General features: G+C 42.3%; 9 protein-coding genes across 15 annotated transcripts in view; 5 read left to right on the top strand and 4 right to left on the bottom strand.

Annotated features, from left to right (window-relative positions):
- The window catches only part of DCTPP1 (dCTP pyrophosphatase 1), a 7824-nt gene extending 6249 nt beyond the window's left edge, over nt 1-1575 (bottom strand). Inside the window, exon 1 of the mRNA XM_042471732.1 lies at nt 1452-1575. The gene's annotated coding sequence lies outside the window, so the exon portion shown is untranslated. The remainder of the gene's footprint in view (nt 1-1451) is intronic.
- A 2762-nt stretch (nt 1576-4337) lies between these two features.
- On the top strand, nt 4338-13453 carry QPRT (quinolinate phosphoribosyltransferase). Of its 3 annotated transcripts, none has more exons than XR_006104410.1 (5): nt 4341-5132; nt 6867-7423; nt 8162-8293; nt 11293-12315; nt 13235-13453. XR_006104410.1 is itself a non-coding variant. In XM_042471704.1 (5 exons), the coding sequence occupies exons 2-4, from the start codon at nt 6872-6874 to the stop codon at nt 11512-11514; spliced, it is 906 nt and encodes a 301-aa protein (XP_042327638.1). In that variant the 5' UTR covers nt 4341-5132; nt 6867-6871; the 3' UTR covers nt 11515-11553; nt 13235-13453. The 3 variants fall into 3 exon arrangements, 2 of the variants coding, with proteins under 2 accessions (XP_042327639.1, XP_042327638.1); XM_042471704.1 differs by having other exon boundaries at nt 11293-11553; XM_042471705.1 differs by lacking the exon at nt 11293-12315 and having other exon boundaries at nt 4338-5132.
- Nucleotides 13454-13597: 144 nt separating this feature from the next.
- MYLPF (myosin light chain, phosphorylatable, fast skeletal muscle) lies at nt 13598-24118 on the bottom strand. The gene is made up of 7 exons (XM_042471748.1): nt 23963-24118; nt 20792-20887; nt 16309-16384; nt 16080-16184; nt 15819-15897; nt 15048-15096; nt 13598-13979 (listed from the first exon to the last, which is right to left on the bottom strand). The coding sequence occupies exons 1-7, from the start codon at nt 23963-23965 to the stop codon at nt 13875-13877; spliced, it is 513 nt and encodes a 170-aa protein (XP_042327682.1). The 5' UTR covers nt 23966-24118; the 3' UTR covers nt 13598-13874.
- Nucleotides 24119-28003: 3885 nt separating this feature from the next.
- Nucleotides 28004-49517, top strand: TBC1D10B (TBC1 domain family member 10B). The gene is made up of 9 exons (XM_042471640.1): nt 28004-28994; nt 37278-37377; nt 37505-37612; nt 38169-38275; nt 38773-38887; nt 39761-39826; nt 43346-43535; nt 44592-44746; nt 46414-49517. The coding sequence occupies exons 1-9, from the start codon at nt 28183-28185 to the stop codon at nt 47116-47118; spliced, it is 2358 nt and encodes a 785-aa protein (XP_042327574.1). The 5' UTR covers nt 28004-28182; the 3' UTR covers nt 47119-49517.
- A 2550-nt stretch (nt 49518-52067) lies between these two features.
- On the bottom strand, nt 52068-56574 carry LOC121932757 (sesquipedalian-1-like). Of its 4 annotated transcripts, none has more exons than XM_042471716.1 (3): nt 56431-56574; nt 54460-54606; nt 52068-52869 (listed from the first exon to the last, which is right to left on the bottom strand). In XM_042471716.1, exons 1-3 carry the CDS (start codon nt 56443-56445, stop codon nt 52219-52221), a joined length of 813 nt encoding a protein of 270 aa, XP_042327650.1. In that variant the 5' UTR covers nt 56446-56574; the 3' UTR covers nt 52068-52218. The 4 variants fall into 4 exon arrangements, with proteins under 4 accessions (XP_042327650.1, XP_042327649.1, XP_042327652.1 ...); XM_042471715.1 differs by having other exon boundaries at nt 56368-56555; XM_042471718.1 differs by lacking the exon at nt 56431-56574 and adding an exon at nt 56180-56249.
- Nucleotides 56575-56582: 8 nt separating this feature from the next.
- Nucleotides 56583-65288, top strand: CD2BP2 (CD2 cytoplasmic tail binding protein 2). 2 transcript variants are annotated; one of them, XM_042471674.1, is made up of 7 exons: nt 56583-56716; nt 58850-58930; nt 59580-59715; nt 60866-61023; nt 62817-63330; nt 63656-63774; nt 64950-65288. In XM_042471674.1, exons 2-7 carry the CDS (start codon nt 58856-58858, stop codon nt 65058-65060), a joined length of 1113 nt encoding a protein of 370 aa, XP_042327608.1. In that variant the 5' UTR covers nt 56583-56716; nt 58850-58855; the 3' UTR covers nt 65061-65288. The 2 variants fall into 2 exon arrangements, with proteins under 2 accessions (XP_042327608.1, XP_042327609.1); XM_042471675.1 differs by lacking the exon at nt 56583-56716 and having other exon boundaries at nt 57955-58930.
- A 1316-nt stretch (nt 65289-66604) lies between these two features.
- On the top strand, nt 66605-107642 carry LOC121932712 (integrin alpha-X-like). The gene is made up of 30 exons (XM_042471627.1): nt 66605-67231; nt 77311-77440; nt 77529-77623; nt 78129-78193; nt 78491-78605; nt 79170-79297; nt 80812-80960; nt 81056-81209; nt 82230-82368; nt 83667-83743; nt 84633-84762; nt 84863-84999; nt 86169-86309; nt 87323-87526; nt 88337-88467; nt 89827-89990; nt 90513-90679; nt 92052-92183; nt 95479-95552; nt 95934-96075; nt 96789-96899; nt 97928-98010; nt 98097-98186; nt 99227-99299; nt 99795-99902; nt 101051-101128; nt 101290-101412; nt 103695-103790; nt 104313-104423; nt 105628-107642. Exons 1-30 carry the CDS (start codon nt 67168-67170, stop codon nt 105727-105729), a joined length of 3513 nt encoding a protein of 1170 aa, XP_042327561.1. The 5' UTR covers nt 66605-67167; the 3' UTR covers nt 105730-107642.
- A 57-nt stretch (nt 107643-107699) lies between these two features.
- On the bottom strand, nt 107700-128359 carry MMP25 (matrix metallopeptidase 25). Its single transcript, XM_042471645.1, has 10 exons — nt 128255-128359; nt 117662-117794; nt 116627-116771; nt 115847-116142; nt 115118-115291; nt 114221-114323; nt 112523-112605; nt 111016-111168; nt 109950-110210; nt 107700-108822 (listed from the first exon to the last, which is right to left on the bottom strand). Exons 1-10 carry the CDS (start codon nt 128351-128353, stop codon nt 108584-108586), a joined length of 1686 nt encoding a protein of 561 aa, XP_042327579.1. The 5' UTR covers nt 128354-128359; the 3' UTR covers nt 107700-108583.
- Nucleotides 128360-140652: 12293 nt separating this feature from the next.
- BICDL2 (BICD family like cargo adaptor 2) overlaps nt 140653-141055 on the top strand; it is a 23347-nt gene continuing 22944 nt past the window's right edge. The window contains exon 1 of the mRNA XM_042471648.1: nt 140653-141044. Coding sequence (XP_042327582.1) covers nt 140736-141044 — 309 coding nt within the window. The 5' untranslated portion in view covers nt 140653-140735. The remainder of the gene's footprint in view (nt 141045-141055) is intronic.

The following is a 141055-nucleotide window of genomic DNA, read 5'->3' as shown; positions in this document are numbered from 1 at the left end:
CAGCTCCTTTTTGCGCTGTGGAAAGGCTAGATCAAGACTGTGGTGTATAGTTGTCACAGCCCCAATCTGGCAAAGAAACAGGCGGCTGCAGACCTCTTAGGGGCAGTCCGTGCAGCCCCCAAGTCTACAAAGGCTTGGTGGTCTAGAGCCAGTGTGGCGTAGTGGTTTGAGCACTGGACTATGACTCTGGAGGTCCAGGTTCAAATCCCTGCTCAGCAATGGAAACCCACTGGGTGACCTTAGGCAAGTCACTCTCTCAGCCTCAGAGAAAGGCAAAGGCCATCTGAACAAATCTTGCCAAGGAAACCCTGTGATAGGCTTACCTTAGGGATGCCATAAGTTGACTTGAAGGCACGCCACAGTAAACAAAAGCTTATGCTACGACGTAGTTTGCCAAAAGACATGGCAGAAATAATCCAGTTTGAGACTGCTTTAACTGGCCTGTCTCAGTGCTAAGGACTCCTGGGGATTGCAGTTTATTGTGCCACCAGAGCTCTCTGAGAGAGAAGCCTAAATGTCTCACAAAATTACAGATCCCAGAATTCCCTAGCACTGAGCCAGGGCAATTAAAGCGGTCTCAAACTGGATTATTTCAGCAGTGTGTTTTGGTCCTTAGTCAACAAGGTGCTCCAAGATCCCTTTGCATACTGAAATGGGCCAGTCTCCCTTCTCAGTCCGAATCATAACCATGTTAGCCATATAGCACAGTACAGTGCCACCCAAAATCCACAAAACAGTGATACACAGGATCATCGATTTGGAAGAGATCTCAAGGGTCATGCAATCCAATCTCCTTCTGACCTGCAGGAACTCACAATCAAAGCACTCCTGAACTGTTAAACACAATTTGAAGGCACATAACAACAATAACAACAACAAGCCTACTTGGTCAGAGGCATGGAAAATTCCATCAATTGGCAGACTATTGTCCACACAACAACAACCCTTAACTGAGGTCATTAACAAACAATGACTAAGTGATAACACAGGCATCCTAGCACATATGAACAGATGGCCATCCAGCCTCTGTTTGAAAACCCTATTATCTTTATGGGCCAACCAAAATGCACATTATAGGTGTTGCAGCTTACCTGGTGCCTGATAAAACTAAAAATCCCAGGAGTCTTGTAGAATGGAGCCATGGCAGTTAAAGTGGTGTCAAGCTGCATTATGTCTACAACCTTAGAACCAAACCACACAGACTTCTTGCATGCATACAGGTTGCAGCTTGCATAATGTGCATTTTGGTTGGCCCCATAAAGGTATCACTGCTTTGTGGCTTTTTAGGTGACACTAAAAGTAGTGAGAGGAGAGCCACGTGCATCCCTTTGAGCTCCTTAAGGGGGAAAAAGAAAGGCAGGATAAATATGTTACAAGCCATACATTAAAGAATAAATTAAAAAATAAATAACTGGTCCATTGCAGCAGATGCAATTACAAACATCACTTACCTTGATTGATCACAAAGTGGAAAAACCCACAAAGAACAAGGCTATTTCTTTAACCCACGTTGCTGGTGTTGCTTTTTTCCCGGGTTCAGCACAGAAAGAGCCCAGTAGTGTATGCCAATCAAAAGCATGCACCCAGGTGGGCTCTGATTGGACAGGAGGGGTATGACGAGCACCTCTGTGGCCCAATGAGAGGCAGCTGGAGGCAGGCTTTTTGTGTACCCAATCACAGAGCAGGGCTAGAAAGGGGAGGGACTGCTTTTATCTTTTAGACTGGCACCAAGAGCAACCAATAGGGAAGGAGATGGCCCAAAGCACATGAAATGCACTGGCAGGAAAGGAATGTTCCTAAACACTCACCTGGATTTGGAGAATGGGAAGCTCAAAGTAGTATACAGTATTAGGAGCCACAGTATTCCAGATTGAGGGTGCATCTACACTATGGAAGTAATGTAGTTTGACACCACTTAAATATTGTAGCTCCATCCTATGGGCTTCTGAGATTTGCAGTTGTACAAGGTCTTTAACCTTTTCTGCCAAATAGCACTGTTGTTGTTAATAATAATATTATTATTATTATTATTATTATTATTATGGGTCGATGTCAACTGGAGGGCAGTTAGCAACAACAGCAATAAGCCAAAGATAATAATAATTATATAATATATATTATAAAATAGATAATATATGTTTATATGTTCATCACAATAGGTGTTTTAATCTGTTCATATGTGCTAGGATGTCTGTGTTATCACTTAGTCATTGTTTGTTAATGACTGCAGTTAAGGGTTGTTGTTGTGTGGACAATAGTCTGCCAGTTGATGGAATTTTCCATGCCTCTGACCAAGTAGGCTTGTTGCTGTTATTGTTGTTGTGTGCCTTCAAATTGTGTTTGACTTATGGCGGTGACCCTATCACAGAGTTTTCTGAGGCTGAGAGTGTGTGACTTGCTTGCCCAAGGGCACCCACTGGGTTTCCATGGCCAGGCAGGGATGTGAACCCAGGTCTCCAGAGTCAACACAATGCCACACTGGCTGCTCACTTGCCATCCTTAAAAGCTTGTGTCAAATAAAGCGTATTCATCTTTCAGGTAACACAAAGCTCTAAATTCTTTTCACTTTAAGAAACTAAATATAGCTATCCTCCCCCTTTGGAAATCTTTCGGGAAAGTTATTATCTTTTCTGAAAAATACAGGAATTATAACTTTTTGAACCACAACTCCCATCATCCCCCAGCCAGCAAGGCTATAAAATATTTACTTATGGACCACTGCATTCGCACTAGGGCTCTGGGAATGTGCATATGTGCATTCAAATCATCTGTTGATTTATGGCGATCGGAAGGGTTTTTCCTAAGGCAAGAAACACTCAGAGATAGTTTTGCCAGTTCTTTACTCTGAAATATAGGCTACAGCACCTGATAGTTGTTGGCAGTCTCCCATTCAAATACTAACCACGACTGTCCCTACTTAGCTTTCAGGATCAGACAGAGAATCTGGTGCCTTTAGGATGTTAGAGTTCAAATCCCCGCTCAATCATGAAAGCCCACTGGCTGACTTTGGGAAAGTCACACTCTCTCAGCCTCAGAGGAAGGCAACGGTAACATCCCCCTGAACAAATCTTGCCAAGGAAATCCCTTTATAGATTTAGAGTCACCATAAAGTCAGAAACAACTGGAAGACATAAAGCAACAAAAAGAACAAGAACACTGAAGTTGGTATTCCTGATAGGTTGTATTATGACTCTCTCGTCCCAGGGAACTTTTCAGTTGTGCTGGCCAGCAGGGTTAAGTGACACAAATCTAATCTGCACTGCAAAAATAATACAGGTTGACGCTGCTTTCACTGCCATGGCTCAGTGCTATGGAATTCTGGGATTGTTAGTTTTGTGACATTAGCCTTCTCTGTCACAACAAACTACAGGATTCCATAGCATTTAGCCATGGCGGTTAAAGCAGTGTTAACCAACATTATTTCTGCAGTTCAGATTACACCACAGTTTGTAGATATCTCCTGCAGAGTGTGCAATGTGCTAACTTTTTAAAAATGTGTCTTGCTTCCCTGCATTGAACAGCAGCAGGACATGTAGATTTATCAGGGCCTCTTTCTCATGCTGTAGTGGCAGCACTTTGCAGCTTCAAAAACAGTAAATTTAAAGTGTTTACAATAAAAATTTAAAATACAATTTAAAAGCCCCACATTAAACACTACAAAATAATTTTAAATCATTTAAAACTGCCATGGCTCCACCCTATAGAATCTTGTTGTTGTTGTGTGCATTTCTGACTTACAGCAATCCCAGTGCAACTCTATTATGGGGTTTTCTAGGGCTGAGAGTATGTGACTTGCCCAAGGTCCCTCAGTGGGTTCCCATAGCCAAGCAGGGAACTGAACCCTGATCTCCAGAGTCGTAGTCCAGTGCTCAAACCACTATATCATGCTGGCTTAGGGGGTCTTAGGTTTTACAAATCTTAGGGTTTGTAATTGTGGAGTCCGCCAGCTCTTTCTGGCAAAGAATTTGAAATACCTTGCAAAAAAAATTACAGATCACTAGATTCTATGAAGCCACAGTAGTCAAAGTGGCATCAAAATGCTAGAATGGTGTAGTGTGAAAGAAAATTGTTTCCCCTTTATGCTTAATTTTTGTGTGGCAAGTTGCTCATAAAAGCACAGCAGCAGAGTCATGGAGAAAATATTAACATCCCTAGCAAAGATATCAGTGCTCAGCCTCAAACAGAAGATGAGATTCATTGGGATTGACTTCCCAGAAGAGAGCGGGAGAACTGGACTCAAGGTACCTCCCATGTACTTTGGCCTCAGATTCTGTTATCAGCTGTTTTGTTGAATGATAAACCAGTTATTTTGGGCAAATTGCAACCTAAAGGCCTTTTCTTTAGGGTCCAAACCACACTGCAGAAATAATCAAGTCTGAGACTGCTTTACCTGTCCTGGCTCAATGCTAGGGAATTCTGGAAACGACTGAAATGCCGGCTCCATTTTAAACGGATACAAATGGCAATGTGACTCCAACAACAGGGTTAAATTGCCATGGAGAGACTCAATTGGGGTAAACTTTTATAGTGGGGACTTCGATTTGGTACTGCATCATTGAACCTCCTTGGATCTACTCAGCACAAAAAATGCTAGTGTGAATTGAGCCAAAGGGGAAAAGGCAATCTTGGAAAACTCAGGTTATGGGAGATTTGACACGGTCCCCTTTGAATTCAGGTTGAGAAAAAACGTTTTGCAAATTGGTTTATATCATAGTGTGAATGACCCAGCCTTCTCTGTCAGAGAGCTCTGGAGCCACAATAATCTACAATTCCCCGGATTTCCTAGCACTGAGCTGGGGCAGTTAAAGCGGTCTCAAAGTGTATTATTTCTGCAGTGTGTTTAGGACCCTAGAAGTCTGATCCTCCAGTGATGTAAGCGGGAGGACTTGTTCTGCTAGTACAGTAATTTTATAGTCAGTCTGAGCCCCAGCTGTGACTTGTAGTGGAGAAAGGCCATTTCTCCAAGTAAACAGGTGATGGGTCCAAAGTGCCAGGAATAGTGATTGTAGCCCTAATCCCACCCCTCACAGTGCTGCCTCCCACCCCTCAGGAATGCAGGAAATGTGTCTTGTGCAACCAGTTGGACAAGAGGAAGAAGTTGCAGAGAGACATTGCGGAGCTCGGCTCTTTGGGTAAGCAGCATCCAGCACAGCAGCCTTTTTAAAATTAGCTATATCCCTTAGACATATAGGCCATAAAGGGAAGTGTGGGGTGGGGCTCTTAGAAAGAGAAAAATACCAAGTATCACCAAAGGAAAAGCTGCCTTGTTTCTATCTTGCCTCCAAATGCATTTCTAAATGCATCTGAGGAAGTTGACTGAAGTCTACGAAAGCTCATGCTGCCAATTTATTTCTTACAGTTAGTCTCAAAGGTGCTACAAGATCTCTCTACGTATTGTTTCTGCCTTGTTTTCTGGGGATGGATGGGAACTGCAGCTAGTTTTTCTTTGTGATTTTCAAGATTGTTGGGTCTGAGGAGGATTTTCTTTCTTATGTTGCATTTTAAAAAAAAATCTTTCTCTGTGTCATGGCTTTAAAGCCAGCGTGTGGCACTTATGGCCTCCAGATGTTGGGCTGTATCTCCTGTCATCACTCACTGCTAGCTGTTCTGGTGAAGGCTGATGGGAACTGCAGCCCACACATAGGAGACGGGGGGGGGGCAGGAGTAAAAGGCATATTCCCAGCATAAAAGCACGATTGCGCTGAAAATTTTCAGACAATGTCGCACTCATCCAGGGCATATCCCATGAAGATCCAGGAATGCTGTAGCAACAAACCATTCACAGGGAAGTCTTGGGAATGGTTTAGTTGCAGGAGCATTCCTGGATCTACATCGGATAAGTCCTGCTTGAGCACAATGTCATCTGAAAATCTTCAGCGTGATCATGTGATTATGCAGAAGTATGCCTTTTACTCCCCCCCCCCCCGTCTGATAATCTCCATACATTTGAGAAGCACTGACTTGCATATAGGTAAACAGAGCAAGTGAGTGAGATATAGAACCCAGCTAAACCTTGCGAGTAAGACGTCGTGCAGTTAGCAGCAACAAGTTACCAACATTTCAAAAGTTGGATAAAATGTGGGAACAAAGCTGCTTCGTTGGTGTAATGCCGAACATTATCTATTTAAAAAATCACTTTAAATGATAATTTTAAGGCAGATTTGAGACTTTTTGACAGCAACATTCCATGTTTTATCCCATTCTCTTACTAGTCTTATTGAAATTCTTTAAAAAAAATAAAGGAAAAGTAACAATCAGTGCAACAAAGACCATTTTTAAACATTATAATCAGTTGTTTTTTTAAAAGGTGATACAAATAACCATGGGCACAGTACAGACAGTGCAAAACCGCCATGCTCGCACCATGCTAGGGTTACGGGACCGCACAGCAACCGCACAGTCCCTAACCCTAGCATGTACTGACTGCGGCATAATGATGGTGCCCTGTGTATATGGGCACTGCCATTATGACGTAACTGATACATAGCATCCGCACATCGTGTCACACCAGTTACATCACAAGTGCGCCATTGGTGCATTCGGACATAATTGGCACGGCAGAAAAAGAAACCGCTTTTTGCGGGTTCTTTTTCCTTTGCAGGGAAGCTGTGTGGTTTGGCGGCTGCGGCTTCCTTGCAGAGGAAAAAATGCCACCACCACTCCGGACCTTCAAGCAGGTATGTACTGGGCCATAGTGAATTCATGTAACTTTCCAAGCCCTGAGACAAAGGCAACAGATCTTCTCCACATCAGAGCCCCAGAGACAAGTGTTGCATTATTGCCATTATGTGGCACCATTAGTGACCACTAAGAGGAGGTTAGTTTGGTATACTTTTGCCAACATCTTTATGATTTTTCTTTCTCAGTTTTCATGGCCTCTCGTCCAAATCTTTCATACCTCCTCCCTGCTCCTCGATTGCGCCAGCTGGCCCGTGACTGGTTGCAGGAAGACGTCCCCAGCTTTGACTATGGCGGCTATGCAGTGGGTGACCGACAAGAATGTGCTGTGCTCCTCTGCAAGTCCCCTGGAGTCATGGCTGGCTTCCCATTCTTTGAGGCCATCTTTGCTGAAGTGGGCTGCTCCGTGGAATGGCTCCAGTCAGAGGGGGCATGGGTAGAACCAATTACCCGTGTGGCCGAAGTCCGTGGGCAGGCGAAAGACCTCCTGCTAGGTGAAAGGGTGGCTCTGAACTGTTTGGGCCGATGCAGTGGCGTGGCCACGTTAGCAGCAAAAGTCTGCAGGGTGGCACGAGAGGTTGGCTGGCACGGAGAGGTGGCAGGGACAAGGAAGACCACACCTGGATTCCGTTTGCCAGAGAAATATGCCCTCCTGATAGGAGGAGCATCCTGCCACCGGTACGATCTGGGGAGCCTCATCATGTTGAAGGACAACCATGTGTGGGCTTCTGGAAGTATCACCCAGGTGAGCAGACCAAAAGCAAAGGTAGCCACATCAGCCTAGAGCAGTGGTTCCCAAACTTTGGTCCTCCAGCGGTTTTGGACTTTAGTTTCCAGAAGCTTCAGCCATCTTGGCCAATGTTCAAGGATTCTGGGAGTTGAAGTTCAAAACAGTTGGAAGACCAGGGTTGGGGAATCACTGGCCTAGAAGATATGGGTGGCCAAATCCACGGTAGGACATTATTATCTCTATTAAGACAAACTGACATGCCACAAAATACCAACCAAAGAACATTTCAGAGATTAGATGCTTCCGGATGAAAATCTTATTATGCAACTGTTCCGTCCACCCCCCAGACCTGGTAAGCATCACAACCATAATGATGGCTTTGTGGAAAGGCATCTTCAAAGGGGGAAGCATGTAATTTGTCCTTAAACGCAGGGGAGGCAACCTTTATACACTATGTGGGTCCTTCCTTGCAGCAATTTGGGTATGGTATGGGGAGCGAGTTGCCAAGCAGAAAAGTTCCAATTGGCCTTCTGGACACAGATCTGATTATATCCATGAGCCCTGATAGGGTTGCCAGTGTGAAAGCTGGAGAGCTGTAACTGTAATGGTTGCATAGAAGGGGGAATGTAAGCAAGTGGCACTTGTCACACAACCAGATAACGTCTGGTAGTATTCACATCTGCCACATAAAAAAATTGCTTTACAGCTTCTGAGCAAGTGTGAGTTTTCAAATAATTTGTTTACAACCCATAGGCTGTCCAGAGTGCCCGGCGTGTCGGAGGCTTTGCCCTGAAGGTAGAAGTTGAGTGTCGCTCATTGGAGGAGGCTGTTGAAGCAGCAGAATGTGGCTCTGATATTATCATGTTGGACAATTTTGCTGCTGAGGTACTTGCATGAGCACCATGTCAGATAAAAAAGAAAAGAAACATATAAGTTTCAGAGCAGCCATCATTGCATGTCTTTGCAATTGCATGACTGGGGCTGCTGCCACCATTGTGCTCTCATCCTGACTCCCCCTTGTCCCAACCTCCCTGCCTAATGCCCTACCCAGCATGCCTTTATTTTTTAAACTTTATTTTTATTTTCACATTTTCATGCAATTCCAGAGCTCCGCTAATACAATTTAAGGTGTTTTTTTTAAAAGAAAAGAAATAGAAAAATATATAAAGGCAATCATTCTGTTTGGGAATAGCAAGGTGAGGGAGGGAGAGGAGGGTACACTGATACCATATGACTACTATTAATGCAGCTGCCCCAGCAGTGTGGTTTCACATCTGAAGACTTGCATGACTGTGAACTCATTCATGGGCTTCCCCCAAGGGACACCCTAACCACACTCTGGGGATACATCAGCTATGGGTTGGAGGTGGTGTCGTGCGATAAATATCTTCAAAAGTATTTTTTCCAGGTCTAAGTGTGGTTTAAAGGCCATGTGTAGTGAAATTGTTGGAAACTGAAATTACTATCCATTTGAAAAAACAAAACAAAATTATGTGTATGTCAGAGTGAGAGAGAGAGAGAGGGAAAGAGAGAGAAAGAAAACAAATGTAATCTGCTAAATATCCCATCCCTCACAAAGTTCTGCCATGTCTCACCGGGAAGGAGAATTATGGGCCCCTTTCACAGTACAGTTATGGTACTTTGATATCACTTTAACTGCCATGACTCCATCCTGTGGAGTCCTGGGATCTGTGCTTTTTGGAACCACTAGAGCTCTTAAATTTTAAATCCCTCACAAAACTACAAATTGCTCAGTGGGTTTTTTTTTTTTTTTGGAAACAGAAGATCTGATTGCTCTTGGGCTGGATTCTGTTTATTTGGCATACTTTCATACACACACACACACACAAATAAATGTCAAAGGAATTTAAAGGAGGCATGCACAAACATGTTTTAATGAAGACGTACAAAATCTTAGCAGGGTGGGCTTTTAATGGTAGAGTTTATTGAACAAAAGAACAGACCTTACACCCCTTTCCACCTGATTATCTACACAGATTCTAGCTTTTGGGATGTCTTGGACCTCAGCTTTTTGCCCAAAGGATAAATGTCTCCATGGAGGTGTTTAAAAAACATTTTGCCCATATGTGAGCCACTTCAGAGTTTGGACAGGTTACTTTTGGGACAAGAACTTCATTACTCCCCCAGCCAGTGTGGTCAGTGATCATGCCAGCTGGGGAGATTTGGAGAACTATTATCCAAAAATGTAAATTATCACAAACCCCAGAAGCTGAGAGCAAAAAGGTAAAAGTTCTCAGGAAATACCAGGTTTTGCTCCTGTACAAATCAGTTTTATTTCTGATACCCAGGAGACATTTTGCTTCATATTTCCAGTGAACTCTTGGTTCTACTGATGACTTTTTATTCTCTCTCCCCAGGTGGCATTATTTTCAACCCAGTACATTCCAAAATGAAATGCATGGGTCACTTTGCTTGTGTGTTTCTGTAACGGAGAGCACACCCAGCTGACCAATCAGGAGGCAGCTGAGGACCAGCCAATAGAATGTGGGCTGGGGCTTTTAAAAATTCCGGGCTGACAGTTGAGAGTCAGTTGGAACTGGGACAGTTTAGAACTTCAGTTAGGGTTTAGGATCTTGAGGGAGGAGGTTGGTGTCCAGTAGGTTAGGGAACTGCTAGGTCCGGAGAGAGGACTGGGTTCCATGAGGCCCTGAGGGATTAGTCAGTTAGGGAACTGCTAGGTCCAGAGAGGGACTGGATTAGGTTGAGGAGTCTAGGAAAGAGAGACTCAGAGTAGCCAAACTCTAAAAGAGGGTTGTGGTTAATTTAGATCTTAAGAGATAGCCTGTTACAGACTGCCAAAATAAAGCTGCTTCGGGTCTCTTTGGAGGTATGCTATTTAAATGATGCATGGGTCCTAAGAGCCCGGAGGTCGCGCCAATGCCACGCTCCATTCCTAAGCACTGGAGTGCGGCTTTGGTGCAGCTTTCGGATTCTTCGGATGCATGCACCATTTAAACAGCATACCTCCAAAGAGACCCAAAGCAGCTTTATTTTGGCAGTCTGTAACAGGCCATTGTTAGCCTTGGTGGCTGAGATAGGAAAAGGAATTGTCTAAAAGGGATAGGAAAGTCCCAATATAGTTAAAGGGAAACTGGGGAAAAGAGAAATAATAGTAACTAAGCAAAGAATACAAATGTAACTAAGTAACCAGAGCCTGAACTAACAGTGATATAATATCATTCAGTTCAAGGAAAAGATGTTCAACCATTTTGTTCAATAAAGTTTATATTTTGGTTTATATAAAGGAGTGTCGGTCAAATCTATACTATATCCACGCTACTATACTAGAAAATAACCTGCCATCTTAAAAGGGGGTTCAGTATAGAAATTGGTTGGCAGTGGAGGGATAAGCAAAGCCCAAGCACCAGCCATAAAAAAGAGGGAATCCGTTACAGTTTCTACTATCTGAGAACCAGCAAAGATGGCTCTTGCCAAATAAACAAAGCTAATTGTTTTCAGGATCCAGATTCAGTAGAGGTCAAGCAAGGAAAAGAGGAGTGATAACACTGAATCAAAATTATCTTAATAATCCTGCTATTTGACTAGTATAACATTGCTAGATCACTATGGCTATAATGCCTGAATTCTAATAAAAAAAAGTGTTCAGTGGAAAATGGTTTCTGAAATTTTGCATGAGACTTACTGGATATGACATGTGATGGGGGTGCACAAGGGAGGAAGAGAAGGAAGGAAAGAAAACCCAGATATTACAGTATTTTGAAGAAGAACTAGATTCAAGAGTTAGAAAACCCACAAATATGCAGATATAATCAAAATGAAACTAATTGGAAACTCCCAATATTTTGAAATATTTTGCTTGATTTGATTGTTCCTATTAACCTCCCTTGTTTTCCTCCTTGCAGGACTTGCACCCCACAGCCAAAACATTGAAGACCTCTTTCCCTCATGTGACAGTTGAAGCTAGCGGAGGAATCACTGAGAATAACATAACTCAGTTTGTGGGGCCCAATATTGATGTGGTCTCCCTTGGATGCCTCACCCAGTCAGCCAAGGTGGTAGATTTCTCCCTCAAGATCAACCGAGAACCAGTCCCTAAGCCACCTCTGCGGAATTTTGTCTTCTGAGCCTTTGAGATTTCCAGAGACAGTAAAATGAGGAGGGAGGTTTGTAGATGAACTGGATTGGGATAGAGCAGGGGATGGATTGTACTTGTGGCATCTGGGGTTTGCCAAATACCAAACTGTGTATCATGCCTGCACTTTTAAAAGATCCAAAGCAAGAAGAGGGGCTGACATTTGATTGTTTTGGGTCAAGGCTTGGAAAGGTTAAACTGGTGGTAAAAATTTAACTCTGTGGATCTCTTACCAGCATAACCAGTGCCTGTTCTGCCTGGAGATTCTGGATGCTGGAGTCAAAATTGTAACTTTTCCAAGCTTTGATTTTGATCAGGTTGCTCCACCAGTTCTTCTGCCTATTCTCTTTCCTGGAGGACTTACCTGCAGTGAGGGATGGGTGGAAGAAAGAAGGGACCAGTGGGATAGCACCAATATAAAAGGCACAGTTACCGCATACACTTGTAGCTTAAAGACACAAAAGTGATCTTGGAAAGTACTGACACCTGGCTTCTCTCTCTAAGGTATGTGTGGTCTTTTCCAATTGTGCCTTCCAGCACCTGTTTCAAACAGATCTGACACGGAATTAAAATAAATTAAACACATATTTTAAAGTGGATTTGTTGTTGCTTATCTGCTTTATCAGGGCCTGCCCTAAAGTCATCAATACTACTTTTCCTAAATGCCACCAATGTCCAATATCAGCAACTCATTGCATGAGTGGAGAAAACATTGGCAAAAAGAGAAGAGAGTGACAGTCAAAGAAATGAATAGAGATGGCAGAAAAAGAAGAAAAGGGGACAGAAACAGAAGGTTGGCTTCACCTTCTCCACTTTTAGCTCCCATTAGCTTTGGGCCTGTCCACAGCCAGCCTATGGCTGTTTTGTCTAAATAGTCCAAACTCTCAAATGCTTCCTGTGCACATTCATCTGTAATCCTGTTCTTGTCAATAACACATCTCTCAAATCTGTCCTCCACTACACAACATCCTTCTCCCCCTTTTGTTCCCCATCTAAACTTTCTCTGTTAAATCCTAGCCAGCTTTGCTCCACAGTTTCTCCAAACATAACAGAAGAGTTCCTTTAATTTTCTGCCAAATATACTGAAATCTGGGTGGGTCAGATGGTAGCACTGGCTACAACCTAGTTTTCTAGAGGATCTTGAAGCCCTTGCAACATGAACAGTTAAATACCAGTGAGATGCTGGTAGTCTGGGAGTTGTCTAAAAATGTAATGTTTCCAAGACTTGGAAAGATTTCCCATAAGTGCCACCTGTCCTCCTCCCAGAAACCTGCTGGGTAAAGGAGGGAGAGCAGGAAGACAGAGAGAGAAAGGAGTAACAGAAAGAAAGCAAAAAGGTCTGATCCCACTAATTTTTGCCTCTGTTCTGATCTATCTCTGCCCCTGACAGATCATGCCAGATACTCATTTAAAATGAATTAATTAAACAGATTAATCTGCTTAATCAGCTTTTCCAACCATCCTCTCTATAGATGGATTGGATACACCACACAGCAATGCTATGCAGGCTACGGATAATAGGAAATAGAGTCCTAATAAATTTGAAAACCACCAGTTTAGGGGAGGATGCAACCATGAAAAGAAACTGAAAAATTATTGGATTCCTTCTCCAAGTTATTGTTTTGGGGAACTACAGGAACCAGAATATACACTGGTGTTTTGTTGTTTTTTAAATGTAGAATAATACTAGCCTTCATATCATCTCATTCTAGGTGAAGAATCAAACTCATAGAACTGGAATGGAAAACGTAGGCCATCTAATCTGATCCCTGCCACACAAGAATATACAACTGAAGCACTCCTGAAAGATGCCTATCCAATCTCTGTTTAAAGATTTCCAGTGAAGGAGAATCCACTACCCTTTGAGGCAATCTATTCCTCTGTTGAATTGTTCTTACAATAAAAAAGTGCTTCCTAATTTTTAGGTGGAATTTCTTGTAATTTGAATTCATTTCTCCATGTTCTAATCTCTAGAGCAGCAGAAAAATAAGGTCATTCCATCTTCTACATGACATTCCTTCAAATATTTCAGTTTTCTTTTCTCCAAGCTAAACAGACAGACTGTAACAACAGGGGCATTAGAAACAGAGCTGTCTTCATCTTTATTAAGACATTTTACAGAGGAAGGTCCCAGTTAGGTTAAGACTAATTGAGGTGGGCAAGGAATTGGCTTTGGGGGGTATATTTTTCCTCCCCAAACAATACTAATAGTAATAAATAACAGATTTACATGTATACTGTTGGGGTACAAAAGTGTATGGATAATCAGGGACCAGCATAAGGGAAACTCCCCTAGCCTTGGGGTGTTTGGGTGGATTCCCCCACAGAGCAAGGGTGGAAAATTGGGAGATTTTATTCCCCTTCTTTGTCCTCTCCGTGTGTGATGACATAGCAAATGTTCTTGTAGTCAACGTTGCCAGCTACATCTGGAGGGAAGGCGTGCCACATGTTCTTGATCTGCAAGACAGAGGAGAGGGTTAAGATCAGAGATGGCCAGATTTGGGAATGAGTTTCCTAGGAGTTAAAAGATGTATAATCCATTTCAATAAATTCACTGGCAATTTTTAAAAAGCAGAACACTAAAAAAGTGGAAGGATAAAGCACAGAACAAAGACACTACTTGGTGTTAACTTTTCCCATAGGTTTCAGCCACGATGGTTACAGTGGTGTCAAACTACATTAATTCTGCAGTGCGGTAGCAGCTTATGAAAGGCAATGTCACAACATTTTCTAACTACATGTTTTCTCCTCCAAATTAGCATGAGGGATATGGTCCTAAAAAGAGATAAAGATGTAGGATGCCTCCCTGGAAATCATACTTTCTAAGATTAACACTGGTCTGGCCCTACCATTAGGTAACATCAACTGGTAACCTCAGACAGCAGGTTTTGAATGTCAGCAAAGTGCAGCAAATTGTTAGTGGTTTATTATGATGTTTTTAAAACTGTTATGAACTGGGAGTAGCACTTGTGACATTTTCTACCTCAAGTACCAAGATAACTCAGCCAGCCTTTAGTCCAATGCACTTTTACTTGTGTGTGTTTGTGTGTAAGGAATCACTACTTGACACTCTGCCGGGGGTAACAAAATGTTTTGGGCTAGCCCTGGATTAACAGGAGGGCCCCACAACCCTAAACATATATAAACAGAGTTCTAAAAGCTCATACTTATATAGAAGTGATACCTTGCAAGATAAGAGTTGTGTGTGAATATTGTGTCTTATTATCTCATGGTGACAGAAAAACCTCAGAACAATTTGTGAAATCTCTTTATGCTGATAAAATATTTTAGTACTGGACCTCATTTCAGAGAAAACCCTGCATGAATTCAAAATCTGCTTGAGAAATCCATGATTGGTATGTAAATGTATTTTGCAAGTCCACATTTAATATTTTCCCCTAAAATCAGTATTCTGGTTTATGCAGAATTAACCAGCATATGACAGAAGAATTAAGAGGAGGAGGAAAAATATTGATAAGCAATAAAATACTTAGTATATCATATTATGTAGACATAGTCCCTTACCTCTTCTGGGGTGAACCGGTCACACTGGGTGGTCAAGAGTTCTTCCAAACTGTAGTGAGGTAAAGAGATGAAACTATGTGAGAGGGAGTCCTAGCTATTTTTGACCCATTGTTAGATAGCTCCTAGCCATAGACTCCCATCTTGAGTTGGCCTCTGATTCTGGAGTCCACAATCACTCCACCCCCAATTTTGCATTAGTTAAAAGCCCACACTGATAGATATAGTTTTGTTTGGAAATAATGCTCTTCAATCCCCATCCCACTGCCCAAATAGGACCTTTTCATAGGGCTCCTATGGATAGGACATTGCTGGAAGCTGCCGTATTTGTTGCTGTAGTTCTCAATGTTGTCTGTTGTCTTGGACTATTTGCTAGCAATTTCTGGTCTCATCTGCAACATTTTTTCATCCTCAAGTGGGTACATGGTTTACGTGGTTACTGTCTGGTCTGAAGCACCTTCACATACTGCATGTTTCTTTCTCCTTTCACATACATGAATCCCCTATAACTCCTAGTTTTGAGTAAAATGAACTAGCATGCTTTCAAGTCTGAATCCAGCCATAATTGGAAACCTACTGTGTTCTGGAGAGCAAACCATAGTTGCCTGATCCAAATGTGACAGCAAATCATAGAGGTCAAAATGGATAATAGACCATGGAATAGGAAAAGAAGGGTGTACAAGAGTCCAAGAAGAGACAAAACATTGCTTGGTGTTAACATGCAAACCAGTCCAGTACTGCCACTGGAACTTGAGCTGAAGGGTAGATACTCACAATTGCTTCTTCACAGAGCCCTTGCCCTCAGGGTCCAGGACTTTGAAAGCACCAATGATTACGTCCTCGGGATCAGCACCTGGTGGGGTTAGAGGAGGAGGAACAGTGAGAGGTGGGGACAGGCTATCAAGGAGCAGAGAAGGAAAGATATGACATGATCAGACCCCAGAGGGGTAAGAGCAGGAACTGGTGCAGTGAGTGGGATGGACTATTAAACAGGAAAGAAGAAAACGTAGGATGAGGCAGGAGGAAATCACTCACCTTTCAGCTTCTCCCCAAACATGGTCAGGAAGACAGTGAAGTTGATTGGGCCACTGGCCTCCTTGATCATGGCATCCAACTCCTCATTCTTCACGTTCAGACGCCCTGCAGAGAAAGAAGAAGAGGATTAGCAGCTGAGGACTGGGTTTGGGACATACATCACCCATTAAGCTTTGCATTGCCTCCTGTTGACACTGTCACCCTCTTTCCAAACTCCCCTTTGTCTTACCCATAGCAGCAAATGTATCTCGCAGATCTTCCTTGTCGATGATTCCATCTCTGTTCTGGTCAATGACGGTGAAAGCCTAACAAAAACAGAAAGGAGGTAAAAAACAACTGTGAGCTTGCAGAAAATTCACCTTCAGTTCTCCTAATGCCAGCAAAAAATAAATGTTGCTGGCATCTAGGATTTGTAGAGTGGCTTTATTTTGGCTTTAGAAACTGTCTACTCTCAAGAGATACTTAGAATGTGCACAAGTCTGCATTATGTTACTAAAGGCTTGGCAAACATTTACATGCAAGTATGGGTTTCCACTTTTAAAGTTTTTTATGAGACCATATTTCAGAAGAAGGAACTAGCAAAACCATCTCTGAGTATTCTGAGAAAACCTTAAGAAATTTATGGGGACACCGTAAGTTGACAGGCAACTTGAAGATCAGTTGGTGTTGCTTCAGCTGCTTGCACAGAATGATTGGCCTCCCTAGATAAATCAGGCAGCAAATGCTCTACGGTCGCTAGAAGCAATGTCATTTAACTGTTGTGTGAGAGACATCCAAGCCAGCTCAGAGACTGCTCTGTTCTTGAATCCAGACAACACTTCTGTGTGTGGCCCTGTCAGTTTTGGTCTCCTAGCTTTGGACTGATACCCTGACTTTCAGCCTCTGGACTGCTAATCAGCCACATGGTCACTAGGATGGGTGTCACCTGGTGTGCTAACTGACAGTGTCACCTCACTGACCTCTTCTCATACCACACCATACAGAATCTTTACTAATGTTTTTTGTACTAATGTTACTTGTAAGTTGTAGTTCCCATATATCACTGAATGTAACAGCAGTTGCAACATAAACAACTGGAAAAATTAAAATTATACTTTTAAATTACAGTACTGTATGCACAGCCTAAATGTATCTATATTTACTTAGTTTCATGTGGTTAAAGTGAAAATTTGGTAAGATCTCTCTTTTCTTCACCCACTGAGCCTTTCCCTGCGAACACCTTCTCTTCCGCCGAACAGCAGGTTTTTAAGGACACATCAAGCACCCAACAACAATGTGGACACAGAGCTGTCCCATACCACTAAGCAGTATGGGATGGCTGCCTCAGACAGAAGATTCTGGGTGTCACAAAGGGAAGGAAACTGTTAATTTTTAAAATTTGTTGTTGCAGGCAAACACCACAGCCCATTTCTGCCAAAACCAAAGGCAGACATTTGGGGAGCAGTGGTGTCACCCTACTTGGGGTGTCCCCTGGTGTGGTTCGCACCTCCTTAATGACGCCTCTGCACATGGCTTCTCATTTCCCCGAAGAGAATTATGGCACTCATGTAACAGCGCATTCTGGAACTGGAGAGGCCTCAACCATGAATCCTCAGTCTTTCCTCTCCACTCCTTTGCAGCTGTGCCCTAGAGGCACCTGTCATTTGATATCCTTCTTGGCCTCTAGCAGGAATGGGAGCAATTCTGAAGCATCTCAAATTAATCCCAGTACCCCTCCCAGAGGGGACAGGTGGTACATTCCAAAGGAGCTGTTGATGAGGTCTCCAAAGGATGGAGGGGAGGGAAGGGGTAAGCATTTCCCTCCTTGCCTTGCTGCCTCTTTCTGCTTTGTGCTGAGTATCTCTCTTTCCTGCTAAAAATGAACTGCAAGAAGATACTGTACTGCATCTTCAGAGCTGCACCTCCTGCTCAAAGGAGGAAGAAGTAGAAGAGCTGCCAACTTTCTCTTAATTTTAAAGATAGCAATTACAATTGTAGGGTCTTTTCACACTTGCAGAGTTATGGCACTATGACTGCACTTTAACTCCCACCGCTACCTGTCCTATGAGATTTGTAGTTTGGGAAGACACTAGGGTTCTCTAAGAATTCAAATGTGTGACCTTCAGCAAGTCACACTCTCTCATCCTCATAGGAAGGCAAAAGCAAACCCCCTCTGAACAAATCCTGCTAAGAAAACCCTGTGATAGGTATGCTTTAGGGTTGCCATAAGTCTGAAGCGTCTTGGAGGCACACATTAACAATAATGGAGACACAGAGTTGCCCCACATTAAACAGGATGGGATGGCAGCCTCAGACAGCAGATTCTGGCTTTCACTAAGGGCAGCAAACTGTTAATTATTTAATTTGTTCTTGTATTCTTACTGCTATGGAAAAGAAGAGTCATGTATGGGATTTTTTACCTCATATGTCTCCATAACTCACATGCCTCCAATAACTTAAATGTTTTCCTTCAATAAATCAACTTGCTTTGAGTATTATGTACTTTGACTTATGGAGCCCAGAGGGGGGAACCCACAGTTTTTCTTACTATGATGAATTATATTATAGTTCTACTGAAATTATTTCATTTCAAAATTTGCATCTATAACTATATAAATCCATATGCACTTTTTACACAAATCTATGTCTTCTTCTCCAACTAGTGATGTATGTTGTAGTATGCAGCATTGTGTAGTTGGCCATTCAAGGGGAGAGAGACTCATCTGCTTGGGAAACTTCACTGGAAACTGTTTTTAGCCCAAGTATAGAAACTGTCCATTCAATTCATTAAAATAACATGGAGGAAGAGATGGAAATTTCCCCATCGTTAGACAGATATGGAGAAGGCCAATGTGGTAGGCTGTGACACCAGAAGAGAAATGAATGTTCTTCAGAATGGCCTGTATTGAAGAGGTAGGGGAGTACTGTACTGCATTAAACTCTTTGGATTTTATCTATCTGACAGAACACTTGTGAGGATAATGTGACAGGAGAGAAAGTGAGGAGCAGCAACTCCTTAAATGTTGGTAGGAAGGGCAAACAATCAATAAAAAACCCAATGGGAAAGTTGTTGTTATCATGCAGAGATTTTTAAAAAGCAGGTTATCATAAAAAAAAGTTAAGATGTTCCAAATATCTATATAAATAATAAAAAACAAACTGAGTTGATGAGGAGTTGGGATGAACTACAATCATTATTCTGTAGCCATTGACTTATTTTCTCCAGTTGGGCAACTTCAATAAAAAGGTTTCCTCACTTTTCCACTGTGAGTATAATCGTAATTTTCAGTGAGTTTGAAGTCAAAAGGCTGTTGGTCGGTTACTCCTTCTTCTCTAGGTCATCTAGTCGGAATTTGTCTCCAAAGATCTCCTTGTAAGGAGTTGGTGCTTGCTCCATCCAAGCACAGATGTCATCTACTTTCTGTGTCCTCTCTCACCCAAAATAGATACTAGTGTGTCTCTAGTGCCTCAGAAAGGAAACACCACCATTCTTGGGGGTGGGGGTGTCCAGAGGCAGCCACAACGTTTGCAAAAGGGTGAGTAAATGTCCCCATGGAATGGAGAGCAAGAATCTCAGACGTGTGGAAGGGGGAGAGATCTTCAATGGAGGGCTCTCACCACCACTTACCACATGGACTTCCTAAATGCAGACCCTTACTTGAAGAGGAACACTATGTAAATGGCGTGTGGACATGGTAGTGGGCCTGTATTACAAAATGCAGCACAGCTAAACAAGAAAAAAAGCCCTTTCTAAGCAGAAGGAGTAGATTCTATTCAACAAAATGTGGCTTACCTTTCATGAGAAAGGTCAAAACAAATGGAGAAAACAAAAACCAACATGTAGTGATTCACTTGTGAAATCTGATGGGTGCATTTTGGAGGCTGTGGTCCCTCATTTCCAAAGAAAAAAGTTCTGTCCAATCTATCTGTTAAATTAGTTTTTGAACTACAGCTCTCAGGAAATGCAAATACTGTCTATCTGCTTTTTTAAAATTACTTATTTGAGCACAGTTCCCAAATTGGCAGCCAGTAGCCATGCTGTCTGGGGAAGGTTGGGAGCTGTAAGTCAAAAAGGTAATTATTTCCAAGCTCAGTCTCTAACAAAAACTTCACAGACCTTGTAGGTATCTCAAAGTACTGTAGATGTTCCTTCTTTTCTCTTTACTTTGATGAACATAATCAGCTTTAATTACCATAATCTGCTGATGATAGTAATGAATATATCTGAACTTTTTCCATGGCCGTCTGCTCCCTGAGCTAAAGACACATGCCTAGATAACACAGCACTTCTAAAAACATTCAATTGCATGCTCTTGCATACAATTTCATAATTTGCCATTCATGTTCTCAAAGAGCACAAAGTCTATACTGAGGAAATAGACCAAGTCTACAAAAGCTTATGCTACAACGTCTTCAGATCAGTTAGTCTCAAAGGTGCTACAACATCCCTTTCTACACTGAACAGTCTGGGTAAGTTTTAAGAACATTGTCCCATGTGTTCAGTGGTACAGTTAGAAAATGCTAGACTATCCATAATGGTCTTAGTAGATGTTAAGATGTATTACTTTACTTTTTTGGTGTGCCTGCTAAATTTGGGATTGTCTCTTGCCTGTCCTTCTAAGTAGTAGCCTGGACTTGTACCCCAAAGTTCTGACTTGATGGTACCATGGCACACACTGTTTTTCAGACAGAATTACATCCATTCTCTCTTCCATTTCTTCTTTGTTCCTTACCTCTTTGAACTCCTGGATTTGTGTTTGGTCAAACATGGAGAAGACATTTGAGCTTCCACCTTCGGCTGCTCCCCTTCTCTTTGCCTTCTTGGGGGCCTGTAAAGAGTTAATATGTAAATGTGTGATTAGACCACGCTACCCTAGGATGGCCACCTGTTATTTATTGAAGACAGCCTGACAGTCCTTTATTTGAAGGACTGCTGAGTCCCAGTCTGAACAAAGGAAGAGAAAGCAGGGAGTTTTTAAGTGGTTCCTGAAAGAACTAGCAGCAGATTGAGCAGAAACACAGAATACCAGCTTTATTGTATTTCATATTTATGTTATAGGACAGTAATTCTTTCTAGTTTGGTGCTTATACAAATGATTTTGCATATGCAAATTTGATGGAAGTTTGCAGTAATATTTTTTTTTATGCATATACAGTTTGGTGATGTTTATGTTGGCTTAAGAAATGGCTGTTCCAACAATTCCTGCTTATGATCATGGAATTGGGATACTTCCCTCAAGTTTCTATTTTATGACTGTGACAGCTCATCTTTATTAATGTGATACGTATTAGAGTATTCAGCAAATGGCTGTAAATCACAGGTGAACTGCTCTTAGTGCTATCAACTGAAACCATGTTGAGCAATCTATCTTTCCATCTTTAATGGATTTTCTGTGGCAAGACAGTAAAAATGGAAGATGCACTGGAAGAACATAGGAAAGGTCAGAATGGATGACAATGATGTCTGGACATCTTGTCCTTTGCAAAATTCCCTGAACAAGGCATGGCTCTTACACACACAAAAACACTCTTTTATGTGTGTCTCCTAGATCTGGCATAGGCTCTAGTTAATACATAAATTGATAGGATTGATATGTTGCCTAAACATGCCAGTTTGGGCAAATAAGATACAAGTGCACACAACTGCTTTCGTGATAAATAAGAAATCCTGTTGTTAGTCCTGACTAGAGAAGATCCATTGAATCAATGGGATTTACCTATGTGTTAACTCATCTACCAACAACTGATGCAACAGATCTTCTTTAGTTTGATGTAACCAACAGGATTCCAGCTTCAGTATACCAGAAAATATTACCACTTGAGCTAATGTGTATAATACAGGGGTGGGAATCTTGCAGTCCTCTGGATGTTTTTGGACTGAAACTCTCAGCAGCCCCAAACAGCATAGACATTGATGATAAACACTAGAAACTGCAGTACAAAATCTGGAGGATCAAAGATTCTCACTCCTGGACTAATAGCAAGATGTATGCAATATAAATACATCATACTTTTAAACATCTGCCCCTAAGTGGAAGAAATACTATATTCACCTTTTTACTCATTTTCTTTTCCAGTCTCGATCCATTGTATGTCTTTTATAAAAGACTGTTTTCATTACATATTAGTCAGGATGTGTGCATGTTTTTGTTTAGGTAGGTAATTAATATTAGTGTATCTTACACCAGATTTGGAAAACTACTTGTGGCTTACATTTCCCATAATTCTCAATCTAACATAGGCACTGTTCATATTGGTTTGGGATTCTGGGAGCCAAGGTCCAAAAATAATGTCTCCAAATTTTCCTTGCATCTTTGAGAACTTTCATCTGCTGTATAAAAAGGTTACTAGGTATATTTTAATTAATTATCTTAGGGATTTCTTTCCTAGATGCAGTTGGGAAGGTTTGCCATTGCTTTCCTCTTAACTGAGAGGAGTACAACTTGCCCAAGAATACCCAGTGGGTTTCTGTGGCTAAGCAGGGATCTGAACCCTGGTCTTCCAGAGTCCAACACTCAAACCACACTGGCTCTTCTATGAGCTGCCAACTGGAGTTTAGTGCTGCATCTTGTTTCTACTGCAGTGTTACCAGTAAAGCCAGTTGTATGTAGAGATAAGCTGTGAATCTGACCTACATAAGATGGAAAGTATCAAAGAAGTTGAGCCTAACTTTAGCTGTGTGGTCCAACAGTATTAGAGTGGTGAGTTTCCCACTGAAGCAAAAGTAAATGAGTTTGTGTCTGCATGCATGAAGCTGCAGTGCTGAATGATCAGAATCTCCAAAATATACTTTGCAAAAGTTTTGAAACTCCTGTATCATAAAGTGAGGGTTGGGGACAGACATGGCAGCTTTCATCACCTGGGAATGGCAGGAGTTGTGGCCCAACACGTCTAGAGGGCATATACACCGACTGCCTAAGAATGTGCCTCTTAATACTGTTGAGTGGGGAACCTCTTGGCAGAGTACAGCTCCCTAAATCCTCCAACCAGCAGGGCCCAACGACCAGGAGCAATGGCTTTGAATGCAAATTTTTCAGAAGTACATTGGCTAGTTAGTGTTCAACTCATACAAAATTACTTTCAGTGGAAAGAGGTAAACACATAGATATAAACCTTGTCTTTGTTGTTTAAAAACTAGAAGGATCCCACCATCCCACTTATGCCGGTTCCTTGTGTCCAGATTTTTCCCACCCCTCAGACTTCTGTCTTCTCAAAAAATCCCCAGCTGCCCTTTGTTTTTGAAAACATATACTAATTTAGAAAGGAGCCCAAATGATTCCAAGCTGGATAAAGCATCCCACTGTAATATTCAAGAAGAAAGAAAGCATTGACTTGATTGTTCTGAGGGCTGCGAGGATTCACCACCAGGTTTCAGATTCTGGAGCTGAGCAATGGAAATATGATATTCAATTCCCTTCCCTTGGTCAAAAGACCTCCGCTGCTATCCCACTTTTTCCTTCTCTCTTCAGTATTCTAACACATCCCCCGAATACACACTATATCTCCTGCTAAGACAAGGAAATGTATCAATAGAAAGAAACTGAAATGAATATAGTTATTTATGAGAAATGGAGCAAAAGAGCAAAAAGATAGGAAAGATCTATAAGAATCTGTGGAATAAAAAGATAATTAAAGGGAGTTTCTTTTCCATGGTTGTTGAACACCTTTTGTTTTGAGCTATCATCCAGCGATTTTGAATGACAGCCTCACCTCTTACTCCTCTTTTGAAATATAGCAGCTGAACAGAATGATTAACTGATACCCCTGCATTTTTTCTCCACTTGGTACATTTCCATGAGATAGGCTAAAGGTGGGCAAAAGATGGGTCAAGCAGTTGCCAACTTTTCTGTGCCTAATTTACTTTGTAACCCTCTGGTGTCTGTACCCCTTTCTATGCCACTTACCATTTTTTCTCAGTGGACAGGCAGGCGGGTCAAGAGCAGCTGTGGGGCTGGTGGGGATGTCCCAGGGTCCAGAAGGACAAGCAGCCTAGACACAGGCTGTGAATTCCCCCAGGGTTATATAGACTCCCTTGGTGGGAGGCGGGGCAGCTAACTATAGCCCAGTCTTCAAGTTTGGCTCCAGGGTTGGGGGGCTGGAAGAATAACCAGAGTCTAGAAATAGACTCCAGCAGAATGCAAACGGGCCAACTCCTTTCTTGGAGAAGGGAAAGGTACATTGGGCTGGGTTGTTCAGAAATCTTATTATCCTACATGTATATGGTACCCCAACTTCCTAACTTACTCCAGAGGTGGTTTCTACCTTCACCATTTTCAAACTTGTGTGAGCCTCTGCTTTGTTTGGGGTTCTTCTGATCTTTTGCCAAGACAAAGCATCTTTTTAATATTGTTAGTTATTATTGAATTATTGATTATTTATCATACATATTGCTGGACAAAACATTAAAGGTCAGGTCCCTGCTTGGATGAACTTACAGAAGAAGAGGGATGTGGAGGCAGGTAGACAGAAGAAAACACATTTGTTTCCATTCCCTATGCAAGCTTAGTTACAGCAGGGTTATACCAAAGTGTTTGCAAAAGGAAGTGTTTGTAATTCCCTTTCTGAGATCCAGGTTGTTCAACTCATTTCAATCATATTTGTTCAGACTGAATATTCTATACTTTTACAGTGTACCAATAAATAATTCTTACTTGGAAACTCAGCAGTTATCTCTCATGAGCTTTAAATTTGACAGCTTGCTCAACTAGATGTCTAGCCAGCCACTGAAACAACTGGAGATCTCAGTCAGAAAAAGCCTCCTAAGCTACAGGTAGTTGCTGGCTGGGCACCTGATAGCAGACTCATATGCTTCCTTAACTTGCTGTATTGGACTCCAACTTGCACCATCTTAGCCAGCATGATCAATGGCTGTGCTGCAAGGTGGATGATGGGAGTTAGAGTCTCACACGTCTAGAATCAATGATTAAAGTGCAAGCAGCAAGAGGCATACAGTCCTTCTTTCCTTCATCCCTTTACCTACCCTTCCTCCCTGACTCTCAGCCGAGAGTATCCAATGTCTCTGAGAAAATTTCCTTTTCGGGATGGCTGGTCTCAGCTGTCACTTGCAAGACACCCGGGCCGGGTGGAGGCTCCTAAAGATAGCCATGGGAGCTTCCCCTCACCCTGCTGCCGATAGACAGTTCTGGGAGGTCCGGTCTATTCATACCCATAATCTCAGCATTTTTCCTTCTGAAGAGCCCCTATTATACCCATCAGGTGTTCTGAGAAGGGGGAGAGAAGGAGGAGAGTGAAGAAGAAAAGAAGGGTGCGTGGGAGGGAACTGTCATCCAAGTACTCACCTATTAAAAGTTCGGGTTTTCTCACCATCCAGAAATCAGCAATTGGCAATCCTATGGTGAAATCCAGTCCTCTGAATGTTGCAGCTGCCAATCCAATAGCAAAGGAGGCTTGGAAGATAACACAATGGCCACAGAACTGTCAGGAGTTATGTGTCCTGGAAAATATACAGATGTGGGATAAAAGTAACAGGGTTATATTATTGGCTGTCCATTTGGGGGAAAGAGGAATCACTTTCATGGCTGTGCTCCTGTAAACCTTATTGCTGATTAGGGGAGCCTCTTGCTTTGAAAATGGGCAATGCTATTGACCAGAGCTGCCATCACCATTATCCACAGGGGCAAGTGCTAATCATGTTCTGTTCTGCATCCTAGCCATTCGCAGTATGGCGAAAAACAGGGAAATAGCACAATAGGGCAGCTATGTTGGACCACTATGGTTGGGAAGACACTGATACTCTATATTCCAGAGCTGGGAAAAGTTATTTTTGGGGCTACGATTCCCAGAAGTTTCCATCCAACATGGTCAGAATTTTGTCTTGAAGAATCTTGAAGTGAGAAGCTGAAAAGGTGACCTTCCTAAATACTGGCTATTCTGGGTAGATGGGTGAGAAGCTTGAATGAGAAAACTGTAAAAGGAGAAGGAGGACACACACGAAAACAGAGAGAGGGAACAAAGAAGTAAGAAAAGCTGGCTGAAAAAGTATGGGCCTAGTGCTGAAGATCTGACTCTGCAGACAGAGCAGGGGCTAGGTTTAAAAGATATACAGTCGGCCCTTCTTATTCACTGATTTTTTATACACGGATTCAAGCATAAACGGTTTGAAAATGTTCCAAAAAAGTATAAATTTACCTTGATGTTCCATTTTTTATTAGGGACACCATTTTGCTATGTCATTATATTTAATGGGACTTGAGCATACATGGATTTTGTTATACACGGGGGATCTTGGAACCAAACCCCAGCGTATGACAAGGGTCCACTGTATATTATCTTTGCTAAGATCAAGAAAAGTGCAGGAAGCCCAGAAGCCATGAGTTCAGCTGAGATGAGTCACCAGAGCCTTTAGGCCTTTTACAGCTACTCATGCTGAGCCGACACATCCTCCTCTGGATACAGGCCCAAGACGGAAGATGATATTCCCTGCTATCCATGCTCTCCGCCAGGGAGTCAAAAGCCTAGGAGCCCTGGCAGCATGGAACACAAAGGCACTGCCTTATACCAAGCCATGCCATTGGTCCTTCTGGCCCAGAAGCATTGGAGACGGGGTCCTTCTCTGTCCTTTTTGGAGCTGGCAGCGTGTGCTGAACCTGGGACCCTCTACACACATATATTGTTTGTTTGTTTATGGCATTGATCCTCTGCTCTTTCTGAGGGGGACATTGGCCTAGTAAATATCTGAGCTGTTGAAAGGGAGTGACACTTCCAAGAAAAGAGGCTGCCTAGGTCCAGCACACACTCCAGTTTGAGAGCGCTTTAACTGCCCTGATCAGTGCTAGGGAATTCTGGGGACCGTAGTTCTGTGAGACATTTAGCCCTCTCTCTCTCTCAGAGAGCTATGAAGCCACAAGGAACTACACTTCCCAGGGCTCACTAGCACTGAGCCGAGGCAGTTAAAGCGCTCTCAAACTGGATTATTTCTGCAGTGTGTTTTGGACTTGAGTGGAACTCTTATAGCTCTTCAGTGATAGGACTGTTAGCCTTTAGGCCGTACGTGACGCAATGACGTCAGTCGCGCAGCAAAGGCTGCTGGGAGTTTGGTCAAGAACAATTCAGGCTCGGTTCCCGAAAATGCTATTCCCGTTGGACGCTGCCTCTGGCTTCCTATTCGTCAAATTCTGTGCCAATCACTCTTTCAGTCAGTCAATCACCCACCCCCACCGTTTCCTCATTGGTCCCCAACCGTAACATATCTCAAATGTGAATAGCAGAGGCGTAAGTCAATCAAAAGCAAGACCCCGCCCATGGCTCTGAGGAAACCTCCCCCTCAACAGCGCTCTCTGGCCTTCCACAGGGTTCGCCGGCATTAGAAACGTTGCCGCCCATATTCATACCTTGACGCGTCCTATTGGTTGTAAAGCACGCCACTCAACAGAGCTGGGCTCAGCTACTTCTTGATTCGACGGGAATTGCTGCTGCTCGTGAACGTCACGCGCGTTCCTGACTTATATGGGTCGTTGTTTTTTTCGCGATCACGCTGGTGATTGGAGAACCTTTGCCGGCTCTTCTTCCTATTGGTTAAACAACCCTTGAAGCTCCCGCCTTCTTTTAATCCATCTGACAATAACCATAGTCAGCTCCCCTGTGATTGGTTCCTCTTCCCCGGCTGCCCGGATTCCTGGTTTTGGATCGTTACCTCCCATTGGCAGAGGCTTCCCGCTAGTCCCGCCTATCGACTGAGTAAGTTCCCTATCACCGCCCTTCCTCATTTTGATAGCCGTCTCTCAAGTCCCCTTCAGTGATTGGCTGCGTACCATCCCGTTCTCCATTCCGATTGGTTCGCTTTCTAACGTTTCCCACCCCCATGTTCACGCCCTCACTCGCTCTTTCCCTTCCTTTCCCGCGATTGGCTGAAACGCTTTTCCTCCTCGACGCTCATTGGCTGAACCTCCGTCTTGGGCGGGACGAAGCTGCGCGCGCAGCTCGGGGTGGCCGCTTCCCCCTCAGCGCTGCTGCTGCTTTCTGCCGTCCGGGCAGAGAAGGGGGGAGTGCGAGGCTTTGGGGCTCCCTCCCCCCCTTCCCTCCCCCTCCCCACTTTAGCTCAGGCTTCGGCTGGGCTGCTAGGCCGCGTCCCTACTTCGGGTGGGGAGGGGGGCCCTGGGTTGCAATGGAGGCCGGGGCTGGGGACCCCCCGACGCCGCCTCCCAGGAACAACGCCCCCCGCTCCGTCCTCCATGCCTTCAAGGGAGCAGCCCCTGTGGCACCAGCAGGGCCTGGAGGAGCCAACATGTCAGCCTTGACCCTGGCAACAGACAACGCAGCAACAATGGAGACGGTCGTGTGGACCAAGGCCTCGACAGCAGCAGCAGCAGCAGCAGAGGTGTCACTGGCCACAATGACTGCAGAGATGTCCCTTGGAAAGGTGGCCTCTCCAGCCCAAGTGGGCTCTGAGGATGGCACTTTGGTGCCCAATTCGGTGGACGCTTCCACAGTGACGGTAAACGGGACATTGGCGACACCGTCCCACCAGGAAGGGACATCAGCGGTGTTGCCCCATGAGGACGAGACGGCGGCATCTCCTGTGGCCGCGCCAAAGGAGACGCCGGTGAAATCCCTCCCGCTTCCGCCAGCATCGCCGACTGTGGTGGTGGTGGCGCCCAGCCCTTTGACGCCGCCAGAAAAGACCTCACCCATGTCGCCCAAAGGTTTGGCGCCACACGACGTCTCTGCACCGCCACCCCAGGACATGGGTTCCCAGTCCAGTCTGGGCACCGTGGCCTCCAAGCCCCCTCCGGCATCCGACACCTTGAGCTACTTGGATTCTGTCAGCCTCATGTCGGGCACTTTGGAGTCTCTGACCGGACCCGGGTTCCTTGATGATGCAAGCTCCTTGGGTTCGGATTCTGAGATCAATGGGCTGGCGTACCGTAAGACCGACAAATACGGCTTCTTAGGGGGCAGCCAGTATGCTGTTGCTCTGTAAGTATTAGCGGCCTGAGAGTTACAGTCCGTTTCTGAAGACATCAAGGGTCAGGTGTACAAATTTGGTACCTTCCAAACGTAGGATGCTGAATTAGGAAGAGAGGAAAACAAGGATTACACCTTAAAAGGGCAAGTCTCATACTACCAAGGAAGGGGGAAGGAGAAAACATGTACAGTGGTCCAGCCAGCTAAGCCAGTTGCTATTCAGATAGGGATGGTGTAAGATGTAGTCCTACACACCTGGAGAATACCTGTTTGGGAAAGGTTTGAGCAGCACCTTACGCAAAGATTCTTCCCAAATCTGTAACTCCCTTATAAGCTATTTCAAACCACTTCTCATTTTCCTCTGGATAAGAGCTAGGGCCCCTTTGAGAAGTAGACCACATACTCCATCTAGAATCCTAGCCTATATAAATACAGTAAATAAATAAATAGCCTAAATAAATAAATAGCCTAGGCTGGGGTACTTCTCATCAATGAGATGGTGGCTCACACTTGGGGTATGGTGGCCTTCTGTTCAGGTCAAAATAGTTCAAGAAGATGTCATTTCCAAAACCGGAGAGGTCAGAAGTTCTGACTAAATAGCCGAGATACTTCCTAATGCTCCAGAAACTGCCTTATTGATGATTTGGGAAAAGTTAGCATCCTGACTCCTTTGGGACAACAACAATTGTTTTATATCTCCCTGAACCTGAACTGTAACACTTCAATACATTTCTTTTCTTACTCTGAATGATTCATTTCTTCGGCACAAATATGACTAGGAACTCATCACTGTCATTTTTTCCCATAACTCTGTATTTCCTCTTCTGCTTGAATGTTGCCCTCATTGGCCTGCAATCTGAACCATTTCTTTAGGTGTCCAGTTTTATTGGAAGAGTGCTGGGTGCTCTTCTGGGTAACTCATTGTGACAGTGCCTATATTTGTTGTATGCTGAACTTCATCCCAAACTTGCTTTGTGATGGCAGGTTGTGCCGTATTATTAGCTATAGTAGTATGACTCCAGATACTCTCAAGAACAACCAGTTTGTGACAATAGTCCAGTTGGCATCATCTCTGCACAGTCTCTGTTAATGAAATGAGAAAAACAACAGAGAAACTCATTGCTTCTGGATGTGGGCTTGCTAAAGATTAAGCAAATATGTGTAGAATTTCTATATGAGTAGTTGCTAACCTGTGCAGACAAAGGAAGCAACTACATGCCGACATTTCCCTTCAGTCTTCTTACAGGAGAGGATGAGATAAGGAGTTGCTCAATTGCTGCCCTGTCACTTCATAGTCTCCTTTGGAGATGGGATGCGGGGAAGGATGCACTGCACATCTGACTGAGTCTTGCTGCTCTTTGTTGAACTTAGGCTCTTTCTGGGTAAAGTGTGGTGTAGTGGTTTGAGTGTTGGACTATAACTTTGGAGATTAGGGTTTGATTCCCTGCTTGGCTATGGAAACCGTGACACAGAAAGAAATTTGGCTACCAGTCCTGAAAAACACTAAAATCAAGACTTGCAAACGAACATCACCCAGGGTCAGGGGGCTTCCCAGCAGACAATGGATCACTAATTAAATAGACACAAAGCCTTCTCACATATTCCTCTCACCATTGCCATTCAACAACAGACAACCAGATTAACATGCAAATCATCCCCCCCCCACCACCAAGAGTCACACAGTATATATACCCCACACACCTCCATGCCACCATTCTTTGAAAATGCCACCCATAGATACAGGCTCTTCCTGTAAACTCTTCCAGAACATGGCCACATAGCCTGAAAAACCCACAAAAAACTATGGGTTTCAGCTGTGAAAGCCATCAATTTCCCACTGGGTGACCTCTGAGTCCCAGAAAGCCACCTGATAGGGTTACCATAAGTCAGAAATAACTAGGAGGTACACAACAGCAACAACAGAAAGTGAGATTGGATAACCAGTGACATTTCAGATGGTGTTGGGCTTTGACTCCTATCAATGCTAGTCACCATGGCCAGTTGTTAGGCATGATGTGAGTTGTAGTCCAGCTACCTCTGCCAGGATCCACACACCAGGTTTTGGCTGTTGAAGAAGCATTATTCAAGGTTCCTCTCAGGACTTAGAAAGTGGATATTTACACCCAAAGCATGGCTTCTGTTTGCTTATTTTGAACAGTACCACTCCCTTTCCCGTATTTCTCCTCCCTCACCCCTTGCATGCCATCATTTGCAAGCTGCCTTCAAAGCTTCTAACAGTTTTAAAGCAGCTTGCAGTCCAGATGGGGAAAGCGTATGGGTGAGGCTGCCACAAAAATCAATTTATCAAGACTCTGATATGATGTTTGTGTGAGCATGTGCATGTGCTGTTGTTAAAGAAAAGCTTTTGAATGCCCCTTGCTGCCTTTTACTCTGTCAATACTGTCATGTCCTGAACTTAGAAAAGATGCTGGCTAGGAAATTCTGGGAGTTTGTCTAAAGAAACAGCTTTTCCAGGCTCTGGTCACAGCATTTTGTTTAGCTGTCCATCCTGGTTCTTGAAAGCTTGGAGATTCAAGGTTGAATTAGAAGCTTATGCAGGATGTGCAGCTATGTAAGAATATACTTATGTATGGCCTTTAGACACATGTTAAGCCCAATATTATAACTTGTCCCACTTCACTTAGTTTCTAAGTGACAATGGTAAGATTGGATGAAGGATGAGAGTCATCTTTTAATTCATCATAGTCATCCCAAAAGCTTAATCTGTTTTTAAATGTGGGGAATATGGAATAACCCCTTATTTCCTTTACTTCTTGGGTTATGTAAACAATTTGTATTTGTGAATTTAAAATTAGCTTAACTGTCATTTCAGAGTGTAGTTGGCTCTGGTTTAAGCAGCCATATGTGAATCTGAGCTTTCATTAAAAAGAGGAAGAAGAGAACTATGGTGACTTCATGATTTGATGAAGAAAACTTCATTGGATGTCAACTCTCTTTCCCCAGCATACATCATAATAATTAAGGATATAAGCACTGTCTTTCTGGTTTAGACAAGATGCCTGTGTAGTCTTGCCCGTTGTCTTCAACTGCTAGGCAGGTGCTGCAGAGAAGCCTGAAGGCAAGGTGTCCATTGAAGAAGTGGTTGTTTCTGATTAACAGTTGCAAGTAGAGAGACCTTCCTTTTCCGCAGGGATAAGATAGAGTAGGATTGTTGGATATAATGATGAATAATCTTAGAGCCAGCGTGGTGTAGGTTTGAATGTTTGGGAGACAATGGTTTGAATCCCTGCTCAGTCATGGAAACTCACTGGGTGGCTTTGACAAGTCCCACTCTCTCAGCCCTAGAGGACAGCAAAGGCAAACCTCTTTTGAACAGTTTTTGCCAAGAAAAACCTATGATACTTTTGCTTTAGGGTCACCATAAATCAGAAGCAACTTCAAGTCACACAGCCACAACTACTTGGACTTATTTGGATTATGTCTCCCCAAGTCCCCCAACCAGTATAGCCATGTTGGCTGGCAGATTTTGGGAGTAGCAATTCAAAAAGGTACCTCAGTAATAACCATTCTTTTAAAAAAATTAATTTATATCCCTCCTTCTTCTTAGTGTGGTATTCAAGGCAACTTGCAACAAGTTAAAACAAAGTTTGGATGCAGCCTTCAGGAACTGGTCTTATTATCTTTATTACAGGCCTTTATAAAATGTAATGGTGTTGAGTAGGCCCAAAGATTCCAAATTCAATCAAAAAGAAAAGTTTAGTGCAACTGTTAAATATGAAAATGTAAATTTGCCTAGAGCAGTCCCTGTTTGTAGAGAATGGTGACGGATTTCAGTTGCTGAACATGTTTTTAGTTGCTAGTTTGATGAGTGCAAATTTTTGGTGATTGTGTAGTCTGCTGACTGGGAGGTTTGCTCCTTTGTAGTATAATGGATAGCAATGGAGTGTGTTTGCCTAAGGGATTAGGGTCTGTTTTGTTTTTGTTTCAGCTGTTGCCTGTGTGGGGGTTGGAGCTTTGTTTTCTGGAAGGGGAGGGCAGAACCAATTGTGTGTAGGTTCTCTTCTTGGATGTGGATTAGCTGCTGTTCCCACTGGACCATCTATATTACCTTCTGTCATTATTCAGCTGCCTTTTGAGGTGGAACCCTCCAAGGAAAGCCAGTGACTGAGGGAGAATGATCAGCAAAGAAGACAGTGGCCAGTGGGAATAGATCTGCAGGTATTGGGAGTCAAGTGGGGTTAGCAATGAAAGGAGAAGGCTTTTTCTTGGTGTGGTTGAAGATCAAACTCCCAGCATCCTTTGCAGTTCAGTTCACTTGGGTCCATCTGGAACAGTCTTGGATTGGAAGAGAGAGGTTAAGAGTCTTCTGAGTTACTGGGGAGAATATAAGAGCCTGGATTCATTATCATGTATTTTTCTTTTCACCTACCTTACATCCCAACTCTGTTTTAGATGAAACCACTTTAATTTGCTACCATTGGCTTGCAGCCCAAGTGTGTGTGTCTGTTTTCTGCCTTCACCTTGTTCAGAATTCTAGAGTTGGAAGAGACCACAAGGGCCATCCAGACCAACCCCTTGCCATGCAGGAACACAGATTCAAAGCACCTCCCAACAGATGGCCATCCAGCCTCTGTTTAAAAACTTCCAAAGATGGAGACTCCACCACATTCCAAGGGAGTGTGTACCACTGTCGAAAAGCTCTTACTTTCAGGAAGTTCTTCCTAATGTTTAGGTGTAACCATAGTCAAGGCTGCCTCCTGCCTTGAACAACAAACCATCCCAGTTTAGACTGTGAAACAGGATTTTACCATCCTGTTTCTGTAATCTACTTCATTAACTTTATGTGCAGTGGTCTGCCCATATTATTTATTTATTTATTTATTTACACATACACACATACATACCCCACCCTTCAGCCCTAATGGCTATCAGAGCGGCTTACAATTATTATTTTTAATTAGACGGTTCTCTGCCCTCAGGCTTACAATCTAAAAGACATGACACAAAAGGAGAAGGGAATGGTGGTGGGAAAGGGGATGAGGTCCAATGTTCTTCTCTCCCTCTGAGGCCTGGACCAAGGCAGATGGACTGGAGGGAGGGCTCTTCTTCTTCAGGCTAGCCCTGGTGGACCTGGGCCTGCCTGTTCACATTTGCTGGGGTTAGGGTAAAGGACCCCTGTGAATGTGGGAAAACTGCAAATAAACACTATTCTTTTTACCTCAGAGAAGACCTCTAGGAATCCCCAAGTCTTCCAGTGCCACTCTGCCAGAAGTTGGTCATAAAATCATGCTGGAGGACTTACAAATGTCTAGAGAAATGCTTCTCCAGCACAACTCTATGGCCAACTTCCAGCAGTGTTGCACTGGAGGTCTTAGAGCAGTGGTTCCCAACCTATGGGTCAGGACCCCTTTGGGGGTCGAATGACCCTTTCATGGGGGTCTCCTAAGACCATTGGAAAACACCTATTTAATTACAGTTATGAAGTAGCAACAGAAATAATTTCATGGGTTTGGGTCACCACAACATGAGGAACTGTATTAAAGGGTCGCGGCATTAGGAAGGTTGGGAACCACTGTCTTAGAGATTCCTAGAGAAAACATATTAATCAAAACCACAAATAATCAAATCTGCAAAAGGATGGCTATAACCTGTATTTGGTTGTCATGAATAAACTGTAACAATAACAAATCTGCAAAAGTGAAAGCTGCAAATGTGGAGGGCTACCTATATAGATCACTTGACCTGTATATCATGTATTGGGTATAGACTGAATACCCATCAGTTAGATGAGTACAGATTGTTGTAAGAATAAAATGAAGCCCATTGTGTGCTGGTTTGAGATCAAAGGAGGAAAAGTGTGTATTATTTACTCAGTGTGTTTCTACCTCTTCAGCTGGAAAGCCTCCCAGAATGGTTAACACATCAGTAAAAATAAATGCCTTAAGACTTACACACAATGAACAAGGTATGCGGAGGGGAAAGGAAATCTAAAGAATTGGTGGCTACATTTTTCTAAGCTATAAGGTCTATATAATGGCCAGTTATAATATAGATGGATGTTTAGTTGCCTTAGCATGACCACCTGGAAGGTAAATTTTTGAAATAGTAAAGAAGTGAAAAATGACTCATTTCCTTAGCTAGGGAGACAGTGGGGTGGCCTTTCTTCTTGTGTCTTCCTCTTCTGTAACTTGATGGAAGGGCTACTGGGGGAAACAGGCTGATGTCGCCACTTCTAACATGGGAATATTGGTCAAGCCCGGAGCTTCTTTCCTCATGTTGCTTCATTGTTGGGAAGTGAATAGCAGGCTGTTTCATGTGGCTTCTCTATATAGGATACAGCTAAACTGAATAGTGTTGGTGGCCTTGGGTTGCTTAGCAGTGAAAGGAAGCACCACAAAAGCCAGCAATGAGTACTTTTGAGGTGTGGTTGTGGGAGAAAAATCCTCTTCCTCTTCTCTCCCAACCAACCAGTTTCTTTCTTGCCTTTTTTCCCTTTTAATCAGCCCCCCCCACTTCCTGTTTGGCACACACCCTTCCTGTTTCTTGCTGAGTTCTCTTAAAAGGAGCCCTGCCCAATTTCTTCCATATGATTGCCTTCCCTGAGGCTCCTTGGCAAAAGCTAGTGTGTGTCTGTAGCATATGAATTTGTGTGCCTTGTCTTTTTCTCTTACGTGGATTTAGTTTGGCTTCTTGTTCCAGGATTTAGGAGTTTGCTTGTCACTCTGTGCATTCTCTCCTGAGTAGCCTAACTAATCCTGAGTCAGAACTAGGCCGAAATGTTTCCTAGTTTCAACAGTGGTAGTTCGATTGTTCTTTGATGTTTCATTTTGTGTTTGCTTTTGAAAGCTGAGTTCATTGTAAGGCTTGCGCTTGTCTGCTCATGTACATAGATGGTGAGCTTGGCGGCCAGAAGGGATTGTGAAAAACCACAAATGTTTTATTGCAGAGGTCTTTTATTGCAGAGGCCTGTCAGGAACATGATCTTAAGTGACATAGTAAGGAAACCATCTTGGCCCTTCTCATTCCATAATCTTGTAGACTACAACGCCAGGACAGAGAATTTGACCAAAGTCTAATCCAGGGGTTTTCTTTGTGAGGCACCTGACTCTATTTGTGTATGAACAAACAGAGAAGCACAACTAAAAGGAATTTTGTCAGCCTCCCTTCTTTTAGCTGAACACCAATGAAATTTCAAGGCTGATATGTATTCAGGATGGGGTTATTGTTATTTGCTGCAAAATCAACCTTTTCTTATGGCAGCCTTATGAATGAGAGATCTCCAGGATCTGTAGTCATCAACTGCCCTGCTTAGCTCTTGCACACTCAGGACTGTGGTGTCCTCTTTGACTGAATTAATCTACCTGTCATACTAGTCCCACTGCCTCCCACTTTGCCAGTCATCTCGATACGTCCAAAGTATAACAGCCTCAATTTAGTCATTTTGATGCTTGGGAGAGTTCAGACCTGATTTGCTCCAAGACTCATTCATTTGTACAGTGGTACCCCGGGATACGAATTACCCAGCTTACGAATTTTTCGGGATACGAAAAAATCCCATAGGGATTTATTGTTTCGGCTTACGAAGGTTTTTTCGGGTTACGAAAAAACCCCGGCGCTGTTTTAAATGGAAAGGCCGCCACCGGAGGGCAGCAGAGAGCTATTTTTTCCATTAGCGCCTATGGCAATTCGGCTTACGAAGGTTTTTCGGGTTACGAAATTAGCCGCGGAACGAATTAATTTCGTAACCCGAGGTACCACTGTATTTACTGCAGTCCATGGTACATGTAGAAGTCAGTTTGGGGATAAGTTGGTACAGTGCACCCGCACCATATGCGGGCGCACTAAAAGTGGCTTCCTGCTTACGCGGAAGCTATGCAATGATAAAAACAATGGTGCGCGCGCACTCACCGCCACCTGCACTAAGGAGAGGGCCCACTGTATAGGACATTTCAGTGTGGTTGTAAAATGCAGAAAGTATTAGATGGAAGGAGATTCACAATAAACCTAGAGAGTGATGCACAATGCCTTCTCTCACTTAAAGAGCAAGCCACTTTCTTTTATCTGCTTCTCAGTGTGGCTGTGTCATTTTCCTTTTTCAAACATGGGCTTATAACTATTTCTCTGAGAAATGTCAGATCTCAGGGGTGAGGGTGAGGGTGAGGCTCTGGTGTGTTGCATAGCTGTTCCCCTGAATAACAGAAGTGGCATGTAGCTTATTGCAAAATAAGCACATAAACTTGATTTCTATAGAATTATATTCAAAGTTGGGCAGAGGTCACAGGCGTTCATTTCTTAGCTCATTTTCCATGTTCTCTCCCATTTTTCTTGTTGCAGGGAAAGCGCTATCCCTGTGGATGTGGCCAGACAGAGAGAACTCAAGTGGCTGGACATGTTTTCCCATTGGGATAAATGGCTTTCACGCAGATTCCAGAAGGTGAGCAGAGATCAGCTCTGAAGTACTCTGTTCCTAGAGACTAGAAGAAAGGACCCCAGTTTGTATTAGTTGGCTGTTTGTGTGTGTGTTTATTTCCTTTATTTATAACTTCTCCATTTTATTGCAGGTGAAACTGCGCTGCCGGAAGGGAATTCCTTCATCCCTTCGGGCCAAAGCATGGCAACTTCTGTCCAACAGCAAGGATCTTCTGGATCAAAATCCAGGGAAATTTGAGGTATTTCTGAGTGTTGTTTGGTGCTACTGTATCACTGGGAGAAGGCAGAGTACTGTTTCTTTATTTTTTACAATGATTTATACTTCACTTTTCAGCAGGCAAATCTTTCCAAATACTGTGCATATAGCATCAAACAGAAGAATAAAATTACCACAAACACTTCTAACACATAAAAGCTCATCAACATCCTTCTTATGGACTGAGCTTAAAGAATTACTTTTTTGTGACCTCAACTCACAGAACCCCCCAGCCAGCAGTGTGTTCTTGGCTGAGGGATTCTGGGACTTGTAATCACAAAAAAGTAATCATTTCTATGCTCAGTTTATAGAACATCAGATAATAGTTAGCCTTATGTGGGGACGAGAGTCCATATGGAAGGGGTGGGGCAGATGCTTGTCTCTCTTGCCTGTCTCTTCGTCCTGGAATCCTTTCTACGAATGGAGCTGTTGGATAAAAGGGAAGGTTCAGCTATAGCAGCCCCTTGGTGCTTTCCACCCCTGCCCTTTGCTCTTCAGGTTCCCACTTTTTCCCTCTTTTTATCTGCCTGTTTGCTTAGGAACTGGAGCGACAGCCTGGAGATCCCAAATGGCTTGATGTGATTGAGAAGGACCTACATAGGCAGTTTCCATTCCATGAGATGTTTGCAGCTCGGGGCGGACATGGGTGAGGAAGGAGCGGAAAAGGGAGATGCATTTTGTAGAGCATCCAGAGACCATCCCATCTAGGGTTGTAAAGCCACCATGTTCCTCTTGCATATTTCAGACCTTTTGAAACTGTACCCACTCCACATTAGAAAACTTCCTAAACATACTAGGATTATTTTCCTGGTGTTGCTTTTTCCTTGCCTTCTCATTCATGTTACCTTCCTCCTTTCCTTGCACCTCCTCACTTTCTGTTCATGGTTAATAGGATTCTCTCCTTGCTTTCCCAAGTGTATTGTGGCTTGTGGCTTGGAAAACCTGATCCTAGACAGTTCTCTATGCCCTCTGACTAATGAAATGAGGTGCATAATTATTCTGTCAGCTGGCCTTAAACTTGAACTAGTGTGCCCTAGATTTACATCTCCAGTCATTTCCAAAAGCCAGCAATTGAATTGGCTGTTCCCTCGATGAAAGGAAAGACTCTGATTTCCCAGCCTTCATTCATCTCTTCCATCACAGGCAGCAGGACCTTTACCGTATCTTGAAAGCCTACACCATCTTTCGGCCAGAAGAAGGCTACTGCCAAGCCCAGGCTCCTGTGGCTGCAGTTTTGCTGATGCATATGCCTGCAGAGGTGAGGAACTGCACTGTCATGTTGAGGGATGGTGGGGAAGGCGACAGATTGTTTGAGAACTTGAGTTCTCTCAGAAAGGTTTGGTATACAGTCAACATGCTTTGGAAGGAGCCACATTTCCTGAGTTGTCTACATTAGCACAGAACTTGAGAGGGCTGAAATGTGAGACACATGATAAATCTGGAAATCTTGGGGACTTGGTGGCGATAGAGTGACTCACATCAGGCTTGCCCAGTGGGCTCTTTCTTTGGTGAATCTCTGTGTTTTAGAGGGTTTTTTTGTTTGTTTTTGTCTGCTAGAAGCCTGGCACCTTCCTCTGCTGCTCCCAGCTGCTTCCAACTTTCCATATGATGTACATGCACAACATTGACACTAATATAAAGAAACTTGAAAAGGCCCACAGCTGTTTTGTGGATGGTATCCCTGTGGCCAGTGGCTGCATCTGAACTGCAGAATGAATGCAGTTTGACACCACTTTAACTGCCATGGCTCAGTGCTATGGAATTATGGGATTTGTAGTTTTGTGGGATATATAGCCTTCTCTGTCAGATAGCTCTGATGCTACAACAAACTACAAATCCCACGAATCCATAGGATGGGACCATGACAATTAAAATGGTATCAAACTGCACTAATTCTGCAGTGTGGCATCAGCCTCATTGTAGCTCTTGGCACTTGTCTCTTGCTTATCATAAAGGAAAGATAGCAGCCAAGACAGAGGAGGTAGCAGTTTTGGGAATGAGAGCTGACCTTTCTGAACTGATTAGAACTAGCTGATTCTGTGTGTGTGGGGAGCAAGTCAAGATCCCTGGAAGGAGTGCCCAGCCATGGGGGTGTGACCTGTGCTGAGAATTTCTCCATCTTTCTCCACAGCAAGCTTTCTGGTGCCTGGTACAAATCTGTGAGAAATACCTCCCTGGCTATTATAGTGCTGGACTGGTGAGTATGACTGCATTTCCATGAGGAAAGGCAGTATGCCTGGGTTATTCACAAAGAAAGCTTTCTGTACATCTCAAAAGATTTTTATGGGTGGGAGTTGTCCCATCACAGTACTTCTACACTGACTGTGCATTGTAATGTTATGCCAGGATAGCCCAGTTATTTGCTTTGTTGAGAGAAGACTGGCCTCCTGCAGGGCAGGAGCCCTTCTTTTCTTTTTAAAGAAAAATGCTTTCTTTTATTTCTTTTTTTCTCTGGGCCTGACTCATCTGAATTACTTACTAGAGTTTGGTTTCTAACCGGTTTCACTTACCTTCTTTTTAATCAACCTAAAAATAAACCCACATGACTGATCTTGAGGCTGTATGGAGTCAATTAGCTTGGCCCATCTCTTTCCAGGATTGTGATTTCTTGCATGCAACTGATTATGAGTAGAATCCCTCTGTTGTTGATGGGCAGGTAGACTCACCAACCTCTGAAAAGTCAACCCATTTTAAAATTAGGGCTGCAGTTCATTAGTTGATTAGTCAGGTAGATTAGAGGGCCTGATTAATCAGCTAGTTAGTTTTAAATAAGTAAATATAAACAAAAAAAATCCTGTGAACAGCAAACACCCTCTTATAAGAGGGAATTATTTCCTGCAGGAGCAAGGGGATACACTTGGAAAAATTACTTTTTTGGGGTTACAACTTTTAGAATCCTCCAGCCACCATGGAGGGGGAATTCTAGGAACTGTAGTCCAAAAACATGTCATTCCCAAACATTAGTCTGACTATTTTCTGGTCTTGTGATATGTTCCCAGATCTAAAAACAAAGGAACTCTCTCCTCTCCGTATGACATATTTTCATTCTTTAGCAGATGTATGCAGACTCTGCTGATTTTATAAGATTAACAGACTAAGACTGCAAACTTAATCATGCTTACTGGAGTATTATTTAATTAACTCTAAGTAAAGGTGGGTAGGGATTGCTTTGTAAGAATTCTTTAATACTATAAAGCAGGAGTTAGAATCATGCAATTTCCAAGATGCCGTTGGACTGCAGTTCCCCTTATTTGTCACCATTGACAATGCTTGCTGGGAGTTGAAGTTCAACAACATTTGGAGATTTGCATGATTCCCACTGTTTGGTTATAACAAGAACATTCATACTGAAAAACAGGTGGGGTGAGATTGTGTTAAGAATTAATTAAATTTGAAGCAATGTTCTTAGTTTGTTTTGAATCTCCCACCCCCCCAGTTATATCATAGAATCATAGAGTTGGAAGAGACCACAAGGGCCATCCAGTCCAACCCCCTGTCATGCAGGAACTCTCAATCAAAGCATCCCTGACAGACAGCCATCCAGCCTCTGCTTAAAGACCTTCAAGGAAGGAGACTCCACTACACTCTGAGGGAGTTTGTTCCACTGTCGAACAGCCCTTACTGTCAGGAAGTTCTTCCTAATGTTGAGGTGGAATCTCTTTTCCTGTAGCTTGCATCCATTGATCTGGGTCCTAGTCTCTGGAGCAGCTGAAAACAAGTCGGCTCTCTCCTCAGTATGACATTCCTTCAAGTATTTAAACAGGGCTATCATATCACCTCTTAACCTTCTCTTCTCCAGGCTATCAATTTCAATAGGGCAGGAAAGAGGAATCTGGGGCCTTTCACATGTTGATGAACTAATGTTCCATCATCCTTGCCCATTGACAATGCTATACACTGCTCCCTCGGGTTACGGAATTAATTCGTTCCGCGGCCGCTTTCGTAACCCGAAAAGCCTTCGTAAGCCGAATTGCCATAGGCGCTAATGGGGAAAAGCCGCGTTTCGTGCGAAAAAGCGCCGAAAAGCACCAAAAAATTTTTTCGTAACCCGAAAAACATTCGTAACCCGGAACAATTATTTCCAATGGGATTTTTTCGTATCCCGGAAATTTCGTAACCTGGGTATTTCGTATCCCGAGGTACCACTGTACTTGATTGGGTTGGAGTTGAAGCCTAGCATCACCTGCAAGGCCACAGGATCCCCAGTCTTTTCATTTGAACCTAGTGCAGTTTTATTTTGACATAAATGCTGTCTTTTAATGTCTGCAGAGGAGACATTAATTGATAAACAGGGGACCATAATGAGGACATTGCCCTCTAAAGACGTATTCTTTCCCCCTGTGAAATTGTCCTTCAGTCCCCAAATTTCAAGCTTTACAGAAAATTAGACATTGAACATTGTTGTTGTTGTTACTATAGTTTCTTCTGTCATGGGACCCAAGGCAATTTATAAAATTGAAAATAAAAGTTTAGCTAAGAAATGTACTGTACATTTTTAAAAAATACATCAGGTTTATTAAAAACACATAGCCAAAATAGTTTTAAAATACATTTAAATATTATTAAAGCATACTAAATAAAAATGGAAGGTATCATTTTAAATAATCTACTGCCATATGATTGAAATCAATCAAATGTCTGCCTAAATAAAAAAGTCTTACCTGCTAGAGTAAAGAGATCAGTGAAGGGGCTAATCAAGCCTCCTGCAGAAAGACATCCACAGTCTAGGAGCAGCCACTGAGAAGTCTCTCTCTCTCATGCCCTCACCAACTGTGCCTGTGAAGATGTTGGGACTGAGAAAGCCTTCCTCCAAAGACCTTAGAACTCAAGTAGACTTGTATGGGGAGATAGGTCTTTTAGGAAGTCTGGACCAAAGCCATGTAGGACTTCAAAGGTCATAGCTGTTAACATCAGAACTCTTCTATTTGCTGGACACCTATTCCTTTTATTTGGCTGTCTAAATTCTAATGCTATATGCTCAAGTGAAGTTACAGCAGTTCTAGAAATTTGGAGATTGAAGGGAAATTTCTTGGGGAGGAGCAGAATTCTTGTTTTGGGGAAGCAACATCCTCACTTTGCTCTCTGCCTTGTAGCTACACTCTTGTTGACAGATGATGTTTCTAGCTTTTGATATTGGGGAAATATCTCTGGTTTTCAGACTTTTACACAGTTGTTAAAAATCACAGAACACAGAAGCAATTAAAAATCACACAACCATTACTTAAAAACATAAGGTAAGCTTTCCAGCTCATGGAAGCTGCTAACTGTACTTATTGGGGCCACTTCAGACCTACTATTTCTATCTCTGTCCTTCCCATTTCTTCTGCCACATGCAGAGGCTACAAACACAGCATAAGGAGCCCTGGTGGCACAGTGGTTAAATGCTGGTATTAGAGCCGAAACGTTGTTAAGTCCTAGAGGAGGAGTCCAAGGTTCACTCAGCCTTCCACCCTTTCGTAGGTTGGTAAAATGAGTAACCAGCTTGTTGGGGGCAATTGGTTTACACACTGTAAATCGCTTAGGGAGTGCTTCACTGACAAGCGGTATGGAAATGTACTTGCTATTGCTATTGCTATGTGAAAGTGGGTATAGTGAGCTTTTCTTTGGCTTTGTTCTCACTGAAAGAACAAAGGGTTAGAGGGAGGTGTGTGGACTGCCAGTGCAATGGCTCCAGGTTCATTTCTCATCCCAGTTGTGTCTTGTTCATCTTGTGCAGGAAGCAATCCAGCTGGACGGGGAGATCTTCTTTGCCCTGCTCCGACGAGCATCCCCCATTGCCTACCGGCACTTGAAGAGATACAAAATCGATCCCATTTTGTATATGACAGAATGGTTCATGTGCATCTTCTCCCGAACCTTGCCCTGGTGCTCAGTGTTACGTGTGTGGGATATGTTCTTCTGTGAAGGTGAGGTCCTTTGATTCCTCTTTGGTGTTCATCAAGCCCTCTGTGTCTGGTTATTCAGTTAGTGTATATACTCATGTATAAATCTAGAAATCTTAGTCAAAAAATTGACCCAAGAAACCTGGGCTGACTTATCCATGGGTCAGTATACATACTGTAACTCTTACTTAAAAAGGAACCATCCCCTGATGAAAGGCAAGAACGTAATCTGTCCTGGAAGCACTGACTCCCATCTATTCTCTCATTCATCCAACCTTTAGGATGAGTACAAACAGTTACTCCTGATGGAATTTTGCAAGCTCTCTGTTTTCCTTTGCTTCATCCTGATCTTTTGTTACATGCCCTTAAGTTTTACTCTTGATTTATCCACAGGCTATATCAAAATTCATAATTTTGGCCACAAAACCTGGCCTCAACTTATACATGAGGTCAACTTATAGCTAAGTATATATGGTACCTGCTTTCCTCCCTCACATTGATTCAACTGGGATCAGTAATTTTCTGCTAGAAATGTTTTCCTTACTTCCTTTTTGTCACTATAGAGGGGTGCGCTTGCCCCTAATCATCCCATAGTGGGCAGTGGGCCTAACTGGGTGTCATCCCTCTTCTGGGGTGTCACCTGGTATGGGCTGAAATCCTTGCACCCTAGTAGTGATGCCACTGCTAATGAGTACTATTAGCTGTGTACATTTGCAGGTGAGAACTTCTGCATAAATGCCTGACTTGTGAGTTTCCCAGAAGCCTCTGACCCATTGGTGGTTTAGCTAGTCAGTGCTGGATAATGGATAGACACTTGTCCAGCATCCTACTTCCCAGTGCTCAGTCAGATGCCTATTGGATGCTACCAAGTGAACAAAGGCAAATGCCTTCCCTAGAAGACATGGCTTAGTGGTATTCTGATTTTCTTTAGGTACCCATAGATTCATTTGGTTAAATTCTTCTGCCTACATAAACTTTCCTTTTTAGTTCTCATTTCTGACTCCATGTCCATGTACTTATTTGTGGTGTCCAGCTTTCCTGCTGCTTGCTCACTGATTCATCCTTATCTCTTCTATCCAGGGGTGAAAATAATCTTCCGGGTGGGCCTGGTGCTGCTCCGGAGCACACTGGGCTCAGTGGACAAGCTACGTTCATGCCAGGGCATGTATGAGACGATGGAGAAGCTCCGGAATCTTCCTGTTCAGACCATGCAGGAGGACTTCCTAGTCCATGAGGTTGGTGTCTGGCCTTTCTTTCTTTACACTGTTCTTTTTTATTATTAATATTTTTTTGAAATTTTACAAAACAAAACAAATTTAATATTCTTTCTATACATACATGTACTTTTGCATCTTATTCATTTTTTTAAAAAAAAAAAACCTACATATCACCTCAGTGCACCCCACCCTCGGAGCCATTCTCTTCTTTATACTCCATCCCAAATTTTAACTCTTTCTTTACACTGTTCTGATAGCCATAGCATAAGGCAAATTCTCTCGGTAGCTCACAGAAAAAGATAACAAGCCTAACGTAAAACAATAAAAAAGAATTAGTATTAAAAGAAAGCAGAGAACAAGGAGCTTGAATCTAGAGAAACTTGAAAATCTGCATTGAAGATAAGTGATTGTATATATGAAAATGAGGTATACCAAATTAAATTAAGAATTTTTTTCCTATAACAATTCTGATTTCAGTCTTGGTCAAAACCATCATAGCAGATAATCCAACAAATATCTTCTGTCAAACATTGCTTACATGTTTCTAACCCTTCAGTAGCAACCACAAGGACTAGAAATACGTGATTTTTAAAACTTCTTTATTTTATTATAGTTATTAGTTTATGTAGCACCATCAATGTACATAGTAAATATACACATGCATGAAATATGCAGCACTTTGACTAGATTTGTATCCTGTTTGCTCCAAAGAGAAATTTTGAGCAATTTAAGAAATAAGCACAAACTACATCCATATTTGTTCAGATAAACATGAAATCATAGTCACTGTCATTTAAAATAGAAACACACTCAGAATCCTGAAGCCAGGTAACTGAGTGAAGAGGTGTAATGACTTACTAAATAATATACATACACATACTAATGATTACTGATAAATCAGTAGAAATGTTGCATGTTGTTTTTCTTATAACTCTTGGAGCAGGAGGAGGAAGTTGTGGTCCTCCACATGCTTTTGGCCCACAGCTTCCATCACCCCTTGCCAGAATGGTGAACACTTAAGGATGGTGGGATATGTAGTCTAGTAACATCTAAGAGCCACAGCTTTCCACTCCTGCTCTAAGGCAGGTTTGGTGGACCCTTCTTGGTAATTGACTGCAAAGAACTTGGATGAGTATTCAGAAAAGACTGATATGCCTCCCATATTATTCCTCAGTTTTTTGTGCTTTAGGAATAGCAGCAAACTATACAGTAGATGAAGTCTTGTGGCTTTTTCAACCTCACTTTTAATTTAATTTTTTAAGAAAAACAACATTAACTTGGGTGGGCTGCGTATTGAGATAGAGGGTGTGCAGGTATGCGTGGAGTGCTGCATAAACTTTGCTTTTCTTGATTTTCAGTCTAAATTTTCTATCTCTCACACACCTAAGTGCAGGTGGGGCTGCTTTTTCACTTTCAATGAGTGAATTCCTGAGTTGGTGTTGTCTTGGCTGATTAAAAAGCCACAAATGAAACCATAAATCCCACACCGGGTTGAAAAGTGAGGAACTCTGTATAGTTTCAGACTCAGCTTGTCCAAAGAAGGGCACAGCAGTTACTTTGAACAGGCAGAGCTCGCAGTACATGCATCAAGAGGTGCATAAACTGAGTTAGGGGTGTAGATAGTTGGTTACAGATGTTGTATGAGTATTCTTATCACATTTCCCCTGGTTTCCCATCTTGCTCAGGTGATTAATCTCCCAGTTACTGAAGCCCTGATAGAACGGGAGAATGCCACCCAGTTGAAGAAATGGCGGGAGACACGGGGTGAGCTCCAGTACAAGCCTTCCCGCCGACTCCACGGCTCCCGAGCAATCCATGAGGAGAGGTACCGCATGAACCCGCCCCTGTCTGCCAGTGCCAGCCTCTTAAGCCTCACCGGCCTCAAGCAAAGGGTTTCTCTCAGCAGCACAAGTGGGCCTTCCTTCTCTCCAGCACACTCTGTTGGCACCTTGGCAGTGTCCGCTGTCCCATCCCCAGCGCCTCCTGTTGCCCAGAGCCAGGTGGTGGTATCGGAAGGCCTCCATCCTGCCTTGCCTTCTCCAACGGGGAACAATATGCCCTTAGGAGGCCCCAAGAAAACAGGGAGTGGCAGTAGTAAAGAGGAGAAGCGGAAAGAGAAGGAACGTGAGAAGCAAGAGAAGATAGAAAAGGAGAGGCAAAAGCAGGAGAGGGAGCGTGAGCGGAAACTGCAGAAGGAGAGGGAGAAGCAGGAAAAGGAAAGAGAGAAGAAGCAGCAGAAGGAACGAGCCAAAGAGGAAGCCAAGCTGAAGAAAGAGAGAAAGTTGTCACTGAGGAAAAAGGAACCCAAATCGGCCTCTCTGCCACCCGCTGAAGAAGGGAAAGATGGGGAGAGCCAAGGGGCATCAGTGCTGCAAGACACATACTTTTGATTAGGGCTGGGGAAGGGGGCATAAGCCCCAACAACTGCTTCCTGTCAACCAAGGACCAAGATGGCAGCTGCTCCCAGAGACGTACTGTGGTAGGGGGACCCAAAGGACAAGCAGTGGCGTGCCAATAGCTGCTATGCACTGAAGCACTCAATTTAGGGCCCCAATAGATAGGAAGATATTTACCTAGCGCCCATATTTTCACATCCCTTTGTGTGCCTGAGGTGAATTTGAACCTCTGTTTCCTCGCTTCCCTTTAATGACCAGGGCCAAAATAAAATGGCCACTGTGCTCTGGCTGCCCCAGTGCAAATTTTGCCAAACCCGACAGGTGCAGCTGCACAGCCCTTCCACTTTCCCAAAGCTTGGAGTCTTAACCAAGGAGCTAATTACATTAATAATAATAACTCCAACATGGGCCTCTCAAGCACTGTATATAGAATAATCTCTCCTGACAAATATTTAACAACTTCAGGCTAGATACACCAGCTCTTTCCAGAGAGATTAGTTTTCAGAGCAAAGTATGGTCTTTTCACCCCTCTGCTCCAACAAGTTAACAAATTCTTCCATTGTGACCTTCATAATGTTTTCAGTGTTTTATTTCCCAGCTCCATCCCAAATTTGATGGCCTCTCAAAAGACTTACAAAAGAAATCTCTCTAGGCCTCTTTTTGTACCTGGACACAGGAAGTTTCTCCCAGCATGGATGTGCCACACAGAGTGAAAGGTGTACCTGTTGGCTTTTTTCCTGTTGTGCAGCTGTCAGAGGCAGGAAATATGTCCATACTGGGGTTAGGAGAGAGCGGCTGACCCTAATGTCCGCAAACTCAGCCATTCAGTTGTTCCTATGCAAATGTTTCTTAGAACTGGTCAAGGGGAATACCCCACACTACTGGTGCCTAGAAATGTCTGTCAAGATTCATGAGCAAAAGAGGAGAGCAGTTAGTTTGGGAACCTCCCTCCCTTTGCTGGCAAACCACTGAGAGAGGCTTTGTTTTTTTTAGTTAAGAAATAGATTTCTTCCCCTGTCCTACTGGCACAAACATTCCTGAGACACAAGGCAGGAGGTAATCTTTGTTCACTGTCTGCTGTTTGCCGACAAGAGAGGCAGCCATGTTTCTTGGGAGCATCTGTCGCCAAGGCGAAGAAACCCCCTGTACTTTGAAAACCAATCTAGAAATCTTTGCCCTTTGTTAGAATGCATCTAGTTCCCCCTCTGTCCCCCACCATCCCTTATTAGATATTAAGGGTACATCTCCATTACAAATTCAAACCAATTGATGAATATTTGTTTTTTAAAAAATCTGCATGTGTTCCCCCAGAGGATTCCTGGGAATTGTAGTTTTGGGAAGATGCTGAGAATGGCTTCTAAATTTTAGAGCCCCACGGTCTCTTCACAGAATTTACAGAGCTGAACCATGACTGTTGAAACTGCTTGAGCAAATGGTTTTAGTTTGTTAATGTAGAAATACATTCCTAAATGGTGCATGCTTGATCCCCTCGCCCCTCAGTGAAAAGCAAACTAGTCCTTTTAAAATAACTGGAATGTATTTGAACTTTTTTCCCTCTGTGGTACGCTGTGCGACCACGAAAGGAGTCCCGTTTACCTTTTTATATTATCACACTTCAGTATCAGCTTATTGGGCCTTTGTGGGAGAGTGGAATGGCTTCTTTTCCACATGGTCCAGGGAGGCCAATGGTACCAGCAAAAGAGCAAGGACTGTGGATCAAAACTAGGAATTCTGTGGGAAATAAAGGTCTTGGAAAGCTGACAAATGGAAGACTGAACTCTTGGAGATGAAGTTGGGCTAGGGCTACAGATCTGGACTAGCCTATATTCATAACTTTTCCTCTTTGCTCTTCAGCTTTCACCTTTTGCAGGCTCAGTTTCTCCTTCTTAGGCCACATTTTCTGCTGTTGTGAATGGTTTGAAAATCATGAAGTTGTTTTCAGAATCTGACTTCCCACAATGCACCTGCCCCAAACGGCAGCTTTTTCTCAAGTCCACAGTCCCGTCCACAGTCCAGCCAAAAAAGATCAATTAGCCCATCTTCATCTCTGTACATAACTTTCCTCTATAACACATATATTATATATATGTTTCAGTATTGTAATTATGTATACAGATACTTGGGATTTTTTGTGCTTTTATTTAATGGGACAGACACTGGAAATTAGGAATTCATTTTTCCCCTTGCCTTTTTTAAAGTTTTTTTTTATAACCACTCCTAATCAGGAAGAGCAGAAAAATTAGAAGTTTACAGCTGATATATTCTTGCTGTCCTACTTGTTAATAATTTCTTTCTTTCTTTTTTGTCGTTTGTGCCTCATTCTCATTGGATTCCCTTTCCCCGTTGCTTTGTTTAAAAATGTTAACAAAACAAAATGAAGTTTGTCAACTGTCTTTATTAACTGAGGATGTTTTAATTGGGCTGTCACAGTGCTCAGGCCAATGGAGGGAGAAATGGAAGAGGCTTGTCAACAGTGTGTGATATGGCTGAGGGCATCTTTGTCCACAGATTTGGGTAAGCTTATGAACAAACTTTCCCCGACCTGATGTCCTCCAGTTGCATTGGGCTACCACATTTGGCAAGCACTAGGTTGGGGATGGCTGCTATAAAACGTCATTTGTTAAGAGAGAGCTGTTAGAGTGTTCCATTTGAGCTGGCATATCGGTTCATTTTTATTTGTTTTGTCACACATATGGTTTCTTTGCTCCAAGGAGATTATGGACCATACACTAAGCATTATTTTATTATGTGAGGGAAAGCCTGGCTCATGGTGATCCTGTGAGTGTTGTCTTAAAATGTGGATCTGAACTTTTCTCATATCCACCCACCCACCCGCTGTCTTGCTCTTGTTGGTTTCTATGTCAGTGGATGAAAAAATGTGTGTTTGTTTTATTTGGCTTTGGCCAGTCTTCTGTTGAGCAGCCACAGTACTGCTGAATGTGACATAACATGTTCTTAACCTTTAATCCACAGATATACAATTAAAGCCTTCCAGATGCTAGACTACAACTCCCATCAACTCTGCCAATGGTTAGGAGTACTGGGAGTTGAACATCTGGTCAAAGAACGATCTGGAGAGCTGCAATTCAATACTGCTCACCAGGTATTCAGTATTATTGGATGCCAACAACATGCTCCTAGCTGGTATGATAGAGATAGGATACAGTGGGTTTTTGGTATCTACTCGGGTTTGAGTCTGTGGATACCAGAATCTGTGGCAGCTCAAACTCATATATCCCTTATATAGAATGGCAAAACCAAGGTTTGTTTGGGGGATTTTTTTTGGGGGGGGGGGCATTATTTTCAAGCCATGGATAGTTGAATCTGTGGATATGGAGAGCTAACTGTATAAGGCAATGCAGTCTGGAAACACCTGAAGAAAAGAGAAGCAATTATTTAAAAAAGGGAGAGTACTTCTTTTTATTTTGGCCCTACTGAGACCTTTTGGTGATGATGGAGACAGCCTGCCTCTCTGTAATAATAATAATAATAATAATAATAATAATAATAATAATAATAATAATAATAATAATAATAATACTTTATTCTTATATACCGCTATTCCTTTTTCAAGATCATAGCGGTGTATACGTTAAAAAACAGTATAAAAACAGCAAAAAACAGTGTTAAAACATCAAATAGCAATCTAAAAACAGATAATAAAACATCAACTCATGGGGGGAAAGCTTGATGGAAAAGGAAAGTTTTTAGCATCCTCTTAAATCCATCAAGGGATGAGGCTGTGCGGAGCTTGTCGGGCAGGGTATTCCATAATCTGGGGGCTGAGATTGAAAATGCCCTCTGTGTTGCACTTGGAATAGACAAAATATGTTTCCCACCCGATCTGAGAGTGCGGGGCGGATTGTACGGGGAGAGGCAGTCCTCCAAGAACCCTGGGCCCAAGCCATTTAGGGCTTTATAGGTAATAACCAACACCTTGTATTGCGCTCGGAAGCGAATGGGCAGCAAATGGAGGTCTTTCAATACAGGTGTTATATGACTGGCCCTGGAACATCCAGTGACTAGTCTAGCAGCCATGTTCTGCACCAGTTGTAGCTTCCGAGTTTGGTACAAGGGTTGCCCCATGTAGAGCGCGTTACAGAAGTCCAAGCGAGAGGTTACCAGAGCATGTACCACGGTTTCAAGGTCAGCCCAGCCCAGGTAGGGACGCAGCTGGCGTATCAGCCGAAGCTGAAAACAGGTGCTCCTGACCGTCGCATCCACCTGAGATGTGAGGTGGAGCGACGAGTCCAGGAGCACCCCCAGGCTGCGAACAGAGTCCTTCACAGGGAGCGTGACCCCATTCAGGACAGGTGGAACAATTTCCTTCCCCGGACCAGGAGAACCTATCACCAGTACTTCCGTTTTCTCTGGATTCAAACTGAGTCTGTTTTCCCTCATTTGCTGTGTTGCTGTGTCTGGATGCTGACTACAAACACAGTGATTTCAAACTGAGGGGCCCCATCAAGTTACTGGATTTCACCTTGCAGAAGCTGCACTTAGCATGGTTCCCAGAAATCTCAACTGACATTCTGCTGCAGTGCAGAAGCAGAGGCTGTGACCGGCCAAAGTGGGATGAAGTCACAGCAGGCCTTGGGCACTCTCCTATAAACAATAGTGGGTTTTATTTGCAGTTTTGCCACTTTCACAGGAGTTGTGTCCTTAACCCCAGTAAATGGACAGCCCACTATAACCCAAAAGGTTGTTATTCTAAAAACATCTGGTTGCAAATATTAATATTATAAGAGCAAGAATGAGTCTCGTAACTGTGAGTTGTGTAAAATATGTATTGAGCTTCTAGCAAGGAAGAGTGAGGGGGAATTACATGATTAAATCGAGTATTTCTGAGTAGTGATTTAAATCATGCACTCGCCTAAATTTTCCATTGCCAGAAATGATATTTCTCAGCTAAATCTATAGGCGCGCACACACACACATCTCAAGCTTTCTTTACAATGCAAATTTATTCAAAACATATTTATTTTAAAATGTGTATTGGCTTTACATAGCCTGGCTTTCTGTGTGCCTCTCTTCTCGGACTTCATATAAATTTTAGCTTTGCCTAGAACTTAACATCTGGAACTGTTGATTGCTCTACCCCAAATCTATCAAGCTCTCACCCTCCAGAGCTTTTGGAATGTGTTCTAGCTGCTGCTTTTTTCTCCTCTCTTCCTGCCAGATATGTCTCGCCTTCATTATATTCTCCCCAAATTTCTGATGGAGTTGAGTAAAATCCATGTTGTTGGATTGCTTTTCCAACTTTAGCTTTGAAGGACGTAGGTGAAAGTCCATTTGGTATTTTGAGTGTCTCTCTAATGTAGAACATTCCTGATTCTTCAGCATCTGAAACTGACTCTCTAGCTCGGCAACCAAGGCTCGGAGATACCCAAATCCTGCTGTACTAAGAGCTCGCACCCAGCCTTCCATGGTCTCTTGGTTCTCAGCTGCCATCTTGTAGGAGCGACTACCAGGTAATCCATTTGGGTAGGAAATTTCAAAGGTGTATGGCTCAGATGCAGATTCCTGAAGTTCCACGGTGCAGCCTTCTAGGATAATAAGCTGAGGGGGACTATGGTCTCCATATCGATCCCAATAGAAGAGAAGATTGCCCCGGAGTTCACACCAACGTGGCTGGTAGGAGGCACTGCGAATGCTCTTCTTGTACAGAATACCCTGTCGGTCTGGGCCATGCTCTAAGGGTGAAAGGATGGTGGTGGACACGTGGAGTTTCATGGTGGGTGAGTCCTGAAATAGGGAATGAGATACAAGAGTGAGGAAAACATGTAAGACAACAATGGACTATGGTTACCAGATCCCAGAGTCTGACTAAATCTCCAGATTTCATGGACCATCTCCAGGTGGGAGAGAACGTCTCCAGGTTTTTGGACGGGAGGGTCAGCAACAGGAACTTTCCCTAGAAGCTAGGTTGACTAAACAAGCTATTGTAATTTGGCCATAAAATGGGAAGACAGAACTCAGTTAAAATTATGTCAATGCTTGGTGAGGTGGAGGGTGGTAGAACAAGAGGAAGACCACACATCAGTGGTTCCCAAACTTTGGTCCTCCAGGTGTTCTAGGCTTCAATTCCCATGATTCTTGGCTTTTGATCACAGTGACTGGGGCTTCTATAAGTTGAAGTCCAAAACACCTGGAGGACCAAAGCTTGGGAATCACTGCTCCAGATGGATAGATTCAATCAGGGAAGATGTGACCAATGACCATGAGTCTGTAGGACCTGGGCAGGACTGCTGAGGGTAGAGTAACTTGGAAATCTCCAAGTAGGCGAGGAGAATATCTCCCTAAGTAAATGAGAAGGAATAGTCTCTTCATTTCACCTTGATCTGGGAACAGCTCTTTTAGCTAAGATTTTTCAGTTCCAAACTTGAAAATGTATTCTCTCTGTGTGTGTTCGAATGACAAGGTGTGAGCAGCTGCAGTAGGTATTTCATGCATACTGCTTAATGGCATTACTAGGGTCCATCCCTAGGTCTCAGGCTTTGGTCTGGGAACTTCAGGGCCTGGGATGATCATGAACTGGCAACCATACTATGGACTAGAATTGTAAAGAGGAAGATGAATCAATGGAGGAAGTACAAATTAGTACAGATACATGAAATATTGCAAAAAGAGAAAGCAGGGTAGTGGCATGATGAAAGAAAAATAGGACAGAGGTGAGAGAAATGGAAACAACAGTGAAAATGAAATGAGATCAAAACTAATATGTAAGGGTGGAAAGTAGCAGAAGATCAATAGCTATAGTAGAGAGGGGATCATCCACTTGGAAATTGGATTTTTAAAAACAAATAATAGACAAAAATACTGGAACAATATAAGAACAAAAATGGAAATTACTAAAGATAAGGAATGAACAAACTGACATACAGGCATGAAAGGGCAAGAGTCTTAAACAGATAAATATGAATAAACGTTGGAAGTTTATTCAAAAGGAAGAGTTTTGAATAAGGGAAGAGTTTTGAATATGGGAATTAGGGGTGATGAATCAAGAAAAACACATGGATGATGGGTGTAAGAGTCTTGGAAAATTAAAACATGGAAAAATTCACACACACAGATTGAGAGAAAGAAATAAGAGGAAGGATTTCCTTTCTGGAAGTTGCTGGTTGAGTAAGAGTGAGTATTTTGGGAACACTGTTGAAGTGAGTTAACAACAGCAGAAGCACAGACAATCTTAAGGACATTTGAGACAAGGAATGCCCCTTACCTTCAAGAGCCAAGCGTATCAGGTTTTCCACTTAAGAATTTCCTTCAGGTCACTCTTGCTTCCCCATTGCTCCAGAACAATTTCCCAGGTGAAGAGGCGGAGCTTGAACTCACCTGCCTTTTCCCATCCAGGTAGTTTGAAAAGTCACTTGATCCTGTCTTCCAGGACGGGTGGAGGTAAATGTGATCATCCAGTGTGATCATGTTTTTTTGCCTTGTTCTTTCATGGTTCCTCTCCAAAAGCAGGAAGAACAGGCAGAGCTAGAAAAAAAGGAAGTAAAAAACCCTTAATTAAGTACTGAAACTTAAACTGCAAGTGGTAGTTCTTTCTGGTCCTAAAGAGAGGCATTTCAAGAAGAACAAGTCATTGTGGGAACCAGAAGAAATTGAATCCAGATTATTGCTGGACTCTAAAAAAAGACCAATTTGTTTGAATTTGGTGCATCATATATTCTCTGGATTCTTGTCACAGAAAAACAGATGGGTGGTTGACATGGGCAGGGACATTTCGGGGATGGCATTCCCTGGGGAGATGTTGCAGCACCCCTCCACGCCAACTTTGTGAGATTTTAATGTCTTCAGATTGTAAGCTTCTCCCTCACTTGGTCTTTAGAATATGAGTAAATAGAGTTTCAACTTGAACCACAATAGCTCTCACCCTGGATGAATAATTCTGGAGAACTCAAATGTTTGCACACAATTCTGTGAAGTTTAGATTGGTGTAATAAAGCTCCAAGGCTAGTATGGGTTCAGTATCAGGCTAGTACTGGGAAGATCCGAATTCAAATCCCCACACAGCCATAAGGCTTGCTGGTCGACCTAGGACCATGCATTATATTTAACAGGAATCCATCAGTGATACCTTTATTGGCCAACTGAAATGCACAATATACTTGTTGCAAGGAAGTGTTGTGCATTTCGGTTCACCAACAAAGGTATCACTGATGGATTTTTGTTTGGATTTGTTATGTAAATGGCCAACACAGCTACCCCTGTATGTTTTCTATCTTAGATTTGTGTGAGGCTTGTGGAAAGAAACAGGCACAGTACCTCAATTTGAGCTCCATAAATGAAATTGGATAGAAGTGCAATGATAAATAAGGCTGTTTTAAAATACAGAGACCATAATTAAGTCCAGTATCTTCGGTTCCAAATAGCTAATATGAGCAAAACAGATGGCTTCCCTATTTTAAAATGCAGCTATATTTATTCTTGTACTTCTATTCTACTTTCTATCTGTGGAGCTCAAAGTGAGGTACATGTTTCTTCCTCCACTTCATTTATTCCTCACAGTAGTTAAAGATAATGACTGGCCAAGGATGAGAAGACTGAGTGTAAACTACCTTTTCAATTTAAACTCAGTTTACAGCAACCAAAGTAAGTGAGAACTGAAGTAATGAAGAAAGTGGGAGGAGGAGAGAGAAAGAGAGCCTTTTTAAATGCAGCTGGTTGACCGGGACTGTCCCTGCCAAACTGGCACAGTTGGAGGGTATGGATTTGCACCTGCCTCCATACCTACAACCAGGATGTGCCACCTGCCCACACATCTTCTTTTGCTTTGACATTGGCACTGCCTCCTGTCATGTTTAATCATCCCCAGCCTAACTGAGGAAGAGTTTTCTGTAACTGTAGAAGGGAGAGGTGTCTCTTGTCCTATTTTCAGCTCCCAGAAGCCTCTGCCATGTTGGCCAATACTCTGGGATTCTGGGAGCTGAAGTATAAAATCCATTAAAAAGCACAGTTTGGGGAGCATAACTAGCAATGACAGTGGAGTACTAATCATGACAGTGGAAAAGCCCAGCCTGAGAAATAAAAATACATATTGATAAGGCACCGTAAGAGATAGGAATGAATTGTAGGAGACTGTTGCTATAATATATCAGTGGTCCCCAAACAGCTCCCAGAATCCCAGACTTATTGCCCATCATGGCTGAGGCTTCTGGGAGCTGAAGTCCAAAATCTCTCAAAGGGCACAGTTTGGGGGGGGCACTTTTATTGTGAATATGTATATTTGAAAATTACATTTTGTGGTTGCTTTGACTGGTGCCATTTCCAGTTTTGTGTGTGGTAAAAATAAATACTAACTAAAAATGGGCCCATTTCGCCCCTCAGTGGGAGGTTTCCTCAAGAAAGGAGGGCCAGAGAAGGCCAGAGGCTTCAAGGGCGGCCTGCGCCTTTAAGCTCTGCCCCACTTCCTCCCTCTGTGGCGCTTAGTGCGAGTGAAGCCATGGCCTGCCAGGAGTGACGTCACTTCCAGGGCGCCCGGGGAGGGAAAAGGCCTTCCTATGGCGGCTGGGACCCGGATGTTGATTCCCTCCGGGCTGTGAGAGAGTGCTGGAGTTGGGTCTCTCCTGCTGCAGAAGTCTCTCAGGTGAGTCGCGGGGAGCAGGCGGCGGAGGGGCGGCGTTGTGTTTGTGTTGCGGTTCCCTCAGAGGAGGAGAAGCAACAACAACAACGCAAGGAGGTGGCCTTGTCTGAGCGGATGGAATGAGGGCTGTCACGTTGCAGTGCCTTCGCATCGTGCTTTATTCTTAACTTGATTGCACAGACCTTGGCATAAAAACAACACAACATTCACAAAAGATAACCTTCACAAAAGGTTTTCTTTATTTCTTTTTACAAATGATAGGAAATGATTTTCCCTTAATCCTCCCGATCGTATATGCTCTGTTGGGTGTACTCTATGATATATATATATCTACACACACACACACACATATATAGTGTGTGTATATAGATATATATCATACAGTATATATATGTGTGTGTGTGTGTGTGTATATACACCATACACACACACTCTCTCTCTCTTTCTATATATATACATATATATATATATAGAGTATGTATACACACACACACATATACTCTATGATATATATCTACACACACACATATATAGTGTGTGTGTCTGTGTGTGTGTGTATATATATATATATACATATACATACATGGTATATGTGAAGAGTGTGTGTATATTCTATGGTCCAAATCTCACTGCTGAAATAATCTAGTTTGAGACCATTTTAACTGACCTGGGAATCCTGGGAATTGTAGTTTGTTGTGGCACCAGAGCTCTCCAACAGAGAAGGCTAAATGTTCCCAGGATTCCCTAGCACTGAGCCAAGGCAGTCAAAGTGGTCTCAAACTGGATTATTGCTGCAGTGTGTTTTGATCCTGAGATGGTTTTAATGCAATACTCTATTAAGGTCCAAAATACACTGCAGGTATAATCTAGTTTGAGGCTGCTTTACCTGCCCTGGCTCAGTGCTAGGGAATCCTGGGAATTGTAGTTTGTTGTGGCACCAGAGCGCTCTGACGGAGAAGGCTAAATGTCACAGTTTCAACAACAACAACAACAACAACAACAGCCTTGGTTAGTTGGTTAATGTGAGATGGTTTTAAAAAGTACCTGGTAGTTTTTTTGTGGAATTCATTTGCAAGCATTAATTGAGATACAAATAATGCAGCTTGACACCACTTGAAATGCTGCAGCTCCAGCCTATGGAATCCTGGGATTTGTAGTTTTATGAGGTCTTTAGCCTTCTCTGTCAAAGACTGGCACCTTACAAAACTACAACTCCCAGGATTCTGTAGGATGGAGCCATGGCAGCTAAAGTGATGTCACGGTTCATTATGATTCCACAGTGTAGATGCACCTTCCGTCTCAGATAACAGCCCAGGTGCATCTGTGCTGTAGAGATAATGCAGTTTGACATCATCTTAACTGCGTTGACTCCATCCTACAGAATCCTGGGATTTGTAGTTTTGTGAGGCACCAACTCAAGAGTAGGTTAAGAACCCTTTAACACTACAAATCCCAGGATTCCATGGGAAAGAGCTACAGCACTTAAAGTGGTTTCAACCTATATCATTTCTAAAGCATAGATGTACCTGAATTGTTACCAAAAGCAACAGAGTGTTATATAAGATGAAAATAAAACTCTGTTTAGAAATAGTGGTTTCCATTTTTTCCCTGTTCCCTTTACTAGCTCAAAAGAAATGTCCAAAGTATGTGAAAATACTACTCTTAAAAGTAGGGTGCATTTTATAAACATACAAAAATTGAATTTCTGTGTTTCTTGTTATGAAATGAAGCACTTCATCATGCAGATGTTTTCAGTTAAGCTGTTGCAGCAGAATGCACAATGTATTTCTGTATGGCTCTTTCATTATAGGATTACTTCACCTTCTCAGTTACATTGCAGTAGGTTTGCATTTATGCAGATCAACAAGAAATGTGTGTAAACACCATTATCCCATATGTCTGTCTGTACTGTAAAGATGGCATCAGTAGCTGCTTGTTTACAAACTTTGACTTGAGCTGTGCTTGGTGGAGATAAGAAGCTTATCAGTGGAGGAACCAGCATTCTGCTGAAGAAGATGGTTGAGCTGACTGTATAAGAACAGCCAAGCTCTTTCCAGAAAGCTGTAGGGCTTTTTGGTGTCTAAAGGGCTATCTATGTTCCTTTGAGGAGTTTTGTTTTATTTTGTTTTCCATAAGGCCATCATGTCAAAGCGCAAAGTAACCTTTGAAGACCAAGGCGATGAAGATGAAGAGGAAATGAGTTTACCAAAGAAGAAGGTATGATAGGAGGAAACTTCCCCCCCTCACCTTCTATGCTAGCCTTCCTACGTTTAGGTCCCTGTAGTGCAATTTGCATCATCTTAGAGATGTCTGATCTCATGAGAGTTGTAGGCAAAACACATGGAAGGACCATGATTGGGGTTGGCTATTCTGTCACATGGTATTTAGGTGACAAACCTGGGGGCAACTATCTAACGTTTTCATATCACACTAAAATTGGGAAGCTGTATTTATTTCAGTGTGCATTCTTAGAAATGGATCTTAAAAGATAATCAGAAAAAATTAAATACAGGAAAGTCTACTGGTAGTTGTGGATTATCTCTAGTGTTAGAAGTGGTATGTCTTCTGCTACAGTGCTTGTGGATAATAAATGGGAGAGCGTCCTTGCAATAATGCTCTGGTTGTGACCTTTGGTAGGCATCTGGTTGGCCATTGTGAGAAGAGAAAGACTAGATAGAGGTCTCTGCTAGATAAGTTTCTGCTCTGGTCCATCTTGGTTCATAGATTGTTTTTAAAGTTAGGTTCAACAGAGGTAGATTTCCAAATTGAAAAAAAAAAAGTAAAGTGGTGACATTGAGATAATGGCAAAGACAGCTTAGTCTTTCTCCAAATGCAGTGTCTTCATTATTTTCTCTCTTTTGATCAGCTGGTGGAACCTGCCATCGGAGGGCCAGGCAGCCGCTTTAAGGGCAAGCACTCATTGGACAGCGATGAGGAAGATGATGAAGAGGATGAAGGAAGAGGCAGTAAATATGACATCCTGGCATCAGATGATGTGGAGGGTATGTACTGAGACTATGTATTTGATATATTGGAATTTATCTTTTAAAATGCTGTACATATAAAAGCGGCTGCTTGAGTTTCAGATGCCAACAGAGTGGTTATGTCTGCTCTTAAGCAACTGGAGTGACCGAATGGCTATTTCAGTACTTAAGAACTACTCTAAAAACTAAGTGTTCAAAAACCATTACTGTTATGGCAATAATTCTTAAAACAGGAGTGGCTAATATGTGGCCCACAAGTCAGATGTGCCACCTCACATCTGTTTATGTGACCATTGTTCTCTACAGCCACCCACCGATGGGGACAAAAACCCAAACAAACCTCAGGGACAAAACAAGGAGAGTCATGCTCCTGGAGCCCTATAGAAGAGGCAGTTCAACTCTAAAACAATGTGCAAAACAAAAAACAAAAACCTTAACTCTGTTTTTTTAATCAACTGGAAATGAACTTCTGGTCACTTAAAAACAAAACCTTAGAACCTCATCTTCAGGGAAGATGAGATTCATTATGCAGTTCAGGGCTTGAAATTGGCTTGTAGATCAACGAAACAATTGCCCATAGTTGCCACAGTTGTGTCTATGTTGGTATGTAGGGATCCACAAATTTTGGCTGGCCCTGTTAATGTAACTGAGCCAAAAGAAAAATCAAGTCACAAAGGTTTTTTTCCAGCACAGTCATATATATATGTGTGTGTGTGTGTGTGTGTGTGTGTGTGTGTGTGTGTGTATTCTCAGAAATCTCAGCATGTTCAGTGGTGCTTTCTCCCAATTAAGTGTGGATGGAATTGCAGTGCTAGTCTCTGCTCTTTAACTTTTGGGGGTAGACTAGGGAATATGGGATTCAGCTGCATGAAGTCTTGCTTGCCTTTTGAAATGATTTCAGCACCTTGCTTACCTGATATTAAACTGGCTGCTCCCAATCATCCCTTTCCACAAAGGAAAGGGCTCACTTTGGTGGTAGGCAGTTGATCTACTCTAAGCACCTTAGCTGCTCATCACTGAGCCCACCGAAGCTATGGCAAGAGTGCTGAGCCAAAAAGTGGAAACAAGGAATGTTGCTAAATCCACAGTAATCTTCATCCAGTGTTATTGGAGACTGGTTTATCAACATGCATCTCCTTCCCTCCTTTCCTCTATTTTACTCATATAGGGCAGGAATCTGCCACTATTGACTATGAAGAAGGCGTTCGGATCACCCCATTCAATTTGCAGGAAGAGATGGAAGAAGGCCATTTTGATTCAGAGGGAAATTACTTCTTGAAGAAGGAGGCAGTGATTCGAGATAACTGGTTGGACAACATAGACTGGGTAAGGCCATCTGTATAGCCAAAATCCCACATATGTAACTAAGACCTTGGGGGTAAAACATAATTTGGAAAAAAAAAGTCTACCCCCCCCGGAGCCTTTGAGGGGCGGGATTGAAAATAATTAATGAATATTTTCTTTTAGAATTAAGATAAATGTTTAAGGTAAGCTGTATGCATATTTACTGTCCCAAAATCATTTGTAAAAGTTATGTAAAAGGAATATATTTAAGTAAGTCTGTTTACAATATTAAGAGATTTATAATTCCTGGTCTTGGTTTTCTTTTCCCAGTTTTTTATGGGAGTGAATGTATTATGTCTGCTTGAGACTTTGGAGAACTCATGGAGCCAAAATACAGTGCGTCCTCGCCTTACGCGGGGGATCCGTTCTGGATCCCTCCGCGTAAGGCGAATTCCGCCTATGCTCGAGCCCCATTGGAAACAATGGGGCTCGTGCGCGGCGGCGCAGGTGCGCGCGGGGCGCAGGTGCGCGCGGGGCGCAACGGCGCGCACACCCATTCAATTGAATGGGACGCGCCGCCCCTTCCGCCCCGCGCGCGCTGTGGCTTGAGCGCGTATGCTCAAGGCCGCGTATGGCGTGCCCGCGTATGGCGCGGGCGCACTGTAATTTTCTCTATTCTGCTAATGCTGATGTTTTTTTTCTGATTGTATTGTATTATTATTATTTATTTTTTGGCCTGCTCCTCAAACTTGTAGTGCAGGTGTTTTGTCCAGTTCAGCACCTAGCTTTATTTGTAACAATTTTTTTAAAAGTAAGTTCAGTTTATAGGAGCCAGTGTGGTGTAGTGGTTTGAGTGCTGGACTGGGAAAGAAAGACTCTAGAAATATACCTTTGAAGTAGTCTGTACAAAATTGCATACATTTTGAAAAATGCACACTGGTGCTTTATTTGGTGGGAAAGTTCCTTGGGAAATGAATGGGGAAATGAATTCAGATGAATGGGGTGCGTGCCTGTGGCGCACGTGTGCCGCCGCATCACCACACACATGAGCCCCATTCACTTGAATGGGGCTCGAGCATAGGCGGGATTCACCTTATGCGGGGGGGGGGGGGGCAGAACGGATCCCCCGCGTAAGTCAAGGTTCCACTATACAAGTGTATATGTTTGGAAAAACGGACACAAAACATTTACACGTTTTTCTGCAAAGCAGAAAAAGGGAATTTGCAGTCTGTTGCAGAAACAGGATAGAATTAACTTATCAGAGAGAAGAAGAAAAAAAAGGGGGGGGGGAACCAGAGCAAATTCAAACTTGCCAGATTAACCCAGTCCCAAGAGTGAACTGGTTTCATTCTGGATGACTTAAGCAACTGAAGATAAATTTGGTAACATCTGAATTGATGAGTGCTGAATTGCTTAGACTGGCATGATCCTCAGGACAGTTGGAGTAATTCTAAGGCAAGGTAGATGTAAAGCAGGGATGGGGAACATGTGGCCCTCCAGATGTTTTGGGCCTCCAGCTTCCATTGGTCCTATACATCATAGTGGAAGAGATAAAGAAAACGATGTCCCACATGCTGGTCCACAAACTTCATTATCTTAAAAAGCCCAATTCATTTTGGCTTTTTCAAAAACTGGCTTTCTTCAGGGGCTATTACCAGAGATTTCAGGAATTGCAGTCTGCACTTTCAACATGGGTACAAAGATATTAATAAAGAATATTATTACTTGCTTAGGACACCCACCAGAGTTCTTTGTCTCAACCAGAAATACATTTTAATGATGTAGCATGTTTTACTTACCATATGGCCCATCCTTCCCTCTCTCCTTCCCACTAGGTCAAAATAAAAGAACAGCCTCCTGGTCGGAAGAAGCCACCGCTGGATTCTGTGGAAGACAATGGCGAAGATGAAGAAGATGACCTTGAAATTGGGCAGACACCTTTAGAGAAGAAGGAGCTGTTGGAAGGGATGGTGGATTTGGTGCAACCTGGTGAGACTGTGGCTAGAGCCATTCAAAGGCTTGGAGACAGGGGTGTGCCCAAGAATAGTAGGCGTCAGCAGAAACCTTGGAGTCGCCTCAAGGCAAATGATGTAGAGCAAGTTGAGCGAGAGGATTCCCAGAAGATTGGGTCACCAGAGCGGAAAGAGCAGCTGGAGCGCCTGTCAGGGCTGGCAGACCAAATGGTGGCACGAGGTGTATATGAGATCTACCAGGACACTCGAGAGAAGCTGGCACTGAGACTCCGGGCATTGGAACATCCTCCTGAAGCACCTTCCGCTGCTGAGCCAGAACTTGATATGTTTGCTGAGGATATTGATGAAGCAAAACTGGGAGAGAGGACACCAGCAGGTGAGAGTCTTTCAGGGATTGAGAACCTGTGGATCTGAGATAACTTACAGTAGAAACACATGCCCCAGAGAATCACATAGAATAATTCATTACTCAGCTTTACTACTGCATGTAGGAGGTTGTATGATGTAAAGATTTCCCCTGTGCTTAGAAAGTAAGGGTGTCAAGGGACTGGTCTAGCATTCTCCCTGATGCATGAAGTTTCTACATGTATAGTGTCAATCAAAGAAAGCCTTCAGACATGCAATTCCCCTGTGTTTCTGTTCTTAGTTGTTGGGATTTATATAGAATTGGCAGGCTGACACGTTTTAATGTTCTCCAACAGCGGGAAGCAATGAGAAAAAGCAGATTGAAGACTCTCTCTCTGAGGTGATGTGGGAATATAAATGGGAAAACACAAACTCATCTGAACTCTATGGCCCATTTAGCAGCTCACAGATGCAGGTAAGAGACTGAAGGGGAGGTGAGGTAGATTTCTCTTAATTAATTTCCAGATTGTGTGTGCACATTTTTTACCTTATGTTTATTGTTCTTGTTTTTTCATTTATCTCCCTACTTGGTGATTTTCATCTCCTTTTGTTTCTTCAGACTTACATTGTCATTTCCCCTTCCCATCCTCATTCGGTTTTTTTGCTCTCTTTTCCCATAAGGTGCCTTTATGAATGTTCCTGCCTCTAATTCTTTGGTCTGCATCTTCACATTGCATCTCTTGATAGTTGCTGATGCTTTAATTCTATCACTGGACTAATTTTGGAAGGATCTCCATTGTGGTCCTCCTTTTATGAAAATCCGAGGGATTCTGGTGGGGCACATTCTTTCATCTGGTGTCTAAACATGAGTGGGTTTATTATGAGCAAGAAGAAAGGATGCCTTATTTGTTATTGCTGCTGTCAACTTGGCTCAAAGATATTTGATAACTAATCAGTTGTCACAAGAGAAAACTTTTTTAACATTCAGTGCTGCATTTTCTTGTTCAGAGATTGTTATATACTATGGACATTGTTTGTGGGATTTTGAATCCTGTTATAAATTTGTAGCCAAGAATTCAGTCTGGCATATTTTCGATGACTTGGGCCTTATATGTTAGAATCAGTCACTTCCTGGTGTCGCAACATCCTCTCTAAGGTGTATAATGGAGTGACCTTTGAAACAAAATCATTTAACATATAACGTGCAGGGCTCATAGAAGGTGGTAGTGGAAGTTCCTCCATATTTATGGAGCTGTCTTCTTTGGAACCTCATAAGAATTGATTATTGATGTAGTTGTGCAGTCTTAGGCACAGAATTGATACAAAACTAAGCTTTCTGGGAATCAGCCTTCATCATTAACCTGTTTCTAGTCCTTGACAATATTCTTTGGAAGACACTGCTGATTTAAAATATTGGGAAGGTTCTAATCTTCTTTGGGTTATCCATTCCATATTGGTAGAATGTATCATCTAGTTTCCATTACGTCTGATTTTGGTTGACCAACTTGATATGCCAACATTAACTGCTTTAATCAATCATTTATAGTTTACATTAGTCTCTTCCTTAGTGCTTCTTGACTCCGTTGTTTGTTTGGTTTCTCACTCTGCCGTCCATTTCCATTCACATTCTCTATTTCTGTATCTTTACAGGACTGGGTGTCCCAGGGTTATTTCCCTGATGGGGTTTACTGCCGGAAAGTGGAGAATTCTGAGGGTCAGTTCTACAATTCCAAGCGCATTGATTTTGATCTCTACACGTGATCGGAACCCACCTCCTGCCCCACAGAATGCAAGAGATGGAACTCAACCCAGTGGCAGCCTGAAAGAACTTGCCGGACTTTAGGGTGTGGGGGCCAGGGGAGGGCAGGGTTTTCTGTGTGTGTGTGTGTGCGCGTTCGCATTCGTGTGTTTGCAGAGGAGAGGCTTGGTTCACCTTCTAATTCTGAAGATCTTTCAGATTTGGAGAGAAATAAAAAAATCAACCTTAAATTGGATTGGTTGGTTTACTGTTTCCTGCTGGCAATTCCTTCCACCCACCCATTAGCTGGGCATCAGCTACTGCTTGGCAGTCACAGGCCATCGAGTCTCCTTCCACTACAGTCCAGTTTCTAGTTCTGTAGTTTCTGTGAATAGATTCATGCTCCTAGAAGTGGTAATCTACATGTAAACTAAGACTTATACAGTATTTAATGGGAGAAGGTGTTTTAAAACCCCAAATGCCACTTTTTGCTGCTATGCCACCACCATTTTGGTGCTTGCAGCAAGGTGTAGTCCCCTGTGGATGTCACGGGAGGGGAAGAAAAGACCCTAAGAGCTGTGGCCTTTGCCTCATGGTGTCCAGGGAGGCAGGCTAAATTAATAGGAGAATTTTGGCATTAAAAAAATAAAAACAAGGGAGTTTTATGGCACAGGCTCCCTATGTACTTTTTAAATTATGTTCCATTTGAGGCAGTGGGAGCATCCTGGGGAGGTGTCACTACAACTTGAAGGTCCAGTGTCTTTAATAGGTGTTCAGACTAGACCTTCCACAGTGTTTTCACAGCCTCTTCAGTTCTTTCAAAACATTTTTTATGAAAGCATTTTTGAAAAAAAATATTTTTGTCCTGATCTTCACATGTGCATTTCTTCCTCACTGTGAGGTGAATGAGACTCAGAGAGATTGATTGCTCCAAAAGCACCAGAGGACTTCATAGTTGAGTGTGGATGTGACTCTGAGCTTCATGGATCCTAATCCAGCACTCTAACTTTACTGCTATACTGCCTTCTGCACAATATGTAAAACAGATGGTTGTAAGGGCAATATTTGATAGTCTCGCTCCTCTCCTTCAGGAAGAGGTACAGAAATTCAGTGTCCTGAGGATTTGGTTTATTTTTGTCCAAAACAAGGGCCTGGTTTCCACAATTAAGAGCAGAGGTATAAAGTTCATTTTCCAAATGTGGCACTGATAGGGCTGAATACACTTCCATAAAAAAGAAATTAAAACATTTTCTTACATATACTGTAATAAAAACTAGGTGCTGGGAAGGATTGTCCCAGCCCTTCTGCCTGGAAGATTAGTTATCTGTCTGCAGGCATCTTATGTGTGCATATTAAATGAAGGAGCATTCAGATGGGTGAACCCTGACCTGAAAGTAGACATACTATAGAAACAAATTGTGACAAGTCACTCATTGGTACCCTTTAAATTTTGCTTTATTATTGGATGATTTCTTTTCCTCATGGAGAAATGCTTTGTGCCTTTAAAACTATTAAGAGTTGCTGTACTGTAGCCTTCACAAAGCTGCTTGCCCTTTAGATGTGCTAGATGAGAACTCCCATAGTCCCTCAGCCAGCTATGCCTTGAGGAAACCCAAATACCAAGCATGAAGCTAGTAGATGCTTGTTTGTTTCAACATCTGGAATTTAGTGTTAGACTTCTCTTGGATGATGGAGGTTCTAGCTCTGGTGACGGTTACCTGTTGATGGGCCTTCCCCTGTCAATTTCTCTTATGCCTGTCAGGCAATGTTTTCCATAACTGAAGTTTCCATAATGAGAAAAGCTTTGCCTGTTGGATTTCTGCTTGTTGCACACAACTAACGAAAGGAACATTTCTGCTGAACAGGTGGAGGAAAAAAGCACTCTGTAAAGTCTTCTAGCATTTTATGGAAGAGGTGTTTTGTACATCTTTGAATCCTTTGGGTGCAGAGCAGTTAGGAAATATTTTAATAGATGTAGGTTGCAAAAAGAAGTGATTCAAACAGAAGGGGGAGGAGAGAGTCCATTGCTAGGCGAAGCATATTGGTGGGGTCAGAATAGGAAGTGAGATACAGAGTTCTACAACAGAGTGTGCTGACAGAAAGCCACAGAGGGCTGAAGCAATAAGCAGCATGGGACACGCCGTTGAAACAAGGTGGACTCTCACAGTGGCGTTTCTCCTTTGCATTGGTTCATGTAGGTATCAGAACTGCTATGGCTTGTGGATCAGTAGGAGGGTTGCTAACTGACTCCAAGAGAAGAAATTGTGTTCTTTTAATACTAGCTCAGTCTGCAGAAATTAGCAGGTGATGTTTTCCCCAGCTTGGAAAAAAGTGTCATCATCTCTTCATGCTGTTTTGAAAGATGCAGAAGCCATGTAGTGGAAAAGGTGGCAGCCTCATGAGAAGTAAAGAGAGCTGCTGACTGAATAGTAGAAATCTGGATCCAGGTTAGCAAAGAGTAGACTGAAGGACTTGGAAGGCAGGAGACAGTGGGGTATCAGAAATCTACAGTGTAAATCGACAGCACTATATTATTATCATCATCATTATTATTAATAATAATAATAGACTTTTGAGGCCCTATCAGTGCCAAGTTTGGCATCAATTCAGCACCAACTTAAAACCTGGCTGTTCATTCAGATTTGGGGGGCTGTAGTTTGATTTTGGGCATATTGGACTGTGGGCTTTACTTTGATTTAGGTTAAAATGTTTAAAACTATATAAATTATATTTAAGTTGGCTTATTGATTATATCCTATCCTAAGATCTTTGGATACAGGGATGGATGGAAATATTTCAGATAATTAAGAAAAAACGTAGAGTGAGTAGCTTGAGTGGACCTAGTGAAATATATGCTCAGTGACACATTGCAGGAAGATTTTTTGGAATTTCTAGCAGTTGTAGTAAAAAAGCTAACATTTCCAAGTTCTACTTACAGGTGATTGATAAGTAATAATAATGTTACAAGGCACTTAGACTGAATATTCCTCTTCAAAGTGTTTCATGTAAATCCACAATGAGGTTTAAAGCGTCATAAGCCATAAGTGGCAAAGCAACTGGTTAAGAAATTAGGAAATGCAGTGTGGCAACTTCTAGCAAGTCGCACTTTGCTCACCCCTTAATGTGTCTTGTGGCTTAGAGAGGCAGCTAAGGCAGAGAATGAGTAGCTGGCTTAAACTTGTCGGATGAGTTTGGGGCTGAGGTGAAATCTGGAGTAGAGCGTTCTTGATTCTCACCCCTGCCTCAAAATTTCATTTTTCTATTTATACTCTTATATCTCTCTGCCAGTTGAAGCCATAAGCGTCTTGCAAGCCAAAAATTAAAATTAAAATGAAAAACCAATAGGCAGTTTTGTCTTTGGGTTCCCTGTGATAAACCATTCTTTTGGTTTCAACATCTGCTTGCTTTGCAGTGTGTGATTCTGAATTAACATTGGCAGCACTGTGCAGGGAGTTTGTAAGAATAACAGAAGCTGGATTCATATATTCAGCAGAAACCCACTTCTGACTACTGCAGTATGTTCCACAGGGGACTGCCCTAGATGACCAGTAGATCTAATTGTACAACGGAGAAATTGTAAACTGGAACTGAATGTCTGCAAAATAATTTTAGCGGCTTCCTTTTTTATTTCCCGATTCATTTCAAAGCACTGGTTTTAGTTACATGCAAAACCACCTATATTTTCATATAAAGCTCTTGTGTTCCTTTAAGTCATTTTCAATCATGTGGTTTTCTTAGCAAGATTGAACCAAGATTGAATGGCAAACCAGTTTGCCATTGCCTTCCTCCAAGGATAAGACAGTGTGGTTTGCCCAAAGTCACCCATTTGGGCTTCCATGATTGAGCAGGGATTTGAACTCTAGTCCTCCAGAGTCCTATTCCAACACATCACACTGCCCCTAAGCTAAAATGGTCCTTAGGTCTCAGATTAAGTGGTGCAAGCTGGAAACATCACTTTCTATAGTAGTGCCTAGACTTCGAAATGTCCTGCCCAGATTGCTGTCAAGACCATCTGAGTTTGAGAAGCTGAGTAACAGGTAATTTATCATTTGAAACTTTCCAAGAACAGTACTGCTGTTTTCTGGTATTTTGTTTTAGTCATGCTGCATATTGTTCTTAATTTGTTTTTAGCTTTGCATGCTCTCCTTTTTAATTTACATTTTTATACTCCCCCCCCCGTGTTTGATGTGTTACAGAAAGCTGCTTTCAACATTCATTTTGAATTTAAAGGTGCGTGAGGGGGAATCGATATGTTCAATACTGTTGGCCCTCCATATTCACAGATTCTTTAGTCATGGATTCAAGCATCCATAGCTTGAAAATATTCCCAAAAATATAAATTCCAAAAAGCAAACCTTGATTTTCCCATTTTATTTAAGGGACACCATTTTACTGTGCCATTGTATTTAATGAGATTTGAGTATCCACGGATTTTAGTATCCACGGGGGGTCCTGGAACCAAACCCCAGCGGATACCAAGGGCCCACTCTGTTAACATTGTGTGCTTGTAGGGTAGATTGTACAGGTTGAGATTGAAGCTATGGTGTTGCATTTTTAAAACTACTCCATGTCTACAGAATACCTTGTCCAGATAAAACAAATGTCTGCCAAAATAGCGTAGTAAAAAGCATAAGTTTAACCATTTCTTCTTACTGCATTAGTTCTCCTTGACACCTTTTAATCATGGGTACAATAAAAACAGAGACCATAACATTGTTTTTATGGTGGAGGAAGGCTCAGCATTTTCAAGCAAGTTGCTGCTAATTTTGCCTTCTTGAGGGGTAGTGGTAAAATCACTTTTTCTGTCGATTATCATTCAAACATCCTTAAATATCTTTGTCTTAATTTCTAGAACTGGGTGTAGTTTCAGGTCTCCCCAAGAGTTCTTTTGGTGCCGAAGACTAACATAGGTCACTGTTATATGTGTTTTTATGTGCCTTCAGGTCACTTGTCAAATTATGGTAACTTCAAGAATTATATAGGGTTTTCTTAGGCAACAAATAGTTGGGTAATTTTTCCAGTTCCTTCCTCTGAAACAGAGCCTACAGCACCTGATATTCCTTGGCAGTTTCCCATCCAAATTCTAACCAGAGCTGACTGCTTAACTTCCAAGGTCAGATGGGATCTGGTGTCTTTGGGGTATTTAGACCCCATTACTGCTATAGGAAGGAGCCAGCATGGTGTAGTGGTTTGAGTGTTGTTGGACTATGACTTTTGAGACTAGGGCTTGATACCCAGCTTGGCCATGAAACCCATTGGGTGACCTTGGGCAAGTCACAGTCTCTCAGCCTCTGGAGAAGGCAATGGCAAACCTCCTCTGAACAAATCTTGCCAAGAAAACCCCTTAGGGTTGCAATAAGTTGGAAATGACTTGAAGGCACACACCACCAACAAACCACCTTGGTATTTAGTATCCATATATCATTGTTCACTGCCATCTTTTATACAGTCATCCCTCCATATCCACAATTTTTTTTAAAATCCAAGCATCTGTGGCTTGCAAATATTTTAAAAATATACAACTTCCAAAAAGCAAACCTTGATTTTGCTATTTTATCTAAGGGACACCATTTTATTATATGCCATTGCATATTATGCGACTGGAGCATCCACGGATTTTGACATCCACAGGGGGTCATGGAACCAAACCCCAGTGTATACCAAGAACCTGTTGTACCTTACGTGTAAATACTTATCTAAAGATTTTTTAAAAATACATTAGCTAGGAAAAGCAAAATACAGTATACATATCAATATATACAAATATATGTATACAGAATGTGTAATACATTAGCTAGGAAAAGCAAGATGGTAGCTTTTCTTTACACCATTCTTCACGTAGAAGCCAATGTAAGAGATTCATTTTATTTCTCCACTGGCATTTGGAGAACATCTATTATCCCCACACTTAGCATCCAGCTTAGGAGGAAGGCCATGTATGTGGCACCAATGGTTGACCATCACTCTTCACACTCAGCCTCAGTTTGCCTGAAGTGGTTGTTAGGAAGGATCGAATTTGGGGAATTTAATTAGCTCAAATTTACGAGAGGCGTGTCCTAACAACGCACACAGCGGATCATGTCCCTATGTGTATACCAGAGGTCATCTAGTCCAACCCCAAGAAACAGAGACTCCAATGCCAATGAATTGCAATAAAAATATAAACATGTATTAAAGCCACACAACAAAGGGGATCATGCACTCACACACACATTCAATGCTAAAGCAAGGGAGGGGAGAGTCTGGGAGTAAAGGAGAAAGGATAGAGGCACCGTTGGGATATTTACCTTAGGAGTCTTCTCCAAAGTGAGGGATGTGAGTGATGGGGGGTGGTGAGACACGGCCGCGGAGAACGGGAAAGCAAGCGGCGACCGCGGTGGTTAGGAGCTGAGTTCCAGCTGGCAAAGCTAACAAGAGGCCCGAGAGACAGTGAGCACTGGCTTAGCTCAAGTGATTTCAGCAGAGCCCAAGGCTCGGGGAACTCAAGCCTGGAGCAGCAGCTCAGCAAGCAAGATTTTGAGGTTTGGAACTTCAGCTCAACAAGCCCAATGAGGGCAGAAATCTCGGTCCTATTTATACTGCGAAACGTATCCTCAGGCTATGGCTGCCTGGTGAACAAAGGTCTTGATGGCTATCTTTTGTCCAAGCTGAAACTTACACAATGGATACACAAAGAAGAGGTCTGACATCTTTCAGGGGAAGGCAGAGATCTAAATGGCAGAGTTGTTAATACAATCACTCGCTCATTAGGAAGACAGGCTACTTCTTTGTCCTCTTCTCTTTGGGGCTGCCTGCGAAACTTGTAGGGCAACTCCCAGAACTGGTTTCTTAAGGTTTAAATCTACCTTTTTCTATGACCATGCCTAGCAGGGCTGGCTGGCTACGTGGTCAGCTTGCTTTTAGGGTAATGGCGGCTTGCAATGGGGTCAGTCAGGGGTCATGATATTTGATTGCTTGGCACCCAAAATTTATATAAAACCAAACTCGATAACATGGTGATTTTATTCTGCCAAATGCCAGGGATGATCTCTGTTCTTCTGCTCATATCTGCCTTGTTGCTAGTCTTGTGTGCCTGCAAGTCATTTCTAACTTATGGTGACCTAAGGCAACCATATTATAAGGTTTTCTTGACATATTCCTTCATAAGGGGTTTGCCAGTGATTGCCATCCTCTGAGGGTTAGAGAGTGTGACTTGCCCAAGATCACCCAGTGGGTTTCCATGGTCAAGCCAGGATTTGAACCCTGGTCTCCAGAGTCATAGAAGAACATCGCACAGCATTCTGAGAACGTTCTGGGAACGCGATGGGAACGGAACACATTTCAGTTTACTGCAGGTATGTGTTCCCATCGGGTTCCCAGAACGTTCCCGATGTATTCCACATGCGTTCCAGGGTGGGGACGGATTAGATGTATTCTCAGCGAGCTGTAATGTTCTCAGAACGTTCCATAAGAAGTCTGTGCAGTATTCTTATCCGTTCCCAATTCTGTTCTCTCATTCCTCTGTCTCCTGATTGGCTGAAACAATGCCCTTCTCTTTAGTCCTCCAAAGCCCTAGAGCCTACTAAATTTTTCATTGCTCTCCCATGTATGATGCGCTGCCCTCTTTGACACAACTAACATAGATTTTATTCTATTTTCCCCAAACTATATATATATATATATATATATATATATATGCGCACATTGACAATATGGTTCTAAATGTTGTGTGCATATATGCATATATATTTAAATATATGACTGTATGTGTCTGCTTTCTGCACACACAGGCACACAAATACACACACACACACACACACACACACACACACACAGAAACTATACATAAAATGGCTATTGTGTGCATATTTATGTGTGTGTGTGTGTGTGTCTTGGTTTGTTCTGTGCACACACTCAAACATCCCAAAATACAGACATATTTATATAGATAGAATTCATAGCAGTAACTTTCACAGGCTGAATGTTTGCAAACTTAAATGGAGTCTCAAAAGTTGAAGATACATTGTCTCGGGAATTGTCACAGTGACTGTGTCGCCAACGGATAGCAATGTGTCTAGAGACATTTTTCTGTAGCGGTGTGTTAATGGCGCACCTCTGTTGTCTGTACACACCATACAGCATGATATCAGAAGGCGAGGGTTTATAGGACATCTAGGGACAGTGGCTGCAGTGAGACGGGTGACCGGACACTACAACAGGAACAATCGTCCGAGTGGAGAGGAGGACCCTGATGCAGTTTTTTTTGCAAACATCTGTTGGCCTCAGAGGATGTGGTGGCTTGATTCCCTCTGTGCTTTTGACAGATACTTCTGGGGCTGGCGCCGGCTTGTACACAGCCCTCAAAACGAAATACGCATGTGCTACAGCAAAACGTTCTGGGAACGTTCTCAAGAAAAAGGGATGCGCTGTGTGGTAAAATGAGTTACCGTAACGTTCTCATCACGTTCCACTTTCTTGAATGCGATAATACACGTTCCCAGAACGTTCCCATAACGTTCCATCTCGTAACGTTCTGAGAACGATATGCGATAATCTTCAGAGTCTCTTTACCCACTCTTTAACCACTAAACCACTCTCGGCTGCTGCACTACTCAGGACAGTGGCAGGTCCCTGGGGGCATCTTGCTCAAGGGGATCCAACGCTGTCTTTGCCCTCTGTGGGTTTGTGTGTAAAAGGCATTAGACACTTCATTGTGAAATGGCTTATTGGTTGGTTAAGCAAGTGAAAAGATAATCTTACAGCATGAATGAACCCTTTGCCTTGTTTTGTGTGTGTGTGTGTGCTCTGCATGACACTATGTAGATACCAAAAGGAAGAGGGAAAAAAAATAGTGTTAAGGGCAGGGCATGGTTAAAAGCTCCGGCTCAGAAGACATTTTGTTGAGTGAGGAAAAGGACAAAGGGCTCAATTCACACAATACAATTAAAGCATTACTTTGGCAGTGTGATGTAGTGGTTTGAGCATTGGACTAAGACACTGGAGATCAGAGTTTGATTTCCCCCTTGAGCCTTAAAAAGCCACTGGGTGACCTCAAAGAAGGGCCATGGCAAACCTCCTCTGAAGAAATTTGCCAAGAAAACCCTATGATAGGTTTGCCTTAGGGTCATCATAAGTAAAAAAGGACAATAACAGCAACAATGCCACTTTAGCTGCCATGGCTGCATCCTGCGGAATCCTGGGGTTTGTAGCTGAGGCACTAAAGCTCTTTGGCTGAGCCTTCAAAATGCCCCTCCCTAAACTGCAAATCCCAGGATTCCATGCAATAGTTGCCATGGCAGTTAAACTGGAAGGTAGCACTATAATTGTGTAGTGTGCATGGGCCCAAAATGGCACTCTCTCCCATTCTATGGACAAAAGTTGACTAGATTCACAATTTATTTATGTAAGGTGTTCATACCCTGCCCTTCAACTGAAAAGGCTATCAAAGTGGCTTATAAATTGTTCTTTTGACAGTTTTCTGCTCTAGGATTACTTTGTAAATAAGACACCCAAAGAAAAGGGGATGGCAGAAAGGGATGGAGTGAAGTCCATCAGATGCCAGCTGCTCTTCTTCTCCCCCAGAGGCAGTTGCAATATGAATAGGCATGGAAAATTTACACAAGTTCAACCTAGACAATGAGGAACTAGAAATAGAGTTCTCATACCTAGGATCAAACATTGATCGGAGCAAGGACTACAGTCAAGAAATCATAAACAGACTAGGAATGGGGAGGGCAGCTATGAAAGAACTAGAAAAGATTCTAAAATGTAAAGATATACAACTGAGCATGAAAGTTAGAATTGTACAAGCCATTGTATTCCCCATTATCATGTATGGATGCAAGAGCTGGACAGTTAAGAAAGAGGATAGGAAGAAAATCAATTCAATTTGAGAAGATTGTTGAGGATACCATGGAGAGCCAAGAAGTCAAACAAATGGGTGCTAGAACAGATCAAACCAGAAATCTCTCTGGAAGCCAAGAAAGTTAGACTAAGGTGGTGGTGCTTTGGCCACAGCATGAGAAGGTGTGACTCACTGGAAAAAACAATAACGCTGGAAAGGTGGAGGGAAGCAGAAAGAGAGACAGGCCGCAGCATACTAGATAGATGCACTGTATAAAAGAGGTCATGGGTATGATTTTCAGGAGCTGTGCAGAGCTCTAGTGCCATAACAAACTACACTTCCCAAAATTCCTTAGCATTAAGCCATGACAGTTAAAGTGGTGTCAAACCAGATTGTTTCTGCAGTGCGGAAACAGCCTGTGTTAGGATTACAGGACTGGTTGTGTCCACCACCATCTTTTTGTATCTCCCCTTCCATCACATCTGCTGCCTGACAGTGATGATGATGCCTCAGTCTAGCAAAGGCTACTAGGAACAACTCCTACAAGAGCTGGGGAAGAGAATGAACTTCACGGAGAGGAAAAGGTGACTCACATAACCACATTGTTTTATGGAAAAAGTTTTGGGGGACAGTGATGTCTACATGAAAACTACTTCCTCTCTACCCAGTGTTCCAGTCAAAACAAGCCTAGCCAAGGAGAGGAAAGAAGACTGAACGAACTCCAAATGCACTCAGGTTAAATAAACAACCCCCTTTCACTTCTGTATGTAGGTTTGCCAGAGTGAAAACTGAACAGGGCTGTTATTGTGTCCCTTCAAGTCATTCAAGTTACAGCCCTAAGGTGAATCTATTGTCCAAGTTTGTTCAGAGGGGATTGTCTTTGCCTTCCTCTGAGGCTGAGAGAGTGTGACTTGCTAAGGTCACCCAGTGGGTTTCCATGGCTGATTTGCGGATTCAAACACTAATCTCCAGAGTTCTAATCCAACACTCAAACTACTACACCATGTTGGCCTTTAATGGTTATGTGCAAGGGGGAATTTCCACAGGGGTTGCGTATCACACAACCAGGGTGAAATGATCTTTTCTATTCTATGCAACAATTAAAGGTCTAGGAGTTGTCTCCACTCTTCACTTTGGCAACTCTATCTATGCCCCAAAACCACTAATTTGTCTTTTTAGCAGTCTATGGTATCTGCAGAAGGCATTTGTCGCTCAGCATTTTAAACTGGCTCCAGCCTCCCAGGACAGAGCCAGGATGCAGGATGGAGGGGGGGGATTGTCACTTATTAATCACCACTGAATCACCGGCCGCCATCAGCCCAGGTCCCAGTCACACTCTGCCAGCACCTTTTAGAAGTTGGAAAGCTGCGGTTCAGCAGCGATTTGTGTAATAATCCACGCCTTCATCCTGTGTCCTGGTTTCAGCCTAGAAGGCTGGCACCAGTTTAAAATGCTGAGCGATAAGTTCCAAACTTTCTTCCAGTACCACATTTCAAATTACAGCCACACCTCCGTGGCTTGAAAATATTCTAAAAAGATATACAGTCACCCCTCCTAATCTGCGGATCTGAGATTAGTGTTCTTGAATACGGAAATGAATTATTTACATTTCTAGTTGGCAGATTTTTATCCCAAGCAATCTTTTTATGTGTATTATTTTATTTTTTATTTTATATTGATGCTGGTCTTTGACCATAATAAAGAATGTAATAAAGAATGTTCTTGAATATGTGTGGAGGGGCAACCTCTGCTATTTACAGTGGTGCGTGTGCCCAAGCTGCGTGCATGGAGGCAAGCTCCATTCAAGCCTATGGGGCTTGAATAAGCGCAAACCTTCATTTTTACAGGGCGGTCTTGAAAAAACTGGAGGGCCAACTGTACATTCCAAAAAGCAAGCCTTGATTTTGCTATTTAATATAAGGGACATCATTTCACTACAACATTGTAATTAATGGGACTTGAGTATACACGGATTTTAGTATCCATTGGGGGGGGATGTCTTGGAACCATACCCCAGTGGATACCAAGGGCCCACTCTAAATGCTTTTCTATCTGTCACTGTCCAGCTTCTACAACCATACATAGAAACTGAAAATACAGTGGGCCCTTGCTATCCACTGGGGTTTGGTTCCAAGACCCCCTGTGGTTACCGAAATCCGTGTATGCTCAAGTTCCATTAAATCCAGTGGTATGGTAAAATGATGTCCCTTATATAAAATGGCAAAATCAAAGTTTGCTTTTTGAAATTCATATATTTTAAAAAATATTTTCAAGCTGCGGCTGGTTGAATCCGTGGATGAGGAATGTGTGGATACAGAGGGCTGACTGTAACCATGGCAAAGATACACTCTCTTTAGCCTCACTCAAAGTAATTCAGTGCGTGCAACTGTTACTTTCATTCATTACTTTCCATCTGAAACCACAGCCAAACCCACTGTTTTCCATTCTAGGTTTTCTGCCATCTTCCAGAGCCCAGAATTTCAACGTCATTGACACCAAGGCTCCTGTGATATTCAAAGGTGACAAAGCTAACCATTTTGGCTATCGTGTTGTCCCAGTGAGATCAAGTGGTGCATCCTGGTGAGAAATAAAACCCCAAACATGTGACAGTTTTCAGCTGAATGTCTGAAAACAATTAATTCTGAAAATCACCTCTTTCCTCCTGCAGGTTGCTAGTCAGTGCTCCCTTGTCAAACAACCGTACGGGGTCACTTTTCCGCTGCTCATATGATACAGAGAGGTGCCAGCAAGTAGATCTCAACCGTATGTAGTTTATTTCATTACTTTGCTCTTGAGAAGACAGGTATCTTAGGGTCATAGCTATAGGGTGGTTCTATAGTGGTTTTATACAGGACTTGGAAAAACTACCATTTTGGACTCAGTGCTGACTGAAGGATTTTGGTAGTCTAGAAAGTAACTTTTCCAAGTACTGATTTTACTCTCACAGCTTCTCTCACTCTCCACCCACAAAACCTTGAAAACTGTAGGTTGGTGAGTGATCTTATTTAGGAGTCACAGTGCAAACCCACTGAAATACAGGTGTCACTGTTCCCCAAGGACAGAGGATCAGTATTAAACCATGTTAAGTATGTGATATATATGCATGGCTTCAGACCTGTTGTGGGGTAATGGGAGTTGTAGTCTAAATTATTTAGAGGGTATCAGGGTGGGGAATGCTGGTATAGTATACACTTATGAGATTATCTCCGTATTCCAAACACGACTTTTCTCTATTATATCTCTTTGTTTCTTCTTTATCATGTCAAAGACCCCTCTGGGATATCTCTGGGCCTCTCGCTGGCTACAGATGAGGTGAACAATTCCAGAATAATAGTAAGTATAGACTGGCAGAGAGTCAAATAGTAAAATGGCCTATATTCTCAGAAAACCCAAGTCCAGCTCTCAGGAAAGAAAAGGAGCTTTTTGAAACCAGTCTTTCAGGGCTGGAATGGGCTGGTTGAAACCATTTACATGAATCCATTGGACAGATGTGGTGAGAGAGTTAAAGTTTTGGGATTTAACTCTCAGAATCCCCCCCCCCCCAAATTATATAACTACTGACAGGGATTCTGGGAGACACCATCTCATACTCTCTATTAATACTCGCTATTAATTCTACCTTTTCTACAGGCTTGTGGTCCAACCTGGGAGCGCCGGTGTGGGGAGATTGATTATTTGAATGGCATCTGTTATGTCATGGGCAACGATGATCAGAATTTGAAAGAGATTCATCCTGCTTTTCAAGGTTAAGATTCAGAATAAAACATTTAAACATTCGATATGACTAGCTCATATAATAGTGATATTGAAATGTGAACCATCTTGTTTGGGTTCCAGTCCACTTTGAAGATTTATATGACATATTAATTGTGCCATATTTTTATATCCAGGAGAAGCCTTTTTAAAAACAGGAAGTCAACAAGAAGTCAAATTCTGTTTTACTTCTTATTAAAAAAACTGATCTAAAATGTCCCAGAGATCCCCAAAAGAAGCAAAATTACCCCCTTGGTGCAGGGGCTTGGAGAAGTAGCTTTGGCTAACCTCCTGCCAATTTTTAAGTCTCGAAGGGAGAGCCTTAGAGACTCAAAATGGCTTTGAGGACTAAATGTGGCACATAGCTGCGCTTTTCTCACCTATTTGAAGCAAAATTACATCTCTTAGTGGCAGCAGAAGATCATGGGTGTTAAATCTAACAATACAACTGTTAAAGAAGTTTAAAGTCTCCTCATTGAGGTCTAGTAACTTGCTAGATAGAATTGGATTCACGCAAGCTATTTGATCACATTCATCTGGCTTCTTGTCTTCTCAGAGTGTGTCTCCGGTGTGGATGCTGTAATCTTATATGATGACTCCGGAAGCATCTATGATGCTGATTTCAAAATCATGCAAAACTTTTTCCTGAATCTAATGAAATCTGTGCAAAAAAAGGATGTACAGGTGGGAGCACTTAAAAAGTGTCTGTGGGAACACTGCATGTTGATGATGAGTGACTAGCTTGTGGGAGGTGTACGTAGATATATTGTTTTCAGCCAAAAGTAGGCTTTGATCATTGATGTATGTGAATGTGCCCTCAGGTCACCTGCTGATTTATGGCAATCCCATTAATTTCATAGGATTTTCTTAGGCAAGGTATACTCATGAGAGACACCCAAGGTATTGCAGGACATTTTAAACCTCAAAATTTTGATTACATGTAAAACAATATGTTAGCATTTCAGTGATGGACTTAGAATTCATAGAATCATAGTGCTGAAAGAGACCACAAGGGCCATCCATCCAACCCCCTGCCATGCACAATCAAAGCACCCTCGAGAAATGGATGTCCAGCCTCTGTTTAAAGGCCTCCAAAGAAGGAGACTCCACCACACTCTGGGGGAGTGTGTTCCACTGTCAAACAGCTCTTACTGTCAGGAAGTCCCTCCTAGTGTTCAGGTAAAATCACTTTTTCTGTAGCTTGCATCCGTTGTTCCGGATCCTATTCTCTGGGGCAGCAGAAAACAAGCTTGCTCCATCCTTAATATGATATCCCTTCAAATATTTAAACAAGGCTATCATATCACCTCTATTGAATTTTTTTAGCCTGCTCCCTGAACTACAGCATTAGAGCTCTCTGGCAGAGGATTTTAAGTACCATATGAAACCACAAATGACAGATTTCTACACGATGGAGCCATGGCAGATAATGATTATTTAATATGGCTGTGTTGTCTCCAGCATTTCCAGTGTAATATTATTTTAATTGTTAAAAGCCACTTTGAGTTCTATCTAATGCATATGGTCAGCTTGCAATATGGTCAGCATGTGGATTCCATGTACTTACTTGATGCCTTCCAGGCAACTTGCTTCAGGTGTCTGTTTTGTTGCAAAATACACAGACACTGCTGCACCATGATTGTGCTGAATAAGAGCATGCAGGGATGCCTTTGCTTCTACATTCTTTTACTTAGCACATGTGGACTTGTCTGGCAGCCTACTAAATTCCTGTTGCATGTGTGAACTCTCAGGAGCAAGACTGAAATGAGGAAGATATTATATGGGGAGAGTAATTAAATTTACAGTGTGTACTTTTTTCCAGCCTGCTCAGCTGATAAAAGAGATGGGAGGAGGTGCAAAGTGGTCTAGATCAGTGTTAGTTGGTGGTTTGTGGACATGTGTTGGTCCATGAACCATTGGCTGCTCAAAGTTTCCAGGAAAGAAAGAAAGAGAGAGTTGTAGCTAACTAGTACTTGTCTCTGGCATATCAGAGGGGGGAATTGCTGCTCCCCCACATCAGATAGCCTGAGATGCATTAGGCTAGATGGAGTGTGACAGTTACCTTTAATGAATAAATAAAAGATTTGATGAAGAATACTGATAGTGCCATTGTGGATCTGTATTCTTCACTGTAATGTGTAAGATGTGTATGTAATTTATAGTCGAGTCATTAATTTTTCTTTTCCTCCTCCACCCAGTTTGCTGCAGTCCAGTTCTCTACTGAACCCCACACTGTTTTTGATTTTGCTAAGTATAACACAAGTGAAGGCCAGATTGAGAATGATATCCGTAGTTTCCAACGTATCAAGGGAAATACCTTCACCCCCACTGCCATCCGCTTTGTAGTGTGAGTAGTATCAAGGAGATGGGGGTCTGGGATGGGGTCCCTTTTATCTCCTGCTCACTTAGACCTGACCCAGATGTTTGTTAACTTTCTTGCAGGAATAAGGTCTTTATCCCTCAGCGTGGCATGAGGCCTCACAGCAAGAAAGTCCTCATTGTTCTGACCGATGGCCAATCCAATGACAATACGAACACATTTGCAATAGCAAAGGAAGATGCTGATAAAAAAGGCATCATCCGCTATGCCATTGGGGTATGGCTGAAGGGTGGTATGGTGGCAGTGTTTCTGGAAATTATTGTCTTGTATGATTTTATCTGTATACTCTATTTGTACTCCAACTTTTCCAAAAGCTGGGAAGCTTGCAAGATAAAATGCAAGTAGAGCTATTCCTCCACATTTGCTGAGGTTAGAGGTTAAGGAACCCCATAAATGTGGTGCAAATAAAAAAAAGTTATTCTTTTAACCTAAGGGAACAGCTCTGTAGGAATCTCCAGGTCCTCTAGTGTAACTTTATGATCAACATTTGCCAGAAGTAGATCATAGAATCATCCTGGAGGAACCAGAAAAGCTTAGAGAAGTGTTTAGGAACTTGTAGGTTCTCCAGCACAACTCGAAGCTCAGCTTTTGACAGTTGAGCTGAAGGACTTAGAGATTTCTAGAGAGAACGTATTAATCAAATTTGCAAATAATCAAATCCACAAAAAGTCAAAACCACAAATGTGGACGGCCAATTGTAAAAACACAGATAGATAAATCGTTAAAACATTTAATAGCATGAAATTATCTATGGAATTTATATCATTAAGGCATGCATTTAAAAGCAAAATAATACAGCAAACTAAGGAAGGCACTATTTTTGTAGAAATAGTCAGTTCCCCCAAAGACAGTTGGAATGAAATGGGCTTCATCTGTTGACAAAATGACAGAAGGAAGAGACAAGTATAATCTCTTTAGGAAAAAAGTTCCAGAGCCTATGAGCAGCCACCAAGAAGTCCCTATCTAGTGTTCCCACCAAATGGTCTTGGGAGGGTGGCAGGATTGATGAAATCACCTTCCCTGAAGATTCAAAGATACAGGTTGGTAGGGAAAATTGTTCAGACTGTGATGGGGTTTTGGATTGCAACAGGTGTGGAAATCATATGGCTTTCTGGATGTTGTTGGAATGCAGCTCCCAGTATCCTTCACCACTGACTGTGGTTCCTGGGTTCTTCTGGAAGGGCTAGTAGAAATTTCTTAACTCATCCCAGCAAATCTCTATCTTGTGTGTTTCAGGTAGGGAAGGAGTTTCTTAGAAATCAAGATGAACTGCGCAACATTGCCTCCTCAGCCAAAAATGTTTTCTATGTAAAGGGTTTCAACGCCCTTTCGAGTCTTCAAAAAGAGCTGCAAAATAAGATTTTTGGCATTGAAGGTTTGATCCTTTTTTGATTACTCCCCCCCCCCCCCTTTAAAAATAACTTCTGGAGAAAAAAAACCCCACCCTAGATTTTCATGCTGACTTGAACAAAACAAAACAAATCTAAAACAATAAAACGTATCAAAGTTTGAAAAATGAAACAGTTTTTCCTCTAAACCTCTATTAATTTAAAGCATTTTTTAAAAGTTATATTTATTTTATTTTAGTAAGTTAAAAAAAGGAAAAAAATGAAACAGCTATTTACATGATTTTCACGATTATACATTATCTCATATATAATCCTACAAAAGTTTTCTTAACAATCAATTACTTCCTTAGCCCATAATTCTAATTTGTGATTTATACATCCTGAAATTGAATAGTGAAGATAAAGTATAGCACACTCCCAATACCCATTAAAAGACCGTTCTGCAATAGCCAGTTGACTACTGAAGGCCTATCTGAACAAACAGGTCTTTGTCCATTGGTAGAAAGAAAGGACAGAGAGGGCCTAACCTCTCAGGGGATGGAAGTCCATCATCTGACCAGGAGCAGCTATGGAGAAGGTCCTCTCCTATGTTCTCACCAAACATGCCTGTGATGGTGATGGGACTGAGGAAGTTTTCTCCTGAGGATCTCAAATCCCAAGCAGGTTCATTTGAACTGCATCTGCACTGCAGAAATAATCCATTTTGATACCATTTTAACTGTGATGGCTTAATGCTAGCGAAATCTGAAAATTGTAGTTTTTTGAGATATTTAGCCTTCTTTGTCAGAGAGTTCTGGTGTCACAACAAACTACAATTCCTAGGATTCCATAGCATTGAGCCATGTCAATTAAAGGGGTGTCAAACTGGATTATTTCTGCATTGCAGATATAGAGTTATAGGGCACATGGGCCTTTAGTGCAAGGATGGATAGATTTCCCAGCAATGATGAGAGGATGTTCTCATGTGGTTTGCTCCTTCTCCTCACTGACATATGAAGATGTCCTCCCTGCACTGCTGAAAATGAATAGGACCAATGTGATCAACAACTTTTTTTTTGGCCCTGAAGGGAATGGCACACTTCCATAAGGTCCTCTGATGCTCATCACAGAATCAAACTCTACCCAGGAGTAACAACTGCAAGGGGATCACTTGCATGGGGCTGGGTGGGTATTGAATTTTCTTAAAAGCCTAATAATTCTGTGATTCGTTCACCAAGATAGAAGTGCCATGGGCTAGGAGCATTTTGCCCATTTATTATGCTCTAACACGATGTTTTCAGAAAACCCAAATAGTGATGCCATCTTCCTTTTGTTCTCTGAAAAGGAACCTTTGAAAATTCATCTAGCAGCTCATTTCAGCAAGAATTTTCACAAGGTGGATTCAGCACCCTTTTCACTGCAGTGAGTAGAAAAACCTTGTTGCTGTTGTTGTGTGTCTTTAAGTTGTTGCTGACTTATGGTGACCCTAAGGCAAATCTACCACAGGTTTTTCTGGGGCTGTGATACTGGGTTTTCCAGTGGGTTTCCAAAGCCGAGCAGTAGTAGTCTACAAAATGATTTTCCCCAAGCCATATTTTGCCAGTATGACTCTACAGCACAGTTGTTCTCACTTGTGATACTGTGCCATTTCATTTGTATGTTATTATTCTACAGGTGGGAATGGAATAGGCCATTTGCAAGATTAAGTAGTAAAAAGAATTCTATTTTTTCTTTTAGGAAGCCGTTTTTTAAAAAAGAAATCATAACAATGTGTTTAAATGAAATAATAAAAATTAAATGATTTCACAAAGAATGCCTTTTAAAAAAAGCCTAAAAACTGCATGATTTCATGTAAAAAGCCATGCTATTTTGTTGCACAAAATTTAACAAAGCTCTCACCCTTGGCTTTAGTATGGTTTGGTTAAGTAGGCTGAGAGGTTCTGACAGGTGTAATGCAGGGGGGAAATGTTTCCAAGCTTTGGCCAAAGGTTTAATATCCTTGGCCCAAAACACACTGCAGAAATAATCTAGTCTGAGATCATTTTAATTGCCCTGGTGTAGTGCTAGGGAATTCTGGGAACTATACTTTATTGTGGTACCAGAGATCCCTCACAGAGAAGGCTAACTGTCTCACAAAACTACAGTTCCCAGAATTCCCTAGCACTAAGCTAGGGTAGTTAAAGTGGTTTCAAACTAGATTATTTCTGCAGTGTGTTTTGGACCCTTGCCTTAAGGGAAAGGAGAAGACATGTGTGGTGTCCATCTGTTCTCATACCCCTACCCCTTTTCACTTTGCTTTCCTCCTATCCAGGAACACGTAGTATCTGGCACCGTTGGTTCTTATGAATGGTCTGGGGGTCTGGAGGTAGAGTTCTTGGGAAACCCTCCTCAAACCAGTTTCCTGAATGGGTCTGATAGTGGCTTCGAGTTCTCATATCTGGGTGAGTGTAGCTAGCAAGCAGCCCATTCTCTCCATCACATGCCTGGAACCAGTTATCCAAATCTGACAGCCATAACCTTCTTCTTCCTGGTTTCCAATAGGTTATTCGATGGCTCTAGCTCATCGTGGCCAAAGAACGTTTTATGTAGTTGGGGCACCACGATATCAGCACATCGGGAAGGTTGTCCTCTTTGAAAAACAGAGCAGGACATTAATGGAGAGCATCAGAGGCAAACAGGTGAGGGAAGAAACTGGAATGAACTTCAGTCTTTCAATCACCTCTTATTTGGCTGGAAGTTCCACTTTAAAATAAAGGCAAAGATGTAAAATATTTTCAGGAAATATAGAAATAATCTAGGCCTAGTTGAGATCTTGAGATTGGAGTTTATCACACGGAGATCGGGAGCTTATCCTGTGAATGCCCTGGAAATATCGCGTAATTATGCTAATTGATTTCACATGACGTCGCACAAAACCCGCCATTAAAGTGGTCACAAAGAAGCATTAATGCACATCTTTTTACTTCTGGGATTTCAGCGACAATGCATTTCTTATATCACTTCATTAATGTAAGTGTGTGTGATAATCATTCACGCAGTTACTCACAATTTTCGCTTTATTTGCGGGATGCTTTAAATTAATCTCTCTTTAATGCTGAAATTGTCCCCAGTGTGATAAACTCCAATGTTTTAATGTGAAGACGAAGGCTTTCATGGTCGGCATCCATAGTTTTTTGTAGGTTTTTGGGCTATGTAGCCATGTTCTAGAACAGTGCTCTTCTAGAGCTCCTCTAGAAGCTCTTCTAGAACATGGCCATATAGCCCGAAAAACCCACAAAAAACTATCCAATGTTTTACTTCAGACATGCAGAAGAAGCAGCAAGACTTGTCATCAAAGAAATTGATTGATCCTCTGTTGCTTCACTTTTTCAGCTGTTTTTAAAACGTCCCAGTTTCTTCTTTCTCTTTGCACTTTCTCCCTTTGTCCTCAGCTTACTTCAAATGCTGCAAACTGAGTGCAAAGCGCAAAGTGCTAAACAAGAACACCTCAGCAGTGGGGAGAGAAGAGCAAGGAGCAAATCTTGCTCTTTGGTTTAGGCAAAAGCAAACCGCTGCAGGCCCTCCTAGTTTATATGCTCTTCCTCATTAATAACCTTTGCCATCATGACCACACTCTGATGTTGCTTGGCCAAACATGGTCCCAATTTTCATCTGCAAAATTTTGGAGGATGTGCTTTCTTATATTCCTAATACTGAAACATATCTCCCCCCAGTAAAATCAAACAGAAGTCTTGCTAGTTTTGTCATGAATTAAGATCTGTCATTTAGTTGGTCTTAATTTCTCCTAATCTTTGTAACCTCCACCCCCTCACATTATAGTCAGTAGTGTGTTTCCGTCTCTTTTCAGATTGGTTCTTATTATGGTGCTGAGCTTTCTGCTGTGGACTTAAATGGAAATGGAGATACTGACCTCATTCTAATCGGGGCTCCATTTTACTACAATGGCACACAAGGAGGCCTTGTTGAGGTCTGCAGTTTAAGCAACATGGTGAGCAAAACCATTGGAATCTTCAGAATCTTGGGTGGCAAAGAGGAGGGCAAGAATGGGAAAAACCTGTTTGCATTTGGTAAAAGAGATATTTGTCTGCACCCATTTATCCCTTTCAAGAAAAATTCAAAGCAGCCTTCCCAGTCCTGGTAATTTTCAGGCACGTTGTACTGCAACCCCTATCATTCCCAGACATGGGCAATTGTCCTACTGGTTTAGGATGATGAGATCTAAAGTTCAACACATCTGAAGGTGGCTGTAAAAAGCTGGATTAAAGGCTATTTTTTTATTTTCCTCCTGTGTCTGACTTCCTCTTCTGCTTTTCCTTGTTGTTTTGTGTTTTTACTAGCACCAAACTAGATGTGAAGTTAAATTGTGCAAAAGCAGTACCTTTAAAAATTTAAATAGGTACACAGGATGGATGAAAATAGAAGCAGAGGACCACTGGAGAAGGGGCGACATTTTATCTGTGGCAGTGGTCCTGAAGAAAATCAGGCCCCTCCATCTGCATAAACCAGTCCATATCCTCAAACTGTCCTGATTTGACAGGGACAGCCCCAGTTAATCCTTTGTCATCCCACTTTTTCAGATGCTTTTAAAATGTCCTAGTCTCTCTCTCCTCCTCCCACTTCATCCTTTGTTCTCAGCTTATTTCAATTGCTGCAAACTTAGTTAAAAGTGGGAAAGTTCCTAGTTTTAAAAAATCTTTGGTAGAGCTTTAGTGCAGATCTAGAAAAATCACTACAAACAGCCTCCTAAAAAGAATGGAACAAATGGACACAGACCAGCGAACAACCAGCAAAACCTGAGAAGCTATGCTGTGGGAAGTGTGTGTGTTTTTAAATGACTGTATTAAAATTCTGTTTTACCTGTGGCTTCTCATTATAACTATTTATTGTTTATATTGTCTGCATTGGTGCCCATCATGTTACTGCTGACTATGTGAGCTGCCTTGACATATATAATAAGGCAAGGTGTACATATTTCACATAAATTAATATCTCTCATTCCAGGGTCAACTTAGTCACCTCCAGACCCTTCGCGGCATTCCTGACAATGGACTAGGCAAGTTTGGGGCAGCGCTCTCCTCATTAGGGGATGTGAATGGGGATGGTCTGGCTGATGTGGTGATAGGTGCCCCCATGGAGGATGAAGACCATGGCGCCATTTACATCTTCCTGGGAGAAGTGGACAGACTCAGGGATGTGCACAGCCAGGTGAGCCTGAGAGTCAAAGCAGGTGAAATGCAGAGCATTCTAAGCAAGGCAGTGATGTTCGGTGGTTAAAGGGATGGCCTTGGGTCTAGGCTAGTTTTCTTCAAGTCAGTGCCCTCTAGATATATTCTGGGCCAGGCTGAGTGGCTAGGAATAGTGAGAGTTATAGTCCAAGGTATTTAGAAGGCTTCAGGGTGAGGAAAGCTGGCCTATGATATCCAGATTCAGACATTCCAACTGTAGTTTGGCCACTTTTGCTGCCTTAGAGCTGCCACTGTACACTGATGTAATAGAAATAGTATGAAACCTTACCTCACAGGGTTGTTGGGAAACAAATGCAATCCAGGCAGTAACATACTTTCTCCATGAAGTGACTTCATTACCATTCCAACCCCTATTCTTAAAATGCAGTGAGAAAATAATCACATGACAACCATAAAAGATTTGCATTAAGTGGCTGCTTGTACTAGAGGAGACAATGGATGTATCCACATTGCAAAATTAAAGCGGTTCGACACCACTTTAACTGCTATAACTCTAGCCTACAGAATCCTGGGGTTTTCCATTTGACTGGGCATTCACCTTGGTCTGTCAGAGAGCTCTGGTGCATGGTCATATCTTAAATTTATGTAGGTATAATCAGTTAACCAATTAATGGATTAAAACTCATCTAATCAGTTGGCTATGATTTCCTTCATAAAAGTTTCTTCCCTGGAAGAAATACAGGAAAAATAATCAAGCTGAAGATGCTTCCAATCAGCTGCTGTTGTAACCAACCTTCCTTTTCTCTTTCTCTCCTCCTCCATCATATAGCGTATTTCTGCCTCTTCTTTCTCAACCATGCTCCACTTTTTTGGACAGTCCATCCAGGGAAAGTTGGATCTAAGTGGGGATGAACTGACTGACTTAGCTGTTGGAGCACTAGGAACTGCAGTGATACTTCGGTAGGCATGGGTGATGTGGTGATGGAACTGACTTGAGGGCAAGAAGAAAGGAACTAGACTTCTTGAGATTGGAAATGTATCACATTTCCCACCAAGTTGACCCTCGATTTGACAGGGAAAGTACCAAAGCTAAGTAGTACTCTGTCATCCCACTTTTTCAGCTGATTTTAAAACATCCTATCAGTTTTTCTCTTCTCCTTCCACTTCCTCCTTTATCCTCATGAAAACTGAGTTCAAAGTGCAAAAGTAGTTGTGACTCCATTAACTCAGCAGTGGGGAGAGGAGAAGAGAGAAGGGATGGAATCTTGCCCATCCCTGTAGACTTAATCAAAACCAAACTGCTGCAGCCTCTCATAACTTGTGTATTCTTCCAAACTGAAGACTTATGCCATTTTGATCATACCCTGAGGCTGTCTGGCCGCACATGTCCCAGTTTTCATCCGTGATTTTGAGGTGTGTGCATTGCTACAGGGTTATTCAAATACTAATGCCCAAATGAGATGAAAGAACACCACGTAAGCCTGTTGTATGAATGATGGAGAAGTATCCAGAACTTGAGAATGTTATTTTGGGGGAGCATTAACTCAATGAATCCCACAGCTATAATGCCCATTACTCATCCTAGTAGGTGGATTCTGAGTAGTAATCCAAAAAGTAACATTTCTTGAGTGGCCACCTGTATTATCCTGGTATGGTTTGTCATGGGTGCAACATTAAGAATGAGGCTGACATACAAGGGGCATCATCAGCAAGCTGATGAGACAATCGTTACCCCCTTCTATCAGCTGTGATGCTGTCTCATTGTGGTAGAGAAACTGGAGGTGCAGTAGGCTCTTGACACATGAACCTGCAAAGAGCAAATTGATATGTTCTATCAAGATCTAGGCATATTTTGAATTACATTTCTCCTAAAATGGAGTCAGCATAGCCAGGGGACAGAGATTATCGGAGTTGTAGTCCAAAAGATCTGATGGGCCCCAGTTGCTAATCCCTGAATGGTGTCTGTTTTTATGGAACTAAAGGGGAAGTGGGATAAATATCAGGCACAAATATGTGGGAACCCTGAAGACAGCAACTCTTCCCAGAGCTTGGAAAAGTGGTCTTTTGGGATTTCCAGAATCTCCCAATCATTATGACCATTACAACTGCTAGCATGTCCAAAACCAGCATGAGTATTCTGGGAGTTGTACTTGAAAAGGTAACTTTTCCAAGTGCTATCTCAGCAAATTACTGTGGTTGATTCAACTCATTTGGGCCAGGTTAGTAAACAGACTGCAGTTCTCCACTGGAAACATTGGGCAGGGACTTTGGACAGGTGCTAGTTGAGAAAGGTAATCTCTTCTGTCTCCTGCCCTCCAGATCCAGACCTGTTTTCACTGTCATCTCTTCTCTGAGTTTCTCTCCTTCCCCGATCTCGCTGGATCACCCTAACTGTGGAAGTGGGAAAGATTTGGGTGTTGGCCTGCATGGCAATCTCAGTCTTTGCTTCACCCTGAAACCCATCAGCACAAAATGGAGCAGTGGTAAGAACCTGGTGTTCTTGTTATTTGCCATCAAGTCCACCCAACTACCCCAAACATTATTTGCCTAGTTCTTTTGTGAATATTCTGTATACAATCTTTTTTCATTGTTCCCACTTAAGCTTTTGTTTCACTTCCTCATTTTTCCTTAAAACTCTTATTTACCTCCTCTGCTGTTGTTTCTTATTTTTGCATTATTTCCCCCTTCATTTTCCCCACTATTTCCTTCAGCTAAATGATTGAAAGAACTATTTTTAGAGTGAAATTGTAAGATGACTGGGTTGTTAAAAATAGAATAACATCCAATACTAATGCTAGTATTACTCATTTTATTCTTAATTTTAAATTATGTTTCATTTCAAGAATTTCCTCTGACTTGCTAATTTTCTCAGTGATTCCTACACTGATTCATACCCTACTCATATGTTAACCTGTTGGAGTGACTTGTGGGTTCCCTCAATGACTTTCCCTCATTCACATTTGTCCTGCTCTGTTAATTTTTTCTTTTTTTTCTTTTCCTACTAGGTACTTTGAGGGCTACCATCAAGTTTACTCTCCAGTCTGACGCAGCCCGGTCTGGTGGTGCCCAATCTCTGCCAAGACTTATGTTTGAGAACGAGAGGTCTAGCATCTCAGAAATCATCCGTGTTGGAATGATGACAATGTGTGTCAAAAAGACCCTCCAAGCTCTGGTAGGGATGAATATGCTACTGGGAATCTTGGGAACTGACATTCTTTTACATGTTGGTGCCTGGGGATAGTTATGTAAGGAATCTCCCATACTCTTCAACTATCACTATTTGACAGGGATGGTCCCGATTAATCATTAATTGCCCCACTTTTTCATCTGCTTTTAAAATGTCCTAATTTCTTTCTCTTCCTCCCACTCTCCACCTTTGTCCTCAGCTTACTTCAGTTGCTTCAAAATGCAAAATACAACAACTCAATGGCAGGGAGAAAAGAGGAAAATACAGAATCTTGTTCTTCCCAGTCATTTTAGGCAAAAACAAACTGCTACAGCCTCTCTTACTTTGTGTGTTCTTGATTTGAAACCTTTGTCATCTTGGCCACACTCTGATGTTGCTTGGCCACACATGTCCCAGTTTTCATCTGCAAAATGTTGGCGAGTATGGTCCCAAATTCTATCTCTTCTACAGAATTCTGAACCCATCACTACCAAACAATTTCTAAGAATCTTTGCAGGAAACTGGGGCTCGGTACATACCTCCAAGATGCGCTGTGCCACTGCCGATTCTAGGGTTAGGGACCGCGCACCAACTAGACGGTCCCTAACTCTAGCACGGCACAGCGGCGGCCCACCTACATGAGCGCCGCCATCTTGGCGTAAGCAACACGCACGCATATACACGTTGTTGTGCATTGCTTATGTCATTGGCACACTCATGACATCCGCCTAGCGACCCAAAAAGAATCCAGTTTGTCCTGGTTCTTTTTGGGGTGGAAGGATGTCGGGTAGTTTGGTTGCTGCAGCATCCCTCCATGGAAAAACAGGGCACCGCCAGCATGGACATTCCTAGAGGTATGTACCGGGCCTGTGACAACAAACAATGTTGGGAGAAGTTCCCTTAGATTTGGAATGCTCTCCCTAGCCTAGACTTTTAGGACTACATCTCCCACTTACCATCTTAGCCAGTTTTGGGGACTATAGTCCAAAAAGGTCACCTCTTCAAGTTCTGTATGTTTCTTCCTATGTAATGCAGAGTAGTAGGGCTTTAAGATGTTTTGGACTTTGACAATTCACAGGAGTAACACAGGCACAGAACCCAGTCATAAGAGTAGACTTTTACATGTGTTTGCTATTGTAACTCTTAGGAATTAGAAATAATTGCTGACTTGCAGCTAATCACTCAGGTTCAATACAGCTAAGCCCCCCCCCCCAAAAAAAATCTCATAGCAAAAAAACATCCTGTTAGAGGAACAATGTTTAATTGATGCCCACAGAAGTATTGCTGTGAGGCCAATTATTGCCTCTTAACATTTTGGGAGACAATGTACTGATACAAGCAGACACTGTGATCCTTTTTTTCATTTCCCCCCCCCCAGGGCTGCCTGGATGACACCTTCTCTCCCTTTGCTTTGCAAGCTAACTTCTCTGCTGAAGGACAACCAGATGTCTCTGCCAGGAATCTCCGACCGATCCTTGACCCTGAAACTAACTTATCTGCTGTGGTTGAGGTGCTACTTTTTGGTTGCTTCCCATCTAGGGTTGCCATCCCGGGGGACCTCAAAACTGGGAAAAAATGTAGGACAAGGCTTAAAATGTAGGACATTTTTAAAAAATTTCCTGACCAGGAAATTAACCAAAAAAAAAGGTCCTACATTTTTAAACCTTCTCCAAGGCCTCGCTGGGCCTGGGAGACAGCCTCTCCCAAGCCCCAGCGAGGCCTTGGAGGACTCTAGGGCCCCGCTGGGGCCTGGGAGACGCTGTAGGCAAGAGGTGCACCATGTTAAGAACTGCATTAAGCAAACTTAGGCTGCTGCACACTGCTTTCACTCTCATCACTCCATCCTATGGAATCCTGGGATTTGTAGTTTGTTGTGGTGCCAGGGCTGGGCTTTGAAATCTCAAACATAAGAGAGGCAAAAGGCTTGGGCTGCATCTACACTGGAGAAATCATCTGGTTTGAGACCACTTTAACTGCCTCAGCTGAATGCTATGGAATTCTGGGAATGGTGGTCTGTTCCAGCACCACAGCAGAATGGCAGTTAAACCCCTGGAAAGCTATCTGACCAAGGTGACCAATGCCCTCACCCCAAAATGTAGGGCACCCAAGCAAAAAAATGTAGGACATGGCCAAAAATAAAAGCTAAAAACACCCATGTAATTATAAATCCATGCTTCTTAGCCATGATCCAAATGGAGGACATGTCCTGGAAAAGGAGGAGGATGCCTGGTCACCTTGTCTCTGGTCCAAAATACACTGTAGAAATAAAACAATGCTGGGCTGAAATGCCCAGAGTTCCTCACCAAAGCTGCATCCACACTGAGGAAATAATCCAGTTTGAGAGTGACTTAACTGTCCTGGGTTAGTGCTGGGGAATGCTGGGAATTGTAGTACACTGTGGCCCCAGAGCTATCTCTGACAGGAAGTCCCATAACCCTCCAAACGTAGTTGAACTGCAGTGCCCAGAATTCCTCCCCAGGTGCATCCACACTGAGGAAATGGTCCAGTTTGAGACTGCTCAGTGCTGGGGAATCCTGGGAATTGTAGTCTATTGTGGCACCAGAGCTCTCTGACAGAGAAGGCCAAATGCCTCAGACACCAGAATTCCAGAGCATTGAGCTTTGGCAGTTAAAGGGGTCTCAAAGTGCAGAGAGGGGGGAGAGAGAAAAGCCTGGGAGTGTGAATGAGCTTGGCTGTGGGGCTGCTCCGAGAGGAGGAGGAGGAGGAGGAGGCGGAGGGAGGGAGGGAGCCAAGGGAAGTGCCAGGACCATCCGGAGCAGCCTCCTCTCTTCCACCGCTCTGCCCTCAGGCAACGCCTCCGCTGTGGACTATTCAGCCTCCTTTTGTCAAAAGAGCTCTGGTGCTACAAGAAACTACACTTCCCAGAATCCTATAGCACTGAGCCATGGATGTTTAAGGGGGGAGTCAAACTATTTCTGCAGCCTTTGCTACCCCAAAGCCCTTCCTATTTACAAGCAAGGCAAAAGCTCTTCCTTTACCAAACCATTGAAAACCAACCCAAGCGGAGGAGGGCTGATTGCTTCTTTCCCATTGGTCAGCTTCGGGAGAAATTTGCATATTACAATTAAAGGTGTTTAGGGCCTCAAAAACGATCCTGTGATAAAGAATGACAAGAATACTGACGCGGTTTACATTTAAAAGATGAGGCAATTAAACTCCCAGACAACATGAACGATTGATGGCCTTTTTTTCTTTTCTCACTGTAACCTGGAAAGTAAGGCTTCCTGAGGGTTCACTTGGTATATAATAGCTCTGAGTGGCAGATGTTTTAAAGAGCTGCTCTCTAGGATACGCCAGTGCGCCAGGTGGGGAGAGTGGCGCACAGCCGCGTGCAGGACGACGGGGAGGAGGCAGGGGAAGCCCGAACCGGGGGCTAGGGGCCAAACCGTACCTGGTCACGGGGGCCACCGGGTTATGGCATCCCTATTCTCATCATGTCCATAACCTGGGACACTTGCTAAAGTTACTTTTGGGATCACAAGTCCCAGAATATACCAGCCAGCATGGTTAGTGGTATGGCTAATGACTTCTGCTCCTCACTGCAGAGAAGCTTTCTGTAGTTGATGTGTTCTGAGAGCTGTGGTTTGAAAATGGTAACTCTTCTGAACTCTCAACAAACGTTTCCTCTATCAAGGAGAAGGGATGATTCTGAGTGCTTGGAGTTTCACAACAGTTTCATTTTGAATCCTGTCCAGTCTTCAAAGAGCTCTTGGTGATTGTACATATGGATTGTTTGATTTCTGCTTTCTCAGCAGCCCTGCAAGGCAGGATAGGATGAGACTAAATGGCCCCAAATATACTGGTTCAAGACTACTGTGATTTGAACTCAGGTTTTCTTATTCTGTGTCCAACATTCTTTGAACTATCCTGTTACTTTTTCAGACTACAGGTCTCAGGGCCCACCAGTTAGCATGAACAGAAGTTACGCTAGCTGTGGGATTCTGGGAGCTGTAAATATCAAGTCTAGTATATACACTTTTCAGCACCTGGGTCAAATTGCAGGCAGTTTGGTTTGAAAATCTGTGAAGGGTTGTTTTAATGCAGCTAAAAGGTTTTTTAGAAGTATAGATAATCAGGGACTGAAAACCTAGGAGATTATTGCATGTCTATTTTTGCCCAATTTGGGCACAGGCTGGGCATGGGCTTGAATGGGTGAAAATGGTCTTATTGCACACTTTTTTGTCCAACTCAGCCTCATTGCATACCCAATCCAGACTCCTGACATACTTTTTGAAGGATAGGAAAGTATTGTAGGTTCAAAAAGTAAGCCAGGAGTCCGGATCGGGTATGAGTTGGGCAAAAAGGCATGTAATAAGATCCCTTTTCACCCGTTCAAGCCTGTGTCCAGCCCGTGCCCGGATCAGGTGAAAATATATAACCTTGGTGCGAAGACACCTGATAGGCAGCAATCTGTTGTTTCTGAACAGATCCAGGTCTTGTCAGTCACTGCCTGACAGGGTAATTGACTGGAAATCCTGTGACTGCTACTTTGAGGTCCCTAGAGAAGAAGTGTGATAGAAGTGATAAATCTGAATGCAGCTTGGAAATATAAACTGAATAATAACTCAGTTGCCTTGGGAAAGAAGAAGAAAAAGCCATCCTTACAGAAAACTAGAATGCTTGTGGGAACTTTAACTTGGATTAAATAAACAACACAATGGTACAGATTTGTGTCTGTCTATCCTCCTCACTCATCTGTGCTTTTGCATCCTTTCCGCTATACACTCCTGATGTATACTCTTTTAGTCCTTGTTCACCTTTTTCTTCTTCTTTTATAACACAAGGTTCCCTTCAAGCAAGACTGTGGCCCAGATGATATTTGTGTGTCAGATCTTCGGGTCTCCTTCAACTTTTCAGGGTAAGCTGCTTCTTCTGCACTTTAGATGAAAGGTTCCCAGGTGATCATCTCCCCCAGGCAGCGTACAAGAGGGGGTATCCCAAATGTCCATCTTACAGAACTTGGAAAAGTTCCTTTTTTGAATTGACCATCCTGAGGATTCTGGGAACTGTAGTACAAAAAGCAACTTTCAAAGCACTGCTGTTTCATATACTTATGTATATGAACTCACTGTCCCTGATAACTAATCATTAGGCCAAATACTTTGCAATCATTTCTTCACAATCCCTTCACCATAGGCAGTCATTATTGCCAGTTTTCCGCAAGGATTTGCCTGAGGTCCTGAAGGGTGAAGTAAGACAGGGTTCCTGATAGTTTGACCATATATCTATCTCTTTACAGGTCCAAAGGTCTTAAACTGAGTCCAAATTTCATATTGAACTTAACGGTAAAACTAGAAAATGTGGGCGAGACAGCATATGAACCAGGCCTTTCCTTTTACTATTCTCCTATTTTATCCTTTCGGGGGGCTTCAGTTCTTCAGGTGAGTTGAAGGAACAAATGAGGTGAGGTTAGATTTGGGAGAAGAAAACTAGAAAGAGACTGGGTGGTGGGAGATATTGGGAATTTAGAAAGAGAACTGAAATTTTGTGGATTAAGATTTGGATGTTATTAGTAACTCTTGTGGTTGATGTGTGCCTTCAAGTTGTTTCTGAATTATGGCGTCCCTCAGGCAAACCTATCACATGGTTCTCTGATGGCTGAATATTTGACTTGCCACAGTCATCCGGTGGGTTTTTGTAGCCAAGTGGGGATTTGAACTTTGGTCTCCAGAGTTGTAGCCCAGTACTCAAACCACTACATTATGCTGGTTCCTAAGTGGAATAACACCTGGTCCCCCAAGGAAAAAAAACAAATTTTAAAAAATCACTTGATGAAATTGTTTATGAATTCATTTGTTAACTTCTATGGAATTCTGAGATTTGTAGTTTTGTGAACTATTTAGCCTTCTCTGTCAGAGCACTCTGGTGCCACAACAAACTACAAATCCCAAGATTCCATAGGATGGACCATGACAGTTAAAGGGTGTCAAACTGCATTAATTCTGCAGTATGGCAGCAGCCAGGGACTTTCCCCGTTTTAATCCATCTGCCTGTTGATTTTGTCAGGTCACATCTTCTGTGTAAACAGATAAAAGTTTTTTCCCTTCTTTCTGATTCACATGTGATTTTTACTTCTCTCTGCCTCTCTTTCAAGTCTAACTGGCGTCTGTCCCCAGCTTGCAAAATGCACGGATCTCAAAGGAATGCATCGACTCATCACAGCTCCTGCAGTTTCAGGCCCCCTGCCCTCAAGAGAGGCACTCAAGTAAGAAATGGAAGTAAGGGGCTGGGAAAATGAACATGAGATTGAAATCAAAGTGTTTGGTCAAAATGAAAAAAGGAAGAAAAAGCATGAAGAGTGGAGTTGCCATTGCAGAATAAATTGCTATTGCATGCATGGCTGCACGCTTCTTCCAATTTCTACACAGTAGAAGGTCAAACACAGAATTGTCATCCTTTTGTTCTCCAGGGAGCGAAACCTTCTAGTTCACATGTCTGTGAAAACAATCATGATCTTTTAAGAATGTGTATGGTGAAATCCCACAACCCCATGGAAATCTTAGTAGAATGCCCCGTTTTTCAATACTATGTTTTCATGCCCTCCAACATTTCATCAATTAAAAACCGATCAAGCAAAATCAGAATGTGGTTAAGACAACAAAGGTTATTAATGAGGAAGAACACACAAGCTAAGAGAGCCTGCAACAGCTTGCTTTTGCTTGAACCTTCTGGGAACGGCAAGATTCTACCTCCTCTCCTACCTCTGAATCAATTGAGTGCAAACTAATGTGAAGCCGAAGGCTTTCATGGCCAGCATCCATAGTTTCTTGTAGGTTTTTCAGGCTATGTGACCATGTTCTAGAAGAGTTTCTTCCTGACGTTTCTCCAGCATCTGTGGCTGGCATCTGTGGTTCTCTGAAGATGCCAACCACAGATGCTGGTGAAACGTCAGGAAGAAACTCTTCTAGAACATGGCCACATAGCCCGAAAAACCCACAAAAAACTATGTGCAAACTACTTTTTCACTCTGTACTCAGTTTAAAGTAACTGAAGTAAACTCATGTCACAGGGGAGAAGTGGGAAGAAGGGAGAAGCTGATAATTTAAAAGCAGCTGAAAAAAATGGGATAACAGAGGGTTAATCAGGACTGTCCCTGTCAAATATAATTGGAGAGTATATGTTTTAGTTTAGAGTGTAGAAAGTATGGGAGTGTAAATGACAAGCAGCAAGTGAGTATGGCTGGAGAAGTCCCTGTAAAGAGACTTAATAATTGACTTAATTTATTCCTTTAAGGCATTTCTCCAGTTTTCCTTCCGCTCTTCTAAAGGTGAATCTTGGCATGACAAGTTTGTCTCCATCACCATCCAAGCACACAGGTAGGGAAGCCACTATGTGTCTGTCGTCTGTTTCTGCAGTTTCCAATATGGTATCCCTCACTCTGCTTTTGTCTTTCGTCTTCCAGTCAGAATGAGAATGACACGCAGACCCTGAGTGACAATAAGGCCACAGGCTACCTTCCTGTGCTACACCCAGTTGACGTCATTGTGAAGGGGTAATTCTACCCTCCCCACACTCCTCTCTCCCCTTTCTCTCTTCTTCCTGCACCTCTGAATATTCCTTATTTAAGAAAACACTATGAAATTCATGGGATGTCATACGTCAACAGGCAACTTGAAGGCATATACACAAACACTCTTCTGGAGATTATCACACTAGCGAGATCCCGCAGAAAAATGTGAGTTAAATGCAATATAATGCGAAGGAAACAAGGGAATGCCCAAAGTTTATCACATGACATCGCAGTTAACGGGAAATAACGCAAAGTTAATCCACAGTGAAAGCGGAGGAAACCAGCAGTTTTTTACTTTTGGAACAAACCGAATTTAAAAAGCTCCTGGTTTCCTCCACTTGAACTGCAGATTAACTTCGTGTTATTTCCTTTTAGCAACAATAACTGTGATAAACTTTTCGAATTTGCAAGTTCTTTTTAAATTCGAATTTAACTTAAATTGCATGTAACTCCCATTTTCTCACAGGATCTTCCTAGTGTGATAAAGCTCACTGAAAGTCCTAGAAGTTGACTTCCGTTCTGCATCACTTTCTGTTGGGAAAGAAAGGCCTTCCTGAGCCTAAAATGACTCAGAGAGAGAGAGAGAGAGTCAAAAGCTGTGGAATGATCTGTCAGAAGAGATTTGCCAGCTGAATACACTGTCCAAATTTAAAACAGCATTGAAAAGCAGTGTCTTCCGGCAGCCTTATTGAGATGATTTTCAAATTGTGAATTTAGATGATTTAAATGTGGATTGTTTTAAAATTTGTATGTCTTTTTGATCCTTTTATACTATTGCATGTTTTAATTGTTGAGTTTTAATTGACGTTGTTCATTCTTGATTTGTTATTGTTCCCTGCCTTGATCTGTGGAGAGAGGCAATAAGAAAATAACAACAACAACAATAATAATGGTCTTGGCAGTATTGGGGGCATTCTTTTCTATAGGGGTGTAGAACAGGATGGGTCTCTCTAAGCTCTCCTAAGGAGGCCAGTGTGCCCCCCAACCACTGAACTCCATTTATCCCCTCCCTTCTCTACTAGGCTTGAGTCCACTACGTACCTCAACTTCTCTACAGAAAATCCAGAGAAGAAAATACTTACTCATGCCTATGAGGTAATATATTGGCCCCCATCCACCCTCCTCAGTGCATCCATGATCTGTCTATCATTCCAGCCAGTGATCCCCTCTCATGTTCCCTCACTGGGAATAAATTTCTCTCCAACTGTCAGTGGTACTCTTGTTTTGGGTTCCCATCACTAGACAAATGATGTTGGCAAGGGCCCTTTAATTTTCTCTTGACTCATCCATCCCCCAACCTGGTGTTCTCTAGATCTGTTGGACTAAAACTTCCAGAATCCTCTAGCCAGCTGTCTGTGGGAATTTTAGTCCAACACATCTGGAGAGCACCAGACTGGGACTTGCTGATCTGTACAGTAAGAAAATGGTGTTGATTCAAGCATTCCCAAACATATTTGAAACTACCGTATACATGTAAAATAAAAGATACACATAGCTGATTTTCTTACTGCATTAATATGGCAGTTTCCCCTATCCCTTTTTGTATATAATCCATCATTCTCCATTCCTGTTTTTCTTTTCATTTTGCAGGTTACAAATATGGGTTCAAATTCCACCCCAGTCAATGTGACTTTTGAACTCCCCTTAAAAAGTGAATTGGGGTTCTTCTGGAATGTGACCCCAACCCACAGTGATGTGGTGAGTAGCAGATCTTGTAAGGAGGGGTGCTATAAGGTCTGGTTGTGTGTGTAAATGAGGCAGAATAGAATTGTAGTGTTGGAAAGGTCTCCAAGGACCCTCTAGTCCAGTGGTAGCCACGTTTGGCTCTGAGGCGGCTTGTGGCCCATCAGGGATGCTATTATGTCCCATGTCACCTCCAGAATCCCAAGACTGACCTTTTTCTGGCCAAAAAAGAGGGTGAATTGCTTCTTCTGGAAACCACTGGGTGGAACAGTTTGCTTTTTAAATAGATTGCAAGGCCTCCTTGTACTATTTAACATCAAAGTAATACTTATTTTTGAGAAATGGACCTCCAGCCAATGTGAGGGTTTGTGTTTCCCCCCAGTAACCTATGAAGACCTCAGAGTGTCATGGGTCATGGAATTGGGCCCCAGACCTACCATGGTTGCTCACTCCTGATCTAGTCTAGCTCCCTATCAGTGTAGGAATCCAACACTTACAATCTCTTGAAAGGTGGCCATATAATCTTTGTTTTTTTAAAAAAACTTACAATGAAGGAGAATCTTCATCTTCCGAGAGTCAAACAATTACTTAATCAAGATCTCTTTCCTGGTAATTAGAATCTATTGCTTTGTGTCTTGCTCTCTGGAGCAGCAGAAAACATGATCACCCCACCTTCCTGGTGACAGTCTTTCTGATATTTAAAGACTACTATCATGTCACCTTTCTCAGTCTTCTTTCCACCCAGCTCCTCCAGCCATTCCTCATAGGGTTTAGCTTCCAGACCTTTCATCATCTTGATTGCTCTCCTCTGCACATATTTCAGCTTGTCACTGTCCTTTAATTGTGGTGCCTCAATCAAAGCACAAAATAAAAGGATGTATCAGCAAACTGGGATATGGGGACTCAAGTAATTCTTCATCAAAGAGCCCATCCAAAAAAACAGCACAGTGAAGAATATACATGCTCAGTAGGCACAGTGGGCTTAGTAGCACAGAGTGCTAATGGACTATTTGGAGAGGTAAAATGGGAGTAGGGGGTAGAACTGGAATATCCTGGAAGACAGGTATGGCTAGCTAGCTAACTGTAAAGGTGAACAGGAGCACTCACTGCTGCAACATTTTCTTGCAAGTCTCTGTTGTTGAAAATATTATGTTTTCTTTTAGACGAACCAGTTCCCCTGCATACCATTATTAACCCTCAGGATGGGCATCAAGGCTAAGAATTTCAAAGAATCAACCAGGGTAAGAAGCTCTGGATAGAAAATAAAGCTACCTGTCTGGATTTTTATTGTGGGGGGGGGACTTTCTGTTTCTGTTTATAGAAGGATCCCTTTCACCCAAGGCTGAGAAACAGCTGACTGTGATCTGTTGCTTGACACCAAGGTCCTTTTGTTTTTTGACAGAGAGGGTGCCTGGGAGCAGCTATATGCACCAAGTTTCAGTGCCTGATTTCCAGTCTCTCTGAGAAACAGCAGGTCAAGTTTAATTTTTCTGGGGAATTTTATCGACAAGATAATACTAGCAAGGTAAGTAGCACCTCCTTCAGGTAGGAAGGAGAATGACAGCCTAAGAAAGATTATATTGGAAAAAAGAGAATACAGTACTGTACAGTCTGCCCTCCTTATCCATGGATTCTTTATCCACAGATTCAAGCATCCACGACTTGAAAATATTACACACACACACACACACACACACACACACAGCAAACCTTGATTTTGCCATTTTGTACAAGGGACACCATTTCACTTTTCCACTATATTTAATGAGATTTGAAAATCCACGGATTTTGTTATCCATGGAGGGTCTTGAAACCCAACCTCAGTGCATACTAAGGGCCCACTGTACTTTGTCCCCTCATCGAGGCAGATTGAAAAAAGGACTAATGAGATGTTTTATGATTGCATAGGACTTCCAGAGTATGACAATATATAAAAATACCCATGTCTGAACCATAAAATGTGTGTGTGTGTGTTAACTGCTCTCAAGACAGTCTGGACTTATGGTGACCCTATGGTTGAGACCCTATTTTCCACTGTTCTGCTTAGGTCCTGCAAATTCATGCCTGTGGCCATTTTGATTGATCCCATCCATCTGGCATTCTGCTGCCCTCTTCCTCCTCTAGTATTATTGTTTTTTTTCTAGTGAGTCATGGCTTCTCATGATGTGACCAAAGTACCACAGCCTCAGATTCATCCTCTTAGCTTCCAGGGAGAGTTTGATCTGTTCTAGGACCCATTTGTTAGTCTTTTTGGCCATCCATGGTATCCTCAGCACTCTTCTCCAGTACCATATTTAGAAGGAGTTTATTTTCTTTCCATTGTCTTTCTTCACTTTCCAGCTCTCACATCCATACATGGTGATGGGGAGTATAATGGCCTGGATGATTCTAACTTTAGTGCTCAGTTGTATATTTTTTTCATTTAGGATCTTGTCTAATTCTTTGATGACTAGCTTTTCCATTCCTAGCCTTCTTCTTACTTCTTGACTGCAGTCTCTGTTCTGTTCAGTGTTTGACTCAAGGTATGGGAACTTTTTAACTATTTTGCTTTTTTCCTTATCCAGGTTGAATTCATGTGTATCCTGTGTGGTCATTATTTTTGTTTTCTTTAGACAGCAGTAAGCCTCCTCTTGCACTTTCTTCCTTGACCTTCCTTAGTAATTGTTCCAAGTCTTTGTTTTCCACTAGTAGTATGGTGTCATCCGTATAGCTTAGATTGTTGATGTTCCTTCCTCCTATCTTCATAAAGGCATAAAGCCATATCATTAAACAGAAAAAGCAGAATCATCCAGACCATTGTATGTCTAATTTCTATGTATGATTTTGAAAGTGATATAGTAAAGAAAGCTGACAGGAAGAAAATTAATGCATATGAAATGTGATGCTGGAAAAGAGCACTAGGGATAGCATGGGCTGCTAAAAAGACAAATGAATGAGTCCCAGAGTAAACCATGCCTTAGAGTAAATCAAGCCAAATGAATGAGTCTTAGAGTAAATCAAGCCTGATCTCACTAAAAGTAAAAATGACCTGAGGCTGTCATACTTTCAAAGTATTATTAAATAATGAAGCTCATTGGAAAAGACAATAATGCTCAGCAAAAAGTGGATGTCAGTAGGAAAAGAGGAAGACTCCATTACAGATGGATCAACTCAGTCAAGGAAGTCACAGCTCTAAGTTTGCAAGACCTGAACAGGGGTGTTAATAATAGAATCTCTTGGAGATCTCTCATTCATAGCGTCATGAAGTCAACTTGACAGCAAATAACAACCACAAAAGTGCTTTTGGTATTACTAGAAAGAAAGCATTTCACAATACGTAAACTTCTAAAGCCAGAAAACACATACAGTATTCACATTTGTTGTAAATACTGGAAGATCTCTTTTATGACTCCCCCCATAGAATTAGTGCAATCTCTTAAAACACAATTGATGTTACTTCCAATTCAAAACTCCATTTGTTTTGAACTCTCAGATTAGAGAACAAGCAGAAATCCAGAAGGAAAACAGGGTTGTTTTTTCTTTTGCAGGAAGACCTAGCGTTGATGGTATCACCATCAATAGTGATACTGAAGGAAGCATTCTTTCTATGAAAGGAGGTCATTCATTGTTTCATAGTTCAGTGTTAGCAAGTCAGTTTTTCTTTGCTGATTTAATGCCAGCCCATTAGCTCTAATGCAGATGTTTCAGATTCATCCTTGTGGTGATACAAGTAATTTAATTTTTGAGGTTTGCCAAACAGTGGAATAAGGAGAGGAGAGAAGTGGAGGACAAAACATTATTTGTTTAATCTGCATTACATCTCCACAGCTGGATTCCCAGAGTTTTCATCTTCGCAGTGAGGCATCTGTGGTCGTCGATGAGACCAGGTTTTTCCAGAATCACCCAGAATTCCATTTTAGCCAGGTAACTTGAGACAACTGGGTTTTTGAACACACACCAAGGGAACTGTGCTGAGCTCATCACACAGAGGCTGCAACTGGTTACTGAGCACAGAAATGGGTTACTTGGAATGTGTGAGATAATACTTAGGAGAGGGGTGGGGACCTGTATCCCTCCTTATATTTTTGGGCTATAGTTCCCATTTCTCCTGACCATCTGCTATGCTGGTTGGAGGTTGTAAGAAATGGACTCCAGAAACTTCTGGTGGACCAAAGGTTCAGCACCCTATATTACAATGCCTCAGAGGATGTCAAAAATGCCCCTTTCTCACCACAATCAGCCTTCTAAAATGTGCTGTCAACATTTCCCCCCACCCCATTTTTCTTCCTCACTTAGAAATTAAACAGTGCAGTAGGGTGCTACTTTTCTTGATTTGTTTTGGAGATATGTGAACAACTGAACATGCCAGTGGGGTTACCTTGCAGAGTAAATCTGGCTGAGAATATTGAAGGGCAAACACTTAAGTCCTGTTCCTCTCATTTACAGATCATTACTGAAGTGGAGCTGATTTCACCTTTCAACCGTGTTCCCATCATCATTGGCAGTACCATTGGTGGTATCCTGCTCTTAGCCATTCTGGTGGCTGTCTTGTATAAGGTACACATCTGTTGATATATTGTAAGGAATAACCTGACACTTTTGCCATCTGTCAGAACAAGTGACAAAGCAGATATGACACACATGTGATCTGTGATCAGGTCTCTCACTACTACCCCATTTGAAATAAAGCCAAAAATATAAAGATGACCAGGGCAGGAGAATGACGATTGGGTTACTTGTAGGAAGAATGAATTAACTCAGGGATGAGAAATGTATTGCTTTCAAAATGTAGTTGGACAGCAGCTCCCAGCTTTCCTCACCATTGACTATGTTGGCTGGGGCTAATAGGAATTACAGTCCAAGAATAGCTGGAAGCCCATGAGTCGTTCCTTCTGTTTAAATAATTTTCCCAGTCAAAATCAGTAATGAGGCCCAAGGGGAAGTTTGGGAGAATGAGTACAGTTCTAGAATCTGTTTCAAAACAGGGACAATGAGATTTGGCTGGAATGCCAGAGAAATCGATTAATCTTTCATGGTGTGGCACTTAAAGGAACTGATAATAAGGATTTCATGTTTTACTATTGATTATGTCAGGTTAACATAGAGGCCATAGAATGGGAGAACCTACATCAAGCAGAACCTACATCTTTCTTTTGCTAGAGTGGGCTTCTAAATACCATACTAGCAGTTTAAATGGTAATGCTTCTTTGTAAGATTGAGTGAATTTCAAATACAGAGCTAAAGAGCTACACATCATCTAACTGGAGATCTTTTGCTGAAACCTCAGGTGTTTTATATGTCGAACATAGGCAGTGAGAAGAGAGCACCACTGGGTTCAATGGAACTTAGTATTGCAGACGCACTGATCTTAAGACATTGGATATTATGCTATGTACTGTACTTTGTCTTGGTCTCCCCTTGCCCCATGTATGTATACACATCTTGATTAACTTCTGTACTGCAAAATTTACTACTGCATTACTGGTTAAAATCTTTGTACAACTTGATGCTGCTATTGGCCTTACTTGTGAAATACAGTGAGACATAGCCTGGTTGTTATTTCTCCAACAGAGAACCTAATAGCAGCATTGGGAGGTGAAGAGAAGTGAGTTTCAGTGTTGCTGCTTAGAGCAGTTTGGATCTCTTCTGAAGGAACGTTCAGCTGTTTTTAATTGAGAGATCCCATCACATTTATTGCAGTAACAGAATCACTGATTCCTTGGTTGGTCATAGTGCCTATTTCTCTCCCCCTCTTTTCCAGTTTGGATTCTTTAAACGGAAACGCATACCCCAGGTGGATGAAACAGCATTGACTCCAGTTGCCCCAAGTGAAGAAGCTCCTCCACCATCAAGTAGTTCTTAAGGGAGTGTGGATTGACCTTGAATTTGGCAGCAGCCTGAGAGCCAGGACTTCTGAATTTTCTGGAAGAGGAATGCAGAGGCAGGCCTTCTAGATGGGATGTGGGAGTGGGTTAAGAGAGAGAGGCTGGGAGCTAGGAAAACCCTATACATTTAATAATCAAATATGTTTTTGGATTGGAAAGCCAGTCTTGACTTTTGTCCAACCATCAAATGAGATGTAATTTACACAGGCAGGAAAAAATGTAGTATAATCATGCACTCACACCCCCTTTGAATGGAAGTATTGGGAGTGTTTCCACATGTCAAAAATGTCCTGCCCATGGGACACTAGAATGGCAGGGAGAGGTATTTAGCTTGGTTCCTTTTCCATTTTCTTTTCTTTTCCATTTACTGCAGCAAACCTCTGTAGACAGCAAATGGAGTTCACATGATTATCTGCACTCCCTTCGCTGACAAACACACGTACACCATACACTGTAGAAAACTAGTATCACAGAGAAGAATTCTAGCCTTGTTCTGTGTAACCTTCCAGTTTCCTATATGAAAGGAGTATACATTCTGGAGCAACTTTTGTGTGCGCTGCATTTGCACTCTGAAGTGGTGCAGGCCAGATATGTCATATCAGCAAGAAACCCTGGGTTTCTTATTCGTCTGCCCTATTTATATGCAAAGCAGAATTTGGAAAAGTTACTTTTTTGAACTGTAACTCCCAGAATCCTCCAACATGGTAAGTAGTCATGCTGGAGGATCCTGGGAACTAGTTAAAAAAATATACCCTGCTGGTATCTCTACTTCTAATTGTTTCACCATGTAGGTTGCCATGGCAGGATCCTCATGTTAAGCACCAAAGGTCTCTTCTGCCCAAATTTGGAGCCAGCTGTGCTGATATAAGCAACAGAATGATTTCTTTATTCAAGCAAAAGCCCATAGAATTCTATATTACATCCTACATCCACTGTGCAAGGTTCTCCATCAGTGTTGGAGGCAGGATGTCAGGCGTCCTAATGGCCTTTTAGCTGATTGATAAGCGAGATGTGTGGATGGCGATTGGAAGACATTGATTTCTGGCTGGTGCAGCAGCTGTTCTAACTGATGAGGGTTGAATGGGGAAGAGAACAAGAGATAATGGAGTTTCTGGAAGCATTTTAATCTCTGTGTACTTAGATGTTCTAGTGGAGCTCTTTTGAAACAGGAAGTTGAGCCAGTGCATGTTCAGCAACATGTTTCCATGAAATCAACGGGATGTGATTCAGTTTTCTGTTGACATCTTGCTGTAATTTGTAGTACCTACTCTAAAAGGCTGAATTTCAGGCTGCGTAGTTCATATAATTTCAAGGAAACTCACTTTTCCTTCCTGCTTGCCAAATGATTATATTAAGAAATGAGTTTAATGGGAGATGGAGGGGTGAGTTGGATTTCAGTTTCCAAAAGGGTAGCTGTGTTAGTCTGTGGGTGACTCACTCTGTCTCTGCCAAACCTATTTAGACATGCTGTTGTGAGGATAAGAGGTGGGTGGATCACACAGGCTGCATTAAGCTCTTGGAAGGTAGGTCAGGATAAAAATAATTACAAATCAATGGCTTTTTCAGCAGAGATTTTCCACTGCTTTTAAAATCCTTCCCAGGGGAAGGAGACTTTCTTTTCTTAAAAGTGTTTGGGAGTCCACTTGAAAAGTATAGTTTAATTGCCCCGTTGGTCTAGATCAATGCTAACAGGACTTGAATCCCACTAGATACACCCAGAAGGCTTAGACAAGCAAAGTATCCAGTGTGCTGCAGGTCTAAGGGAGCGTCCTTTGGTGTCTGGTTGTACAGGTGCATGGCAGCATAAGCAGGGGTTTTATATGCCCATAAACAACATTTCTAAAAGACTGGAAGGAAGGAAGCCATTGTTATAGCGCACAATTTTGAACCCCTGATCTTCCATTGTCTTATCTCAATACCAGATGAATAAGAATGCAAGTCAGGTAGGGCTGTTTCCATTTGGATTTTATTATAAAAAAAGAAGGCAATGCACATCCTATCCACCATTCCTCCCCTGCTTTAAATGACCAAAGTTAATCCATCGCCCTTGTTGTTTCTTCTGGAAGGCAGCTCTGGCAAGCCGCTGAATGTTTTCTAACGTATGTTCTGCAGCTCCATTTTTTAAATGCACCTAATACCACATTCCCTTTCAGACAGACACACATAATTTCAGTTGTAGAGGGGTGAGCACATGGGCAGTATACTTATACAGTAAGAGGGAATGTCCCACTTCCCTCTCACCTTTTGTGCTGAAAACTCTGGTGGGGTGCACATAAGGATGGGATGCTTTACCAAGAAGTATCTTCTCCATTGACAATCACACTTTGGAGCCAGGCCTTTGTCATCATGCCTCCAAGTGAGAGAAAGGAAGGGGAAGATGTATTATCAGCTGGGACAGGTAATGCTAGATGGAGAATTTGGGAAGGGTAGGGTAGGGGTGAGCTTGATGTGACTTTACATAAAACCGCCAAGTGTGTGAATCAATAAAAAAGAGACCTCTGAGCATGTGCAGAGTACATTTCCTTCACCCCTGAGAAATCAGACTTGCCACATCCCTGGCACTAAGGGGCAGCTTATCTGTGAGTGATAACCTAAAAACTCAGCACCTAAGTTCCACAGTTAGTTAGACAATTAATTCCAAAACTAGAGGAGAGAAGATGCAAAGGGTGATTGGAAAGGGAGGTTTTCTGAGAGCACCATGTAATTTTAAGAGGAACCAAATCAAGGGAAAGCAGTTGCTCAGAGTCTGATCCTGAGATGGCTGTCTTCCCTTGCCAATGGGTCCTTTCCTTTGGCTATATAAAGTGCACTGTTTTGTCACTGGCCAAGGGGTCAGCATATGGCCCAGATAAAAATGATGATCCAAGTTAGGAGGGGTGCTACTTTCCGAGCAGCCCCCGCACAGATGCACATCCCACCTTCCCCATGCCTTGGCGCTGGAGGGGAAGAAGCCTCGGGAACCTGGCAGTGCATCCAGTCATGGGCAGTGGAGCGCGGGTAGCCAGCATCTGACTCCACGCTCCCACCTGTGAAACGCCAGTACTGAGTATCTTTGAAGAAATACGTATTGCCTGCAAGAGAAAAGAGAATATCAATGTTCAAAGCAAGTGGCAGGCTGTTGCATGGTTGAGGGAAACACAATAAAAACAGTCTGGGGCTAGTTGGAGCCACATTCTTACTAGTTATGGTTAAAACTGTTAACCAGGTGATTAACAACTGCAGGATCCTTTGCTGTTATGTGCCTGCCAGTTGACTATGACCTGTGATGACCCAATGAGCCTTATCCCATTACAAAAGTTAAGCGAAGAGGCAGGGATAGAGAAACAGCTTTCCACTTCCCTTTCCAGTCTTAAAACCATGCCTTTTGCCAAACACATTTTTCTAATGCTAAGGGCATGCTTTTACGAGGGGGATAGAACAGAATGCTTCAAGGGCATGCAGAGTGGTAAGCAGAAAGCTGCTTCTCTATCAATTACTTTTGCAATGTGATTAGGCTTTTTCGGATATCATAGCAAAATTTGTTCAGAGGGGGTTTGCCATTATTGACTTCCTCTAAGGCTGGGCAAATGTGACTTCCATGACAGCAGTGATTTGAACCCTGGTCTCCCATAGTTCTAGTCCAACACTCGGATTAATAAACCATGCTTTTGCAGGAGCCTTTGCCAGTTACAATAACATGGTTTATAGATCTTCCCTGGTGGATTCCACAATATTAACTCATGGACGTTGTCCTTTGAAGAGGCCTCATTTCTTCTTTGAATTTGTTTTCAAAGCTGAGCAAAAGTATCTTGCTATCTGCTGGGGTTTGGTACCAGGATCCCCCGTGGATACCAAATCCATAGATGCTCAAGTCCCATTGAATACAATGGCATAGTAAAATGGGGTTTCTTTTATAAAATGGTAAAATCAGGGTTTGCAACTTGGGAATTTATATTTGTTTTGAATATTTTAAAGCCACGGGTGGTTGAGTCTGTAGATAAAGAGTCCATGGATATAGATGGCCAACTATATTTTTATCCTATTCTGTGTCACCAAGATGGCCAGAGAGTTGCATTTAGTGCATTAAATTTCAGATTGAAGCTTATACCAAATGTACATATTCTACAATAATTACCACAAACTCGTGAAACTACATTACAAAGTTCTAACAGACTTATTCAAAACTCTTTGCAAGCAAATATGCTTCAGCCCAACATACCATCGTTCCAGCGTGTGACATCATCCAGATCTGTAGGTACCCCTTTCCAGAGGGTAACAGGTTTGGGGTACCCTAGTTCCACATGGCCCAACTGATCATCGTAGCGCCAGTATCGATCCTTTTCTATGAGGTATGTTTTCCCATTGTGAGGCCACACAAATACAGCACCAATAACAGTGCCAGGAGGGAGGCCAAGATCCGATGTGGGACGAGGGTAGCCTGGATTGACCTGAGTATCTGTGAAAACCCAGTAGTAGGACCCTGCAAAGAAGAGAGTAAGAAGGTGGTGACACTAAGCAAGAAGAAGATGTATAGCTAGAAGATATCCTAACCGATTGTAGAAGCAACTTCAATAAAGTGCAAACAATCTCTAATCTGTAACCTTCCATCTTTCTCTTTAGTACCAACATGTACTGTCCATTACAATTTAGCCACTCCACCCCCTTGGCACCACTTCTCTTCTTTTGACTTACTCTTTGGAGAAAATTTGCTTCAGGCCTATATTGAGAATCTTGCCAGGAAACTGTATAGAACCCTGTTACTAAAACAGCTCAATTAACAGCCATGTAGAAGATGGACCTAACAGGCAAGATTTAACAAACACATTACATGTAGCCATTGCTTGTTGGTTTAGGTATGAATTATTCCACAGACAACCAACCATTCGGAATCAGTTTTATGTTTTTCTTCCATCCCTTTTGTTAACTCCTATTTCAGGGTGGGAAATTTAAGAAACAAACCATGAGCAAATCATTGTTTTTTGTTGAGATGTAATAAGCCATCATTTAAATATGCCAGACCTCATAAATCACGGCCTTGAATTGTGATTTATGACTGGCTAATGAACTATAGTTTGTGGGGAGAGAGCCAGACACAAGAAGAAGCTACAATTCACCAAACCATAATTTGGCATTACCATTATATGTGAACCCAAACTCAGGTTGGATCCAGACTTAGATGTACCTAGATCAGTCCTATTAGTTAGTTATGATAACAATCTGAAGTCTCATTGGTTTCAATGAATTTACTCCATGAATGCACACTACTGCCCAGCAGCCAAGCTCACCTATGAAGAACACAATTTGGCTATCGTTGGCGCGTTCATACACAGCATCAATGGCTTGGAAGTCTTGGGGAAGTCCATTCCAGAAGCGAAGGGTCTGTGCTGGGTCCAGTGAAACCAAGTGCTGGGTTGGTTGCATCCTCCAGAAATGTTTCTCTATAAAAGAGTTACATGGTGTTCTTCGCTACCACAAAAACAAAATGCCAGAAATAGCTCCCACCCTCCTGAGTCCACACTTCCAAAACATTTCAAGATACAGCCATTTCAACCCAAAAGAGAACAGTTTGCTGCAAAATACTAAGAGGTGCTAGTTCCATGGGGTGGCACATAGCACATGTAAAATTGGCAATGGCCTGATGGAGCTTTTTCACTGGTGGTTGAAGAAGAAAGGATTCTTTTCACTATCGCACTAGCAAAAACTTAGTTGTGCTGGATTTTGCTTGTGCATGTCAAACCTGATGTGAATGCCTTTTGCTGTGCTTCTCAGACCAAATTACACAAACACTGAATATTTAGTAATCAGATGTCAATACATTTTTTCATTTACTTAAACAATGTGCTGGGGTTTGCTATTCATTTTATTGGCAAAGCGCCACCAAAGGAGACCTTTGAATGTTATTCCAAGCATTGGTGCTATTCCAAGCGTTATCTGCTACAGTCGGCCAACCAAAATTAGTGGATGCTCAAGTCCTGTTCTGTATAATAGAGTAGTAAAATGAGGTCCCTTGTATAAAATGGCAAAATCAATTTCAAGCCATGAAATTAGCCTTCTCTGTCAGAGAGCTGTGGTCAAACTACAATTCCCAGAATTCCATACCATTGAGCAATGACAATTACAGTGGTGTCAAACCAGATTATTTCTGCAGTACAGGTGCAGCCCAAGAACGGATGGAATTCCAACCTTGTAGATCAACCAAGGGCCAGGAAAACTAACTGTCTTTCCAACTTTTGACTGCATGATCTACCAATGAATGATGAGATCTGACCTATGGTGTAACCATGCTAGTATAGATGTTGGTGGTACAACAAAATGAGCATTTAAAGTGATGGCCAGGGTTGGGGAGAGACATACAAGAAGTTATTGCCTGCTGGTGGTGGGTTGGTAAGTGAGCCAGCAGGATGGAAGGGGCATGTGCTCACCCCTGCTTCTCTGTTGCCTTGGCCCCCATGACAGAGAAAGTGGAAGCGCAGATGGCACCTACTGCCCTTCTCTATCTATTTACTTATTTTGTTATTCAATGCATTTTTATTTTATCTATAAAAATATGCATCGCTTTTCAGCCCAAACAGCTCCCCCTAAACACCTACAATTAAAATTTTAAAACAAATTTACAACTTTAAATTTTAAAATATCAGCACCATTTATTCAGTGGCAAGCGAGCACAAGGGTGATTTAATCAGTCAGTAAGTTTACTCGAGCCACAAGAAACCAAGGCTGTCTTTCCACCACACCAGCTGATTTGATTTTTAAAAACCCCACAAAGACCCAGATATAATTGACATTACTCACGTTTGAAGAAAAAAACTTCCCCTCGGATGTTAGCAATGGCATCAAAATGGACCTTACAACGATCTGGTGATGGCAGGTGTGGCCTGAAGAGAGACAAATGTTTCTATCAACTAGGGACTTAGAGCCCAGGATATGGTTCCTGTTGTTTTAAATCAGATAATTAAATCCAGTTATTTTCATGGTTTCTGCATCACTTCCTCTCCCTCCTTATTCCAAAACCTCCAACGTTTCATAGATGAAAATCAAGACAAGCATGGCTAGCCACCATCAGAGTATGGCTAAGAGGGCAAAAAGTTACTGAAGAAGAACTGACAAGCTAAGAGAGGATGTTACAGTTTGCTTTTGTCTGAGTCTACAGGGAAGGTTCTACATTCACTCCTCCTCCTCCTCCTCCTTCTTCTGAGTACCTTTCCACTTTGAACTCAGTTTGCATCAACCGAAGTAAGCTGAGGACAAAGGCAGAAAGAGAAGAATCTGGGACATTTTAAAATGAGCTGAAAAAGTGGGATGGCAAAGGATTAACTGGGGCTGTTCCTGTTAAATTGGGGCAGCTGGAAAGTAGGTTTACAACATATACATGAAGCTCCATTTCTTCCTATTTCTGGATACTTCCTGAAGATCTTCCCCTCTACCTTGATTTATATAAATTACATGTCCACTCGTCTCTCAGGTCCAAATTCAAAAGGAGGGATGGACAATACACTTTTTGCTGTCAAAAGTTAGCAGCAAATAATACCACTGAATTTTGGTGGCAAATTTCTAAATGCCACTACAGCAAAAAGAAAAAGTTTGCTCTAGAAGGGTTGATGAGGTTTGCAAGCAGCCTATAGTGAGACCCAGGGGGCATGAAATTAGCTTCTTTATCTACCAAAAATGGCCCACTCCTGATATAGATCTTCAGGTTCCCTTCATCATGCAAACCTCCTTGTTCCTGAGACTAGTATGACCTTCAGTGCCATTTAACACATATCACCTAAGGCTATCTACATCAAAAGTAGCCACAAGTTTCTTTGCCTTTTTACAGCACAATTAACATGGCTTTTCTTCTGGAATTTCAAAGTGGCATGCATACCCTTCAACATTTCACAGATAAAAATTGGACATGTGGACAAGGAACATCAGAGTGTTGCCAAGGTTTCTGCAAAAGTTATTGATGCAAAAGATCACACAAGCCAGGAGACACAGCAGCAGTTTGCTTTTGCCTGAGCCTGCAGGGAAAGACAAGATCCCCTTTCTTCTCCTCTCTCCTAGTTGAGGTGAGTGCAAAGTACTTTTCCACTTTGAACTCAGTTTGCAGCTGTTGCATTAAGGTGAGGGCAAAAGTAAGAGGGGAAAGAAACTGGGATAATTTAAAAGTAGCTGGAAAAGTAGGATGATAGAGGATTAATAGGGAACGTCCCTGCAAATCGGGACAGTTACCAAGTATGGACCTGTTGCGACTTCATAGCTATTTGCCCAATGATAAAGGAAAAGGGTTCACCAATAAGCAAAGATTAGTATTTAGTTTAAATCTTCTTCATATGAATCTTGCCAGGTCATTAGTTCTTTTAGATCTTCCAACCCAATGTTCATTGATTCAGACATTGACCTATGCTGGAGTTTATCATATAGTTCAATGATAAAGCCTGTAGTCAACAGGTCATAATGAAAAGAGGAGAGAGTTAATGAGGTTAGCACCTGATAACAAAGCATACTCACCCATGTGTGGGTCTGTATGGCGGCAAGTCAGGGAAGGGGTGGGCTGTGGGGGCTGGCAAACCTGGATTACCTTGATCTGGGTTGGAACCTGATTGGCGCTTTCCTGCAGCCAGAAAAATAAAATGAGGGAAGAAGAAAAGAAAAGCCAACAAACTCATCATTCACCCAACCTACAGTTTTCTCCAACTATGTGTGTTTATGGGGGAATACTATAAGTAAACAGATGAAAAAACATTAGGACAGGAAATCTGACAAACTCATTCTGTGTACAGACAAAGGTATATGGAACGGGAAGGGGGAGCTCACCTTTTCCACTTTAAACATGTACCAAAATTTTTCAAATGATTTCAAATGTTCACTGGATTGATTTGAGCATCTTTTTAAAATTGAAGAGGTGAGCCACCCTCCACTGATTTAAGTCACAGCAATAGCCACACCAAAGTGTCAAGCACACACATATATGTGAGTGGAGCCTGTCTGTTATCATTCTCCTATATACAATTTCTTAATGAACTAGAGTGGTGTAAAGGTTTGAGTGTTGGGGTATGAATTTGGAAGACCAGGGTTCAAATCCCCACCTGACCATAGAAACCCATCAGGTGACTTTCGGAAAGTCACACTCTTATCTGCAAAAGAAGGCACAGGCAAACCCTCTCTGAACAACTCTTGCCAAGAAACCCCTGTGATAGAGTCTCCATATATCAGAAACAACTTGAAGGCACACAACATACAATTCATTAACAGACACTCATCAGTGGTGGGTTGCTTGAATCTGTGGGTAAAGAATCTGTGGATATGGAGAGCCAACTGTATTACTAAAAGAAGAGATGAAGCTATGACAGAAAAGGAAAAGAGAACAAGTGGAAGAACTGCTTTCCTAGGCTGAGTTGAGCTCACCATAGAGTTGTTCTATTCCCATGACGTCATCCAATGGGAGCTGGTACAGGTGGGGCAACCCAACAGGGCCCTGGTAATATGGAATCATAATGGACTCCTTGGCAGAAGAATGAGCCAACCCCAAGGCATGGCCAAATTCATGTACAGCTACAGCAAAGAGATCTGTGCCACGACCTAATACCAACAGAAAGAGAAAATATTCCATGTTACATAGTTTTTCTATCTGATGCTGTCATTGCTGGTGCAACCATTAGCGGCTCCTTCCACCATGCGCTATCAAGTCCCATTGCCACTCTTCACAGCTCTCCAGGGTTGGCCTCTGGCAGAGTGCAGATTGATGCTTACAGCCTCATCTGCCACCTCTTTCTTGGCTATGATCTGTATGATGCCACTATGTTTGCCACTATTTCTGTGAATACTTCTTCTCTGTGTGTGTTTGTCTGAGAATGAAGGTGGATGGGGACATGGGTGGTAGTACCATTTCCTCCTCCTTCTCGGGATGTGCATGCAGGATCACTAACAGCATGGTTTTTTTCTCAGGTGGATAGGATACAGGCATCAATGCTGCCACCTCTACCTCTTGGGCTATGGGTCACTCTCATCACATCCTCTAACAAAACAGGTATCACCACCACTGGAGTGGGCAATGGAGTGCATGAATTTAGCTTCTCGCCTCAAGTGGTGGCAGATCTTGGGCTGCCCCTGGACATTGTGCAGTCCTGAATGTACCTGACATTTCATTCCCTGGGTCGTAAATCCAGGTCTCTTCATAGTCGAAATGAGTGTCGCCAGAAATGGGGTGTTCACCAGGAAAGAAGGCGTGGGCCAGCGTGCCACCGGGCCCATCAAAGGGATAACTGTCTTGGTGATATGAATGGGTGAAATCCACCAGGATGTCAGCCTGTTCAGAAGACACCTCACGGAAGGTCAAGGCTGAGGAATTGCTCCAGGCCCGGAAGGCATAAAAAAGAAGATTTCGGACATGAGCTTCAGATAGCTGAGAGGATCGGGGGAATGAGTGAACACTGCAGATGGAAAGGAAGAAGAGACTGGATGGGTCAGTATGAAAGACTCTGTAGCCATAATATATAAATGTACCACCAGCTCACACACAAACACCTGCTTGTGGTCCTAGTGACTAATAATCATGCAAAGAAGACATAAAGGAGAGGAAAGCTGTTGGTGACAAGATTATGACAAAGTGAGCAAAAACATGGAAGCAATGAGTATATAAGAGAGTGAATGCATGGAAGCAATAAATTAGATTTAATAGAGAATAACCTATGGTGGGAAGTGAAGTAGAGTAAATGAGAAAGGAAGGCAGGAAGGAAGGAAGGAAGAGAGGGAAGGAGGGAAGAAGTAAGGAAATATACCAATACATGAATATGTTTGGGAGTATAATTGCAAAGAATTAAGTATAAAGTAAGAGTATGAAGAAATGAAATGCAGTTTAACCCACCCAACCCTGCTCTTTCACTGCTAAATGTGGAGTGATGGAGCACTGCTTACTGCCATGTCAGATCTGTCTTTTTCCAGAGACTATCACTGAGAGCGTAACGTTTTTTCCTCCGTCGGCGACGCATCAGCTCTGAAGTGCCAATAATATCAGGAAGGGAGCAGCGAGGTTGGTTCATCATGTCCAAAGTCTTCTGGTCTGAAAAGGAGAAGACCAAAGTAGCTGATTTTCAGGGACTTCATTCTGACTAGGCCCTGCCTTGGGTCTCTTTTGTTATCTCAGATCTGGGTAAGTGAATCATATGGGTGTCTGCATATGGTGTGGATGTTCAAATGGTACAATTAGTTTCTTAAAAAGGAGTACAGAGTCCAACTCTGTTTTGAAAAAAGAAATTTCCTAAAAGTTTATTTGCCCCCCAATTTTAAAAGAATTTGTTTGTTCAAGACCATTTTACAGAGATTAATTTTAATGGATAGTGTCATGCTTGTTTTGGAGTCAGTGACTAGCCTTTGCTGTGGTATAAATTGTGAGCTCATTTAAGAAATCCAAATTATATGGTCAACTTGAAACAAATGCTTCTTAGACATCCCAGTCAAAATACATTATGTAGGTATTCTAATGTATTTAGAGATGTCATATAGATAACTGAGCAAGCTTTTTTCTGCTGCTCCAGAAACGAGGTGTGATTTACAGTACTGTACATGTAGAAATAAGGTACTTTCATACTACTTTAGGTGCAGAGAGGTCCCAGAAAAAGAGACAGCAGCCATATGCAACCATCACCGCCCTGCACCTCAGTGAACATGGATAGAATCATAGTACCATGGACTCAGTGAGTTGAAAGGGCCCATAAAGATCACCTAGTCCAACCCCCCTTCCATGCTGGAATCCATAGTTAAATCACCCCCAAGAGATGGCCATCCAACTTCTGTTTAAAAGATCTCCAAAGACAGTCCACCACCCTCTGAGGGAGTCAATTCAACTAACACAAAGAAAGGTCTTTCTGATGTTTAAAGCTCTTAGCACAACAGCTACATTTCTTAAGCCAACTCCTCCCAGACTTCTGCCCTGCTAAAGACCATACATACCCAGCTCTCCAGTGGTGGGGAGCCCTGCAAACCTTTGCATTGTTTTGATGGCACTGGCCAGTTCCTCTTTGCTTTGAAGGCGGGCTGCCCTAGGATCTGGCTGAGGGAGGTAGCCATAGCGGGTCAACCACTCCTGAAAGGACAGAATAAGCATAGACTTATTAGTCAGTCAACAGGTTGATATGTATAGGGTGGCCCACTTTTTTCCCACGGGGCTCCTGTACTTTCAATGGCTGTTGGGACCAGGATGGGTGATGGGCTCCATTTGCTGTTCTGCCTCAGGTGGCAAAACATCTGGGCAGGCACTGCAGCCAAAGACATTTTGCTGCATGAGGCAAAGAACAAAATACAACCTCCCCACTCCACATACAGACACTAACATGACTGGCAGATGAATCTTAGTTCCAATATATACCCCCATATCTCCCACTAAAGTGTTCTGCTTATTCTGCCAAATGGTAGAACCAGCACTGTATACTTTTATCACATTGTATACTTTATCAAAGGGGCACTGTATACTTTATCACATTAAAGATGGTTTAACGGATTCAAAAAATGTGGAAAAGACCCTAGTTCTTTCAGGACATTTTCTTCCTAATTCATTTTTGTGAGGACGGATATTCTGCTCAAACAGCTGTTTTGAAGGATTTCCAGTTTCTTTTTCAGATTCTCTGGAGTACTTCTTCCGTGACTTCAGAAGAACTAACTTCTTCCTTGTTATTTGAAATGAAAGGGGAACAAGATCAGGGGTTTTATGAACCATCTGTTTCAAGCCCCAACACGCTATCTCTGCAGTCAGCAAAGCCCTCTCAGCCACCCCTGAGGTTGTCCCTGGTCTTGCCATTTGATCCCTGTTCTGGTTCCAATCTCATGTAGTGTCCCTCTTCAGCCCACCATTGCTCCAGTGACCAAAGTCATTCTCTTTCCTCATCCATCACTAATACTTGTAAAATGTCAGTGTATGTTTTGGGGGGGGGGGAGCTGAAAAACAGCCTCTCCACTAGCTCAGACCTCGGTGGCAAATAGCCGTCTTAATTTTTACCATTCCATGAGATCCCACTCCTGCCATAGGTGGAACCTGGTGACAATTGCTCTCCTGATCCTCCCATCAGCTTTCTAGTAAGGCAATGACTGGGTAGCTAAATTCTCTCTGCCTCCCCAGTGCTAGGCAGAGTGAGGGGATCACTGGTTTCCCCCAGGCTCATTTGTTCCTGAACCTTGAGTAAGTCTCATCGCCCCTCCACACCATTCCTGCAAGTTCACAAGTTGTACCAGTTGGTTCTCAAAGGTGACTCCATCAACCACTCCATCACCACCACCTGCATCTCTCCCGGTCTCTTTCCCAGAACCATCACCTCCTGCTGCAGAGCTCAGAAGGTCTCAGATTTGAAAGTTCCTCCTCCTATCTTCCTTTCTGACATCCCTGAAAGGGCTAAATCGGTGGGCTTGGGTGCAACCAATGAGGCTCAGTCTTGGCAAGGGTAATGCTCTGCAGAGTGAGGGTCAACAAAGCTCTTTTCATCAACCAGTGCACCGAGGGGGGGGCATCTTGGGCAGCAAGGTAGGAGAGAACACCACTCTAGGTCGTCCAGTGCAACTCTATGGTTGACTTCTACTGAAAATTGACCACAGAATCATGCTGGAGGACCTACAAATGCCTAGAGAAATATTTTCTCTAGGAATCTCTCCATTCTCCATCACAACTCTATGGTCAACATCCAGCAGAGTTGTGCTGGAGGATCTAGAGGTTCTTAGAGAGAACATATTACTCAAATCCATGAATAATCAGTGAATAATCAAAACTGCAAAAGGCAAAGCTGCAGATCTGGAGGGCTGGCTGTATATTTAAACCCCCATCAAGAGCAATAGTCTGATCTACCAGCAGGAGCACTGTCTATGGTGCTGAACCTGCCAGGTAGGGATCACTGTCTCTGGTGCTAAATTGCTAAAGCAGGGCTTCTTAAAAGGCTGGAAGTTAAAGATAAAGAAACAGTTCCAGAGCAGGATTTCCTCACTAAGAAGCAAAGAGCTTCTCATGCACTGCCTAAAGAAGAGTTCAAACAGCAAAGACTAGGCCTCAAATTGACCCATCTTATCTCAAACTGACTCCAGGGCTGCTGCTAGATAGAAGACCTCTGGTGCTATTGACCAAGGCACAGTGCCTTTCTTCCATTTTTCTGTCCTTAAGAGGGGGGAAAAGACACAGAGAAAATGAGAAAACAAAGGAGGGCCACAAAGAGATAACAACACTGTTTGGACATCTTGTAAAATTCTGGGAATGAAGTGGGATAATATTATACAGTTTAACTGTCTGCATTAATCCTCTACCATCCCACTTTTAGCTACTCTTAAAATGTTTCAGTTTCTTTTTATTCCTTCTACTTTCCCCCCTAGTCTCAGCTTCCTTCAGTTGCTGCAAACTGAGTTCACATTGCAAAAGCAGTTTGCACTGGGCTAACTGAGCAGGGAGAGAGACATGAGGGAGCAGAGTCTTGCCCTTCCCTGGAGACTCAGGCAAAAGCAAAGTAGTGCAGCTTTTCCTAGCTTGTGTGTTCATCCTTAGTAATTATTTTTGCCTTCTTGACCACATTCTGATGTTGCTAGTCCCATGTCCTAGTTTTCATCAATGAAACGTTGAACAGTCTGTCAAAAGGCCTACTCTGGAAGCACACCAACTCTCTGAAGAACGTGGGAAAACTAAAGTCTCACTCTAGTCTTAATTTAAAAAAAAAAGGGAAATGAAAAATTATTTTTAGAGGAAGGAAAATATTCAGGAAATAATGTGCAACTACCAGTATGCTTCCACTTCTTTCAGGAGAGGTATATTTTTGTTACTAGTAACTACACATTGATTCCTTTAAAATAATAGAATGACAAAAGGATGTTATCTGTTCCTAGTGCATTAGATTTTATGTCATCTCTTGGCATATTGACAATATATATTTGTACTATACAACTTTCATGGCCATGCTTTCCTGCCAAAGAATCCTGGGAATTGTATAATGTGATGAAAGAGCATTATTAAGCACTATCTCTGGCCTTCCCTGCTGAGCAACGGTTCACTAGGAAGAGGGAATAAAAACATTTCTGTGAAAAATGCATGTGCCCAAAATCAGTCTGGGGCCAGAATTTGTGAGGTGCTTCCAAAGGACCCCCAAATGCTAGCAATCATTATTCTTTCACAAGCAACAAGTTGAATTTTTGGACTACAACTCTCTAAATATTGTGGTTGCTATATACAACTTTATAAACAACCTTTGTTGAATATCGCTCCCTTCCATCACCCCATGCAGAACAGGTATGCATGATATTCTTTATTTGAAAGACTAGCTTTCTACTGCATTATGCTTGCCATTATGTGCTAGGTTTTCTTTTGCCTTTTGTCTTTGTATGTATTTTTAATCTATTTTTACTGTTAGCTGCATCAAATGCCTACGGGTAGAAAAGCAATCTTGACATATTAAGACCCAGAAATCACAAGTAAACTGAACTATGCACACGTACCAAACTAGGTACCAGGAAGAAGAATTTGCTAAGAGGGAAACTTTCTTCCAGAAACATTAATTTTATATGGAGAAAGGATATCATTTCCCTTAAAAGATGGAGCAAGGATATTATATCCTGCTGCAGTTCCCCTGCCATTTGAAATGGTATAATCAAGAGAAAACTTTTATAGCTGAGGAACTGGTCCATGTTTTATTATTTCTTTCATTTATAAAAGATTACTGATAAATTCAAGACAGAATTGCATGGCTCTCCTCTCCCTCATAACAACTTTGTGGTGAGAGTGGCTTGGTCCAGAACTATATTTTGAGTTTCATGGCTCAGTGAAGAGCTGGAACCAGGATGCTCCAAATTCCAGTGCACTACTCTAACCACTGCACTACACTGCCCAGTACCTCTCCTTCCCTCTGTTTTTATTTCAACAAGCTGGAATGAAGAGGGTGTTCTACAAATTTCTGGCATCATACTTTCCCTCCCCTTGGGAGGGAGAAGGGGCAAAGTTCATTGAGAGAGCATGTGCTTTACATACAGATCCAAGGTTCAAGCCTCAGCATCAGGAAAAGGACCCCAAAACCATTCTCTGAAGATGCCAGCCACAGATGCTGGTGAAATGTCAGGCAGAAACTCTGCTAGAACATGGCCACATAGCCCGAAAAACCCACAAAAAACTATGGATGCCGGTCATAAAAGCCTTCGACTTCACACAGTAAAGTCAGATGGACCCAAGATCCAACCTAGTAAGAGGTCTGTTATTGTTGTGTGCCTTCAAGTTGTTTCCAGCTTATGGTGACCTTAAGGCAACATATCATGGGGCTTTCTTGGCATTTGCTCAGAAGAGGTTTGTCACTGTTTTCCCTTGAGGCCGAGAGTGTGTGCCCAAGGTCACCTAGTAGGTTTTATGGCTGGGTGGGACATCGAATGCTGGTCTCCAGAGTCTTAGTCCAACATTCAAACCACTATGCCACATTTTGCCCTGTATCTCAGCTCCTACAAAGGTAGAGACTTGTCTGGCACTCTGCTTGGGACATTCATCTTTGTAAATGGTGCTTAGATGATGCAAAATTTAACTGAGCAGTTTTGCAATGTCCATGTTCCCTTAGGGACTGCTGTGACTTGGCAACATATGGACATCTATTGCGCAGTGGTGAAATGACTAATGAGCCATGACCCAATGTACATTGGGCACTGATATGCATCAGGGTGCTTGATGAGAATGCAGACACCAGTAGAAAGTGCTGGAGCATAAAAGAAGCATCCAATGCACATCAGAAGTGTCTGGTGCACATTAGAGCATTGTAACTAGCATCTGCAGGAGCACCTTTATAATTCATTAACAGGCTTTTATTGCATTGCGACAACATGGATCGTAAAGTTGCGATTTAACATCTTGGCCTTATATTTTAAAGAAGTTAAAACTAGGAATCCAAACTAGATAAGGGTCTGAGTACAGGTTGCATCTCCTTTATCTTGAATTCCAAGATCCAAAATATTCCAAAATCTGAAAACGTCCACATGGTTGGATGAGATAGCAGCATTTTTTCTTTCTCATAGTTCAGTGTAGACAAACATTGTTTCATGCACAAAATTATTTAAAAATATTGTGTTTTAAATTACTTCCAGGCTATGTGTGTAAGGTGTATATGAAAGATAAGCAAAAATCATGTTTAGACTTGGGTCCGATCTCCAAGATATCTCATCATGTAGATGCAAATATTCCAAAATCCGAAAACACCTCAGATCCAAAACACTTCTGGTCCCAAGTATTTTGGATAAGGAAGACTCAACCTGGAGTGTGCCTAGAATCTGGATAAAAGCTGGGCAAGCTGGAGGTATGGCAATCCTAGGAATAGAGCAGGTTCACATGTTCACCCTTGCATTTTCACTCCCAACAGGGAATACCAGAAAGACCAGGCACTAACTGTAAGTGGGAAACTCCCAGGAATGGCCATCTCAACTGGACGATTCATCTGAGTGGGCTGCATACATTCCCAATTCACCACAGCCTCATGTTCTGTCAAAGGCACCTTTGTTCCCTTCCTCGGGGGCTATAACTGCATCTAAGAGCCGCCCCCTGGTTTCTCTGGACCCCCATGACCTCCCCACAACCACCCTTTTTACATCCATTTCCAGGATGGGTCACTCTTCCTCTGCATCTATGGCTATATATATACATACACACTCCCCTGCTGTTTCCAGCTGGTGAGCTGGGTGAACTGCCATTTTCTTGATGAAAGGTCAAGCTGCTAATGGAAATTACTAACCAGAGGAAGGAAGCACCAAAAAAAAGTAGCCATGAGAGCTAACAGAGGGATCTGAACTGAGAACTGGTAGCGCTAAAAATAATGAAGAGGAGTGTCAAGTTCCCCTCAATGCACACAACCACATACACCTTCCAACTGAGCACAGACCTGCTGCAAAGAAGAGAAGTTGAGATGGAGGAAATGATGGGGAAAGGGAGAACTCCTTTTCTTTTCCTGCATCACTGCTAAACCTGCCAGAAAGTGTGTGATTAATCATTTATTTAAAAAGCACTTTTGAAAACGTGCAGAGACCTCTTCTGCAATATTTATCGTGCCTGTCCTCACAGTAGCCTTGAAAGCTGGGTTGCTCTTATTTCCCCTTCGTGGAGCAAGAATTGAGGCCGAACAGAAGATGAGTTCTATCGTAAGGGAGAAAATAGGCCAGTGTGTGTAGTGGTTTGAGAGTTGGACTACAACTCTGGAGACCAGGGTTTGAATCCCAGCTCAGCCATGTAAACCCACTTGGTTATCCTGGACAAGTTATACTCTCTCAGCCTCAGAGGACGGCAATGGCAAACCCCCTCAGAAGAAACCTGCTAAGAAAGTCCCATGTTAGGGTCTCCCTAGGGTCTCCATAAGTCAGAAACAACTTGAAGGCATACAACAACAACAACAACAAAATGGACCAGCTCCCCTTTGCAACAATGGCCAACCAGATATACAAGGAAAGTGCAAGACAGCAAAGACCTCTGGTTGGTTCCATTGCAGTTCTGCAACTAACATATAGTGCCTTTCTAAACCTTGTTCCATTTAGCCATTATAACTAATAGATTCTGATAGGGATAACCTTCATGAAATTGACTGATCTTTTTTTAAAGCAAGGTGAGGCATAATTTTCTGTTGAGGGACTGATTCAGTCAGAGGTCATCTGTTGCAAACTGCATGCTGCAGAACTTGGAAAAGTTACTTTCTGGAATGCAGCTCCCAGAATGCCCCAGTCAATATGGCAAGCTCATCCTCTCCCTACCACCCAACCCCCCCCTCTCTCTGTCATTCACTTTTCGTCCCCATCTAAGCTGCTGGTGAAGGGGATAGACTGATTTCAAAAGCTCTCTACAACAGCAATTCATAGGCTGCATGTGGTCCTTAGGCCAAATGCTGCCTACCCCTATTTTAAAAGCAATCTAAACTATCACTCAACCAGTTTCATGGATTATGTGTTCCATAAGAAAAGAAAAGAAAGTATGCAGAGAGAAATGCCCATCTATTCTGTTTTTCTATCCAAAAGGCAGCATGGTAACCTAGACCAGAGCGAAGACAGTGGAAGGTTACTTGAGTAAGTGAGCCAAGCCTCACGCTAAAGCCAGAAATAAAAACTCAATTCCACCCAAGCTGACAATGATGGTTAACAGATATAGTGCATCAACTGAAATGTGGTTGATGTGATACCAGCCACATTTTTGCAGGCTGCAAAAATGTTTCTTGCTCTCTAGTGTGTCACATTGGGATGTGGTTAGTGGGTTTCTTTCTGTTTCTGAATCATGTTATACAAACCTCATCCATCTCCTCACCAGTGTGGTTGGGCCATTTGATTTATACACATATGATTTATGTACAAAATGCCATTGTTAGTGAGGCCAGAGGACATCTCTCAGGTCTTTCCAAAACGTCTATGCCCACAATCCTCCTGCTAGCCAGCCCTGACTCTCCCTATGTGTATTTATCGTTATGGTTTAAAATGATAATAGGGACAATCTCCTCGCGTTTGAATTCTGACTGGTGTAGCACTGGCCCACGTTTACTTTAAAAGGAATAATCCCACTTTCAGATATGGGATTATAATCCCATTAGCCTCAACCAACATGGCCAGTCCTGTCTGGAGATGATGGGATTTGTAGTCCAACACTTTTGTAAAGTGCCAGATTGTGGAATCCACAGACAGTGGCTGAGACAAGACAAAGATATTAAGACAGTAACAGAAGATGAGTGTGGTGTAGTAGTTTGAGTGTTGGACTCTGGAGACCAGGGTTCGATTCCCAGCTTGGCCATGTAAACCCACTAGCTGACCTTTGGCAAGTCATACTCTCTCAGCCTCAGGGGAAAGCAAATAGCAAACTTCCTCTGAACAAATCTTGCCAAGAAAACCCCATGATAAGTTCACTTTAGGTTGCCATAAGTTGGAAACGACTTGAAGGCACACAACAGACTACAAAAGACAGGTTTTGGTAGTTGATAAACCATGCAGAAATCAATCTATTCAATAAAAAGCAGGACAACATCAGCCAGTTCTCCCAAACCTGATCCCCTCCAGGTGTGTTGCCTCTTGTCTGTGTAGGCTGGGGATTTGGAGAGTTGTAGATTTAGAAGGTGCCAGGCTGTGAGAAGATGAGTTCAGTATAGTTCCTGTTTCTCCTCCTCCCTTTGAATAGCTTCACAATAAACCCGTTTCAGGAAATGCAGCTCAGCCACACCTGGAGACTCGAGAATGTTGCCTCTATTGAAGAGTTTGGCCAGGCATAGATTTTAGCAAGGGCACAGGAACCCTGCCTGAAAAATAGGTAGCAACTCTAGTTTTTGGAGGAAACTGTACCGGCAATTGCCTCCCAAAGGACAGGATATGAAATCAAGTAGTTGTCTGGAAATGCTTATTTTGGGTGTGCATATGTCCAAGTTGCCTGTTGACTTATAATACCCAAAGAGTTTCATAGAAGTTTTTTAGGCAAGCAATACTCAAAGGTGGTTTTGCTGCTTCCTTCTTCTGAAAAATAGCCTACAGCACCTGGTATTCATTGGTGATCTCTCCTCCACGTACTAACTAAGGCTGACACTACTTAGCTTCCAAGATCAGATGGGATCTGGTGCCTTTAGGGTATTCAAGTTTATATCATATCAGTGGATCTGGAAGGAAAATGTGCTTTGCACATGTTCCTGAAAGAATAGGTTAGGGGTTTCTCTTTCAAGCAGAACAGGTGTAGATTTAGTATAAGCAAAAAACCCAGTATGGCTTAGTCGTTTGAGTGTTGGACTGTGACTAGGTGCATCTTAAGTTGCCATAAGTCAGAAACAACTTGTAGACACTCAATAACAGCAACAACAAACTCCAATGCTATTCACTGAACCTGTTGGAAAAGCACTTTTTTAAAGTTACACAGATGCCAAAGGCTGCCTCTGCACTGCATTAATAATGCTATTTGCCACCACTTTAACTGCCATACCCCCATCCTATGAAATCCTGGGATTTGTAGTAAGTTGTGGCATCAGAGTGCTCTGACAGAGAAGTCTAAATAGCTCACAAAACTAAAAATCCCAGAATTCCACATCATGGCAGTTAAAGTGATGTCAAACTGCATTACTTCTGCAGTGCAGATGCAGCCTACATCAATACTTTTCATTGCATGTAGCAGTTATGCTGACTTTTGTAATGCTGGTCAGTCATCCTGACTTTCTTTCTCAATCAGCATAACTGAAAGTTCATGCAATTATGGATATCATTTTATGGAATTTTTAAAAAAATCTTTTTTCATGGGGCTCGCTTAGGGAATATGGGAAGAAACGTATCTTGCAATGGGAGCAGTAAGTGCTTGCAAACAAAGGAGCTGGTTCGTTTTGGCCACAGGGTTTTATTTGGGTGTTGTTGGGTTTTTTGGTTTGTCAAATGACCAGAGCCTATGATATGATTTGTGATACCCAAAGCTAAGAACAGCTGAAGAATCTTCTCAGCGGACAGACTTATGAGGACAGAATCTGAGCATGCTGAGTTTATGCATTCACAACTACATCAAAAAGGATCTCTACTCTTTGAACTTCCTTTGTATAATCGAGAAGCCTTACAGATTTTTAAAGTGCATTTTCTCCAAGGCTTAGGCTCACTAGGAAACAGGAGGACACTAAAAAGAAAGCATGAGTACATAAATCAAGTGAGAAAGGGTGCTTGGGATGAGTAAAACCTCTCAGCTCTCTTTCATTAGATACCTAGGACTATCACGCCTAGAGATCTCTTGCCATGGGTGTAGATGGGGAAGGAATGGGATTGAGAAATCTGAACACACATTACTAAGAGGTGATAATGTATTCCCATCCCAGCCCTAGCTCATGGGATAAGGGAGAATGGAAGGAAGGAAGGAAGAAAAGAGATTGGTATTACAGGAATCAATGACTTCCCTGACTGCAGGCGGTTTGTAACATGAAGCCCAGATGGTTGGGTGTTATCTCTCTTGCTTGAGCAAGAGACAAAAAGATAGCAGCTGTGGCCCCTGGTTTTCCAAAGTAGCCCAGTGCCCTGTTCCCCTTGATCCAAACCCACTAGAAAACAAGATTCATTTATAAGGACAGACATGAACAAATGGATTAAGATAAAAACAGATGTATCAATGCTTGAAAGAGTGGATGCTAATAGGCACAACTAGAGCATAATATGGGAGAGTATTGAAAGTTTTTATGAAGCCAGAAAATTATTCCATTAAGAAGTCATGAATGTAAAAGATGAACAGATATGTGAAATGAACATGCCTTCTTTGTTTTGTTAAAATTCTCTTTTCTTTTCTCTTGATTATTCTATACTAATATATGGTGATATCAAAAATTTTAAAAATGCAACGAAAAAGCTACTAGATAACCCCAATCTTTCAAGCGTCTACAGTTTTGCACACTGTATATCTCCTCCTTTCAGCTCTTCACTGAAACAAGACCTACTTTAACCTCTGGATCCCACATCACTCCTCCTTCTCCTTTCCTCCTTTCCTGAGACAATGCTACTCTCTTACTAGAAATATCAGAAGGTCTCCTGATACCCAGGACCCTTGACCCTAACTCACTGCTTTCCCTCTGAACCCAGGCACCCTGGACTCACCAATCCCTTGTTGAACTCATGGGTGTTGGAAGGTCTTGCCTTGGTCTGGTGGATGGTCCAGAGACAGAGGGAGGCCAAGAGAACAGCTTGCAACAGCATCTTAGCTGATAGCTTGTGAGCCAGTGATGCTTCCAGCCACAGCCTTCCCCACCTCTCCCCTCCCTTTTTCCTGTCTCACTTCTCTCTCTCCACCCTTTCTGGGCAATTTCATTGAGAGGAGAAGGGAAAGAGAAGATAGGAGGGGGCTCTTGGGTTTTCTAGCAGAGAGGAAGGGAGATGGGGGGGATCAACCACCAATGAAGCACAAGAGACTTGGATTCCTGAAAGGTAGAGCCAGCATGATGTAGTGGTTTGAGCGTTGAACTCTTATGACTCTGGGAAAAAGATTTGAATCCCCACTCAGCCATGGAAACCTTCAGAGGAAGGTTGTCATAATCATCATCATAATTTATTTATATCATTTATATATATCATTTATATAGTGCCATAAATTTACATGGCCCTTTACAGATACACTATGTAGAGAGATCTTGTAGCACCTTTGAGACTAACTGAAAGAAAGAAAATTGGCAGCATGAGCTTTTGTAGACTTCAGTCTACTACTTCCTTAAATACATCTGAGGCAATAGATTGAAGTCCATGAAAGCTCATGCTTCCATTTTCTTTCAGTGAGTTTCAAAGGTGCTACAAGATCTCTCTACGTACTGATTCTACAGACTAACATGGCTATGTCTTTGAATTCTACCACTTTACAGAGACAATCAATTCAAAACATTAAATCCTGTCAGAGGTATACAATCTAAGGAATAATAAAATATAAAACTATACATTAATTATAAACAAATTATGCAAGCAGAGTACAATACTATAAAAGCAACTAATACGTGTAATCAAATATAAAATTATAAGACAGTATTAAAATAAAGTTCCAAATGCTTTAGAGAACAAGCAAGTCTTTAATTCAGATTTACAGTAAAACTAACAAGAGAAGAGGCAAGTTAAAAGCAAAGCCTCCTCTGAACAAACATTGCCACGAAAACCCTGTGACTTGTGGGAGGTTTGTCTTATTTTAGGGTTGCCCTAAGTGAAAAAACCTCCCCTGAACAAACCTTGCCAAAAAAGCCCTGTGACCTGTGATAGGTTTGCCTTATTTAGAGTTTCCATAAGTAAAAAAGGACTTGAAGGCCCATAACAAAAAGAAAGTGAATGCCAGCAGATATCAATTGCAGTTTGTATGTTTCCTGACAGTAGTGACCAGGTCAGCATCTGAATTATCTTAAAGTTATTCTTATCCTGAAATGGTCAGTTTTACTTTCTCTCGCCTGCAAAATGTTTAAATCTCAAGTTCTTTTTATCCTGGCTATAATGAAGCTTGCAGATTTTGGTCCATTTTTCCCAAGTGAACTGAGACAATACTCTCCCTGTTTGCACAAACCATATTCAATAGGTACAGCTGTTTTTGGCATAAAGAGGATAGTGTTGTACTGGCCTGTCATACGGGTGTTAAAGAGTAGAAGCTTCTTGCAGAGGGGGAAAAGGTAAAAAAATTAATTGAGAACTAACATTCTAGATTTGACAGGAATCCACATGCAGATATTTTAAATGCTCAAAATGTGGATGGACAAAATCTGTCACTTTGGGTTTCCCAATGTTCAAATTGATTAAACTTCAATCAGTTCTTTTCTTCTCAAATATGAAAAAAGGGCAAGTTCTTATCAGAACCTTACTGTAACAAAAATCTCACCCCTTCTGGTTTATCCCATTTGAATTTCTGCCTGTCACGTACCTGTTGGAGGTAACAGAAGGGAAGAATTCTACAATCCTAAATGGAATAAATAATTGGCATCATATTCAGTGGGCTGTGTGTGTGTGTGTGTGTGTGTGTGTGTGTGTAGAGGCAAATAGAAGCCTGGACGCCTGGGTTCATTCTTCTTTCTTTTTACTGCAGCAGGACTGGGGGAAGGAGGAAACTCAGCCAGACTAACAGTCTATCACCTATTGAGTCATATAACTGAGGGACAAACCCTTACGTCCCTACACAAACTGTCTCTAAAGGGGAAATACACCCCCCACCCTTTTTGATTCCTTCAACTTCTCTTGCCCCCTCCTCCTCCTTTGCTGCTACCTCTCCTAACAGCTTTTAGTCTCATTTCCCCTTTCACACCTGGCTACCTCTGCAGGAAACAAACTCAAAGGTGTGGAAAGATGCCAGCCAGGATCTCCTCGGTTGGATGCTGGGTTGCATGGGTCAGAGGGTAAATACAATCAGCCCTCCATATCCACATGTTCAACCATCCACAGATTGAAAGTATTTTTAAAAAATGTATACATTCTGAAAAGCAAACCTTGATTTTGCCATTTTATATTGTTGTTGTGTGCCTCCAAGTCATTTTTTTACTTATGGCGACTCTAAGGTGACCCTATCATGGGGTTTTCTTAGCAAGTTTCTTCAGAGAAGAGTTGCTATGGCCATCATCTGAGGCTGAGAGAGTGTAACTTTCCCAGGTTCATTCAATTGTTATGCTCAAGAGGAGATTTGAACCCTGGTCCCCAGAGTCATAGTCCCATGCTAAAACCATTACACCACATTACTTCCCTTGTATTTAATGGGACTTCAGCATCCACACATTTTGTTATCCATGGGGGAGGGGGGGATCCTGGAATCAAACCCCAGGGGATAGCAAAGGCCCACTATGCTGGGTTTTAAGCCCAATGCTCACATTCACTCACCCTATATAAAAGGTTACCTTACAGTTGCATAAAGACCTGCTCTCCAGAGGCAGGTATATTGTTCAAAAAGGTAAATGAATTTTTACAAAAGAGCTGCCTCTACTCCTGAGGATTGTTATTTGAGGGGGCAAAAGAAGGGTGTAAGGCATCTGTCAATAACTTATTCCACCTCAGTGCTAGCTGCATCAGACCATGTGGAGGGAATGTTCTCTGTGTGTATTGGCAGACACCCTGCAGGTTCACACATATTTGTAAATCACTCAGCATCTTTGTGGGAGAAGATGCCAAATGACCTGTAGTGAAAAGCACTGAGATGAGACAAATTGCTCAGTCTGTGAGGTGTTTCAGCTCTTTCCTAGAAACTTCTCAGGTTGCAAACATTGCAAGGGCTACAAACATTGCATTTGCAAACTTTCCTGCAGAGCAGAACTTGTAGTATTAAAGACAATAAAGCCTGGATCTACATTGCAGAATTAATGCCGTCTGACAGCACTTTAACAGCCATGGTTCAATGCTATGAGATCTGTAATTTTGCAAGATATTTAACCTTCTTTGGTGCCACAACAAACTACAAACTCCTGAATTCCATAGAATGGTGCCAAGATAGTTAAAATGGTGTCAAACTGCATGAATTTGCAATGTGGCAGCAGCCTATAACTACCAAAATTGAGAGCTGTCATCTTAAAAACTGAGAACCTGCATGTTGCAATGATTTGAGTGTTGGACTAGGACTCCATTTGGCCATGGAAATCCACTCAGTCAGCAAGGCATACTCTCCCAGCCTTAAAGGGAAGCAATGGCATACCCCCCCCCCCCCCCCGTAAATCTTGCTAAGAACTCCCCTAGGATAGGGTCAACTTCAAGAGTTGACTTTAAAATACATAACAATAATATTAACATTTGTTGTTGTTGTTGTTGTTGTTGTGTGTTTTCAAGTCATTTCCAACATATGGCTACCCACCTACCCTTCTTTGGGGAGGTGGTTGCCATTGCCTTCCTCTGAGGCTGTGAGAGTGTGACTTGCTCAAGGTCACCCAGTGGGTTTTGTTGTTAAGCAGAGATTTGAATTCTGGTCTCTAGAGTCATAGTCCACTACACTGTGTCGGCTCTCTATTAACATAGCTCCTCTTAAATCTGATATATCTTAGGTTATATCAGCATGCCCAGCCTGGGCACTGAAAGACTTTAACACTAACCAATTTGACTGCTAGTGCCCATTCGTTATGTTACTTGCAATGGCAAACCCTCTTGAATGAAATCTTGCCAAGAAAACCATACAATAGGGATGCCAGAATCAACTTGAAAGCACACAACAATAAAAACATCTTTACAACTAACATTTGGAAGTTCTGCCCCAGAGCAAAATAATCTTGCTCCTCCCTTTTCCTGGGCAACTTTATACACAATATCATGCCTATTCTACTGCAGTTTCTGCCCTTAATTCTAGTACTGAGGCTTGGCTCTAGAAACTATGAAAGCCATACTCAAAGAGGGGGCTTCTGAGCATGTGCAGAATTTATTTGTGACACTTCTGAGCCATCTTTGGCACCTTGGCATATTTCTTGAATTAGGGAGCAGAATTTCCATCAAGATATTTCAAGCAAGTGGGAGCCTCAACAACCTTTGTGTGTGCTGCACCCAGACCAGAGAACAGCATATATGGGGGATTTATTTTGTCCAGGTCACGAGGCATCTTAGTGAAACATGAGCAACTGTGGAATAAAATTATATTCTGCCTTGGGCAACAAGAGACAAAGTGAGGCAAGTGAGTGGACAGGCCAACCCCCTCGCTCTGACTAGACCATATGTCTCTCCTAGAGAACAAAGGGGCTCATATTTACTAGCTGGCCTGATGCATTGCTTAGCCAATTGCCCTCCTGATCTGTTATACTACTGTTCCCATCATTCCCAGTCAACATGGAAGGTTGGTGGATTCTCCTTCATTGAAGGTTTATAAACAGAGGGATGTTTCGGCTGACAGAGGACTTTGTTGCACAAGCCAGTGGCATCACTGTGACCCAGTGTGGTAACTCATGGTTTCAAAACCCCCCCCCATTGATTTCTTCCCGTACCACACCATACAGAATCTTTAGTAATTTTTTTGTACTAATATTACTCTTAAATCATTATTCCTGTATATCACTGAGTGTCATGGCAAGAGTTGTGACCTAAACAACTAGCCAAATTAAAATTAGACTTGCAAATTACAATATTGTATGCACAGCCTAAAGGTATTGACACAGACATTGTTTAAGTGAAAATTGGGTGAGATGTGATATTTTTAAATACATTTTTAAAAGAATTTTTTAAAATTAATATTTTTTAAATTAAAATTTAATTTAAAAAAAGCCTGGGCCTTCTTCTTTCTCCTCCCACTGAGTCTCACCCCACTCACAATATCTCTTTGGCATTTTAAGGGATGCTGGGTCCACACTCCTTGCACCACCCTAGCATCACCACAGACGCAGTTTATAAAAGTGCAATTTTAATAGGACAAAAGCATCATTGGCTGCTATCACACAATGTCATGGCTGCCTTGTATTCCATTCATTGCTGTATTGTGCTTTGCATTGATGGGCAAAACCTGTCAATAGGCTCTCAGTCTTGCTGCTATTCCATTACTGTCTTACTGTTCAGAAAGCAGATCATGCAACCATAGATTGCCAAAGTGCTATCACAGGGAAAAGCATGATAAGAAATGAGGCCAAACCTGTATGCTTAAACTAGTGTGATTATGGTGGGACAGCAGGCTGGAGTGATTGTTCTAGAGATGCTTTAGTTATGGATTCCTGCACTGGTGCAGGGTTGGACTAGCTGGCCCTTGAGGTCCATTACAATTGTATGATTCTGTGGTCTGGTGGGAGAAATTTCCATTAGCTCTAGCCAGCCTTGGAAATGCTCAGGGAAGACAGGAGTATTAATTTTAAAAGATCTGAAGCTTCAGTGTGCCCCCAGCCCTAGGGCAGAGTGTGGCCATGCTGACTGTGAAATTGTAGGAACTGCAGTCTAAAAAAGTAGCTGATTCAAGTTCTTCCTAAGTTTAGACCAAGGCTCAGTTAGGCCTTAGGGGTAGCAGTTATTCTAAATTAACTATTACTGAGGCCAAAACTATGATGGATTGCAGACATAATGCCTCTTTGATTCAGTCTGTCATTAAAGAAATCAGGAGAAGTCCTGGCTTCCAGTTTAAATCTATAGGTCTTACTTTCCCTCCAAGAGATTCTACTCATCCCTTCAGTAAATCTCCATTTTATGTTAAATTGCTTATTATATGACTGATATGATATGACTGATTTGACTGATATTTGACTAATATGACTGATGTCCACCTGACACAAGTCTGTCTGCTGCATTTTGCAGTAGGAGTAGATGTAGTTTCCAAACACATTTTAAGGGCAGCCCCACATAGAACACATTACAGTAACCTAAAGCACTCCTGACCACTTTAGTAATCTGGCTTTCCAGAAGCAGCTCTGGGATCAAGAGCACCCGCAAACTACAACTTAAATTCATTTTAAAAATAGGTCTTGTTTATGTGTTATTTAGAAATAGTTTCTGAGGTAGAGTGGGGATGTTTGCTTCATTTCCTTCCAGTAAAAACATCAAGAAATGTTTTTTGTTGTTGAAACAGGATGCGGGACAGGAAAGCCACTGCTTGTTTCCTCACCTGAAGAGCTCTGATGGCAGAAGTTACTGTGCTCTATGCCAGACAGAGCAAAATGGGCCAAGCCTAACCATAGCTGGAAATACAGCCCCAGTTGGTATGCAGATAGAAGTCAACAGGAACATTAGAAGCAGGGACTGGCAGCAAATGTTCCATCTTGCTGTTGGGACTTTCCCATAGAACAGTGGTTATCAAACTTTGGTTCTCCAAATGTTTTGAATCTCAGCTTCCAGAATCCCTGGGGCTTTTGGGAGTTGAACTCCAAAACACAGAAGAATCAAAGCTTGGGAATCGCTGTTGAAGAACTTGAGGTTCTCTATGTGTTTTTGCCTACAACTGCCACCAGACCCAACTAGCATGGTAAATGGTAAATTGTAAGCAAAATCTGGGCAGTTGTCGTCTTCTAAAACATGTCATTAGTACAAGGCAAAGTATACCAATTTTTAAAAAAACACTTTCATATATATGTATATATATATGTGTGTGTGTGTGTGTGTGTGTTGTTGCTGTTGCTGTTGTTGATGTTGTTGTTGTTGTGTGCCTTCAAATCATTTCCAGTTTATGGTGACCCCAAGGCAAAATTGTCATGGGATTGTCTAGGCAGGATTTGTTCAGAGGGTTTTTTGCCTTTGCTTTCTTCTGAGGCTGGGACTGGGAGAGTGTGACTTGCCCAAGATCAACCAGTGGGTATCCATGGCTGAATGGAGATTTGAGCCTTGATCTCCAGAGTTATAGTGTCGTGCTCAAATCACTACACCATGCTGGCTCTGACCAGTTATATTTGCTATTGTTAAATCATTAGGAGTTTAAAAGAATCTTTGCTGGTTTATTGCAAATTACTCACAAATCTACTGGTAGGTTGTTGTTGTTAACTGCCCCGGTTTTGAGTCCAACTCATCATTACCCTGTGGATGAAACATCTCCAAGCCCCCTTATCTTGCTATGTTTTTTTACTTGTGATTTGTTGTGTTCTATTTTTATTGTTCTTATGTTTGTTGTTACCCACCTTGATCCAATACAGGGAGAGGTGGGATACAATTATTATTATTATTATTATTATTATTATTATTATCTTCCCCTGTTCTGCTTAGTTTCTGCAAATCTATGCCTGTGACATCTGTGATTGAGTCTATCCATCTGGCATGTGGTTGTTTTCTCTTTCTACTTTCCTCTACCCTTCCTAGCCTTATTGCCTTTTCTAATGAGTCATGCCTTCTCTGCTCTTGGGAGACTTATCTGGGCCCCCACATTGCAAAATGCAGAAGGGCACTGATGGCAGATGACAGCATAAATGATGGTTTGTGCCATCAAGTTGGCTTTGATCTATGCAACCCTACAGATTACAGTCCTCCAAGAAACCCTGTTATCAATAGTCCTGGTCAGGTCTTGCAAACCTGTTAGGGCAGTGGCGTTCTGAGTCAATCTACTTGCAACTTGGTCTTCTTCTTTTCCTACTGTCTCCCTCTTTTGTTAAGTAATATCTTTTTCTGATGAATCATGGCATCTCACAAAGTACCATAGCTTAGTTGATTCAATAGTGAGAGTTTGCTTTGCTCTTTGGCCAATTTATATGTTGTTTTGGTGGTTCATGGTTTCGGTAGAACTCTCCTCCAGCACCACATTTCACATCGCCACTTCTAAGAGCTTAAAAGCAGCACCAACAATCAATAACATCTATATTTCCCATTACCACCAACAGTCAAACCATATGCCTCTTAGCTTTATGGATATTAATTTCATTTATTTAATTTCTTTTATATCTCCAACTTGCTCAGCTTAGTGTACATTGTTCTGCCTATTGGACATGAAGAAATATGCAACTTTGCAGATCCCATCCTTTTCTTTCTGTCAGAGAGGTAGTTTCTTTTAAATACTTACTTTTCAGTTAAGATGGGGTTTAATGGAGATCCCAAGCAGCAACTTTCCAAACAGAGCCAACACTCCTAATCCCTTGTATCCCCACAAGGTTGAGAGATAGTGACTGGGTACAGGTTACCTAATGAGCTGTATGGTTGAGCCCTGATTTAAACCTTGCTTTTCTAGAGGTTAGTCCACTTAGGCTGCATCTATACCCTAGAAATATGCAGTCTGATATCACTTTAACTTCCATGGTTCCATCCTATAGAATCCTCGGATTTGTAGTTTTGTGAGTCACTAGTGCTCTTTGGCAGAGAAGGCTGAAGACCTTGTAAAACTGCAAATCCCAGGATTTCACAGGATGGAGCTACAGCACTTAAAGTGGTGTCAAACTGAATTATTTCTACAATGTAAATGCACCCTTAGCCACATAGTGGTTCTTGTTCTGAAGCAACACAGGACAAGCAAGTCTTATGTGTGGCAGATTCCGTCCTTGACTTAAATCGGTTAATTTCAATATCTGAAGCAAGCGTATTTGCATATAGGGCAATTTCTTGCAAGTGCAGGGGCTGAGTTTGGGGACAGACACCTTGTTCAGCATATTGAATGAACACCTCCAAACCAAAACCATGCTCAGCATGTTGAATGAAGAACTCCCTCCAAAACCATGGTTTAAAAAGAGAGGAAGGTGTGGGGCTAAGGACAGGACCAAGGATGGCACAATTGTCCTCTGCTACTCAAAGGCCAGAGCTGGCTGGGGATTCTGGTAGTTGTAAGTCACTTTTCTACACTTTCTGAAAGGCCCACATAATTCTAGAGTTGGCTTGCAGGTTACTAACTAATAAAAAGAGAGGGAGCTATAAGACCATTGAAGATGTTTCCAGATAAACTTTTATTGTGCAGTTGCCCTGCCTCATTTGCTGAATTTTATGACGGGGAGACAGAGGGATGAGGGTAGAAAATTCTGTTTGCAGCTGATAGCTTTCCTGGATTTTCTGCTGTTTCTGCAGTCTTTGCTTCTTCCAAACAAAATTCTGCTAAAATGGAATTATGGAACAGCTGCATGGTGTCTTTTGATTGATAGTCCTAGGAGCTGGAAACTACAAATTCACCAGATATTACAAGATCAATTAATTTTTTCAAGAAAAAAAGTCGAGATCATTCATGCTATATACTATTTCCAATTTCTAAATATGGCTGTGAAAGCTGGACCATGAAGAAAGCTGAGAGGAAGAGAATCAACTCATTTGAAATGTAGTGATGGAGTGGGTTCTACAGATACAGTGGACTTTTAAAAGACAAATGAAACTCTTGCAGCAAATCGGATCTGAATTCCTATTGAAGCCAAGAGAGCTAAAGAGAGGCTGTCAGCTTAATGGCAAGCAACAACAACAAATGTCTTTCCATCTTCAAAAATCCTACACCTTAAAAGGTAAAATCTTCAGTTTCATGGAAGAAAATGGGGTTGCCAACTTTTTTCATTAATTTGTCCCCTTTACAAGCAGCTGGTTCTTTTGTGGGTGTTAGCAGGTAATGATGCTTCTCTCCTACAAACCAACCTGCTACTAAGGACATAGGGGCATATGGAGTCTCTTTTTCTGTGGTCAGTTGGCAATCCTAAAAAGGTTTGCCTACTTCCCACAGTTGGAATAAAAGATAATGTTTTCAAATTCCAGTCAGTTGTCCTATGCTCACAGTGATGATGATGATGATGATGATGACCCCTCTATGCATCTTACATAATGTATTTGCCTTGGCAATGCAGTCACAGAAACTCTGTCTCAATTCCATCTCCTCCCTGGAGGAGAAGAAGTAGGAAAGCCTGGAGCCATAAATATTGATCAAGTGTTTCTGAGCTGTGCTGTTCTTAAAATTTATATATCTCCAACTTTATTAATGCTTTAGTACACTGTGAAAATGGAAAGACTCCAAGAAATAGAAAAGAGGCATTTCGCAGCTAGGAGGTGCTGTGTCAAAGGGCCAAGGGAAATCTGGCAACAAAATCTAAGCGAAACATAAGTCTCCCTCCTTGTGTTTCCTGCAACTGGTCTATAGACATTACAGAATAAATCCATTTAACACTTAAAAACCGTCTCTTCTTGGGGTACCTGGAAGCATAGAGAAGTGGTCTCGAACTCTGTTGTAAATTCTAAGTGCCTCACCAAACTACAAATCCTTGGATTTCATAGGATGGAGCCCTGGCAATAAAAGTGGTATGAAACTGAGAGCATGGTGTAGTGCAGACACACCATCATACTGTGTCTGATAGTAAAGACAGTACATGTTTCTCCTGATTAGGAGCAACTGGTCGTCTTACCATTTATATGTTAATTTTTTTGGCTGTGTTTTACCTGCTTTGTATTTTTTAATTCAATTATTTTTATTTGCCATGTCAAGGAAAAACAAAAGAAGAAAAAGAAGAAGAAAGTCACACACACACACACACACACACACGGATGACATGTAAATTCATGAAGCGTGTACCAGATTTGTATTTTACAGTCATTTGTAAGCTGCTTGGAGTCTCAATTGCGGGGGAAAAGCAGGGTAAATAAATAAATAAATATTGTTATTGTTATTGTTAATATCGTTAATATTAATAGCATAATTCTCTTTTAAATTCACGGTCCTGTCCCCCACTGTCCAAACATCCAGGCCCAAAGCAATTCATCATCTTTACTTTTCATTTATATATTTTTTCTCTCTTTTTCTTTCTCTTTGTTTAATTTGACCTATTTATCATAAAATAGTGATGGGTAAAGTGCATTCCTCCAGATGTTATCTAACTCCAGCTCCCATCACTCCTAGCCAGCATAATGATGAAGATGCTGGGAACTGAAGTCTAGCAGCATTTTGCTCATCCTTTGCATAAAGTCTCAGGTTTTAAGAAAGAAAAACCAGGAAATGGGGCGGCTGAGTTCTTCATGAAGTGGATTACAGTTTTTAAGAGCTAGCAGGCCACACTGGTGAAAGGTAGGAGCTATAAACATAAGGCCACATTTCCATTCATAAATGCACAGGTAGCCTTAAGCAAGCCTGAAAAGAAGGTCATAATGTAGTTCTCCCCAATTCTCTTCCTACACAAGCCGACTGACCTGGCAACTGAACTTTACTTCAACATTACTGTTGGGGTAACAGTGTGGTGTAGTGGTTTCAGCATTGGACTAGGACTCTGGAGAGCAAGGTTCGAATCCTGCTGGGTGACCTTGGGCAAGTCATACTCTCTCAGCTTCAGAGGAGGGTAATGGCAAACCCCTTCTGAAGAAACTTGCCAAGAAAGCCCCTGTAATAGGTTCATTTTAGGGTTGCCATAAGTTGGAAACAACTTGAAGGCACATAACAATAACAATGAAGAGTGGAAGTGATCTCCAAATTCTGGACCTTCCAGTTTTTTGGACTTTACCTCCATCTTGGCCAATGCTCTGGGATTCTGGGAGCTGAAGTCCAAAACACCTGGAAGGCCAGAGTTTGGGAATCACTGACCTAGGTACTCCTTGTTTTTAGACTAAACATACTGTGTGATATTGCTGGGGATATTGGGGGGTATATTACAAAAAGGAGTGACATTTTTTTCCAGTCTGATCTGATTTAGTACAAGGGAATTTCATATATATCATATAATGTTTCTGTGTGGAAACAGGTGATCACTTAGGCACCAGGCTGTACATACTGTGCATTCTTATTTTCTCCCAAGTGGTTGGAGGATAGTAGGGATTCTGAATGCAGCTGGGACTTGGTGGGAATTATTATTCAGTGGAAGAACATGGTTGTCTGAAATTTTCCAGTCGGTAGAAGGGAGGATACAGGCCTGACAGGTGAGTTGGACGTGAATGAGAGAGGCGGAGCCAAGCAAGGGAAGCGTAAAACCTCACCTGTCTTAACCTCTGGAGGGTGGAGGCAGGGATCAGGAAATAAACAGCGAAACCCAACTGGGAGAAGAAGGAAAAGGAACAAAGAGAACTAGCTTTGAGCTTTGGCTAGACCTCAGGCATTTGGATTGTCTTTTACCTGGATCTTCGGATGATGATACTCACCTGAAAGCTCCTTTTCTAGAAAGCATCATTTTTCTCCCCCAGGGAAAAGAACCCAGGTGTCTTCTTGGTTACCACTTCGCTTGCTTCCTTGAATTCATAGAAATCATTGTCTTGGTAGTGAATCTGGGCATCCTGGCTTCCAACATTGGACCAGTTTGATCAGCTGGCGCCCTGCCACCATTCTTTTAGAAACCCCATGACAACAACCACAGCTTCTTCCATGTATCCCGAAGAAGAGCCCCTCCGTACCCAGTTCCCTCTCACCTCTCCACCTGCTTTGGGGGATGAGTTCTACCCCTTTGGGGGTGAGTGCCAGCAGTCTTTTGCCGGGGATATGGCTGCTGGGGATGAGGACCCTGAAGAAGGGGATTTGGCATTGTTGTTGCAGAGGAAAGAGCAGGATTTGCTCCTGGCAGCTGAGTTGGGAAAGATGCTCCTGGAGCGAAATGAGGAGCTGGAGCGGCGCTATGAAGAACTGGCCAAGGAGCACATGGAGGCCAAAGAGGTGAGAAGGGT

This window comes from Sceloporus undulatus, chromosome 6 (genome assembly GCF_019175285.1).
Source record: "Sceloporus undulatus isolate JIND9_A2432 ecotype Alabama chromosome 6, SceUnd_v1.1, whole genome shotgun sequence".
NCBI lineage: Eukaryota > Metazoa > Chordata > Lepidosauria > Squamata > Phrynosomatidae > Sceloporus > Sceloporus undulatus.
The sequence above is the reverse complement of the archived record's forward strand: the minus strand, read 5'-3'. Positions and strand labels throughout refer to the sequence as shown.

Bases quoted from the DNA above. Each gene is read 5' to 3' on its own strand.
- QPRT (XM_042471704.1), top strand. From the start codon at position 6,872: ATGGCCTCTCGTCCAAATCTTTCATACCTCCTCCCTGCTCCTCGATTG. The intron at 7,424-8,161 runs GTGAGCAGACCA...TACAACCCATAG, and splicing joins CTTCTGGAAGTATCACCCAG to GCTGTCCAGAGTGCCCGGCG. The intron at 8,294-11,292 runs GTACTTGCATGA...TCCTCCTTGCAG, and splicing joins TGGACAATTTTGCTGCTGAG to GACTTGCACCCCACAGCCAA.
- MYLPF (XM_042471748.1), bottom strand. The intron at 15,898-16,079 runs GTGAGTGATTTC...TAACCCCACCAG, and splicing joins GTTTGGGGAGAAGCTGAAAG to GTGCTGATCCCGAGGACGTA. The intron at 13,980-15,047 runs GTAAGGGACTAT...TCTGTCTTGCAG, and splicing joins ACCGGTTCACCCCAGAAGAG to ATCAAGAACATGTGGCACGC.
- TBC1D10B (XM_042471640.1), top strand. From the start codon at position 28,183: ATGGAGGCCGGGGCTGGGGACCCCCCGACGCCGCCTCCCAGGAACAAC. The intron at 38,276-38,772 runs GTGAGGAAGGAG...CTTCCATCACAG, and splicing joins GCAGCTCGGGGCGGACATGG to GCAGCAGGACCTTTACCGTA. The intron at 44,747-46,413 runs GTTGGTGTCTGG...CATCTTGCTCAG, and splicing joins AGGACTTCCTAGTCCATGAG to GTGATTAATCTCCCAGTTAC.
- LOC121932757 (XM_042471715.1), bottom strand. From the start codon at position 56,445: ATGGGCCCATTTTTAGTTAGTATTTATTTTTACCACACACAAAACTGG. The intron at 54,607-56,367 runs GTAATTTTCAAA...CTTTTTTTCTAG, and splicing joins AGTCAAAGCAACCACAAAAT to CTCTGCCTGTTCTTCCTGCT. The intron at 52,870-54,459 runs GTGAGTTCAAGC...TCCCTATTTCAG, and splicing joins ACCTGGATGGGAAAAGGCAG to GACTCACCCACCATGAAACT.
- CD2BP2 (XM_042471674.1), top strand. From the start codon at position 58,856: ATGTCAAAGCGCAAAGTAACCTTTGAAGACCAAGGCGATGAAGATGAA. The intron at 63,331-63,655 runs GTGAGAGTCTTT...GTTCTCCAACAG, and splicing joins GGGAGAGAGGACACCAGCAG to CGGGAAGCAATGAGAAAAAG. The intron at 63,775-64,949 runs GTAAGAGACTGA...GTATCTTTACAG, and splicing joins TTAGCAGCTCACAGATGCAG to GACTGGGTGTCCCAGGGTTA.
- LOC121932712 (XM_042471627.1), top strand. From the start codon at position 67,168: ATGGGACACGCCGTTGAAACAAGGTGGACTCTCACAGTGGCGTTTCTC. The intron at 77,441-77,528 runs GTGAGAAATAAA...TTCCTCCTGCAG, and splicing joins AGATCAAGTGGTGCATCCTG to GTTGCTAGTCAGTGCTCCCT. The intron at 87,527-88,336 runs GTGAGCCTGAGA...TCCATCATATAG, and splicing joins TCAGGGATGTGCACAGCCAG to CGTATTTCTGCCTCTTCTTT.
- MMP25 (XM_042471645.1), bottom strand. From the start codon at position 128,353: ATGCTGTTGCAAGCTGTTCTCTTGGCCTCCCTCTGTCTCTGGACCATC. The intron at 117,795-128,254 runs GTGAGTCCAGGG...CTGTCCTTTCAG, and splicing joins ATGAGTTCAACAAGGGATTG to GAGTGGTTGACCCGCTATGG. The intron at 112,606-114,220 runs GTGAGTATGCTT...GTCTCTCTTCAG, and splicing joins CCATACAGACCCACACATGG to GCCACACCTGCCATCACCAG.